This window comes from Microtus oregoni, unplaced genomic scaffold, assembly GCF_018167655.1.
Source record: "Microtus oregoni isolate MIOR12 unplaced genomic scaffold, Mior012 000003F_ref0000135, whole genome shotgun sequence".
NCBI lineage: Eukaryota > Metazoa > Chordata > Mammalia > Rodentia > Cricetidae > Microtus > Microtus oregoni.
The window spans coordinates 14,030,519-14,165,181 of record NW_024543062.1 but is presented as its reverse complement, the minus strand read 5'-3'; the positions used below and the strand labels follow the sequence as shown (position 1 = coordinate 14,165,181).

Below are 134,663 nucleotides of genomic sequence, written 5' to 3'. Positions count from 1 at the left end.
AGGCAAGAGGACCAAAGCATTCAAGGTTGGACCAGTAACAGGTTCAGTGAGCTATGGCAGTTGCTTTATCCTGACAGCCCAAGTTTTGTCCTCAGGACCCACATGGTTGAAGAAGAGCACCCATTACCACACATTGTCCTCTGACACCACACATGGACTCTGTTCTGCAGTACAATAAGAGACTAATAATAATTTTAAAAGTTCAAGATCTTCCCATGTTAAACATTAATTTAAAGAGATTAGCCCAACCAGGTGTAGTGGTGCACACCTTTAATCCCAGGAAAGGCAGGCAGATCTCTGAGTTTGAGACCAGGCCTGGTCTATATAGTGAGTTCCAGAACAGCAAGAGAGAACCTGTCTCAAAAAACAACAAAAAAAGAAAGACTGGTCTGGAATACACGAGATCCTGTCTCAAAAAACAAAAAAGACCATTTTAGGACTCAAACCATAATTTATCTCTAATTTGTAAAATGTTTACATGTCTGTTCCATTTACATATTGTCAACTAAGAAGCTTTATTTAAATTTATATTAAACTAGGGGCTGGCTGGAGAGACAGTTAAGAGCATTGGCTGTTCTTCCAAAGGACTGGGGTTCAAGTCTCAGCATCCATATGGTGGTTTACAACTCCAGTTCCAGGGGATCTGACATATTCTGGCCTCCGTCGGCACCAAGCCAGGCATACACATGGTACCCAAACACTCATACACAGAAAATAAACAATAAGTTAATAAAATATTAATAAAGATTTATATTAAGCTAAAACAAAAAAACTTGATTATTTTGAAAATTTTAAGAGGTCCGTGGTGACATGAAATACAGCTCTCCTAGAATCCCTTCCCACTTGAACTAACAACAGTCTGAGTTTTAAATGATCTCAGATAGTAGGAGGAAGCTCTTTTCATGGGTCTAGGAAAGGAAGACTGGAAAGGGGTGTGTAGAGAGGCACGCAGCTGACGCTGAGAAAAGAGTCCAGCCGTCTTCCACCGGACTGGCAAGCTCGGGAGCCCTTTTCAGGACACCCATCCTCATGCCGGTGTGGGCCTTGGGAAGATACTGTGCTGTGTATACCCTTGCCTCAGTGGAGCCTCTGGACCAGGGAAAGACTTAGCAAGATAATAGGTCATCACTCTGGATGTACCAGCCACAGAACACTCACTTATATAGGCCCTGTTTAAAGAGCCAGGCCCTCGCCAGTGGCCTTCTACACAGATCTACCCTGTCAAGTTTGAATTATAAAGAAGCCCATGGAGACAGTAAAGTACTTGTGGTACATGCATAAGAACCCTGGTATCAGCCCTCAGAACTCATACCTTAGAGCTGGGCTGGGACTGATGGCATATGCTTAGAATTTCAACACTGGGGAAACAGGCTAAACTGAGTGAATTCTTCCCTAGTCTGAGACCCTGTCTCAGGTGGATAGCACCTGAGATTGTTTTCTGGCCTCCACAAGCATGCGTATATACCCAAAGACTAGGCTGGCATTGCGATCACAATTCAGAGACTTGTATTTGAGTCACTTGTCCTCTCAGTCATGGAAAGTGGTCTGTCAGTTGCTGCACTATGTAGGGACTTCTCTATGTATGTGAATACCCATGGAACTGTGACTAATCAGTGGGGTGTTTGTTCTGAGACAAGTCTGCCTGCCTTTGCCTCCCATGTGCCACTCCACCCAGCTCCTTTGTGGAGTTTAATGAGTGGAGTCTTTGGTTTTTTCAGACAGCTCTGGTTGTCCTGGGACTCTCTTTGTTGATCAGGCTGGCCTCAAACTCAAAGAGATCCTCCTGCCTCCACATCCCAAGTGCTGGGAGGAATTAAAGGTATATGCCACCACCACCGAGCTGAGTCTTTGACTCTTACTGGGTCAAGACTAGACAGTTTTGATGTCCAAGCATGGGAGTTGGGACAGGGAATAGTTTGTCACCTGTAGCACTTGGAAACCAAAATTAGCCAGGTGGGTGGTGGTGTACACCTTTAATCCCAACATTTAGGAGGCAGAGGCAGATGGCTATTTTGAGGCCAGCCTAGTCTGCAGAGTGAGTTCCAGGACAGCCAGGGCTACACAGAGAAACCCTGTCTTGAAAAACTAATAATAAATAAATATATATTTTATTTTACATGTCTGGCTCTTTTCCCACATGTATGTCTGTACACCACACGTATGTGATACCTGCAGAGGCCAAAAGAGGGCTTTTATATCACCTAGGAAATGGAGGGTTTGTTTTTGTTGTTGTTTTGAAACAGGGTTTCTCTGTGTATCCGCTCTGACTGTCCTGGAACTCGCTCTGTAGACCAGGCTGGCCTCAAACTTACAGAGATCCTCTTGCCTCTGCCTCCTGAGTGCTGGGATTAAAGGCGTGTGCCACCACTGGAATGGAGTTTGTAATCGCAGTTGTCCACCAAGTGCTAGGACTTGAACTTGGAATCTCTGAAAGAACAGCCCACACTGTTAACCTCTGAGCCACTTCTCTAGCCCCTTACCTTATCTCTTAAGGATGTGTGAGTGCCCAAAACCTGATGTAGAAATGAGCTCAAACAGTTCTCAGCACGCACTTACTGAGCTCAAGCACAGATATTCATATGCAAGTCATTATTCCCATACAAGAAAGGCTTTATTATCACCGCTAATGTTCCCTTCTAGCATATCACAAATCCAAAGTAAAGAAACTCTGGCACCAGGAACTGTCTGGGGATGCCTGCTCTGTTGAGAAAATGCTTTTCATTTATTTTATCAGAGGTTGCATTTGCAGAGGTAGTTCTAGCTTTAGAATGTCAATGGTCTGGTTCCCAAACACTGGGTCATTGGCACCGAATGGTGATCCATGGTTTCACTGACAATCCTCCAGTATCTCTCTCGCAAGATAAACGCTGCACTTTTGGGCTGTCTCTGACGAGTGAAGATCCCCTTCTTGTTTCCTATTACTCTGATTGGTGCTTTAAAAAAAAACAAAACAAAAAAACAAGGGGGGTTGATAAGATGACTCAGAGAGTAAAGAACTTGTCATTAAACCTAATCCCCCAAATCACAGGCACCCACATGGTAGAAAGAGCAAGCAGACTCCCCAAAGTTGTGTAGCTTCTACTTGTGTCTTAGGGCACGTCAAATCTCCCATCTACTCCCGCACATGCTAAATAAAAATGTAAAGTTTAAAATACTATGGAGGAGCACACATTTAGTCCTAGCACCTAGGAGGAAGAGACAATCAGATCACTGAGTTCCAGGCCAGCCTGGTCTACAGGTCAGCCAGGGTTGCATAGTGAGACCCTACCAAGAGTTGGAGGTGAGCTGAACCCATTTTAACTAAATGTAAAATAGACCAAAGCAAGTACTTGACTACCTAAACATCTCCCCAGCCCCATTTCCAGTATAACTAAGAAAAGCCAACCTGAGAAAAACCCATAAGCCTAACAGACACTTACACTGGTTGGTCATAAAGTCAGCAAAATTCCAAATGAGTTCTCCAACCACGTATTCTTTTCGTTTCTGATCGAAAACCAAATGATAATTCTCCAGGAGAGCTTTCTGGTACTCCTCACTGAACATGACAGGTGGATCCTGAGATTCAAGACAAAGGGAATGTCAGAGCTGGGACTGAAGTGTTAGATAAAAATTAGAGATCCAGCCGGGTGGCGGTGGTGGTGCACACGTTTAATCCCAGAACTCGGGAGGCAGAGTTAGGTGGATCTCTGAGTTCAAGGCTAGCCTGGTCTACACAGTGAGTTCCAGGACAGCCAGGGCTACACAGAGGAACCCTGTCCCACAAAAAACAAAACAAAATCCAGTTTTGAGACAGGGTACTCCTGAACTGCTCAGGCTGGCCTTGACCTTGCTACCCTGCCTCAGCCTCCCAAGTAACTGGGCTGTTAGCACCCTGACTGTTCAGGTTAACTAAGCAGTGTATATTTATTCTCTCTGACTTCCACTCTGCCCTAAGTCTGATCCGCCACAATAGCACCCAGGTGACCCCTCTCCCTCATCTGCATGTGTTGGAAATCAGATGATTTTTAATTGTATTCTACCTTAAATAATTGAGTTGGGGTCTCTTGTTCCATTTGGCCCAGTTATTTGCTGGGGATCCCATCTCTGACCACTGGAGCAGCGGGATTACAGGAAGCCTGCCACACCAGCCTGGAGCCTACCTGGGTGGTGGGGAGCTGAGCTCTGCTCCTCATGGTCACAGAACAAATACTTTCCCTGCTGAAGCCACCCCACAGTCCCCAGCCCTAGCTGCTCTTAAAACTTTAAAGTACTTAGGAAGTAAGATATGTGTTTACCTCAACTGTCAAAAAGTTTGTTGTGGGGCAGGGCGTGTGTTTCTTTTTGGTTTTGTTTTCAAGATAGGACCTTACGACCCAGCCTGGGGGTGGCCTAGACTGTCCTCTGACAGGCAGTCACCCTGCCGCAGCAGCTCCTTCGTGTGGGACTGACTTTTGTTGTTGTTATTTTAAAGTCTATACATTAGCAGCTGAGATGGTGTGGTGGTTAAGAGTGTACTGTTTGCCGGGCGGTGGTGGCGCACGCCTTTAATCCCAGCACTCGGGAGGCAGAGGCAGGCGGATCTCTGTGAGTGCGAGACCAGCCTGGTCTACAAGAGCTAGTTCCAGGACAGGCTCCAAAACCACAGAGAAACCCTGTCTCGAAAAACCAAAAAAAAAAAAAAAGAGTGTACTGTTTCTGCACAGGACCCAAGTTCTGTTCCCATCTCCTGTGGTAGGTGGCTGACGATCACCTCTGGCCTCAGGGGGTACCCTGACACATGCGCATATCTACCTACATACAGTCACACAGATATACACACAATTAAAAAATTTTTGATAATGCTGGGGATTGAACCCAGGACCTTGTGCAAGATAGGCAGGCACTGTACCATTGCACTGTATCCCTAGCCTAAAATTTTTTTAAAAAACTTATGTATGGGGCTGGAGAGATAGTTCAGAGGTTGAGAGTACTGGCTGTTCTTTCAGAGGATCCTGGTTCAATTTCAGCACCCACATGACAGCTCACAACTGTAACTCTTAATTCCAGGGCATCTGATACCATTACACAGACATTCATGCAAACAAAATACCAATGCACATTTTTTTTTTAAAAAAGAAATCATTAAAGAAATTTTAAAAATTCTTGTGTATGAAGTAGGTACAAGTATGTGCATGGGCGCAGGCATAGAGAAGTTAGAGGGTAGCTGTCAGTCCTTGCCTTCCACCTTGTTCACCAGGTGGGGAACTGGGATTACAGATGTGTGCTACCATACCTGGCATTATGTGGGTTCTGGTCCTCATGCTTGTGTAGCAAGCACTTTATCTAAGTCATCTCATGTAGCCCAGGCTGGCCTGCAACTAAGCATACAGCTGAAGCTAGCCTTGAGCTCATTCTGCTTCCACCCACGTGGTAGAACAGACTTGGCCCACCTTGCCCATCATGATTTGTAATGGGAGTAGACCCACACTAATACAGTGGCTACAAGCCGCATGTGGCTATTTAAATTAGGATCAATTTAGAGCCGGGCGGTGGAGGCGCACGCCTTTAATCCCAGCACTTGGAAGGCAGAGGCAGGCGGATCTCTGTGAGTTCAAGACCAGCCTGGTCTACAAGAGCTAGTTCCAGGACAGGCTCCAAAACCACAGAGAAACCCTGTCTCGAAAAACCAGAAAAAAAAAAAAATAGGATCAATTTAGTCTACTACCTACATCTCAGATCCTGGAAGCTGCTGTACAGCTAGCTGCTACCAACACCTGTCTCGACAGGAGAATGTTTGTTTGTTTGCTTGAGACAAGGTTTTCGGTATCCCAGACTAGTCTCAAACTCCTGTAGGCAAGGATGATCCAGATTCTTTTGTCCCCACTTCCCAGCGCTAGTGTTACAGGCATGCACAAGCACAGGGGCTTGTGTGTGCAAGGAGAGCATAGCATGTTGAACTCCATGCATGCTGGACAAGCATTCTGCTAGGTGAACTACCTTCTCCCAGGCTGAAAATTACTTTTTCGTTTTTAGAGAGAGGTTTTCTCTGTATAGCTTTGGCTGTCCTGGAACTCACTCTGTAGAGTAGGCTAGCCTTGAACTCATAGCAATCCACCTGCCTCTGCTTCCCAAGTGCTGGGATTAAAGGTGTGTGCCATCACGCAGCCTGAAAATCACTTTTAAAAAGGTTTGTTCATTTTTTAAATTGTGTATCTGTGTGCACTCCAGCCATGCAGGTACCTGTGGAGGCCTAACGAGGGCGTCGCATCCTCTCGGACTGGAGTTACAGGCAGTTGTAAACTACCCGATGTGGGTACTGGGAACCAAACTGACATCCTCTAGAAGGGCAGCAAGTGCTCTGAGCCATCTCTCCTGCCCACAGTCCAAGAATCTTAAAAAGTCATTATTGGAGCCTTTAATCCCAGCACTTGGGAGTCAGAGGCAGGTGGGTCTTTCTCTGTGAGTTCGAGGCCAGCCTGGTCTGCAAGAGCTAGTTCCAGGACAGCCAGAGCTGTCAACAGAGAAATCCTGTCTTGAAAAACCTAAAACAAAACAAAAACAAACAAAAAAGGGCCAGATGTGGAGGCTCACATCTGTCACTCCAGCACTCAAGAGACTAAAGGAGATTGTAAGTTTGAGGCCAGTGTGGGCATCAAACAAACATCTTTGCAAAGAAGAAGAAAAAAAAGAAACCCAATGTGGATAGCAGGTTGGGGGGGGGGCGGGTGGTATGGAAACAAAGCTAAAAATGGGGCTGCCTCTGGAACCCACACAAGCCAAGCAGAGGCCTGCATGCAGGGGCACAGTGTGTGTAGAGTTGGGGATGTGCCTGAGAGCGAAGGTTGAGTCCCTAGTCCACCTGAGGGCAGGGACAGCCCAAAGAGATAAGTAGGGTCACCACTGTGGTAAGAGATGATAAAACTATCTACACCGTTTACCTGGTGAAACCCGGCAATTGTGTCTGCTCCGTATTCGCTCTGGATAATTGGCTTCTTGTGAGTCTTATACCAGTTCTCAAACTGGCTCTTCAGCTGTGGCTGGATCACCTCAAGATGCCCAGAGTCATGATACCAGGAGAAGTAACTGTTCACACAGACCACGTCCACATATGGGGCCTAGGACAAGAGCAGTCAAGTGAGTTTGCCCCCCACACTGACGATCTCTTCAAGGTCAGACTAGAATGCAGATGACATAGGTTATCCGACCCAACATGTAGGGAATAAAGCCAAGAGCAGACCCTCATGGGGCCAGTCTACGATGCTACATGGAGGCTCCCACTGGGCCACGGCTGGAAGGACAGCAGGACAGCAGGCCGCCATCCAGGCTCTGGCCTTGTTGGAGTTTACTCCTTCTTGTCACTGGTCTGCTGTGGCCTTGCCTGGAGATACGACCCAACCTAAAGAGCAGATAGTGTTTCTCTTCACAGTTCGGGTTTTGAGACCCTTAGCTAGCCCAAGCTGACTTCAGGCTACCTATGTAGCCAGCACTGACCTGGACTGATGATCTGTTTTCACCTCCCATTGCTAGGGGCGCAAGGGCGCACTGCCTACACCCCAGTTTTCTGCCTTGCTGGGGATCAAGTCCAGGGTTTCAGGAACTTGATGCAAAAGCTCTTATTGATTAAGCTACATATCTTGCTCCTTATTCTTTTGGAGGGTGGTGTGTGTGTGTGCGCACATGTATGCTGGGGGTGCAACCCAAGGGCTTGTTCTTGTTAAGCACAGGCTGTACCACTGAGCCACATCACCAGCCCCTCAGAGTCTCCTCTGAGGCACAATTGAGAAGGCAGTGCTGTGAGCGGCAGACTGGCTAGATTTCTCCCTAGCAGTGATGAGGGTCCACAGGGAAGGGACAGGAATGTGAACAGCAGGATAGAGTTCTGCATCTAGCTGGCTAGCCTCCAGTGTCACCTAGGCATGTCTCCTTCAGGCCATACTGCTCGGCTCCAAAGCTACCCTTTGAATGGTGAGTTCTTTCCCAGGGGACCTCAGATCCTCTCCAGGCTGTGGTGGTGGGAAGATGCAAGCAGCAGAAAGCTTTGGAGGGTCAAGGACTGTCACTTCATAAAGCACACTCCAGGTAAAGAGGCCAGGCACAGGGCACCCAGCAAAGCTGTCCCTGCCCACAGAGAAGATGGATAAGTGCTGGAATAGCCAGCACCCGGGCCTCAATGCAAACTGTGTGTTTTTTTAAGAGTGGGCTCTAGAGATAGAGAGAAGCCAGGGATAACAAGACTTTTGTTATTAATTATTTTTAGATATTTATAAATGAGTGTTTTCCCTGTGTATCTGTATATGCATCAGGAGGTGTCAGATTTCCTGGAACAAGATATTTATGAGCCACCACCATGTGGGTACTAAAAACCTAACTCTGGTCCTCTTTAAGCGCAACAAGTGCTCTTGACCAATAAGCTATGTCTCCGGTTCCCTGACAAGGCTTTCTTATTCATAAGGAAACAGCTGTCTCAACAAGACCATGTCTCAAAAAATTAAAGGGGAAGGTAGGTGCTGAAGAGATGGCTCGGTGACTAGGAGCTCATACTGTGGGCTTGAATGAGCATAGTCTCCATAGACTCATATGTTATAGTTCTTGGTCTACAGTTGGAAGAGTTTGGGAAGGATGAGGAGGTGTGGCCTTGTGGAGGAGACTTATCACTGGGGCTGGGTTTTGAAGTTTCATTCCCAGTGGCTGAATCACCTCCAGCTGCCCAGTCATGATACCAAGAGAAGTAGCTGTTCACACAGTCACGTCCACATACGGGGCCTAGAACAAGAGTGGCCCCCTTCAAGGTCCAGAAAGAAAGCAGATGTGGTTGTGTTCAAGATATGAGCTCTCAGCTACTGCTCCAGTACTGTGCCGGCCTGCTGAAGTTCATAAAATTAATGAAAAAAAATGGGGGGGGGGAGACTGAGTCTGACCAGCATGCTGGCTCACACCTGTAATCCTAGAGCTAGGAGGATTTTGAGTTCTAGGCCAGATTAGGCTACATAGTGGGATTCTGTCTACAAACAAACAAGCCAACAAACACGAAAGTTGAAGAGAGGAAAGGGATCAGTGGGAGTATGAGGTGGACAAGGGAGGAAATGAGTGGCGATGATCAAATACACTATATACACATAGGAAAATATAATAAGCCTGTTATTATGTATAATATTATGTACAACAGGCTTATTATATTTTATTATATATATGTATATATATATATATAAAATAACTATATATAGGAATATAAATAGATGCTAATAAAAATCATCTTGAGAAAAGCCCAAGTCTACAAACAAGTACACTGCCCTGGCTCTAGCACAGCCTTCTTGGGGTAGAAGCCACACTGCCCAGAGGATAGGCAGGAAGTTAGTCACTTTAACTACTTGTGAAAATGGCTGAACTGGCCACTGCTGGTTCATGGTAGCAAGCACAAGACTGAAGGCCAAGCACAGGTGAGCAGAGGCAGTGTGGGGGCCACCCCACCCCCAGGCTCACCCCCAGGTCTGCATTGTATTTTTCGTTGGTCACAAAGGTCACAGGGCGGGTGGGGTCCAGGGCTTTGGTGTGGGAGATCAGCGTCCTGTCAGTGGGAGGCAGAAGACAAGCTGTCAGATGGGAGGGGCTCAAGGACACCCGTCTCTCCCTTTCCTTCCCATCACCCCATCAGCGGTGGCTCCCAGCTAAGGCCATGACTGCACGGAGCCGCGAGAGCAGAGATGAATACAGACCAAAGAGGCTGCAGAAAGGAAGGGGAGTGTAGCACCCTGTAAGACAGTCAGTTGGGGGGAAAGGGGGCAGGGGAGAACATGATTTAAACTAAGAGAAGGGAAGCCTCCTGAAGCAATAATATTTAAATTAGTGCTGAGTTAAATTCCACTGACTCATGAGGACTAGAAAGGAGAGGACCCAATGGAAAGACTAGTCGAGGTTTAAAATTTGGTACTTGGGACCTATTCCCGGCCTCCACGGTAAAGATCACCATCATTCACCATTAAAGACTTTCCCCCTTTTACGTCTGTTGATCATTACTCTTCCTGTTTGAAGGCTGTGTTTTGCCCCTTGGTCTTAGGCTCTGAACCCACGTTTCCAAACAGCTCTAAACCAGCAAAGTCAGTCTGGGTTACTCCAGCCCAGCCAGTCCTAGCCTCATCCCTGCTGTCCCCTAACACATGCATGCATCTCCCTTGCCACCTCCTGAAAACGTTTGGGAGCCTCAGTAAGCTATATGCTTCCCCTTCAAGAAAAAGCCTTGGGGCTGGAGAGATGGCTCAGAGGTTAAGAGCACTGAGTGCTCTTCCAGAGGTCCTGAGTTCAATTCCCAGCAACCACATGGTGGCTTACAGCCATCTATAATGAGACCTGGTGCCCCCTTCTGGCTTGCAGGCACACGTGGAAGGAATGCTATACACATAATAAAATAAATAAATAAATAAATAAATATTTAAAAAAAAAGAAAAAGAAAAAGCCTTATCCACCCAGCCCTGGTCCCGAAGCCCCCTGGACACCATGAGCTCTGCAGGGCTCTGAGTGTCCAGAGCTGTCACAGAGTGAGGGGAGTTCCTCCAGGCCTACCTCCTACAGACTCAGAGGAGCTCACTATGTGGAGCTGGGATACAGCATCAGAAGCTTTGGTTGTCTCTCTGTGACAAGCGGAAAAATTCACCCTAAAGACTAAGTGACGGTCTCATGGCAGATGAAGGAATGGGCCTGGAGGTAGAGCTCACTGGTAGAGCAGTTGCCTAGCGTGCATACATAAGGCCCTGGATTGAACCCTCAACATTAGAAAATATTTAAAATTTTTCTGTGTAATTTAAAAAACAAAATCCCCTTTTATAGTGCTGGAGAGATAGCCCAGTGGTTGCTCTCTTCCGAGGACTTGGGCTCAATTCCCAGCACCCACATGGTGGCCTACAACAGCTGTAACTCCAGTTACTGGGGAACTGACGCCTCCGGCTCTGAAGGAAAGACGCACACATGGGACAGGTATATATGCAGGTATAAACAGTTTTAAATCCTACTGATATTCTCATGCCTGTGTAAATGGGTTTTATACAGATGAACCCAAAACATCATAAAGTAGTTTTCTATAGTTTTATCATTGTTTCTATCTAAAATGAATGAATGAAAATGAAAGAATGAATGAATGAATGCAGGTGTGATGGAACACACCTATAAGCCTAGCACCAAGAAGTAGAGAAAGAAGAATTAGGAATTCAAGGCCAACTTTGGCTACATAACAAATTTGAGGCCAGCCTATACTACTTGGGACTTTGAAAAAAAAAAAACAGAAAAGAAAAGAAAAAAATCAGAAAAGGGGCTGAATAGACGAGTCGGTGGTTAAAAACACTTCCTGCCAAGTCCCGTGATTTGAGTTCAAGCCCCAGGACTCACATGGTGGAAAGAGAGAACCCATTCCTACAGGCTGTCCTCTGGCCTCCACGTGCCATGGCACACACAGAAATAAAGTACAAATAAATCTAAAACCAAAACCACTGTCAGACTTGATGTGCCATGCCTATGATCCCAGCACTCAGAGGGCAGGGTCAAAAGGATCAGTGCAAGTTTGATGCATAGCGAGGGATACATAACATAGCAAGACCCTGTCTCAAAAATAATATATAAAATACAGAGTTCTGTGTATCAAAGGGAGCTCTGGATTTCCTTCCAGGTATGACTAAGAGGCTCTTAATGGGTGGAAAAACCATACTTTGGGTGGGCTGATTTGGGTTCTCAGAAATGATGGACAGGGAGGGGACAATGACATTGACGGTGTTCATCTACCCCTTCAAGGCTGACTTTCACGCTCCTGGCTGCCTATGGAGGTTGAGCCAGGTCAAGGGGCCAAGGCCACAGGCCTGACTCAGCCCGGGGGAGAAGGGTACTCACTTGAAGTAATAAGCAGCAGGTTTCAGAGCAGAAGCAGGCTCATTGGCCACAGACCACATCACAACAGCAGGGTGATTTTTGTCCCTGCGAACCAGTTCGTCCATCACCTCTAGGTGGTGCCGAAGAGACTCATTGCCAAAACTCTGGCTGTAGAGGCAGAAAGGAAAGGGTGGGTCACCAAGGACTCGGAGGAGAGCCGGGCAGGCTGGGCAGTGTGGGCAGTGAGGGGCACTCACGGCAGCTTGATGCCCACACCAGGACACTCATCAATGACCACAATTCCGTATCGATCACAGAGCTGGAGGACCTCCTCTGAGTAGGGGTAGTGGCTGGTGCGGAAGGAGTTGGCACCAAGCCATTTCAATAGGTTGAAATCCTTTATCAGCAGTGGCCAATCGAAGCCCTTCCCTCGGATCTGGGGGACAGTAGAGCTGTGTGACCTCTGCCCTTATCACTGGAGAATACCCGCTTTCTTCTGCAGCCCCAGCCCCTAGAGAGACACCTCCCTGTTCCCATCTCGGCTCAGTTCACACGCCCAAGCCCATGACAGCCTCCTCAGAACACATGAACTCCCAACATCCCACACGGGGGTACCACGGTCACAACTCACATCCGAATCCTCGTGCTTGTTGACGCCATGGAAATAGAAAGGCTTCCCATTTATGAGAAACTTGTTCTCGGTGACAGCCACTGTTCGAATCCCGACAGGGAGGGTGTAGAAGTCAGAGTCAGACACAGTTCTTGCCATTCTCACCTAGGAGACCAATGTGCCGGGCAGGGGCACCCAGGTAGACTGAGCCTCATCCTTCCCGACAGGAAGGACTCGTCCCATGCGTGACACTTTGGAGCTTTTATTTGTTTTCAAGACAGGGTTTCTCTGTGTATCTCTGGCAGTCCTGAAACTTGCTCTGTAGACCAGGCTGGCCTCGAACTCACAGAGATCTGCCTGCCTCTGCCTCCTGAGTGCTGGGGTGTGCCACCACCGCCCCGCCTTTCCTTTCAAATCAGACCTTGTGTATCCTAGGCTGGCCTCAAATTCGCTTGAAGCTAAGGATGACCCTGAACTCCTGACTCTCCTGCCTGTAGCTCCCAAGTGCTAAGATTACAGGTATGCACCTCCATGTCTAGCTGGCTATTTTGCTTTTTGGATTTTTTTTTTTTTTGAGACAGGGCTTCTCTGTAGCTTTGGAATTTATCCTAGAACTTGCTCTGTACACCAGGCTGGCCTTGAACTCACAGAGATCCACCTGCCTCTGCCTCCGAGTGCTGGGATTAAAGGTGTGCACTATCACTGCTTTTTTTTTTTTTTTTTTTGAGGCAGGGTTTCACTATGTAGACCAGGCTAAGCTCAACCCCTATACTCATTTGATCCTATTATCCCATACCCCTGGGCCTGGCTAAAAAGGACCTGTGTATCCTGCTTCAGCTGAGATGCCGAAATTATAGTCTCTGTCTTTAAGAAGAACATAATCTCAGGACTTTCCAAGGGATAGAAAAGCCAGGAATTTAGGGCAGTGCCTGCCTAGCCACCTGTCCTGGACTGCTTAGAGAAACTACTGTCACCAGATGGCAGCAAAGGGCCTTCCTTAGCCCCAGTTCCAAATCCCCATTACCTCCAAGGAGTACAGGTAGGCTGGATGCTCATGCATCAGATAAGGCCACCAGAGGTTGGCGCTAGGGACCCGAAGTTGGCCCTGTTCCCCCGTTTCCTGGGCCACGACTTTGCCATCCTCATCCAAAAGACGTACTTCTAGCTGGAAATGTTCATCTCCCTGGACGGAAATCCAGTAATTCACCAGTCCTGTGGGAAACAAGAGATGGGGACAGAAACGGATGGGACTCCCAGAAGTCCTCTCGGGTCCTAGGACCCCAGCAAACAACTGCTTGATGTTTTTCTTTTTCAGCTTACTGTGCAGGGAGGAGCGGCTAGGGGTGGTACAACGGGGGGGGGGGGGGGGGGGGGGAAGGGGGGGGGCAAGTGACTCAGTATCTAGACAAGACCACACTTCTCACTGGTCCTCATGCCGTCGCAAATTGAGGCCCACCAGATGGGTGCCTTCTGAAGCCCTTGTTAACTCGGGCAGTCTGGGTCTTGTCCCCTGAGGGTGATGAAGCAAGTGACGCTTGGGAGATGCTTGAAGCCTTTTTCCTTGGAGGCTGTTCCCTTTGGGGAACCGAGATAACTGGGCTCAGCCTAGCACAGACCCCCCTGCCAGGAGCCCTTACCGACTTCTTGTTCCACGTCAGTGGTCACGGTGATGTCGTCGATGTAGGTGGTAGGCGTGGTGTAGAGGACCACAGACCGATGCAGTCCCGCATAGTTGAAGAAGTCAAAGCTTGTGTTCTGGAAAAAGTAATTCTTGGGAAATCTAGGGTAGAAAATGAAGGTCGATTGTTCCTTTCCTGTGGGTTTTTTTTTTTTTTTTTTTTTTTTTGGTTTTTTGAGACAGGGTTTCTCAGTAGCTATGGAGCCTATCCTGGAACTTACTCTGTAGACCAGGCTGGCCTTGAACTCTGCCTGCCTCTGCTTCCCTAGCCACTGCCTGGCTCCTGGGTCTTTTAATCACGTTCATGTATGTGTGTGTACGTGTGTGTACCACAGTGCCCATGTGGAGGTACTGGCTCTTGCCTTCTACCTCCAGACAGGGTCCCTTGTTCTAGCTGGCCTGAGAACTTCAAAGAATCCGGTCTCCACCTCTTATCTCCACACAGGCCCACTGAAGAACACTGGGATGAATCACATCCATTCTTCCATGGGTGCCTGGACTGTAAGCTCATGTCCTCATGCTTACGTGGTGAGTATATCACCATTGAGCCATCTTCCCCGCTCTCTGCCTCCTCTGACGTTTAACAAGCATGTATTCTGTGGTCTCCGCAGATCGGGGCTAAAATCACTCTCCCTATATGGGAGTCCACTGGATGGGGGAGGAGGGGAGAGGAAGGATGTTGCTTACACAGCATCGGTCTTGTGGATGATGGACCCTGGTGGCAGGGTATGAGGGGTTAGTGTGTTGTTGATGGCGATTGTGATCCGGCAGGTGGTCTCGGGTCCAGTCTGAACCAGCTTGCTGATGTCAGCTTCAAAGGGGAGGTGACCGCCCTCATGCTCCACCACATGTACCCCATTCACCCACTGCAGACACAAGGAAATATGAGCCGAGGGCAACGGAAGTGTTCTAATGGAGCCCACGAAGCAACCCTTTCTGTGACCCATGGCACAGACTCGACAGCCCAGGTTGCTCCCCCCCCCCAGCCAGCCACGCCCTACACTGACCACAACGGCGTGGTAATGGGCACTGTTGATCCTCAGCACCACTCTCGTGTTTGTGTCTTGGGTCCATCGCTGCGGCAGGACTGCTTCCCGTTCATACCAAACCCAGCCGATAAAGTCCCGAAGCTGTGCCTCTTGGGTGATGTCATTGAAGCTGGAAGGGACCGGCATATCCAAAGTTGGGCCCGACTAGGTAAAGAAGAGCCGGGGTCACAATGGACTGGGGCTGTACCTCGGCTGGTAGAGTGCTGGCCTACCACGCCTGTGACCCCGCGTTCCAATGCCAGCACTGCATGAACCAATGGTGCTGGTGCACACCAGCTGTCCTAGCACCGGAAGGTGCAGCCAGGAAGATCAGAGTTCAAGGTCATACCCTGGTTATCTAGCATCTGTTACTGAGCAAGAATCAGGCCTGACAGTGGTGGCGCACGCCTTTAATCCCAGCACTCGGGAGGCAGAGGCAGGCGGATCTCTATGAGTTCGAGGCCAGACTGGTCTACACTGTGAGTTTCAGGACAGCTGGGGCTACACAGCAAGAATCAGGTCTATCCTTCATGCCTGCACTCCCCCAGAGTCTCCCAGAAGCATGGGGACACAGAGGAGGCACTCTGTAAGCGTGGGCTGCAGGTGGGTAGGTCGCCTCCTGACAAGTGAAGTGTATGAACAGTTCATGCAAAAGACTGCTGCAACCAGCTTCCTCCCCAGGGCAGACGGCACCAGGGCCAAAACAGTCCAGCCTAAGATAGGAAGCCCCAGACCCTGACTAAGAGGCAGATGTTGGCAGGAAGGCCAACAGGGGGCCCTGGGCTGAGGAAACTGAGAAGGCGTGTGGAGGGCACTTCTCCTCCTTACTTCCTCCTTTGCTGAATGCTGGGCAGGGCAGATGAAAACTGAGTGGTTAAACCAGGTGTGGTAGGCTCATAACTTGTAACCCTAGCACCGGGGATTCGGGGGGAGTGGGGGTGAGGGTGTTAAGGCAGCAGGATTGCTTTGGTTTGGAGGTCAAAGTGGGGCCAGAGTGCTGCCTCAAACACACACACACTCTCTCTGCCTTAAAGGCACTGGCCACCAAGCCTCGTGACCTGAGTAGATCCCTGGAACCTAGGAGAGACCAGACTCCAGCGAGTTGTTACCTGACCTCCACATGAACTGTGTGGCACACGGGTGCCCACACACATGCACACACAAGTAAGGAGATATTATAAATATTAAACAAAGAAGACAGAGAAAGATGGGGAAGAGGGAGGAGAGCCAAAGAGGGGAAGAGGAAGTGGGGGAATGAACGAAGGAATAAATGAATGAATCCCGGAGAGGCAGAGGCAGTGAGCACACAGGTTTTCTTCAACCTGCTCCTGCACCAACCCTACCCAGTTAGGAAAGGAGAGCAGAGATGGGATCCTTCGCTGGCTGGGTGCCAAGTCACGTCCTTTATCTGAATCTTGCAACCCCAAGGACCCTGCAAGGCCTCCTAGCACTTCCCTCCTCTATCCCCACCCCAAATCTTTGTGGTGGGCAGCATCACCAACGCATGCGTGCACACTGTTAGGGTTCTGCTTCTCATGAGCTGTGCGAGAGCAAGCAGGAGGCATGTGCAAACATCCACTCCAACATGCCAGAAAACTGGAGGAGGAGGCTCACCGGGCTATCCAGGCCAGCTTGGGTTCCAGAATGAGACAGTTTCAAAACAAGAACAAAAGGCTCAGTAGTGACATGCATGCACAATATCCTGGGTTCAACCCCCAGCACAATGAAATACAATGAAAAGCTTTAAAAAAAAAAATCCGTTGCCTGGGGCAGCGCTCGCCTAGCAGAATCTCTGGAGTCCATGTGGTTCTGGGGCATGCGAGGTCCCACTTCCTCGTCCGGCCGCTCCCCTCCCCAGCCTGCAAACCCATAACCTCCTCTAGACTGGCACAAGGGAAGGGGATCTCCGGGTACAGGCACCCCTCCTCCCATCCCCTGGCTTCCGGGAGCTTCCAGAACCCGGGTACCCCTCGGGAGCGCACACCTCCCTCAGCGGCTGCCGGTACCACTGCTGTTCGAATCCCAACAGCCGATTTTCGGAGAAGTCCGCGCGGAAGTGCCACAGTCCGTCCAGCACCTTGACCTCCCGCGAGGGGGTCTCCACGGGGAAGAGCATCCCGCCCTGCAGTGCCAGCGCGCAGCTGCACAGCAGCGGGCCCAGCGCAACCCAACACGCGCTCAACTTCGGGGACATGCTGGTCTGGCTGCCCACCGTCCAGCGGTTGCGATTTTCGCCTCGCTCTCCTTGGGAGGGCGAGGGCGGGGCCTGGGAGGGTCACGTGTTCCCGCGTGAAGCCGCCTGCGCCAACTTGGTTAAGGGCAAGTAAGTACCGGCACAGCTATTTGAGCAAGGCCATCCAGAGGCTAGGAACTGCAGGAAGAGAAAACTCTCATATTCCTCCTAGCCCCAAAGGCCTGAAGTCCTGGGTCGTCCTCCCATAGGAGTGCCGGAGGTTGTGCCTTCCAGGACCTTTAGACTAAGGGCTGAGAGAACCCTTGGAGTCCCGGTCCCCACCATTTCTCCACAGACTCCTGTGAAAAGTTGAGCATGAGGGGTTTAAGAGAGACACTGGGAAGGATTGTTGGGGGTTCACAGTTTATTAACAACATATGGACAACCTCCTGAGGTGGGGGCTCTGAAGAGGGTTCAGGTCCCCTTGCCAGAAATGAGAGTCCCTTCTTGTAGGTCTCTCAGGAAGGGGGTGGCTTCACACTACAAACTTGCAGCTAAGCCCTCTTGATGCCCAGCAGGAGGCAGGCAAGGGGGGTAGGGGTGGGAGAATAAGACGTCTGGCCATCAACACTTGCTTAGATATATAGTTACTGCCCAAGTGAGAAATCTGAGGACTTGAAAATCTGTTAGCTAGTGCAGTGATGGATGGGGGGGGGGGGGGGGAGGGAAGAGAAGGGGGCGGTATTAAGACCACTGAGGACCCGGGTGAGAGGGGACCGGCTTCTGCAGGTCATGTGACCTGTGGAACACCCATCACAACCTCCACCTTGACTGGAATGACACAGTACAGGCCCAGGAGACTCTTCTTCCATGCCCGCTGGTGTGAGTTCTACGGCATCTTGAACTTGGGTGTAGATGCTCCAACTCTGCCCAGAGACCTAAAGTTTCCTCCTTGCGTCACAGGCACCAGTAATCTGGAGGATTACTCAGAATTGCAGGTCTACCTCGGCTACAAAGCCTGTTGTCCCCCCAGCCAGGGTGCCGTTGGGTCCACGGGGGTGGCTCAAAGATGGGGACAGATCATCAAAGTCTAATAAACCAGAAGCAAACTTTATTTCAAAACCAGATTCCAGGAAAAAATTAAAAAAAAAATAAAAAATCTCCACAGGATACAAAAAGTTTATCAGCTAGCTGAGAAAATAGCCAGAGATGGATTTCTTAAGGCTGTGGTAAAGGCCAGTTTCTGAGCCCACCTTCCCCCTCCCCCAGACAGGGTTTCTCTGTAGCTTTAGAGCCTGTCCTGAAACTAGCTCTTATAGATCAGGCTGGTCTCGAACTCACAGAGATCCACCTGCCTCTGCCTCCCAAGTGCTGGGATTAAAAGTGTGCGCCACCATCACCCGGCTCCACCTTCTTATAGTAAGGTGTACCAAGCATTAGGTCTGAACAAAGAAATATTTACAATCTCAAGGTAAAACTCAGCTACAGATTGCTTTACTTTACAAGCTTCATTAACAGAGTTTTTCAGTTAAATAGTGTTTGTACTTAATCTATTGCCTCCCTTGGTACTTCCAGGTAGTGAGTGTTTACTGACGCCCCGTGCCGCCCCCTCCCCCCCTTTGATGCTGCCGGTTTCACACAGCAGGGACAATGCGTAACCCAGAGGTCATGTATTTCTATCTCCTAAAAGTTGACTCAGCTCATATCCGTGAAATGGCTCTCAGTTTGCAGGGAGATGCTTCGGCCTTGTAAATAGAGCTATGTGTTGTAAATCGGAGTAACCCACTGTTAACAGTTAAGCCTTAAGCTGCTGAGAAAGCTGCTGGCAGTCTGTTCTCATTCTCCTAGGCTTCCAACTTTATATTTCTTTCTTTCTACATTCTTATTTCTGGAATCTACATTTTTATATTCTTATTCTTGGACCCTTCAGTACCAGGAGACCCCGTCTCAAAAAGCAACCAAACAACAACAAAAGAATAAAAAAGCATATATTGTATACACAAATATACACTAAATTATATAATTATAATTATAAATTACTGTCATTTTGCTTCACATATTTTTTTAATTTTCTTAGTGAAAAATGCATTATAAAAATAATTACAATCACGACCAAGCCATTAAATAATTTTTAAAAAGCAAAGAGGTAAAAAGGAGTATCTCTTTGCTCTTATGGATTAACTGATTTTTAAAAAATTTTTATGCTTTTTAAAATTTGTTTTATGTGTGTGCATAGATATGTCTATATGCATATGCAAAGCCAAGGAGCACGTTAGGAGTCTTCTTCCGTCACTTGGCTGCTTGGCTTTTGATTGATTTGACACAATTTAGACAAGTTAGGGCCTTCTGGGAGATTGTATCCATCAGACTGACCTGTAGGCAAGAAAGACTGGGACATATTCTCAATTTCTCTCTCTCCTCTTCCCCGAGGCTGGTCTTGAACTGCTGGTATTCCCCTGCCTCGGCATCCCCAGTGCCAAGATTCCCGGTGTGTACCACCATACTCAGCACCGTGCAAGCATCTTTCCCTCTGTCACCATGTCCCGTGGTCTAGATCGCCCTCCTGCTCCTGTGCATACAGCCACAGTTTCACTGAGGAGCTCTGATCTCTCCCGAGGCTCTCATTGTCCCGGAATCCATGGCCTTCCAGTGGCCTTCTCACGCCAGGCCTGATCCCGGTGTCCCCTTAGACTTTGGTTAACTTTCTCTTGAGGCAAATTTTCATGACTCTGACTCCAAAAAGGGGAGGTCTGGGTATAAGATAGAACCATCAAAGACATACCCGAGTGACATTCTTCTACCTATGTCTCGCCTCATGGGCCATTCTGTGTGAATTCATGAATAGGCTAATCTACTGTTTAAGTTAGGCCCTTACGTCATGGTCCAGTCATCTCCCGAAAACCCGCTGACTCGGCAATTGACCCCTTCATACATGAGCCTTTGGAGGACATTTTCTTTAATTTTGGAGGCTGGTTTTTCACCATGTAGCCCAGCTGGCCTGGAACTCACAGAGACCTGCCTGCCTCTGCATCCCGAGTGCTGGGATGACTGGTGTGCCCACCACGTCTACTGGAGGCCATTTTTATGGCTGTTCTGAGACAGGGTGTCAGATAGATTGGCCAGGAAGTGGGTGAGGCCAGAATGACCTTGAAGTCTTGTCCCCCTGTTCCCTTCGCTGGAGCTGGGGTCCTGACCCACGTGCCAATATTCAGGGTTAAGGCAGTTGAGAACACAGACTTAGAAGAGTCAGGTTTAATTATGAAGATGGTCCCAACTGTCTGTAGCTCTAGACCTGGGGATCCAACCCCCTCTTCTGGCTGTAGTGGGCACCTGGCATGCGTGTGTCACACAGCATACATGCAGGCCAAATGCCCCATACACATAGAAAAATTTGGAACATCTCTTGGGATATTTCAGGGAATGTAAGCTCCTACCCATTCTGGGTCTGGGAGAGCAATTTGTCTCCTGGGTCCATTGATTGGAGAGGTGTAGAATACAAGCCTCTTATATTTTTTTGGGATGCTAGTTTCAAGCTACATGTCTGTCAAACACATTAATTTTGCAAGGGCAGGGAGAGAATGTATATATGTATTCTTTTCTCCTCCCCAATTCGCTATGAGCCCACGCTAGCCTGAAATCTATGATCTTTCTAGCTCAGGCTCCTGAGTGCTGAGATAACAGGCATGGATTAATACGTCAGAAGTGAGTGAAGAAAGTCACAATGTCCCAAGTCTCTCTCACTAGTCCTCCTCCTGCCCAAGTTTCTCTAGACCTTGACTCAAGCTAAATTGGCAGTCATGGCTTCAATATTGAAAAGAATTTAAAGATTAGCCAGTTTAGGAAGCAAAGTAGGAGATTTTATTAAATATTTATACACACAATGAAAATTTTATATTTTTAATTTTGTGTGTGTGTGTGTGTGTGTGTGTGTGTGTGTGCGCGCGCGTGCACGCGTGCTCGCCTGAGGAGGAGGCCAGAAGACAGAAGATGAACGATATTGGCTCCCCTGGAGATAGAGTTACAGGTGGTTGTGAGCTGCCCAACATGGCTGCTTTGAACAGAACTTGGGTCCTTGGTAAGGCTGCCATGTTCTCTTAACCACTAAGCCATTTCTGCAGCCCATATATATGTATATATAATTTTTTCTTTTTTTTGAGAAATAGGGCTTCTCTGTGTAATAGCCCTGGCTATCCTGGAACTCGTTCTGTTTGTTTATATGGTGGATTACCTTGACAGATTTTCATCCCTGCATCTCTGGGATGAAGCGACTTGATCATGGTGGATGATGGTTCTGATGTGTTCTTGGATTCAATTTGCCAGTATTTTATTTAGTATTTTTGCATCAAAGTTCATGAGTGAGATTGATCTGTATTCTCTTTCTTAGTAATGTCTTTCTGTGGTTTGGGTATCAGGTAATTGTAGCCTCATAAAAAGAGTTTGGCATTGTTCCTTCTGTTTCTATTGTGTGGAACAATTTGAAGAGTATTATTAGTTCTTCTTTGAAAATCTTGTAGAAGTCTGAGCTGAAACCATCTGGTCCTGGGCTTTTTTTGGTTGGGAGACTTTTGATAACTGTTTTTCTGGAATTAGTGTTGCTGTTGAATTCTAATTTTAAGCCATGGTGATCTGATAAGATACATGGGGTTATTTCAGTTTTTTTGTATCTGTTGAGGTATGTTTTGTTATCAAGTATGTGGTCAATTTTTTAATAAGGTTCCATGAGATGCTGAGAAGAAGGCATATTCTTTTATGTCTGTTAAGTCCATTTGAGTCATAACATCTGTTAGTTCCCTTATTTCTCTGTTAATTTTTTGTTTGACTGACCTGTCCAGTGATGAGAGTGGAGTGTTGAAGTCTCCCACTATTAGTGTGTGGGGTTTAATGTATGATTTAAGCTTTAGAAGTGTTTCTTTGACATATGAGGGTGCCCTTGTGTTTGGGGCATAGATGTTCAGTATTGAAATTTCCTCTTGATGGATTTTTCCTGTGACTAATATGAAATGTCCTTCTTTGTCTCTTTTGATTGATTTTAGTTTGAAGTCTATTTTGTTAGATATTAGGATTGCCACACCAACTTGTTTCTTAGTTCCATTTGATCGGAAACTTTTTTCCAATCCTTTACTCTGTCTTGGAGGCTGAGGTGTGTTCTTGTATGCAGCAGAAGGATGGATTCTGTTTTCATATCCAATCTGTTAGCTGTGTCTTTTCAGGTGAGTTGAATCCATTTATATTAAGGAATATTAATGACCAGTGATTTCTACCTTCTGTTAATTTAGTTTTCATTGTTGATGATATTAATTTGTGTATTTTTTCCTTCTTTGGGATTTGCTGCTGTGAGATCATCAATTGTCTGCGTTTTTGTTGATGTAGCCAACTTCCTTGGGTTGGAGGTTTTTTTTTTCTAGTACTTTGTGTAGGGCTGGGTTTGTGGCTAGGTATTGGTGAAATCTAGATTTGTAATGGAATATCTTGTTTTGTCCTTCTATGGTGATTGAAAGTTTTGCTGGGTATAGTATTCTGGGCTGGCATCCATGGTCTCTTAATGTCTGTATAATACTTGACCATGACCTTCTGGCTTTCATTGTCTTCATTTAGAAGTCAGGTGTAATTCTGATAGGTCTGCCTTTATATGTTACTTGATCTTTTTCCTTTGCAGGTCTTAATAGTTTTTGTTTACTCTGTATGTTTAGTGTTTTGATTATTATGTGGCAAGGGGACTTTTTTTTGGATCCAGTCTATTTGGTGTTCTGTAAGCTTCTTGTATCTTCGTAGGCATATCTTTCTTTAGGTTGGGAAAGTTTTCTTCTATGATTTTGTTAAATATATTTTCTGTGCTTTTGAGTTGAACTCCTCCTTCTTCTATCCCTATTATTCTTAGATTTGGTCTTTTCATGGTGTCCCATATTTTTTGGATATTTTGTGTTAAGCTTTTGTTAGATTTAATGTTTTCTTTAACTGATGAGTCTATTTCCTCTGTTTGTATCTTCAACGCTTGAGATTGTCTCTTCCATCTCTTGTATTCTGCTGTTTATGCTTGCATTGCATTTGTGATTCTCATTGTTTTTTTCATGATTTCTCTTTCTATAATTCTATTGGCTTGTGTTTTTTTTTTTAAGATTTATTATGTATACAGTGTTCTGCCTGCATGTATGCCTGCAATCCAGAAAAGGGCACCAGATACCATTACAGATGGTTGTGAGCCACCATGTGGTTGCTGGGAATTGAACTCAGGACCTTTGGAAGAGCAGGCAGTACTTTTAACCACTGAGCTATCTGTCCAGCCCAGCTTGTGTTTTCTTTATTTTCTCTATTTCAGTTTTCAAATCTTGAATAGTTTTTTTTTTCATATGTTTGATTGCTTTTTCTTGGTTTTCTTTAAGGGATTTGCTGATGTCTTCCAATTTTTTGTCTTTTCCTTCATTTCTTTGAGGGAATTTCTCATTTCCTCTTTAAGAGTCTCAAACATACTTCTGAAGTTATTTTTCAGGTCATTTTCTTCTGCTTCATCTTTATTTGGTTGTTCAAGTCTTGCTGTTGTAGGTCTCTAGGTTTTACTGGTGTCATGTTGCTCTTTGTGGTGTTGCATTCTTTCCTTGTCTACTCATCTTTTCCTCTAATTGGTGTGGTTGGGGCTGTCTGTGACTCTGGTCATTAATCTAGGTGTCAGTGGATCCAAGGCTCAGATGGTTGTTCCTCGTGATACAGTCAGTGTCATGGTTCTAGTTACCCCATTTGTCACTTTGTGTTCCTGGAGGTGGCTCAGCACTCCTGGGGTTTGCTCCGCTCCCGGGGTTTGCTCAGATCCCGTGGAGTTTGCTGTCTCGGGCCTGCTCTGGCTTAGATGGCTGGCTCAGACCTGTTTCTGTAAACGTCCCTGGTCTGGATCTGCTCCTGCAGAGGTCCCTGGCTTGGGATTGGTCCTGCAAAGGTCTCTGGCTCTGACCTCAGAGGACCCAGACTGGGGTGTGCCTGAACCCGCTAAATGGTAACCCCTCCCCAGAGAGGCTCAAGACCACTCCCACAGGCTATTTAAACTGTCCCCCAGAGAATGAACATGTAGTCTTCCTAATCTTTTTTTCCCCTCTCTGTGATTTTCCAGTCTTCCTTCCCATCTCCATCCCTGGGGGGCCTTCCAGGAGTGCTGGCATCCATTAAACCTGGGCTTTCTCTAATTCAGTTTGATTTGGTCTGATTTGTATTATTGCATCAACAGAGAGGCTTATTGGTCTGTAAAAACATTTCACTGTCATATTCCCAAGATTTTTTTTTTTTGGGTCCCAAGATTTTTTAAAAAAATATTTATTTATTTATTTATTTATTTATTATGTACACAATATTCTGTCTGTGTGTATGCCTGCAGGCCAAAAGAGGGCACCAGACCCCATTACAGCTGCTTGTGAGCCACCATGTGGTTGCTGGGAATTGAACTCAGGACCTTTGGAAGAGCAGGCAATGCTCTTAACCTCTGAACCATCTCTCCAGCCCCCATATTCCCAAGATTTTACCAACCTTCCTTTTCTTTTTTTCTTCCTCCCTTTCTTCTTTTCTTCTTCCCTCCCTCCTTCCCTCCCTCCCCTCGAGGACCGGCCTTGACAAAAATACTTCTTACCAGGGTAGGGGCATGGGAATTGGAGAAATATAAGTAAAAAATATGAAGATGCATAAAATAATAAGACAGAAAACATAGAAAGTATCGGGAGGGAATTCCAGTGACTGAAATCCTGAAATTCACCTGCATTTATTTTTCCACAACTTTTATACTCAACTTAAACAGGGAGGGGGAGGGGAAGAAGGTAACAAAAGACTTTATTAACATGATACAAAGGATAACTCACACAGTCAATCACTTTATCACTCTGACACATCATATCGTTAGCATTCTGTTGTCTAGGTAGCAAAGGCGCTCTAGATCATGTATGCTGAAGACCGCCCTTCCTCAGGTGACCTCATAGAAGGAGCAGAATGTGTTCGCATATCCTATCCTGACCACCTGTTAGGATGGCATGGACTTATTAGAATGAGCTAAAATCTTAATTTTACCAAGCAGTCCCATCATGAGTTGGGATGTGCAACTATGTTTGTCATTCTCCAAACTCTCTGACCATCACACAGAGTGGAAATGGACCTGCATTTTTTGGTCTCCACACTTCTCTCTCTCTCTTTTTGTGACAGAGTTTCTCTGTGTAGACCAGGCTGGCCTTGAACTCAGAGATCTGTCATCCTCTGCCTCCCAAGTGCTGGGGTTAAAGGTCTGTGCCACCACCACTCTGCTTTTCCAGCCCTTCTATCCTGCCCCAAGTATGCCTGCCAAGTTCTTCTCAGGTATATTGGTAATCCCAGCACTTGGGAGGTGGAGGCAGGAGGATTAGGATTTTAAGGTCATCGTCAGCTGCATTGAGGACAGTCGTGGGGAAACAAAACCATGTTCTCAAAAGGGGTGTGGGCTGGAGATGCAGGTCAGTCGGTAGAGAGCTGTAAGTTCTCTCCAGAGCGTCAGGCTTGGAAGATGGAGGATCAGGAATTGTTGGTCACAAAGGAAACTCTAGGCCAGGCTGGGAGCTGGCTACATTAGAAGGTACTTGTTCACTTTGGAAACTCAGTTGTGTCATGGGGACGTTTGGCTTTGCTTGGCACTGTGAGGACTTTCTTTGCTTTCCCATATAGCCTGCTTTGGCATTTATGTGACTAGATTCTAGTTTAACCTTTATCTCTAGATTCTAGTTTAACCTTTATCTCCAGATGTGAGGCATAAAAGCCATTTGGGCCATATATCATCACCAGCTGATGTGAAATTAACTTTCTCCACTGTCCGAGGCTTATGTAGCTTTGAGGTGCTGATTTTGTAGAATAAAGAATCAGAGGGAGCAGGCATTGATAGAGCATGCTTTTTATCCCAGCACTCAGGAGGCAGAGGCAGGCAGATCTCTGAGTTTAAGGTCAGCCTGGTCTATAGAGCCAATTCCAAAACAGCCAGACTACCCAGAGGAAACCCTGTCTCCAGTGGGCAGACTACAAGGAGAGAGAAAGAGAGAGAGAGAGAGAGAGAGAGAAAGGAAGGAAGGAAGGAATAAAGACTTATGGGGAAAACAATCAGAAGAATCAGAGTGTTGCCAGGTATAATGATGCACATCTGTAGTCCCAGCACGTGAGAGGCAGGGGCTCAGAAGTTCCAGGTCATGGTTGACCACATCACGAGATAGAGGCCAGCCTGAGCAACATGAGTCTTCAGACTCTATCAAAAAGATCAACAACAAATAAACAACAAATAAACTCTCTCTCTCTCTCTCTCTCTCTCTCTCTCTCTCTCACACACACACACACACACACACACAGAGGCACATGCAAACACATACACACATAGATGTGTATGTGACAATAATAACTAAAGAAATAGAGGCTATGAACTTAGAGTCGGTGGGTGCATGAGAGGAGCAGAAATAGAACTGGATATGGAGAAGCTTGTTGAATAAAGTATGGGAAAGTACAAATCTGTAGTAATAAGGGCGGTGGGGCTGCGTCCCCAGCACCCGGGCTGCCTGGCTAGCTTATGCCCGAAATAACAACACACAAACTGTATTCATTTAATCACTGCTTGGCCCATTTCTATCTAGCCTCTTCTAGGCTAATTCTCACATATTAATTTAGCCCATTTCTAATCATCTGTGTAGCACCCCTAGGTGCGCTTACCGGGAAGATTCTAGCCTATGTCCATCCTGGGTCGGAGCTTCACAAATCTAACAGAAAAACATACAAAATAAGGACAGTAGCATGGCTTCTTCACATATATGAAGTTATACTTCCCTTGGGATATGCTACCTGGCTTCCTTCTAGCGAAGGTTTAGTCTAAGGTTAGTCATCAGAGAGAAAGGAGGCTCTGAGGATGCTCCCGTAGACAAATCTCAGAGGCCAACACTCCAGGTTGTTGTGAACGTTGCGGTGCGGGTGTTGGGGGTCATGCAGGTCTGTCGGAAGAAGACCCAGAGACACTTTAAGAATGAGTTTAGCCTTTCGGGGCTACAGGGGGCTCAGCCTCTAAGGACTGAAGGGCTTTCCCTTTTCTCAGGGAATTTCCCCCATATTTACCCTTTAGTCAGGTGATTTCCATATGTGCAAAACAACCTGAATAAAGCTTCCAAAAATACAATGCCCAGTGCAAAGACCTGATTTAGGAGGTACTGTGGTTTTCCAGGTTGCTCCCTATCCAAGTTTTGCATAGGTTTTGAATCCTTGGGAAACTCTCAGGCAAGATTCACACTGGGAGACAAGAGAAACAAAAGGTATCTGCTAAACAAAAGATGGATTAGGCCTAGGTGCTAGCATTTTGGAGCTAGGCCAGGTATAGCCCAGTGGGAATTAGGGCTAGGTGCTAGCAATCTGGAGCTAGGCCAAGTATAGCCCAGTGGGGATTAGGGCTAAGTACTAGCACTCTGGAGCTAGGTCAGGTTTAGCCCAGTAGGGATTAGGGCTAGGTGCTAACACTTTGGAGCTAGGCCAGGTATAGTTTCATGTACTGAGCAGTGCAATTCAGTTGCTATTGTTAGTTGAATCCTGAAAACAAGATCAAAATAAGCCCTCAAGTCTCCTTGCTGTTAATAAGATTAGTATAAAATGAAATAAAGATATAATGGACTTGGAAAGAAATGCAAGTGCTTTGTGTTATCATTTATAAACATAATGCAGATGAGGGCAGCGGCAGGCCACCCAAGGCCTTGGTGGGTGGGAGACTTGTGGCAGGTGAGAGACAGACAGATATATATATATATATATATATATATATATATATATATATATATATAGTGGGTTATGGAGGGGAAAGGGAAGAGGAGAAGGGGAGAACGGGGAGAAGAAAGAAAGGCAGAAGGTGCCTCTTTAGAAGAAGGGCAGAGAGAGAGAGAGAGCGAGAGAGAGACAGACACAGAGAGGGGGGATTGGAGAGGAGGTGGGAGATCCATTTGCCTCAGTGGAAGGGTGGGGAGGTTGGGAGTGGGCAGAGCTTGTCTCTTAAAGGGACAGGGTACCCAGGTGACAGACCAGGCCAGCAGATCATAACATTTCTGGCACCCAGATGTGTGGACAACTGAATCCACTAAAAGCCTGAGAAAGCTTGGGAAAGAGTACAGCATGTTTTCTTGGTAGCAACAATTTCTCAGTCTACTCTGCTTGCTAGAGGCAATCAAGTGCTCTCATCTTAGAGAGGCTTCCTGACTCAGCTTTAGCTGCAAAACCCTGCAGCTCATTAAGAGGTCCTGCCACGAAACACTTAAACAGTGTTGACGAAAAGCTGAACGTGTGCTTTTTGGTTTTCAGCCGTAGCAGGAAAAAAGCTGCGCCGTTTAAAAATGCCGGCTTTCTGGGCCATCCTGCCAGGGCAAACTCTGACTGTTTGAGGCAGGAGGGCAGGCTACGGAGAGAGGACTTGAGTGTTGTCTGTTGCAGCTTGCTTGCTGGCAGGGACCTTGAAACACCATACAGTTGTGGCTATAAACATGGCTACAGCCTATATCTCCACCATGAGGCTGGAAAGCTAAGGAATGGACTGGATCTAGCTGGCAAAGCCATGGCTTTAGTCCTACTGATATTGCTTGGTAAATTGAAGACTCATGTGGTCAAAAAAGAGACATATACAGTAAAAGAAAGATTCAAAGAAAACTTTAAAATGATTTACAGTGTGTTAAAAATATGTGCAGGCTAAAAGTTGAAGTTCTTAAAGTAAAAAACAAAAAAAAAAAGGAAGAGAGTTGGAGAGTTGTTGTGTGTGGTAGTACACACCTTTAATCCCAACACTTGGGAGGCAGAGGGAGATTGACCTCTGTGACTTCAAAGTGTGGTAGCACACGCCTTTAATCCCAGTGCCTAGAAGGCAGGGACAAACAGATCTCTGTGAGTTCAAGGTGTAGTAGCGTACACCTTTAATCCCAATGCCTGGGAGGCAGAGACAGGCGGATCTCTGAGAGTTCAAGGACAGCCTGGTCTACAGATTTATTCCAGGACAAAGATACAGAGAATATAAAATAAAATTAAAAATAAACAAAATAGAGTTAAAATAAAGCCGTACAAAGATGGAAAATAAACAGAGAATTTTGATACTGTATGCTATTATGCTCTCTTTGAATTGTTTGAATGCTGAGGAAGGAGCAACAGCTGCTAAAAGATATTTGTTTATAAATGCTGCTGAACTAATCCAACATAGATATTTTGAAAATACCTTGACTTTGAAATTTGGATCTAAGGACATGATGCTTTGGAAAGAAGTTTCTTATTTTGTTTTCATGAGGGTGAGAGTCTGTGGATTGCCTCTATCCCAATATGGTATGATGGACCACGCCCTCCTGAAGGGTTGCTGTGAACACCTTCAGAAAATTGCTTCGCTCAACTGCCAACTAAGATGAAACTAGCACACAGGTTATACCATGAAAGACCTAATTAACGACGCCCCCATTCAGCAGGAAGCAGTTTGGAGAGAAAAAACTGCGTCCATATTCCCAAATATTGTTTATAAATGTTCTTTTACATTTAAAGAGGGAGATGATATAGATGTGAATAATTTGCATTGATATGAATCTTGGTTTACTGATATTAATTTAAGGTCAATTTTATTATATGTATATGTATTTCTGATATTAAGGTATTGTGATTGTGTAGTACATTTAAAAATGTAATGTATATAGGTTGTTAATAGATAATCATAATAGTCAAGTTTGTAGTCATGTTAGTTAGATTTTCTAGATGTACATAGATATATTTTAGTTAGGCATTCTTCATATTTTTCAAAGATTATAGAATATGGCATTTTAAATGTTTTAATAACTTAGGGTTTTTTGTGACAATGAGACACGTCTGCTCCTGGCAGCACCAATCTACTTCAAGAGGAAGAGGGGCATCAAAGAGGATCCTTATGAAATTTGATAGCCATTTGGGCAAGAAACTGCTCTTGCCTGGACTATTATATAAACTGGACACAGAAAACCCTCAAAGAGAGGACTACTGAACTTGCCTAAAGGTGAGATGATCTTTCGGGGTTCCTGATTCATGAAGGAGTCTGCAAGACATTCTGCAGGACACAACAGATAGTGACTGAACTGACTTTGAATTTTCCTGCTGAATGGAAATGTCTGCTGAAGATGGATCCCCCAACGGTACAGAGGAACTTTGGGTGACTGTTCAGGCAGCGAGATGTCTCTGTCATTTCTAGAATTTGAAAGTTGCTTATTTCTTGTTTGTTTAGGTAATATTGTATATTTCTGGAATCTTTGATGGAGTTGAAGAATAATTAGTTATAGTTATAGTTTTCCTTAGTTATGATAAAGATAAAATAGATGTAAATATTATAATTTTTACTTGACAACCGTTTTGTTATATGTAATTTTGTTATGTTAAAGTTAAAGCCTTCCTTTTTTTTTTGTTTAAACAGAAAAAGGGGAAATGATGGAGGAAGGTCATTGGTGAAAAAATAAAGAAACTGCTTGGCTGGCCCTCATAGGTTAAAACATAGGTGGGAGGAGTAAACAGAACAGAATGCTGGGAGGAAAAGGAAGTGAACTCAGAGACCCCATGCTCCCCTCTCCCAGGCAGACATGATAGCTCTTCTCTCTGAGACGCACGCGATGAAGCAAGCCACCAGGTCAGACATGCTGAATCTTTCCCGGTAAGCCAGCACCTCATGGTGCTACACAGATTATTAGAAATGGGTTAATCAAGATATGAGAGTTAGCCAAGAAGAGGCTAGATATAATGGGCCAGGCAGTGTTTAAAAGAATACAATTTGTGTGTTGTTATTTCGGGAGTAAAGCTAGCCATGTGGGAGTCGGGTGGGATGAAAAGCAGGCCTGCTCACCTCATCACTACATTTACAGGAATCCTGAGCCAGGTACATGGACTGAGAAAAGACCTACGAGGCCAGCCCTTGCTGGATGCCGAGCTCACCTGGTACACGGACGGGAGCAGCTTTATACATGTTTGCAAAAGGTACATGGGGGTGGCTGTAGTGGCAGAAGAGGACACTATATGAGCAACGATTCTCCCATCTGACAAATCTGCTCAAAAGGCTGAGCTGATAACCTTGACAAAGGCACTGAAGGTGGCAAAGAGGCTGAAGCTGTACACGGACAACCGTTTTGCCTTTGTCCATGTCCAGGGGGCCATCTACCAGAAGTGCGGGCTCCTTACTGCCGAAGGAGAGTATCAAAAACAAACAGCAGATTTTAGACCTGCCAGCAGCATTATGGCTGCCAATCAAGTTGTCCATTATCCACTGTCCTGGGCATCAAAGAAATGATACCCCAATGGCTAGAGGGAACTAGAAGGCAGATTGGGTGGCAAAGGAAGCCGTAGAGCAGACAATTATCCTGGCTCTAATGTTACAGGACCTAGAACCGCCGAATTTCCCAGAGAGTCCAGCCAATATCCTTGCTGATTTATGCATGATACAGTGCTTCCTGAGTGCATGGCAACCCCAACAGTCAGCGAGTCGATGGATGACCGGCAATGGAAGACTCATCTTGCCAGCACGTTACTGATTTTGGTCAAATTGGAAGGCCAACAAGCAGCTGTCCAGAGACCTCTCATCAGAATCTGGTGGTAGAGCCGGGCGGTGGTGGCGCACGTCTTTAATCCCAGCACTCGGGAGGCAGAGGCAGGCGGATCTCTGTGAGTTCGAGACCAGCCTGGTCTACAAGAGCTAGTTCCAGGACAGGCTCCAAAAAAAACCACATAGAAACCTTGTCTCGAAAAATCAAAAAAAAAAAAAAAAAAAAAAAAAACAGAATCTGGTGGTAGACCTGGAGCCTCTCCTTCCCTTCTGTCAAGTTGAAAAGTTGAAATTCCAGTTAGGAGGGGTGAGGGGGAAGCCTTAGTCTATGTGTATTAAGGCAGGGTTGACAGTTGGGTTTCCTGGTCCTGGGACCGACTTTTGGCCTCTATCAGAATTTTCTCTCTTTCTCCTGTGGTAAACAGAGCCTGTCACAGCTGATGGCAATATTCCAGGTGGGTTGGTGAGTGACTCTAACAGAATCTTTAGGTTAATAAGGGCCCTCGGATTGTTTGAGAAACTGGGGTTTTGTCCCCCTCCCCCCCACACACTATTGAGATCACTGTACATTGCATCTGTACATTGCCCTCAGCATCCTATGGGCTGACTGCCCTCAGGGGAAGAGTGACAGAGTCAGTGACCTGGGGTGATTCTCACTGGGTCCACCCCCTGGTGAAAGGCCAGCTTTCCAATTATCTGAGCCTCCCTGGCCCCCCTCCTGGCTGCCTGATCAGTAGGGAGAGGTGGTCAGTAAGGGGGAGGTGAGAAAAGGAGTCCATGCCCCTTGCAGCCCTCTAACCTTGATGCTGGCGTTGTCTAAATGCATAACCACCTTTCTATGTTAGTATTGCAATAGCTGGTGATTACACCTCAGTCTCCCCAAAATCCTGCCATTGGGGAAAACAAGAAAAGATTTTGCTACAGCAGGTGACAGGTATGGGAACCTGTATGGCGATCCCTGGAAGGCAAACCCCAGCAGGTCTATGTAACCCGACCATCACCATACAAAAGAACACCCTCTGTTTGGTTTCCACTGGATGGTGGGTTTGCACTTCGGGGCTCACTCCCTGAATCCTTGGGACAGTCCTTAGCACAGGACAAGGTTTTTTGTGTGATGGTCGAATTGTTCCCCAACATGAAATACTACACAGAGGACCAAACGGAACTGGCCTTATCCCCTGTTCCTGCCAGGGTAAAACGGGCTATATAGTGACAACAGCTGTCTTGCTCTCTCCCCAGTAGGACAGGGCATAGCTGGAGAAATGGGAGTGGGTATCTCAACCTTAATCCTCCAGGATAAAAATTACCAGGCCCTACTGTCGGCTATTAATTCGAATCTTAAAAATATAGAACAGTCTACACTCAAGCTAGAGACCTCTTTAGATTCTCTGGCTGAGATTGCCTTACAGAATGGAAAAGGTTTGGACCTCCTCCTCTTCATGCAGCAGGAGGGTCTATGTGCTGCCCTGGGGAAAAAATGTTGTTCCTATGTCAATCACTCCAGGGTAATTAGAGATTCAATGGCCTTGTTAAGAAAAGAGATTAATGATCGAGAACAAACACTCACGCGGAAGCTGGGTGGCATGAAAACTTGTTCAACTGGTCTCCATGATTAGCCACTTTCCTTTCAGCTCTAGCAGGCCCCCTAATGATCTTGTTCCCACTACTTACTCCCAGCCCCTGCCTCATCAACAGACTGATGACTTTTGTTTGAGAATGGATCAATAGTGTTCAACTGATCATCCTAAGGTTCGAATATCACCCCTTTGGACCTCTGGATGGACAGGACCCATGATTGAATCCTGTCATTGGTACTTGTAAAGGGGGCCATGTAGGACCCAGGGCAGCTTGGTACACACCTGCCAAGACAGGCTCTATAGACCAACAGAAAGGCAGGTCTGAGTTTCAGTTTACCCTAAGGTAGTACCTGGTTCCAAGAAAGACCACAACTGAGACCACTCATGCTTCACCCAGGAACAGACCATCCAAAGGAAATTCTTAAACATTCCAACTTTTGTAAATAGGATCACTTGATGTTCCTTAGCCCAGCACACACCCATCCCCTTTTTGCCAGGGCTCCTTTAGACAAAATGAATTGGAGAGAATTGTGATTTGACAAATTGTGTTATGGGTTTGACCTGTTAATGCTTTAGTCCACTATAAGATAAAGATTAGAACTTGTCTAAGAAAAGTATGACATTACCACTAAATTCTCGAATTCAACATGTTTGATAAGACAAATTTAGATTTTGATATAACTGTATACTGTTAAGAAACACTCTTTATTGATTCAAAAAGAGCATTCCCATCCCAGTGATCCTCCACTCCTTGAACTAGGAGACACGATAGCCATATTGTATGTATAGCCCAAAATATTATCTGCTTACTTATCATTAGCCAATTGCTGATAAACTCTCTTGACAGAAACTTGGCTCAGAGACACAGAGCCCAGAAGTACTTTCTCCCTTAACCCTTTGCTTATAGAGGTCAGCAGTCAAAGATGGGTTTGATCCTTCCCCATTCCTGTAGTGTGTAATCTTATGTAATGTGCATATGTCATCTCATGACTGCATCTCAGTCTTATGGGGGCAGCCACACCTGTGGATGGTCAGGAAGATGACTTTTCATTTAGCTGTATAAATTTTGATATGTAGAAAGTATACTTGTACATGCTTCTTAACTAGATCTATTTGTCCCATGAGGACTGTAGACACTTAAAAGCCTGCTTTGTTTCTTTTGCTCAGACTAGCACAATTAGCTCACTTTCACCTCAGAGCAAGTTCAAACTAGACTAAAGATTTTGTAAATAGATCATGAGTTTGAAACTTTACGGCTGTGTACAAGGTCAAAGTGGCAGGTGTCCAACCAGGGTTGCTACACAAAGGACACTAAGAACAGCATGCCAATTCTTCTCTTGCCAAGTCTGTTGACATAACTGACATGTCCTAGTATATGTCTCAAAGTTGTCACTGGGTCCTGTGCCCCTTCCATCCAGTCACAGTCTTACTCCTGAAACCCTTGTGTTGCCACGGCAAATGTCTTGGCTTCTTATCACCTACCCTAGGAATGTTATTTTGACCAATGAGAGATAACTCTTAACCTTTTTCATTGCTTCAAACCCCATGAGGGAAAGGGAATTTTGAGGCTAGAGAAGTAGTTATGAGGAATTACAATTAGAACAGGGGCATTAGAATAAAGAGAGAAGAATAAAGAGATTTGTTTGAACAGCACGGCGTAAGAGAGTTCTTTTGCCCTCAGATATTTAAAGTTCTTTTTGCTTCCTGTAACGTCCGTTATAAACCAGTGGTATAGTCGTTTCATACAATATATTTATTGCCAACTTCTTGAGAATTATCCACGCTGGTCTGTAGAGTTGTACAATTTTGCAGTCCCATCAAGAGTGAATGAACATCCTTTTCCCCTTCATCCCTCCCAGGTTTTCTGTTTGTTGTTTTTTTGATCTTTGCCCTTATGACTGGGTTAGGATGAAATATCAACAGTGCTTTTGTTTGCATTTCCAAATGACTAGTGCAGAGGGTCATTTTATGAGATGTTTCTGAAGTATTTTCCTTTGTATCTTTTTAAAAAATATTTATTTATTTATTTATTTATTTATTATGTATACAATATTCTGTCTGTATGCCTGAAGGCCAGAAGAGGGCAGCAGACCTCTTTACAGATGGTTGTGAGCCACCATGTGGTTGCTGGGAATTAAACTCAGGACCTTTGGAAGAGCAGGCAATGCTCTTAACCACTGAGCCATCTCTCAAGCCCCCCCTTTGTATCTTTTAAACAATATTCTCTACAGGTCCAAGGCCCATTTTGAATGGAGTATTTATTTTCTGACTTTTTTAAAAAATTTTTTATTGAGAAAAAGAAAAAAAAGTTTCCGCCTCCTCCCAGCCTCCCATTTCCCTCCCCCTCCTCCCACTCCTCTCCCCCTCTCCCCACTCCTCTCCTCCTCCCTCTCCAGTCCAAAGAGCAGTCAGGGTTCCCTGCCTTGTGGAAAGTCCAAGGTCCTCCCCCCTCCGTTCATGTCTAGGAAGGTGAACATCCAAACTGGCTAGACTCCCACAAAGCCAGAACATGAAGTAGGATCGAAACCCAGTGCCATTGTCCTTGGCTTCTCATCAGCCCTCATTGTTCGCCATGTTCAGAGAGTCCAGTTTTATCTCATGCTTTTTCAGTCACAGTCCAAGCTGGCCTTGGTGAGCTCCCAATAGATCAGCCCCACCGTCTCAGTGGATGGGTGCACCCCTCATGGTCCTGACTTCCTTGCTCATGTTCTCCCTCCTTCTGCTCCTCATTGGGACCTTGGGAGCTCAGTCCGGTGCTCCAGTGTGGGTCTCTGAATCTATCTCCATCCATCACCAGATGAAGGTTCTATGGTGATATGCAAGATATTCGTCAGTATTGCTATAGGATAGGGTCATTTCCGGTTCCCTATCCTCAGCTGCCCAAGGAACTAACTGGGGACATCGCCTTGGGCTCCTGGGAGCCACTCTAGGTTCAAGTCTCTTGCCAACCCTAAGGTGGCTCCCTTAACTAAGATTTGTGCTTCCCTGCTCCCCTATCCAACCTTCCTTTATCCCAATTATCCTGTTTCCCCAAGTTCCCCCCATCCTCCCCTTCTCACTTTTCTCTCTCCATCTTCCCTTACCCCCATCCCACCCCACCCCCAAGATCCCAATTTTTTCCCCGGCAATTTTGTCTACTTCCCAGGAGGATAACTATATGTTTTTCTTTGGGTTCACCTTCTTATTTAGCTTCTTTAGGATCACCAATTATAGACTCCGTGACCTTTATTTATGGCTAGAAACCAATTATGAGTGAGTACATCCCATGTTCATCTTTATGGGTCTGGGTTACCTCACTCAGGATAGTGTTTTCTATTTCCATCCATTTGCATGCAAAATTCGAGAAGTCATTGTTTTTTTACCGCAGCGTAGTACTCTAATGTGTATATATTCCACACTTTCTTCATCCATTCTTCCATTGAAGGACATCTAGGTTGTTTCCAAGTTCTGGCTATTACAAATAATACTGCTATGAACATAGTTGAACAAATGCTTTTGTCATATGATAGGGCATTTCTTGGGTATATTCCCAAGAGTGGTATTGCTGGGTCCAGGGGTAGGTTGATTCCAAATTTCCTGAGAAACCGAAACACTGCTTTCCAAAGTGGTTGCACACGTTTGCATTCCTACCAGCAATGGATGAGGGTACCCCTTCCTCCACAACCTCTCCAGCAAAGGCTATCATTGGTGTTTTTGATTTTAGCCATTCTGACAGGTGTAAGATGATATCTCAAAGCTGTTTTGATTTGCATTTCCTCGATCGCTAAGGAGGTTGAGCATGACCTTAAGTGTCTTTTGGCCATTTGAACTTCTTCTGTTGAGAATTCTCTGTTCAGTTCAGTGCTCCATTTTTTAATTCGGTTAATTAGCATTTTAAAGTCTAGTTTCCTGAGTTCTCTATATATTTTGGAGATCAGACCTTTGTTTGTTGTGGGGTTGGTGAAGATCTTCTCCCAGTCAGTAGGTTGCCTTTTTGTCTTAGTGACAGTGTCCTTTGCTTTACAGAAGCTTCTCAGTTTTAGTAGGTCCCATTTATTCAATGTTGCCGCTAATGTCTGTGCTGCTGGGGTTATACATAGGAAGCGATCTCCTGTGCCCATCTGTTGTAGGGTACTTCCCACTTTCTCTTCTATCAGGTTCAGTGTGTTCGGACTGATATTGAGGTCTTTGATCCATTTGGACTTGAGTTTTGTGCATGGTGATAGATATGGGTCTATTTTCATTCTTCTACAGGTTGACATCCAGTTGTGCCAGCACCATTTGTTGAAGATGCTTTCTTTCTTCCATTGTATACTTTTAGCTCCTTTATCGAAAATGAGGTGTTCATAGGTTTGTGGGTTAAAATCCGGGTATTCTATACGATTCCATTGGTCGACTTCTCTGTTTTTATGCCAGTACCACACTGTTTTCATTACTGTAGCTCTGTAATAGAGTTTGAAGTCAGGGATGGTAATGCCTCCAGAAGATCCTTTATTGTATAAGATTGTTTTGGCTATCCTGGGTTTTTGTTTTTCCATATAAAGTTGATTATTGTCCTCTCAAGATCTGTGAAGAATTTTGATGGGACCTTGATGGGGAGTGCATTGAATCTATAAATTGCCTTTGGTAGAATTGCCATTTTTACTATGTTGATCCTCCCAATCCAAGAGCAAGGGAAGTCCTTCCATTTTCTGGTATCCTCTTCAATTTCTTTCTTCAATGCCTTAAAGTTCTTGTCAAATAGATCTTTCACTTCCTTGGTTAGAGTTACCCCAAGATATTTTATGCTGTTTGTGGCTATCGTGAAAGGTGAAGCTTCTCTGATTCCCTTTCTGCTTCCATATCCTTTGTGTATAGGAGGGCGACTGATTTTTTGGAGTTGATCTTGTATCTTTTTTGTTGTTGTTGTTCTTTATTCCCTCTTGTGGCGCCTGCACCACCTGGAACCACAATCGGGCAAGGGTCTGGGGATTAAAAAACACACAGAGACACAGGTCCCTCTTGAAACAAGAATGCCCATTGTATTGTGTTCCAGGGCAGCTTCTATAGGGCTCTCCTTGACTAATGACCACGCCCTAGCTCTTGGGAATTTCAGCTGCAAATCCACCAGAAACCAGTCCCCTGCCATCAGGAACTCATGAGGGTCTCATGCTCTGAGCAGCCACAAGCACAGGAAAACAGGCTGTTCACTCCGGCAGGCAAAGGGTCATAGAAAATTCAGGGTCTTAGGGTCTGCAGTCCCCAACACCATCTCATTCTGTGGGCTTCCATTTTATACCATTTATTATTTCTTTGGCTATATTTTTTTGTGAAGTCTTACTTGTAATTCTTTGACCTTAATTCACATCTTACATGTTTGCCTGCCCTGAGTCTGCACTAGAGTTTGTCCATGTGATGGACAAAGTTCAGACCCTTTCGTTCTGAACTATGGGCCATTGAAAGGTGTTTTTTTTTTTGTTTTCTTTTTTTGTAGGGAGACATTACCTCCAATATTGTATCCATTGGTGAGACCCCTGGTGTCCCACTATTATTTCCAAAGCTCTCTGTAGTTACACTGATAGGATAAACTTATTGAGTCAGATAAGAAAATTAAAAAAAAAAAACAACATGAATCTCTAAAAGGGACCTGTTGGTAGGGGAAGCTTTGATGAGCTTGACATGAAGTGATGTGGGATTGTCCTTCTGTATGCTGTGGATGTGTGTTGCTTTTATTGGTTGATCAACAAAGCTGCTTTGGTTTGTGGCAATGCAGAACAAAGCTAGGAGGGAAAGTCAAACTGAATACAGGGAGAAAGAAGGCAAAGTCAAGGGAGACACCAGCAGTCACCAGGGAAGCAAGAGGTGAGGTAACAAGCCATGAGCCTTGTGGTAAAATGTAGAACAAGAGAAATGGGTTAATTTAAGTTCTAAGAGTTAGTTAATAAACCTGAGGTAATGGGTCAAACAGTTTGTACTTAATATTAAGCCTCAGTGTGGTTATTTGTGAACTGGTGGGTGATAGAGAAATCTCTGGTTATGTGAAGATCTGAGAAGTGTGAGATAAGAGGAAACAGAAGAAGACTACTGTGTTTGTGAGTGAGTGTGTGTTTGTGAGTTAGTGTGTGTGTGAGTGTGTATATATGTGTGTGAGTGTGTGTGTGCGTAACTGTCAAAGAATGGTTTTATTTAATTGATACATGTTACTAGGGATATATATGATGAACCACCTATTTTAACAAATAAGAAAAGAATTGTACAGTCCTGGATAAGGATGTGTAATGGTCTGTTCTGTCCCTTTAAGAGACAAGCCACGCCCACTCCCTCCCTTGTCCCCTCCCCCCCAGGCAAGCTCATTTTCAGTTTTCAGCCTGAGTCCTTTCTTTTCCACCTCCCTCTCAAAGAGGCAGCTTTTGCTTCTCCCCACTTCTCCCCTTCCCCCTTCTGTTTCTGTTTCTTTCTGTCTCTCTGCTCTTTTCTCCCCTTCTCCCTCTTCCCTTCCATAACCCACTAAATAAATATCCAACCTCACTCTGCATGGTGTGCACCTTTGGAGACCTGCAGTGTGGGACTGGCTGTCCCGTCCAGGTCTCTCACCCAGCACAAGGCACCCTGCCTGGGACTTGGGGCCTGCTGCAGTCCCTGCCTGGGTCTGGCTGCTCTCTGGACCCACTGCCACTCCCGCCCCTTGGGGACCTAAAGCATTTCTGCCACTGCAGCCACTTGGGGATCCGCAGCACTTTTATTTAATCCATTACACTTTTCCCTTTAAGAATTTTACTTAGTGGCTCAAGGTCTCCCGAAGGGTTTTTAAAATAAGGTTATTGCCATGGGATGTCTTATTTAAGGTTTATAAACTATCTTTCTTCTAATCCAAATTGCAAGCCTGCCTAGCTGTTAGGCTTAACCTGCTCATTTACATTTCCACAGACCCTTGACTGGCCTAAAGCTGCAGTTCAGTTCCCTGAGGCTACTTTTTTTTTTTTTTTTGAGGTTTGGCTGTCAGGCCAGGACCCAGGATCTTGCCTTGCAGCTGAAGCTGGGCTGTGTGGACAGGGTGCAAGCCATGTTCTCTGCTTGGCAGTGTCCCTCTGGGGACTTTGGACCAGGAGGTGCGGGACCCTCATTGCCTGCTGTGTTTTTATGTTTAGCAGTCCCCTCAGAGGCCAGTGTTAGAGGCCACTGATGAATTTACAGGCTCTCAGTTATCCACCATTGTAGCGATTCAGAGACCGCTATGTCCACAAGCTTAGGCGAAAATAACCACGTTGATTTTTACTATCCTTGCTTATTTATTTGAAATTCTGTAATCATGATATAAGGAGACTTCCTGAATCCTCTCCTCTATTATCTGTCATCGGTTCCTTGGATCACAGGCCAAATGGCCTCTAGGCATTTCTATTGACCAGCTCTGAGCACTGACTGTGGGAGGTAGAGCCCTTCTAACTTTCCTGTCTCCTGCCTTTCTTGGCTCCACGGCACAGCGTGGGTCCGACTTAGCTGGCCACAGTGCATGTCTGTGGACTGCCACAATCTCAGCGGTAACCCAGGCCATTGCTGGGCCATGCGCCAATTCTCCTTTCTTTCTTCTCACCCACTAAGCAGCAACAGAGGATGCGGCTAGGTCACCAAAGCACCACCACTTGGGTGGGTGAAGGTAAGGCCTCACTTTGGCTTCCCTGAGTCCCAGAGTACCCTGAAGGTACCAGCGGGTATGTTGCCAGTGCGAGGGCAGGAATATAACATTTTCAAACTCTAAAAAAATCTTTGCATTAGCCGGGCGGTGGTGGCTCACACCTTTAATCCCAGCACTCGGGAGGCAGAGGCAGGCAGATCTCTGTGAGTCCAAGGCCAGCCTGGTCTACAAGAGCTAGTTCCAGGACAGGCTCCAAAACCACAGAGAAACCCTGTCTCGAAAAAACAAACAAACAAAAAATCTCTGCATTAGCTTCTGCTCCATTTCACCTCCTCTAGCTATCAAAATACATCTAAGCAACTGTGCAGATAGTTGAATACTATTTCCTTGTCCTATATCTACAAGTATTTACAGTTTTAATCTCGATTTTTTTATCCCACCTTTTTCTTTCCTTTTTTTATTATCTATTATTTCTTTTTTAAAAATATTTATTTATTTATTATTTATTTATTATGTATACAATAGTCTATCTGTATGTATGTCTGCAAGCCAGAAGAGGGCACCAGACCTCATTACAGATGGTTGTAAGCCACCATGTGGTTGCTGGGAATTGAACTCACAACCTTTGGAAGAGCAGGCAATGCTCTTAACCACTGAGCCATCTCTCCAGCCCTTATCTATTATTTCTGGGCGCTCATTACTCACCTCTTCACCTGTGGTGCAATTTTCTTGTGGGGTTCCTCACATATTCCCTTGTACACCTGGGCACACTTCTGTGTGCTTTGGGGTTCACCAATCACCCCCACATTGTGTTGCCATATGTCAGGGATCAGCCTTGACAAAAATATCACTTGCCAGGGTAGGGTATTGGGGATTAGGAATATAAATAAAGAGTACGAAGACATGAAAATAATAAAACAGAAAAACCTAGACTAGTGTTGTGGGACAATGGTCATTTATCCTGTCACTTGTATTTTTTAATAAAATGCTGATTGGCCAGTAGCCAGACAGGAAGTATAGGCAGGGTGACCAGGAAGGAAGTAGAGGTAGGGCAATGAGAACAGGAGAATTCTGGGAAGAGGGAAGCTCAGTCTCTAGTCGTGACCCAGTCACAGAGAAAGCAAGATGTGACTGCCTCACTGAAAAGGGTACCAAGCCACCTGGCCAACATAGACAAGAATTATGGCTTAATATAAGTTATAAGAATTAGTTATAAGAAGAGCATGAGATACTGGGCCAGTTTATAATTGATGTAGACCTCTGTGTGAGTCTTGGGGACTGAACAGCTGTGGGACCAGGTGGGACAGAAAACCTCAGCCAACAGACTAGTACTGGGAGGGAGTTCCAGCGAATACTGAAATCGCCCACATTTAATTTCCAATTGCTTAAAATATCCCGATCCCAAGAGGTAGGAGTAAGATTGAAAAACTGCATGATAATACAAAGAAATGAACATATCAATTGAAGGTTGCGGGCTACATCCATAGTTAAACATCCTGTTGCTAGAACAAAACAAGTCACACTCACACCCTAGACCAAAACATTCTGTAGGCAAACCACTCCCTGGGTAGAATCCAATGTTATCTCCATAAGGGAACTGGACCCTCAATTGGATCCTTAGACTTTTGTTTTAGGTTACAAATAAAAGCACTTAAAATACATTCCTATAAACCCATGTATACATTATGGCTGGCCTAGAACAAAAGAATTAACATATTGTAAGAGATACTCAATGAGCCGGGCGGTGGTGGCGCACATCTTTAATCCCAGCACTCGGGAGGCAGAGGCAGGCGGATCTCTGTGAGTTCGAGACCAGCCTGGTCTACAAGAGCTAGTTTCAGGACAGGCTCCAAAACCACAGAGAAACCCTGTCTCGAAAAACAAAAACAAAAACAACAAAAAAAAAAGAGATACTCAATGAATAATGAAGTTTGAATAGGTAAGCATCATAGCCTCCATAATATGTGGCAAGACTGACACAAATAAGGGTGTCATCTATGATTACAAACAGGATAATTATTTTCTAAACACGTATTAGCCAAAGTGAGGTAAGCATAGTTACTTAGGTCCTCCCCGCCCTTTTTTTTTTGGTTTGGGTTTGATTTCTTTCTTTCTTTCTTTCTTTCTTTCTTTCTTTTTTTTTTTTTTGAGACAGGGTTTCTTGGTGTAACTGCCCTGGCTGTCTTGGAACTCATTTTGTAGACCAGACTGGCCTGGAACTCACTGAGATCTGTCTGTCTCTGCCTCTTGAGTGCTGGAATCAAAGACGTGTGCCACCACCACCTGTCAGTGCTTTGGTCCTATCTCTCTGTATGCTTGATTGCTTCATTGATAATATTGCTCACTCAAATGCATTGTAAAACTTGAAGGCCTTTTATATGAAGTCAATGATGACAAAGACTAACTCATGCTTTCTCTGTTTGATTTTTAGTTTGAAAGGCCAGTTCTCAAACCAAAGTCACTGGGTATACGCAAGAAGATGGCAACCATAGAACCCAGTATAAGTAAGTACAGGGTCTGGGAGTTTCCTCTACATGGACAAAAGCATCATGGGTGTGCACATTCATGCTGATAGGTACTCTGAACAATTTTGGCTACTCGGAAAGTTATCAATCCTTCCAAGGAACTGAAATATGCTACAAAGCCAGAGTATATTATAGGTCATCTGAAGCTCACACGGAGAACACTGTTACCTAAAGATGTGAATATGTCTAACAAAATGTCTCCAGATAGTTTTCTCACATAAAAATTTACTTCTAGACAATGTATAATGGTTTTTTCTTTCATTCAGTGTATCAATTTGTTATTGGATAGACGTGACACTCACTAATAGGCCATCTCTTTAGCTACCATTGGTTGTTTCTTAATCAAGACTACCACAGAGATGATTTAAATACCGCTTTTAGTTGGCAGTACTCTCATGGTGGCTAGGGATAATCTTCCTGCATCAAACTGCAGAATCTATTTTGCTTTCTTTTCCCCAGGTGAGTTCTCATAACAGCCGTAATCTCCCCTCCCCCCAAAGGTACAAGTTTTGCAAGTTAACAATGCCCAGGGGTCCTCCTTTCTCTGCCTTCCCTGAAAAATGAACATCAAGAAAACAAATTAGTCCATTTTTCAAAATGGATAATAGAACTAAAAAAAGTGTTCTCAGGAAATGAAACACAAATGGCTGAGAAACACTGAAAAGTGTTTATCTTTGTTAGCCATCAGGGAAATAAAATAAAAACTGTCCAGAGATTTTGTCTTAGCCCAGCCAGAATGCCCAAGATCAATATAAGTGATAATACAGCGTGGTGAGGTTGCAGGGAAAGGACCACTCATGTTCACTGTTGGAGTGAAAACTGGTATAGCAACTGTTGAAATCAGTACGGATAATCCTGAAAAGGACATCAGTCTCATCACAAGCCCTGCAAAGAAGAATTACAACCGAATTGTCTCAGTGTTTCTTTTAATCATAGACTGTTAAGGATCTCTCCAAAAGGTATTCTACATAGCTAGTACTACTTTAAACCCCAAGACACGAACACACACACATACACACACACACACACACACACACACACACACACACACACCGAGAGAGAGAGAGAGAGAGAGAGAGAGAGAGAGAGAGAGAGAGAGAGCATGATGATCTCAGGGGCAATTTAAAAAAAAATACTAGAAAAATGAATACATGCCCATATACAGAAAATCATCCACCACGATTAAGGTGGTTTTATTCCAGAAGTACAGACTTTGTTCAACATACAGAATTCCTCACGATCCTGCCTGTACCTTCCCAGTGCCAAAATGACAACTAAAATCACAGTACTTAAATAATGTCAAGTAGAACCAGGTTCAAAGATTGAACAGAGTTTAAATATTAAGTAGGGTTTAAAGGTTGTTTGAGAAAATGAACTGATTTGTGTATCCCTCTTATCTTGGAGAATTTTCTTTCGCAAATGAAACTGTAAAGTGATTTTTCTGGGGTGTACTGCTCAGATCTGGCATGCAGAGCAGGGCTCATAAGGTTAAGTCAAAGGTCATAGACATTCTGGCTGAAAGCAAGGCTGATTGACTATTTAAACATTCTTGCTGAAGAAAATGGAGCTGTCTCTGAAGGAAATTTCAATGGGAATTTTGATGTTGTCAGTTGTGTCCAAGTTCTCACCTATTTTGGTGATAAAACCACGACCAAAAGCATCTTGGGACGGAAAAGGTTTATTTTACCTTCATTCAGGGAAGTCAGGGCAGGAACCCGGAGGCAGAAACCGATGCAGAAGCCATGGAGGAGGGTTGCTTACTGACTTGCTCCCCAGGACTTGCTCAGCGTGTTTCTTACATAGTTCTCAAAACCACCAGTCCAGAGATGGTTCCACCCACAGCAAGCTGTACCTTCCACATCAATCACTAATTTTTAAGAAAATGCTCCACAGGTCATTCTGGTGGGACACTTTCTCAACTGGGTTTCCCTCTTCCCAAATGACTCTAGCTTGTGTCATGTTGATATAAAACTAGCCAGGACAGGGTGAGGTTTTTTCTCTTCTCATGTCCTCTTAGTTTTTCTTCCTTCCCTCCTTCTCCTCCTTTTTGAGAAGATATGATGTAGCCCAGGTTGGTCTCCAATTCCCTATATACAAAGATGACACTAAACTTCTCATCCTGCCGCCCCCATCTCCTCCCCAGTACTAGTGCTGGGATTACAAGTGTGTGCCATCCTGCCAGTTTCTCTGACGCTGGGAATGGAACCCAGGGCTTCACCTCTGTCAGGTAAGCACTCCACCAACTGAGCCACCTTTCCAGCATTTCCCCCATCTTTCCATCTTGTTCTATCTTGCTTTTAAAATCTCTTAGTAATTAGAGGCAGGTGTGTGATTATATTAACAAGGCTGACTTTGAACTCCTCATCTCTGGCTCATTGGTGCTGTCAGTCCTGGGGATACTTGGTTTAGGACTGTGACCCATCCTGCAGGCCACGTAATTCGTGGGCCTCGAGTTCAGGATCACCTGGGTAGGAAGGGAGGGAAAGAGAGAGAGAACCAAGCGCGAGTAAAGAATGACAGAGTCAATCTGAAATGCGTCAAGGTTCCGTTTATTGCAAGCAGTGATTTATTCTTATAGGGAAGTTCTGGCAGGGAGGGGTAAGGTTGGAGGGGAATGAAAACTATAATGCCCAAGGCCAAGGGGGAAGTAGTTATTTTTCACAAAATGCCTTGACCACAAGACGCTTTGAACGTCACCAACTAAATTTGTACTATCTGTAATGTGTCTTGACCACGGGACGTGTCAAAAGACAACAGCTATATATGTAATGTCTCATTAGAAGGTCTGTGGTCAGTTCTGTCCCAAAACCTATCGTTGATTGTGCAGTAGGCTGTTCTGCAGCAATCTATATTTGTAGAGGGGATGAGGAAGATTGGTCAGCACTTTAGATCAGGGGGCTTCTTGGTCCCCAACAGGACTGTGTGTCTGGGTAGCCATGGATGGGCAACACTTTGGGGGCAGGATGCCGTCTAAGACAGGGAGTATTAGAGGGCTGTTCCCCACGACAGACAAGGTTTTCCAGCCAAAGTAACAAGACAGACACCGTTTACTTTATAAAATAAAATGGGGGAGTTGTTGTGATCTAGCTGCCCTTATTCCCCCTGACCAACATCAGAACTTCCTTGTGGTCTGTAATTGACAAGGATGTAGTGTTCTTTCTGGCCGATGGTTTTCCACAGAAGCAGTAGAGGTATAAAAGGCTTTAGCTGAGGCAAAATAAAGGTTTCCGTTCTTCCACCTGAAAAGAAGCCTCCGTGTCTCAATCCCGGCACCCTCTGCCAGTTTTTTTTTTTTTTTTTTTGGTTTTTTCGAGACAGGGTTTCTCTGTAGCTTTGGAGCCTGTCCTGGAACTAGCTCTTGTAGACCAGGCTGGTCTCGAACTCACAGAGATCCGCCTGCCTCTGCCTCCCGAGTGCTGAGATTAAAGGCGTGCGCCACCACCGCCCGGTCCTCTGCCAGTTTTGGTATCCAGGCTGCGCTGGCACGGCACTGGTGGACTAAGACACCATGCCTCAGTCAAGAAAGCCCAAATCGGCAGCAGGTAACATAGCTGGGGCACATCCTAAATGGAGGACAGCAGTGGCTCTCAGATGCACAAAAAGTGACGGTGCCTAAGTCCCGACTCCCACCACAGCTAGACAAGGGAGGGAGTTCCTAGCCGGATTTTGCTGTAGATTCCAGGTTTTGCTGAACTGACTAGGACCCCGTGGCAGCTGGATGGCCTCCCTCTCTGTGTATAATAGTGGCTGTGGCCTTCCTAGTCAAGATGGTGACAGCTTGACTTAGGGACAAAAATCTCACCATAACTACCTCTCATACTTGAGGCGTCCTAAAGCAGCTCCCAACAGGTGGCTGAGTAATGCCAGAATGACTCACAATCAAACCGTGTTACTCAATCCTGCCGGAATAACGTTCCAGGTGCCCTCAGCCCTGAACCCGGCCTAACCCAGACCTGGAAGCACCCTTGCACAACTGCTCTGGAATCCTGGTTCAGGTACACTGTGTCTGACCTGATTGGAGGACACCCATCTGCCTGATGTGGAAGTCACCCGGTACAGTGATGGAGCAGCTCTGAGCAGAGCGGACAGAGAGGTGTGTGCAGGGTTGTGGTCAGTACCTCGGAAGTAGTTTGGGAAGAGCCAATGCCTACTATCTCCTCCCTCAAAGAGCAGAATTAGTAACCCTGATAAAGACTCTAGAATTAGGACAGGAGTGGAAGATTAACGTCGACACCAACAGCTGTTATGCATTTGCAACTCCCTGTGTACACGGGGCAATATGTAAAGAAAGAGACTGTTGACTGCAGAGGGAAAGGCTATCAAAAATAGAGAAGAGGGCTGGAGAGATGGCTCAGCAGTTAAGAGCATTGCCTGCTCTTCCAAAGGTCCTGAGTTCAATTCCCAGACAACCACATGGTGGCTTACAACCATCTGAAATGAGATCTGGTGCCCTCTTCTGGCCTGCAGGCAGACACACAAGACAGAATATTGTATACATAATAAATAAATAAATATTAAATAAAAACAAAAATAGAGAAGAAATTCTGGCCCTTCTTAAAGCCCTGTGGAAATCCTAGAAAGTGTCTGGGGCACCAAAAGGAGGACGGGCCTGTCCCTCAGGGCAACATTTGCCAGATAAGACAGCCTGGGAGGTAACAGTACAGATCAGCCTGATCCTGGCTTCAGCTCTAGTAGACCCAGGACCCCTGTTTTTCAGGAGACTCCCAAATACACCTGGGAGGACCTGGCCTGGATAAAATCCCTCCCCATGGGGCAATGCCTGGAGGGATGGTGGTGATAGATGGACAGCAAAATTATTCCACCTGTCCATTTGGGGCAAATGTTACTGTAGGGTAAAAGGGCCAACTGGAGCAGGGAACCAACCAATCACTGAGCACTCTGACTTGAAACCCAGAGCCAGTGAAAGAAACACACCCTGTATTTGAGGCCTGTGTCAGGAAAGAAACATCTTTATCCCTGAACCCAGGACTAAAGACCTGTGCCCTGGCTCTGAAACTAGTGTCAGAGAAACACGCTTTGTTCCTAGAATCAGAGCCAGTGGAAAAAATATGCCCTGGCCCTAAGATTAGAGTCAGAGAGCTAAAGCGGACCAGTGAAAGAAATACAGTTTGGCCATAAAGTCAGAGCCTTCTCTGCCTCTGACCAGCTAAACTGACCAATCCCTGAGCAGGGAAAAACTAACTAATGCCCCTTTCTCCCTGGGAAAACTCCGCCCCTAAGAACCCCTATATAAGCCTCTCCACCCCTTCAGTTAAAGAGCTGCTGTTAATCCCTCCCTGGCAGAGGCAGCCACTCTCCTGGATTCCTCCTTCCCAAAAAAATCTCTTTCTCAAAGGAGTCTTGGGTGACGACCTTCATTTGCAGGTGCAGAGCAGAAGAATTTGTCTGGGAAGTCCCTTAGAGGACTGAGCTGAAAAACCTGGCTGAGGTGCTCCCTAGGGGGCCTCAGCAAGGTGGAACAGAACAGAACTTTGCTAGGAAGCTCCTTAAGGGGGCTAAACAATGCCAATGGAGGAAAAGTAACAACTTTTCGCTGGAGCGGGAGGAGATTGATACATTTCTGCAGGGGCTTCCTCTAGCAGAGTGTTATCAGAAGAAACATCTTGGGCCAGAGAAGAAGGAGATAGCTCTGCTAGAACACTCCTGTAAGGGGACAGCAGAACTCAGCTGTAGCGGGTCTCCAGGAGAGGAGCAGGATCCCCACACGCTGCGAGGAGACCATTCCCAACCGCACCCCAGCTTCAGGTAGCCTGGCTTCCCCATAGTCAGGACACCTTTCCTCCAGGGCTGAGTGGTCCAGCCGCAGCTCCAGCCTCCAGAGCTGTCCTATTGCAGCTCTAAGTATATCCTGGCTTCCCGATAAGTCAGGATATCCCAACGCCACTACTATATCACATTCCCCTACAGTTACTGCAAAAAATTCATTATTCCTCTCACATGGGGACCCACAGAATGAAAGATCTACAGAGGTGCTCTGGAGTTAAGATCAGGGATCAATTAACATAATTAACAGCAGAAAATTATGGACATAGTCTCTTAAAGTAAAGCCTGTCAGCTAACCAATGCTGTGGCCAATCCCAGAAACTCTGGGATCTGACTCAGAGGGAAAAGCCTGGGGCATGCTGGGAGGTAGATTTCACTGAAATTAAACCTGGAAAATATGGATATAAGTACTTACTGTTTATAGACACCTTCTCAGGATGGACCCACCAAACATGAGACAGTGAAGGTGGTGGCCAAGAAGCTCCTAGAAGACGTGCTGCCCAGGTATGGATTTCCTACTATGATAGGGTCCGATAACAAACTGGCTGTTGTATCCCAGGTGAGTCAGAATTTAGGCCCTGTCCTGGGGAGTGATTGGAAATTACATTGTGCTTATGGACCCAAGTTCAGGACAGGTAGAACGCATGAACAGAACTCTAAAAGAGAGCCTTACTAAATTAGCCCTGGAGACTGGCACAGACTAGGTGGCCCTCCTTCCTTTTGCCTTGTTCAGGGTTAGAAATTTCCCCTATCAAATGGGGCTGACACCCTTTTGAAAGACCCTCGGAGAGGACCTTTCCTCTGATGAAGACCCCAGAACCAGGACACTCTGAGACCAGACCACAGGATACAATTAGCAAGAGGTTTATTAAATAAACACAGGTACCTGCGGGCAGCAAAGTCTTTCGGAGGACTTGCGCGCCTGCAGACTGGGAGGAGGTCTTTTTATAGGAAAGAGGGTGGCAAAAGCACATTACAGAAGCAGATGCGTGGTTAGTGGTCAGTTGGGATGAGGCAAGGGGCATAAGTGTTTTTTCCTTTCCCAGCACAGATGTATGGCAACAGATATCCTGTTCCTCTTTTGGTTTTTCCTTTCCCAGCACAGATGTATGGCCACAAACATCCTGTCATATAGATTGCCTATCTCATAGACATCCTGCTTTACAGATGTCCTGTTTTATAGATATCCTGCTTTGCAGCCAGGGGCCCTGACCTCACTCTGCACTTACATCTGTTTGTCAAAAGCCTTGCGAAATGACGTTACAGCAGCTAAGCTGGGATCTTTCATAGGGGGAATTGTTTCTTTTGTGAACTGCTGATATTCTAAGTTTGGCACATGTGCTGACTATAGGCATCCTGTTTCCCTAAGCAAATGGGATGTTCTCATGAGAGCCGGCTAGCTGCAGGTCCTGAGAGGGTACTGAGGGTCTCAAGCGAACAGGATGTTCTCATGAGAGCTGGCTAGCTGCAGGTCATGAACATCTTTCAAACAAACAGGGCGTTCTCACGGGAGCATGCTAGCTGGGGTTTTGAGGGGGGGTGTCTGTAGGGTCTTTCACTGTGAGCTTAGGTTTGGTACCTCACCCCTAATATTCCAAGCCTGTAGACAGACCTCCTGGTGGAGCTGGATGACCAAGACCTCCTTGATGCCATACGAGGAGTCCAATGGGCGCATAAGCATGTATACATGTTGCGGGAGGTCCTCCCACTCCTCCAGCCTATAGCCGCTGAGATACCAGCCCATTGGGGCGTGGTCTCTCTCCCTTTAAAAAAGCGGCCACTTCCCTCTCCTCTCTCTCTTAACTTCCTGCTCCGCTGGTGACTAGACTCCCTTCCTGGTTGCACAGAGGGCTGTTGTCTGGGACGGTGACCTGTAAGTTTTTTCCCCTTTAAATAAATACCACCCTATTAATCATAATTCCAAACTGGTGTGGCATTGTTTGTGACTTACGCCTTCAGTTGGCGCCCAACATTCGGTGTTAGGACCTCTCCTTCCCCTGCTCTGCTGCTGGCCGCAAGTTCGGCTTGGCGCAAGCCTCCCTTCCTCAGCCGTGGCCTGTGCCTTGCGGTGGCGGCAGCGGCCTTGTGGTCTGTGTCTTGTGCGTGGAGCCAGCAGCTTAATATAAATCATCACGCACTGGCTTTTCTTGCTGCAGTTCTTTATATTTTCCCTTTAGACACCTCAGATTGACTTCCAGTCCCCACGCACCCTATTGTCTGCCTCCCCACGTGGATTTAAACTCCACAGGCCCACATAGTCTCTGCCCACGTGGTTCGCTCTTTTCTGAGTTGTTTTTAAATCTCCCTTGCAAGCACAGCTCTGAAGTGGCGCGAACCAGAGCATGCGGTTGCTGGTTGCTGAAAGCTGCAACCCCTCAGGGTGACTCTGTCACGTGGAGGCATAAGCGGCTTCCAGGTTGCTCTTCTCTACCCCTGGATTCTGAGTTTCTGGTTCCGTCTCTGGAATTGATTTAATTACATTTACTTTGTTGAGAAACTTGCATTTTCCAGTTTTTAACATCTACTAAGGCACTGAAACAGGACCCCGTTTTCATTGCGACTCGGCAACAGCGCCACCTGCTGGATAATAGGTAATATGGCAGTTTTCGTTTCTAACGCAAATTTTACTGCTTTGTTTTCACTAATACAATGGATTAGTAAATTTATATTTACTAATATAATGGGTTACATCATACAAGGTTTATATGATTATGGGGATACCTTAATTTGCTTGTTACTAGGTTTCAGATTTCTTTTCCATAGTCTATCATTAAGGAAGAATATGGCACTCCTAAGAACGATAGAATCTTTACAAACTAATAATGAACAGAAGAATATGGCACTCCTAAGAATGATAGAATCCTTACAAACTAATAATGAACAACTAATTGACAGGATTAAAATTATTGAAAATCAGAGGTTATCTGAACAAGTGGATATTATGACAGACAAAATTGACTCCATATCCAAGGGTATTAGAAAGTTACCTAAAAGGGTTCAGGCTGTTGAATTTGACCTTCAGACTTTATCACAAAGTTTTGATAAGGTAACAGACAGAATGTACCTCCAAGATGGGAATCTACATGATATACAAGAAAAGTTTAAGGAGGACATGTTATCTTTGAAGGAAAAAATTAAAGCTTTGGAATCACAGGTGCAGAATGGGGACCAAAAAATTGATGCCTCAGTGAAATCACTGGAAATATATACAGGTCAGGAGATTCAGGATTTAAGAGAGACAATGATAAAAAGATTTGAAAAGATTGGAGAAATTATTGCAGCTGTTGAACAGAGTAAGGAGGCACAAGGACAGGATACAATGCCTCCACCAGCTATTAGAACTGACTTACCCAGGGTTCTAGTGACATACCCTATACTTAATTCTGACAAAGAGTCAACTTCTAAAGGCTCAAAGGGAGTCAGAGAAGCTAGATGGACGCCAATAGCAATGAATGATCTGAAAGAAATTAAGCAAGCTGTTGCTAATTTTGGCTTGCACAATGCATATGTAAAGGAAATGATAAGGACTTGGGCTTCTAATGCTAGAGCAACCCCCCATGATTTCCATCAGTTAGTGTCTGCAGTTTTAGATAATGGACCTTCCGTGATAGTTGGAATTTATTTCAGAGAAGAATCCAAACATATGGAACAGCAAGGAAGAGCAAAAGGTGTTGAGGTTTCTCAAGATCAAATTCTTGGTGCAGGAGAATATGCTGATCCACAGGTCCAAGCTCTTTATGACGATGAAGCACTGTGTCTATGTCACCAAGCAGCTTTAAATGCTTGGAATAGGATACAAGATCCAGCAAAAGGGTTGAATCATATACCAGAATTGGGCAGGGACAGAGAGAACCCTTTATTGACTTTTTGCAAAGATTAATTAAGGCTCTGGACAGAGGGGTAACAGACCCAGAAGCTAGACGAATACTTCTTGAATCTCTAGCTTTTGAGAATGCAAACATAGAATGCAAAAAGATAATCGGGCCTTTAAAGTCTAGATCAGCACCTATGGATGAATGGATTCAGCATACGATGAATGTTGAGACATTTAGCTATAATGATGAATCTTGGGTAGGAGAAGCGATTTCCAAAGCAATGAGGAGACATCAAACTGCCAGGTGTTTTAATTGTGGTAAATTAGGACATTTGCAAAGGGATTGCAGGCAAAGAATTCCTAGGAATAATATCTCTTCTGGGAATGACAAAAATAGGAGACCTCGGCCTTCAGGTATATGTAGGAGATGCGGTAAAGGCCGGCATTGGTCCAACGAATGCAGGTCAACAACAGACAGACGGGGCAATCTGCTATCATCGGGAAACTCCTTGGGGGGCCTCTCTCAGGCCCCCAAGCCAACAGTGGCCCAGTCATTCCCAGTCACAGTGGAGAACGTGCCTCACCAAGAAAATTAAAAGCTCCAATTTCTGCTGTAAAAAGTAATACTGGTCTAAATAATGAATTACGCATGGAGGATGAGTCAAAAAACCCAGCAGGACAGAGTAAACGTATATTTTGGCAGACTTCTATTAATGATCAAAGACCAAAGCTAAGAGTCTGTATAAATGGCACTTTTATTGAAGGCTTATTAGACACAGGTGCGGATGTAAGTATCATTACCCCAGAATCTTGGCATCCAAATTGGCCTCTTCAAGAGGTAGATGTTCAGTTCCTGGGAATTGGAACCCTATCTCATGTAAAACAAAGCACAAGATGGGTTGAATGCATAGGAAGGGCAAATAGGAAGACTAAGGCCATATATAGCCAATATTGCCATAAATTTATGGGGCCGTGACCTGCTACAGCAATGGAATACCCAGATTAACATTCCTGTAGTTCCAGGAACTCATAATTCTGGGAAGGATATGATGAGGTATTATGGAAAAAGGTCACCAGCCATTCAGGTTGTACAAGAACATACAGCAAATACCAAACCTTTAGAGGTACCAACAGCCCTACCTTTAAAATGGCTAACTGAGAAGCCAATATGGATCAAACAGTGGCCTCTAGCTGAAGATAAACTACAGGCATTGGAACAGCTGGTGCAAGAGCAACTAGATGCTCACCATATTGAAGAATCAACCAGCCCTTGGAATTCTCCTGTGTTTGTTGTAAAAAAGAAATCTGGTAAATGGAGAATGGTGACAGATCTAAGAGCTGTCAACAAAGTAATTCAACCTATGGGCCCACTACAATCTGGAATTCCTTTGCCTTCTCTGTTACCAAAAGGATGGCCTCTTATAGTTATTGCTTTGAAAGATTGTTTTTTCACTATACCGTTACAAGAAAAGGATAGAGAAAAATTTGCCTTCACAGTGCCTACTTATAATAATTCTCAGCCTAATAGGAGATATCAATGGAGTGTCCTCCCACAGGGTATGCCCAATAGTCCTACATTGTGCCAATATTTTGTAAGTAAGCCATTGGAAATAATTCGTAAACAATTCCCCAAGTCCATCATTTATCATTACATGGATGACATCTTGTTATCTGATTCAAATAAAGATACTTTAGAAAGGATGTTTGAAGAAGAAAGTCTTGCCTAGGTGGGGAATACAAATTGCCCCTGAAAAGATTCAAAGAGGAAATTCTATTAATTACCTAGGTTACAGAATAGGGTTAGAGAAAATTAAAACGCAAAAGGCACAAATTAGGAGAGACCGGTTAAAGACTCTTAATGACTTCCAAAGATTGTTAGGAGACATTTCCAGTCTACGACCAGCTGTTGGGATAACACCTGATCTAATAATTCATTTAAACAAAACCTTAGATGGTGATAAAGATTTGAATAGTCCAAGAAAACTGACAGCTGAAGCAGAAAAGGAACTGACAATGATTGAGGAAAAATTACAGGAGGCACATGTGGATAGGGTGAACACAAATCTTAGCTGCATCCTCGTCATATTTCCTTCCAGAATTTCTCCTACAGGGATTCTAATGCAGAGGGAAGATATTATTTTAGAGTGGATATTTATACCTAATAAACCAAGTAAAAAATTAAAAACTTATGTGGAAAAATTCTCTGAATTAATTATAAAAGGTAAGCTGAGACTTCGTCAACTAGCAGGTATAGACCCAGCAGAAATTATAGTGCCTTTTACTACTGAAGAAATAAAAAAGTTATGGGAAGACAATGAACCGTGGCAAAGAGCTTGTGCTATTTTTTTGGGAGAAATTAATAGCAACTATCCCAAAAGTGGTAGACTTAACCTCATAAAAAGAACTTCTTGAATTCTTCCTAGAATTGTACGTGATGCTCCAATAACTGGAGCCCGTACGTTCTATACTGATGCAAATAAATCAGGGAAAGCAGGTTACAAGATGAATTGAGTAAGGTGGAACAAAGCCCTTATAATTCTGTCCAGAAGGCAGAATTATATGCCATTCTTATGGTGCTAAGGGATTTTAAAGAACCTCTTAATATAGTTATAGATTCACAATATGCAGAAAGAGTTATTTTGCATATTGAAACTGCTGAATTTATACCAGATGACACAGAGTTGACTTCATTGTTTATCCAGGTACAAGACATAATTAGGAACAGGCTTTGTCTGATGTACATAACACACATCCGGTCCCATACAGGTCTGCCTGGTCCTCTAGCCCAAGGCAATGCTGAGATTGATCAATTATTGATTGGAAGTGTGTTGCAGGCCTCAGAATTTCATAAGAAGCATCATGTCAATAGTAAAGGCCTAAAGAAAGAATTTTCCATTACTTGGCAACAAGCTAAGGACATTATAAAGAGATGTCCTACTTGTTCTTTCTATAATCAAACACCGTTGCCTGCAGGGAGTAACCCAAAGGGTACTAAGAGAAATGAAATCTGGCAGATGGATGTGTTCCACTTTATGGAATTTGGTAAATTAAAATATGTACACCACATCATAGACACGTATTCAGGTTTTCAATGGGCTACTGCCCTGAGCTCAGAAAAGGCTGATTCAGTAATCACACATTTATTGGAAGTTATGGCCATCATGGGTATACCTGCACAAATAAAGACAGATAATGGTCGAGCATATGTATCTAAGAAAATGAAACGCTTTTTTGATTTTTATAATATAAAACACATTACAGGTATACCAAATAATCCTACAGGCCAGGCAGTTATAGAAAGATCAAATAGTACTATAAAGGATATGCTGAACAAACAGAAAGGGACCGAAAATACCCCCAGAAATAGATTACATAATGTTTTATTAACCTTGAATTTTCTTAACGCTCATGAGAAAGGAACAACAGCAGCAGAAAGACATTGGATAATGGAAAAGTCTGCTGAACTAAATCAACCGATTTATTTCAAAGATGTGCTGACCTTTCAATGGAAGCCAGGAGATGTGCCACATTGGGGAAGGGGTTTTGCTCTTGTTTCCACAGGAGAAGAAAAATTGTGGATACCATCAAAATTAATAAAGTTTCGATTTTAAGAGGAGAAACCTCTTGGAAAGGAGAAATGACAACTCATCCACAATGATGATATTCATACAGGTGGTAAAAACATATAGAATGGGGGCAGGGTTCTGTTCTTATCTCCACAGGAAAACACTCATCTTTGAAAAATTCAAGGGACCCTGGATGTTTGGATACTGACAGATGGAAAAATACCTGCCCAATATGAAATATCAAGAAAACTGAATGAGTTGTGTAAGTAAAATATATTAAACCATATTTCTAAATTTATAAAGCTGGTTTTGAAGTTGGACTCTGGCTCAGTCCCTCTCCAATTCCGAGCCTGTTAGTAAGAGAAAAACCCAGAGTTTCTGGAGTTTCTGTCTCATGTCAAAAGCCATGATATGGGACAGAAAGAAATATGAGTTCAGAAAACATCTTTGCTTTTCTTCATATCTATCATACTTTTCATTGAATATATCTATCATGCCTTTCAGTGAATATATATATATATATATATATATATATATGCCTATATGATTAATGTTTACGTTTTTCACAGTGAACAGTGAGTTTTTCCTGAAGTGACATTTGAAGTTTCCAGGAAGAAGATGGGGCCCCATAACAACAACTCTACCTGGTTGATATGACCTCATGATACTGATAGCGCTACTACAAGACCTGCTTTGGGTACCAGCTGTACAAGACAGTTCCAACTTGGTTAGCTGAAATGGTGCACATCTTATACAACATTTTGGCCAGACCTGCACAAAATACTCAGAGACTATTGGCAATTTTAAAAGACTTTGATCTTGAAATTTAACCATCATTTTACTTTCACAGGATCCCCCAGAAAGAACGTCGCCACCATGACAGCTGGAAGTAATTCTAGAGGACGACGTCCCCTCTCCCAGTAAAGTTTGCCCTTGGGTTTAGGGACATCATTTAGGGGTTGATTATAATTAGTATATGATTTAGGGTTGGGGGAGGAATTTTTTTCTTATAAATGGAAACATTTAATTGGAATGGCTTGTCTACATACAGTTTCAGAGGTTCAGGCCCTTATCATCATGCAGGGAACGTGGCAGCATGCATGCAGACATGGTTCTGGAGAAGCAGCTGAGAGTCCTATATCTTGCAGGCAGTAGGAAGAACGGTCTGGGGGAGGAATTTTATAAGCTCAGGGATCATTTTGAAAAAAAAAAAAGAAGAGGGATGATGGGATAATAGATTTGTAATTGTGAGTTACTGTTTTTAGACAAATATATTGGTATAGATTCTTGTATATTGATACAAAGTTAAATTATATTGACTATTGCATGCATGTTTCTACCTCTGTTTAAAACATTTTTATGTATTGACATATATTGTATTGATATATATATATATTGTATACATTTACCATATTGCAATGTACATTTCTACCTCTGATTAAGATACTTATATAATGTTTGTGTATTGATATATATTTACCTACTGCAATGTATATTTGTACATTGTTTATATTTGGAGGTCATTGTCCTCATTTGTTTCACAGTCTTTAAGTTAGATAGATATTGAGAATTATATAGATTAATAGTCATCTAAGTTTGTCATTTATAATTAGACTAATCAGGTTCTTTAGATATATAGAGATTATACTCAGTATAGATAGATAGTCTTCAACTTCTTCAAAGAGCTGTAGAAAATGGCCTTTAATCTAACTCAGAGTTTCATGATAGTGAGACACAATTGCTCCTGGCAACACCGCTCTATTCCCGAGAGAATGTTGAGCACCAAAGACACTCCACCTGGAGCCTTTCTTTTTGGCAGAACTGGCCTTTGGGCAAAGAAATGCCCATACCTCAACCACTGACAGAGATACAGAGCATGCATCAATGGATAAAACAGGACTGTCATATCCTGCCAAGACAGGGTAAGATAGTTTTGAAAAGTTGCTTGCCTTTGAAAATGGTATGTCAGTTATATTAGGCCTTAGCCAAAGTTGGTTGCTTCAATGCTGCTAACGTGACTTTGGGTGATTGCCCAGGTAGCTAGTTGTCTCTGTGATTTGTTGCATGTTTTGGAAGTTGTTTTACTGAACTTCCTAATTACCCAGGTAACATTATTCCCCTTCTCAGATCTTCGATGGGGTTGAAGACTATATAAATGTAGTTACTTTCTCTCATGACTTGGCCAAGTTATTTATTATACAAGACCTAAGCCAGTTAGAATAGGATATTTGTACTTATTGTATATAATTTCATAGTAGGTTTAGAACTCTCTTACTTAAACAAAAGGGGGAGGTGTTGTGGGAGGTCCTCCCACTCCTCCAGCCTATAGCCGCTGAGATACCAGCCCATTGGGGCGTGGTCTCTCTCCCTTTAAAAAAGCGGCCACTTCCCTCTCCTCTCTCTCTTCACTTCCTGCTCCGCTGGTGACTAGACTCCCTTCCTGGTTGCACAGAGGGCTGTTGTCTGGGACGGTGACCTGTAAGTTTTTTCCCCTTTAAATAAATACCACCCTATTAATCATAATTCCAAACTGGTGTGGCATTGTTTGTGACTTACGCCTTCATATACATACATACATGCTACATACCTACATAAGCATGTATGGCCAAAGTTTAGGGCCCTTTATGAGTCTGGTGTCCCTCCCGAACCCCACAGATTCCTGCCAGGGGACTGGGTCTGTGTGAGAAGTCACCATCAAGGAGCGCTAGAGCCCATGTGGAAGGGACCCTCTGTCATCCTGCTGACTGTACCCACTGTCACTAATGTTGTCGGCATAGTCACCTGGATCCACTACACCCACACCAGGCCTGCAGACCTCTTCACCCTCAAGGAAGACTACAGAGGATGGGAGGTTGCTAAGGACCAAGCAATGCACTCAAACTTTGGGTTTGACGAAGTTCTGCGTGGCATCAATATCACTGTGGTCCCCAGTATCCCTGTGGATCTCTGCCAGTTCTAACCCCCTTATGATTCAGAAATGGTTCAGAGTCCTTATTTACCCCACTCCTCTATAGAACTGCAGAGCAGAGAACCGCATTCCTGTGTGTACCCAGAACATGCGCCCGGTAGAGCCTGGAAGGATCGCCTGAAATGCGGGGGAGTAAGTGACTACTGCACCCGCTGGTTCTGTGAGTCCACTGGACACTTACGGCGGAGCTCTCCCCTTAAGAGAGATTACATTTCCCGCAAGTGTCTCCCCTCCCAACACGTATTAAAAGGTAGGCATTTCCTGATTTCCTGCGTGGGACTCCAGGAGCGCTGGTGTAACCCTGTGAACATTACCTTTACTTCTGCAGGATGGGCAGAAAGAGGTCAACTGGATTGGAGGATACACTGGAGAATTAGGCATCCCAACAAAGGTTGTGCTTTTGGAAGGGCATGGATCCAGGGGCTTTATTCACCATAAGACTCTTTACCAAATGACTCGATCTATGGCAGTGGGCCCCAGCCAAGTGATTAAGCTTACAGAATAGGAGGGTTGTGAACCTGATTTTTCTTCAAGGGTGGGGGGGGGCTCTGTGCTACATTAGGGGAAGAATGTTGCTGCTGCTGCTGCTTCTTCTTCTTCTGATTTTTCTTCAACAAGTGGGGGGCTCTGTGCTACATTAGGGGGAAAATGTTGCTTCTTCCTCCTCTTTCTCCTCCTCCTCTTTCTCTTCCTCCTCCTCTTCCTCCTCCTCCTCCTCCTCCTCCTCCTTCTTTTTCTTCTTCTTCTTTTTTTGTTTTTTCAAGACAAGGTTTCTCTGCAGCTTTGGAGCCTGTCCTGGAACTAGCTCTTGTAGACCAGGCATTCAGTTTTGTTTTTCTGTAATTGTCTGTCCTGTCCCTTTAAGAGACAAGCCCTGCCCACTCCCTCCCCCATCCACCCAGGCAAGTGGATCTTCCTTCCACTTCCAGCCTGAGCCCCTTACTCCCTTTCTGTTTCTCTCTCCTTGAAGAGGCAGCTTCTGCTTCTCTCCCTTCTCCCCACTTCTCCCCCTCCCTCTCCTCTTCCTGTTCTCTGTCTCTGTCTCTGCCTCTCTCTGCTCTTCCCCCTTCTCCCTTTACCCTCTTTCCCTTCCATAACCCACTAAATAAATACCCACTTTTTCTGCATGGCTCTCTGTCTCTCACCCACTGTGCGGCTCTCTGCCTGGGACCTGCCTGTCTCTGTGACCTGCCACGGTCTTGTGCCTGCTGCTACTGCTGCCACTCAGGGACCTGCAGCATTTTACTTAAACCGTAACATTGGTGCTTATGACTGGGTCAGGCTCTTTCCATGTTCCCTCTCACCCACAAGCGGGCCAGCTGAGAACACATGGAACCCTGTATTAATTTGGGGGTCTCATCCCAGCCCCAGCATCCATCTTTGGAAGCCCACCTCCCCAGGGAGGGTCAAGAAAGCCCACCAAAACGTGCAGTAGGATCAAAAACCCACTGCAATTGTTCTTGAATTCTCAGTATTCCTCATTGTCCGCTATGTTCAGCTAGTCCGGATTTATCCCATGCTTTTTCATACCTAGGCCAGCTGGCCTTGGTGAGATCCCAATAGAACATCCCCATTGTCTTAGTGTGTGGGTGCACCCCTCGTGGTCCTGAGTTCCATGCTCACCTTACGAGACCTGGATAGAGGTGGGCAGTCCTTGGGCTTCCCACAGGTCAGGGAACCCTGATTGCTCTTCGAGCAGATGAGGGGGGGGGGGACTTGATCGGGGGAGGGGGAGGGAAATGGGAAGCGGTTGTGGGGACGAGGCAGAAATCCTTAATAAATAAATAAATTAAAAAAAAAAAAGAAAGCCCACCAAACCTTGACCCCTCCTCTTGACCACTCCCACAGGCTATTTAAACTGCCCCCCCAAAGAATAAACACATGGTCTTCCCTCTTCCTCTTGGGTGGTTGTGTTGGCTTTCTGTTCCCCCCTCAGGGTCACTTCAGAGCGCAGATGTCCAATAAAACCTGGATATCTTTGGGGGGCTGGAGAGATGGCTCAGAGGTTAAGAGCACTGGCTGCTCTTCCAGAGGTCCTGAGTTCAATTCCCAGCAACCACATGGTGGCTCACAGCCATCTGTACTGAGATCTGGCGCCCTTCTCTGGTGTGCGGGCATACATCGAGGCAGAATGTTGTAAACATAATAAATAAATCTTTTTTAAAAAACTAGATATCGGGCTGGAGAGATGGCTCAGAGGTTAAGAGCACTGGCTGTTCTTCCTAGAGGATCTGAGTTCAATTCCCAGCAACCACATGGTGGCTCACAACCATCTATAATGAGATCTGGTGCCCTCTTCTGGAATGCCAGCAGAACAGTGTGTACATTATAAATAAATAAATAAATAAATAAATAAATAAATAAATAAATAAAAAAAACTAGATATCTTGGGCTGGAGAGATGGCTCAGTGGTTAAGAGCATTGCCTGCTCTTCCAAAGGTCATGAGTTCAATTCCCAGCAACCACATGGTGGCTCACAACCATCTGTAATGAGATTTAGTGCCCTCTTCTGGCCTGCGGACACACACACACAGAATATTGTATACATAATAAATAAATAAATATTTAAAAAAAACTAGATATCTTTTAATTTGGTCTGATTGGGATTAGTTGCATAGGCAGAGAGGCTCAGTTTTAAGAAATATTCCTAACATTTTGGAGGTACCACGGAGAGGGGGTTGTTTTTCCCGTGGGCTCAGGGCCATGTGTAGGAAAATGCCCTTCTAGCACACTTGGTCTTCTCCAGGCTAAAATTGGCCTCCATGCTAATATTGGCTTTGTCTCAGTGAGCCCCCCCCCCTTTTTTCTTTGCTTTATGCCGGTAGGGAGACAGGACCCATTCACGTTTATTTTTGTCCATTTTTTGGGCTTTCTGTTGAAGTTACCATCGTGCAGTGAAAGTCCAACCCAAGCGGCAAGGCTGGACTTCACTGAGGTGAAAATTGTGTGTACCAGAGATGATTGCCACTCATTTTCACAACCCTGTTTTGGCTCAAGAGTTGTACCGGTGAACGGTGAACGTACTGTGGCAGACTTGAGTCCCACAATTTGGCATAGACTTTTAAATGGGTTCTTGCAATTTGAAGCCAGATCCGTTATCGCCCCTGGGCTGCCTCCTACAAAATATTTATAAATTGGGACTGTCTGATACAATCTGCCCCTAAGGGCTAATTTCTTTATGCACTAAGATCTGGCTTCAATATGACCTTGAAAATGAGATGCGATGGCTACCAGAGGGAGCTCTTGAGCTTTCCATCCTCCAGGACCTCGAAAATTTTGCGGCCTTGGGGACAAATGGACAGAACTCTCATATGTCCACGGTTTCTGGGCACTGCACTCTTGCCACTCCCTCAGTAGCCAGTGTCTTACAGCATCGGTTCTGGTCACCAGGGTAACGGCGCCTTCAGATTCCTGATCATCCCAGAAAGCTCTGCTGTGCCCATGCATCCAGAGACACTGGCCCCTCCCGAACTCCCTTGAACCCTAATACCCAACTCCCTCCTGTGGAACAGCAGTCTCCACATTCCTCCCCTTACCCACCCCTACCGACTTCCTCCCTAGTCAATCCGGAGGTTCAAGATCAACTTTCTCCCTACCCACTTTCCTCCCCTCTCCTCCCTCCTACCGCATCATCCTACTCCTCCGTGCCATAACCCACTTCTTAGACCCCCTTTACACACTGGCCTAATCCCTCCCAATCCTCCCTTCTCCTTTCCTACCAGATCTCACCGTAACACTGCCCTCTATGGGAGGTAGTGGGAGCCAATGGCATTATTAAAGTCCTTGTTTCATTTTCTCTTCCGGATCTCTCTTAGGTAGAAAAGCGGTTGGGTTCCTTCTCTGCTAATCCTTCTGTTTATATTAAGGAGTTTCACTATCTGTCCCAGGGCTCCAATCTAACCTGGCATGGTTTCTACGCCACCCAGGCCTCTACTCTCTCTCGCTGAAGAACGAAGTAGAATTCAGGCAGCAGGCAGACAGTACGCAGACCAGACTCACCTAGTAGATAGTATGGTCCCTGTGGGAGAAGTGGCGGTGCCAGCCACAGAACCATACTGGGATCATCAACCTGGCCAAAACGCCCAACAGAGGTGGGACATGGTGGTCTGATGCCTCCTTCAGGGTATGGAGATAGTCTCAGAAAAAAGGGGTTAATTTTGACAAACTTTGAGAAATCACACAGCTAGCCAATGAAACCCAGCCATTTTTTAAAGCCAATTACAAAAGATCATGGTTCAATATACTAGACTGGACCCAGCCTTCTCAGTGGGAACCACAGTCCTGGCTACCCATTCCATTTCTCAGCAGCAGATATTAAAAAAAACGTTTTTTTTTTGTTGTTGTTGTTTTTTTTTTTTTTAAAAAAAAAAAGGCTGAGGAAGGTCCCCAAACCCCCATACAGGAATTGGTGAAAATGGCCTTTAGAGTTTTTAATGCCCGAGAAGAAGCAGCTGAGTCCTCCCGACAGATGAGGCTGCAACAGGCAGCAACACTCCAAATCCTAAGCCCTAGAAGCCACCCTGAGGTCACCGGGACCCCCAGAAGGAGGACAAGGAAAGTCAACCATGAAGCTCCATCCCGCGGGAGTTTAGCTCAAGTCAACCTTGCCGGTAGGCTGCTAAACTGTGGTCTAAATGGCCATTTGGCACAATATTGCCTTGGGCCTCTGTCTACAAAGGCCATGCCTTATCTGCCAGCAACCTGGGACTCTGGAAATCACAATGGCCCCATGTGGGCTCGTCCTCTATGCTATGCCATGGAGGTTCAGCCTCACCAATATTGGTAAGTGAGACTGCGCCAGCCTTCCAACTACTCTGCCTGGTGGAGGATTGATGTGGCCCCCAAGACTTGGTGAATCCCATAGCCCTCTCCGAGCCTAGGGTAACGCTGCAGGTAGTGGGTAAGTCCATTGCCTTTCTTTTGGACATGGGAGCTACCTCCTCTGTTTTAACATCTCACTCGGGCCCTACGTTCCCCTCACCAGTTTCAGTCATGGGGGTAGATGGGACCTGCTCCTCCCCACTTAAAACTCTGCCCTTCTAACAGCCCCTGCTCTTGCTCTTCCAGACCCCACGAGACCTTACCATCTCTATACAGATGAGAGGTCAGGAGTGGCCAGGGGAGTTCTAACCCAACAGGCTGGGCCTTCGATTTGGGATGTCGCCTTTTTATCCAAACAACCGGACCTCACTGCATGGCCACTACGTCTAAGAACTCTGGCGGCAGCAGCTCAACTCACTCTCAAGATCCCCCTGTCCGGGCCAGTCACGGGATATTCCACCCACCGCCTCTCAGACCTTCGGAGACACTCCTCTCTCTCCTTGAGCCTTCACGAGTCCAGGTTTTTCACTTACTGTTTCTAGAAAACTCAAATTACTTTGGCCTCCAGTCCTGCCCTAAATCCCACAACTCTCCATCTTGTTCCCTCCTGCTCTGGTACCTCTTCTCACTCTTGACCAGAGGCTGTAGAGGCTTTAACCTCACCTCGGCTGGGTCTTCTAGACCAGCCACTTACAGATCCCCAAATCACCCTGTTTTTTTTTTTTTTTTTTTTTTTTTTTTTTTGGTTTTTTGAGACAGGGTTTCTCTGTGGTTTTGGAGCCTGTCCTGGAACTAGCTCTTGTAGACCAGGCTGGTCTCGAACTCACAAAGATCTGCCTGCCTCTGCCTCCCGAGTGCTGGGATTAAAGGTGTGCGCCACCACCGCCCGGCTCACCCTGTTTGTTGATGGAAACTCTCTTATAGATAAATCAGGACACTGCCAGGCAGCTATGCAGTGGTCACTTCCACTAACACAGTACAAGTGACCTGCCTGCCATTGGGAATCTCCTCACAAAAGGCTGGAGTGCCTTGACTAGGGCACTCCAGATAGCCAAGGGCCAAAGGGATGATATCTATACTGACTCTAAATATGCCTTCTTGATAGCCCACACTCATTCTACACTCTGGAAGGAAAGGGCTTCCTTACTACCAAGGGCACTCCCATAGTTAACAGACCACTTATAGCCAACCTCTTGGAGGCCCTCCAGCTCCCCACAGACGTAGCCATTATTCACTGTTGGGGACACCAATCCTCCTAGGACCCAGTGGCCTTAGACAATGCCAAGGCTGACTAGTGGCCTAGGGGCTGGTCTCCAGCTCCTGTGATTCCTTAGAACATATTTTGTTCTCTCCCCCCATACGCTCCCCCCCCCACCCGTAGCTTTGGAGCCTGTCCTGGAACTCGCTCTGCAGACCAGGCTGGCTATGTATTTTGTTTTTAACTCCCTCCTATCAGCCCCGTTACCAACCAAAAGAGAGGGACAAGCTCATAAAAAGGGGGGCCACAAAAGCAAAGGATGGGTGGTTCTACTTAAATAACTGCCCCATCCTTCCTCATGACCAGGCATTGTTGATCATTTCAGACATCCGCCAGACCTCACACATAGGCCGCAAAGCTTTATTCTACTTCTTGGAGCCACTTTTTGACCCCACCCATCTCCGAGATTGTATTTCACAGGTTCACTTCTCCTGCCAGACGTGTGCCCAGACCAATCCACAGGGGGCTGTCCACATACGTCAGTCTCTATCTATATCAGCTTCATAGACACCAACCAGGCGTGGATTGGTAGGTCTATTCACAAAAAACTCCGTTATCTCCTAACACTTGTGGACACTTTTACAGCGTGGATAGAAGCGTTTCCGGCCTCTAGGGAAATGGCAGATGTGGTGGCTCAGGTACTCCTGGACCACATCATTCCTCAGTTTGGCATCCTGTGGGCCATCCAGATGGACAATAGGCCAGCCTTCACTTTCAGGGTCATGGAGCTCGTGTCAGAAGCTCTCAACATCTCCTGGACACTCCATATCCCCTACCACCCACAATCCTTGGGTAAGGTGGAGAGGGCCAATGGACTCATCAAACAACAGCTAATCAATCTCTCCATTGAACTCAGGTTATCTTGGCCCTCCCTTCTCCCCATTGCCCTTACTCACCTCAGGGCCACCCCACATTTCCCTACAGGTCTGAGCCCTTTTGAGCTCCTTTACGGCAGGCCATTTCTCCTTAACCATCACCTCCCAGCCCAAACTCCTCCACTGGTGGGGTATCTATCCTACCTCTCCCTTCTGAGGTCTCTTCTCTGTTTACACACTGACAGCTGTCTCCCTGCCCCCACACCAGTGGACCCTAATGCCCCTGAACCTGCCCTGCTCTCTCCAGGGGACAGAGTACTCCTCAAACAGCTAGTTCCTAGGTCTCTTGAACCTTAATGGACAGGACCTCACACGGTAATTTTCACTACCTCCTTGACTGTCTTGGGACATCCATGCTGGTACCATCACTTCAGGCTCAAGCAGGTCCCTACTCAGAATACTTGGTCTGTCCAGCAGTTAGGACCTTCCACACTCTGGTTTTCCAAGATGCCACAATGAGGGGCTTATCTGCTCCTTATCCTGGCACACTCATCTTTGTTGATACAAACAAGATGGGTAATAACAATATTTTTTCTCCTAGTCACCTGCCTTCTCATCTCCCTCAAGGAACAGATGCCTGGCATCTCCGGGATGACAGTCACACCTCTCGCTGAGCGTGAGCCCACCTCTCTCCTTCCCCAACATCATTCCTCCCCGACATCATCCCATGCCCGCAGGAAGTAGCCAGACTTGAGTCAACACCCCTTTATCCAAAGAGAGCCTAAAATGTTGATCATAAGCATCACCTCAGCTCCCTGTCACCCCCTTATACAAAGAGTCATCCCAGCCCCTGGTATCCATCTTTGGAAGCCCACCTCCCCAGGGAGGGTCAAGGAAGCCCACCAAACCTTGACCCCTCCCACAGGCTATTTAAACTGCCCCTCAGAGATTAAACATGTGGTCTTCCCTCTTTCTCTTGGGTGGTCGTGTTGGCTTTCCGTTCCCCCCTTGGGCCACCTGAGAGTGCAGATGTCCAATAAAACCTGGATATCTTTTAATTTGGTCTGATTTGGTCTGATTGGGATTATTTGCATCGGCGAAGAGGCTTGGCTTTAAGAAATATTCCAAACACCTTGGGCTCGGGAACCGGAAGTCTGCCTGAAGAGCGACCTCTATGCACACCAGTGGCTTCGGTAGTGAGTTTTCCCCTTCCAGTCAGCCAACCACAGCCTTCATGGCTACAGTTGAGCCCTTCGCTGACATTCATCTCTGGTTGTTTCCCGTAGCTAAAAAACGTAGTCGGACTACCCAGGGTTGGTTTTCCATGCACACGCTGTGTGGTGCATTCGATTTGGGGCCCGGGTTCCCTTGGATTTTTCTTTCTCCTTTCTTTTTCTTTTTCCGAGCTGACAGACAGCTCGGAGCAGCCTCCAGCCTCTGGTTGCTGAGTCGCCTGGACCGGAGCCAGTCAGGCTTTAACACCCCGCCTATAGAGAGGAGATGCCCTTCTATAGGTCCTGTGGTGTTCGTTCACTGCTTTTACAGGTTTTCCACGTTTTCAGCTATGGTATAAGCCCTCAAAGTATCAGCTACCCGCCTGTGAATGCTCTGCTGGTGTCCTGCCGGCTCTGCTTTTCCTCCAACTATCCCTGCCACTGCTACCGCTGGTCCCACAGAAACAAGACTAGTCAGATCTGCAAGGCAGCTGTTTTCGGTTTCAGCCTCTGCTCCCCACCGTGGCTGTGGCGTGGCTTGTGGTGCCGTAGCTCAGCAACAGGGTGGATCACGCCTCTAGGTCTCTCTTGTTATTATGTTTAAAATTCCTGCAGCTCAAAAAACGTGGCTTCTTCATACAACATGTGACTGCCACCATCTTAACTAAGGTCAAGTGACTTCACCATCATCTTAACTGAGAGCCAGATCAGGTGACCAAGTCCTGCCATCTTTACTGAGGTATTCCCTGCCTAGTCCTCTGGTGCTGACTCTGTTATATGTGTGTTTTACGCAGTGGCATGCCTTTGGTAGGGCCCACCAAAGCATCCACTTTGCCCAATTCCTGTTTACTCTGTATTGTGTGTGTATACATGTAACTTAAATGCACCTATGTTTACTGTTAAATGTTAAATGTCTGTTCATTGTATCTCATTCCAGACTACAAAACAATAAATCTCATGTTTTAAATTGGTATGTACATTTAAGTCTCTTACAAAAATATGGTATAAAATATATTAAGCTGTTCTCTATTATTTTCAGTTCTGCTGTTAACCCTCTATTGCAAACAGTTTTTTTCTTCTTTCTGTCTTTTTATGAGTGTAAATCTTACCTGATAAGTTTGGAGCCAGTATAGTCAAGCTCAGACCCATTTCTCCAGACAGATTCTATACCTGGTAAACAGCCCTCAACTGCTCAGAGCTCTGGAGAATATGGCATTTAAATATTTAATTATTAAAAAAAAACTTTTCATTGCCAGGTGGTGCCGCATGCCTTTAATCCCAGCACTCAGGAGGCAGAGGCAGGTGAATCCCTGTGAGATCGAGGCCAGCCTGGGCTACAAGAGCTATTTCCGGGACAGCTAGGACTGTTACACAGGGAAACCCTGTCTCGAAAAACCAAAAAAAAAAAAAAAACCTTTTCATAACAAAAAGAGACAATTTGGATTGGATCCTAGCAGCAGCACTCTATTTCCTCCCAAGAAGACAGAAGACAAATGGGCACAAAACAATGTCCATCCACAATTCACTTTAACTGCCAAGCCCTGACCACTGGGAAAAACTTCCTTTCATCTAAACTGAAGATCTCCAGACAGTGGAAAGAATCGCTGAGCAGCTAGGCTCAGGTCAAGGTAGGCTTTTCTTCCTACAGATTTCCTAGCTCACAGGATCTTCTAGAGCCTGGCAGGCCCTGTGCTGAACAGCAAAAGGCAAATGCAACCTTCAGCAACCATGGAGGACCCAAAAAGAGTAGTTCTAGGTGCCAACCATGTAAGTTCTCTGTCGTTTTTTAATCAATAACTCAAGTAAAATTTTATCCTTCTCAAAGATCTCCGATGCAGTTTGACAGCTGAGAGGTTTTGTCGTTTAAAAGGACAGTCTCACCAAACAGATTTCAACAAGTACAAGTTTTCAAATCTCTCTCACACTGCCTTCCATAGTCTTAAAAATAATTTTCATTGTGCAAAAACATCTGTCACAGTCATTCTGACACAAATATACTACTGTTTATACAATGTATATGTCTAAACTTATGTTTTCATAAACTCAAAGAATTCTTGTGAGTTCCAAGGAGCTGAATTAAAGGATCCACCTTAAACAAGTCAGACACACCCCTCTCAATTCCCTGGTCCTAATTTTTTTTTTTCCCTAAAGTTAAGTTTGTCCTCTGTTCTGCCAGTACCTTAAACAGGTGTAAGAGATGCCAGAAATTTCCATACCACAAACACTGGACAGGACCAAAGAGACCAGCTACCCCAGGATGTTACCTAAAGGGACCAGCTATGCCAGAATGTGACTAGCACCCAGCTTTGTCAGGTCCCCCACAAGATGATGCTCACAAAAAAGCAGTAAGCAGTCTTGAGAACACGCTGTCCCAATTCCTTTAACCTTTTGTGTCTAACCTCCACTTTTTTTTATAAAAAAGAGATGGGAATGCAATGGCCTGACCTGTCCCTTTAAGAGGCAAGCCCCACCTACTCCGTCCCCCATCTACAGAGGCAAGCAGTTCTTCCCTCTGCTTCCAATCTGAGCTCCTTCTTTTCCACCTCTCTCTCCAAGAGGTAGCTACTACTGTGGCTCCTCCCCCAACTCTGTTTCTCTCTTGTGCTCTCTCGCTCTCTCCCTCCCTCTCTCTCTGCTCTTCTCCCTTCTCCCCTTTGCCCCTCCTTTCCATAACCCACTAAATAAATATACAACCTCACTCTGCATGGTATGCCTATCCCTTTTCTGTCTCTTACACACCAAGGCTGTGGATCCTTGTGGGACTGGCTGCCCAACCGAGGCCTCTCACCCACCACGTGGCTCCCTGCCTGGGACTTGCTGCTCCTCGTGGCCCACTGCCAGCTGCTGCCACTGGGGGAACAACACCGTTTTATTTTTACCATAACAACTTCCTTCTTGCCCCCATGGGCCAGTTCAACAAATCCCCATTCCACCCACGAGGAAGACAGTCTGAGGCAGGAAACACGTGGTGTCTCTTCAGAGCCCCCACTTTATTATTGGGGAGCAGCTTTCGGTGGGTGGAATCTAGGCCTGCTGGGCCCGAAGCAGGGCCCTCACCTGGCTGATCTGCCACTCCACGCTGGATCGTGCCGTACCACCCAAGGCGCTATACTGTTCCACGCTGTGACCGTAGTCCCACACGTGATTCACATCACCTGAGAACAGGGGACTGGGGAGAAAGAAGGAGTCAGGATAGTGCACTCCATGGAGCTGCCCAGGGTCAGATTCAGGATGGGGTGGGGATGGTGGGGGTGGCACACCTGATGGTCTGCAGTTCCTGCAGGGACAGCTGGTTGAGGGCGACTCCTTTAGTCTCTGCCATGAACACAGCTTTTCCTGAGGCCTCATGGGCCTGGCGGAACGGCATCTGGATACAAAGGCAGAAGGTGGTGCCATCGGGAGTTGTTTTCCCGCTGCGACCTGAGTGCCCGGCTTTGGGGACACCCTTGTCCCCAGGCCCAGGTGTTTCACACTCACCCCTTTGCGGACCAGGTAATAGGCGAGGTCGGTGGCCAGCATGTCAGGACTGAGCGCCTGTGTCATGTTCTCACGGTGAATCTGGGGGCACCGGTCCAGCAAATGTGAGCTGGGGAATGGCGTGAAGCCTGCCCTACCGTGTTCTAAGCAACTGATGAGTCTCTTTCGCCCCTACCCCACCCCACTCAGCCCCTCCCCACCCACGAGCAATCCACTCACTGCTTGAACATTTTCATCAATATAATTTTGTTTTTATCTTTTGAGACTTTGTAGCCCAGACGAGCCTCAAGTTTACAATCCTGTCTTGGTGTCCTTAGTGTTGGGATTACAGGGGTGCATCCATGCTCTCAGTATAGTGTTAGGATTACAGGGGTGCATCCCTACTCTCGGTATAGGATTGCATTTTTTTGTTAGGTATGTATGCTGTGCTTACGTGTCTGTGTATGATTTTTTTTTAATTCAGGGTTTATTTTTGTTTGCTTAAGGTTTATTTATTTATTTGTTTATTTATTTCTTTTTACTTTTTGGTTGTTCAAGAAAGGGTTTCTCAGTAGCTTTGGAGCCTGGCCTGGAACTAGCTCTTGTAGATCAGGCTGGCCTTGAACTCACAGAGATCCGCCTGTCTCTGATTCCAGAGTGCTGATATCACCTCTGCCCGGCTAAAATTTATTTATTCTGTATAGTGTTCTGCCTGCATGTATGTTTGCATGCCAGAAGAGGGCACCAGATCTCCTTACAGGTGGTTGTGAGCCACCATGTGGTTGCTGGGAATTGAACTCAGGACCTCTGGAAGAGCAGGCAGTGCTCTTAACCTCTGAGCCATCTCTGCAGCATTCCTCCCCCCACTGTTTTTTTATTTTAAATATGTGTGGGCACATGTGCACATGTGGACGTTCATACATGTGAAGACCTGAGGTGCAGGGATCATCTTTGTTAGCTCTTCCACCTTATTCACTGGGGACGAGTCCCTCAATCAAACCCAGAGCTCACAGACATGACTAGTTTCACTAGCCAGCTCCCCTGTGTGGCGGTTTAAAAGAAAATGGTACCCAAAGGGAGTGACACTATTAGGAGGTGTGGCCTTCTTAGAGTAGGTGTGGTCTTATTGGAGGAAGTGTGTCACCAGGGAGGTGGGCTTTGAAGTCTCATATATGCTCAAACCATGCCCATCTCAGACCACTTTGAGCAGCTCCTTCTTTAGCATGATACCTGCCTACACGCCCCCATCCCTGACGTGGTGATAAATGGACTAACCCTCAACTGTTTTTTCTGCTTTCCTTTTTAAGAGATGCCATGGTCATGGTGTCTCTTCACAGCAATAGAAATCCTAAGACACCCTGCCTTTTTTTGGTGTGTGTGTGTGGGGGGGGGGGACTGGAATTAAAAATGTGCCTCCATGCCCGGCTGGTATCTGCATGTGTTTCTAGGGACAGGAACTTGGGAACCTCACATTTGGGAAGCAAGTGCTCTAACCACTGGGCCATCTCCCCCAGTTCCTATCAGGTAAGCAGAGGCACATTTTGAGAACCAGTGCTTTAGAAACAGTGGAACTATCCAGGGGTGAAATGATGTGAAGTTGGAAGTTGACTTCCGAATAACTGTAGGAGAGGCAAAGAGATGAATAAAGACAGCAGAAGCAACATGCAGCCACACAGTGAGGCTCTGTCTGAACCACACAGAGAACGGCCACAAGGCACTTGTTTTTAAAGCTGGGTCTTGGCACATGGGGGTTCTCTAGACATCTTTGTGATAAAAGGCTACAGCAGAAATGCAGCTAGCGGTGAGGTGCATGCCTGCAATCCCAGTGTTTAGGAGATTAAGAGAGCAGGAGGATGAGATTAATGCCAACCCTGTCTCAGAAGGAGAGGGGAGGGTAGAATACAGTGGGGCAGACCTATAATGCCAGCACTTGGGAAGCTGAGGCCTCAAGTTGGACCAGCCTGCACTACACAGTAAGATCTTATCTCAAAAAAAAAAAAAAAAAAGCTGATTCTGGCCCAAACCTGGGACTTTGGTGTCTAACCAATCCCTATTCTTCTGTGCCAGGCAAAGTCTTCTGGCCTCATCCCCTGTCCCCTCACGCATTAGTCTTGCCTGCAGCGTAGAGATGACTCCAGTGGCCACTTGGAGGACGGCAGTCATGGTATCCGATACTTCAAACACAGCTTCCTTGTCTTCCTGGAAGGCGTGTAGCAGGTGAGGGGCCTGGCAGCCCCGCCCTTCACCCAGACCTCTTCCCTTGTTCTACTGGAGACACTTAGCACCTCTCCCTGCTACCCCAAGGAGCAGCAGGCGACGTCTGAGGGTAGTCACAGACTGTGTGCCCAGGACGGGAAGGAGTCATTCTAGGGGCTCCTTCCTCTCTGGGTGTCACGGCTCTGAGAAGTAGTACGTGGTACAGCCAGAGGGGGTCCTCATCACATCCCCAGCCTCCTACCTGTAAATCCTTGTTGTACGTGCTGGGAAGTCCCTTGAGTGTCATCAGGAGCCCAGCACACTGTAGGAAGAACGAAGCTGAGGAACTGGGACACCAGAGCCAGTCATGAAGCCCCCCCGAGGACCCACCGGGTCCGTCCTCTCTTGCCAGCTCACCCGCCCAAACACTCGGCCCGCCTTGCTCCGGATCAGCTCCAGGCTGTCTGGGTTTTTCTTCTGGGGCATCAAGCTGCTTCCAGTGCTGGGGACAGAGGTGTGAGGACTGAGGTTCTACTGACGCCTGGCTGGCCCTCTGGCATAGGCACTGGGCAGGGCGGACTGGGGTAGGAGGAAGTCATTCCAGCGTCCTGAGATACGGGCCTTACCTGTAGGCATCTGAGAGCTGCACAAAGTTGAATTCCTTGGTGCCATAGAGGATAAGATCCTCTGCCATCCTGCTGAGGTGGGTCATACACAGAGAAGCCCAAAACAGGAACTCCGCTAGAAGGAACAGCAGGTGTTCTCTTTTAATTTACCTTCTGTGCATGTTCATTCATAGAAGTCAGAGGACAGCTTGCAGCGGTTAGATCTCTCCTCCCACCACGTAGGTTCAGGGCATTACACTGGGGCCATCGGGTTTGGTAGTGTACACTTTACCCACTGAGTAATCTTTGCTGGTCGTTATTGTTGGTGGTGAAATTTTTTGGTTTTGTTTGTTTGAGACAGGATCTTAGATAGCTCAGGCTGTCTCAAGCTAACTAGCAGAGGAAGTCCTTGAGTTACTGGTGTTCCTGCCTCCACTTCCTAAGTGCCGCGACTGTGGGTGTGTGCCAACATGCCCAGTGCGTGCCGTTGTGGGGATCACACCCGGAGCTTCACGCCCCCTAAGAAAGCATTCTGCATCCCCAGTCCTGTATCTTACCCACAAAGTCTCTCTCGCTGGTGGCATCCATGCTGTTGAGTGTGATGGCTCCAAAGTTCAGTTCTGGGTGTGAGGGAGGGAAAACAGTCGGACTGGGAGCTGAGAAGCGCTCTTCTCTACCCGGAACCAGGATGCCCAGCCTCATCCTTCACCCCTTCTTGAAAATGAGAATCGGGGAGGAGTCTGAGGTGGGGAAGGGGGTCTCTGTACCGATCTCAGGAGGGTGGATGGAGGTCGAAGTATTCCCAGCAATAGGTACCCCTGACATAGGTAACCTCAATAATCTCAATACCCAAAGGCAAGATATGAGAGCCTCTGCCCTCTCATTGTGGGAGGCATGGAAGTCTTTGGGCTCACAGATGGACCAGGGGAACCAGGAATGCCAAATACACAGGGTTGTCACTTCACATGGGGAGATATAGCCTGTTTTCCACCCAGAAGGCTGGGAGCAGAAGAGGTTAATAGCCTGGTGACCTTTGCACTGTCTGTGTGGCTGAGACACACCAGATCCTCCCCTGAACCCTTATCGTGAACTTGTCAATCTACAGAACCTATCTTTATGGAAGGTGCCACATGTACTATTCAAAGGGTTTCAGGGTAGTCATGCCATAAATTTTATTGTGACATGGGATTGAGTTAATCATCACCAGGAAAGATTTCATCAAACTGTGGCGTGCTTCAATATGCCTAAAATAAAACACGTGGGATAAGACTCCCAAAGTTTGAACCAACACTGTTGAACCTGCGACCCCATGTGTTTAACATTCCTGGCTCCCCTGGTGCTTAGCTGTGAGCATGAGGACCTACATGTCTTCCACATGTCACCCCTTGTGTCTTTGGGACCCAGCAGGGGCTAAGAGTGACAGTCTCCAGAGAAGGATGAGCAGGGTATACCTCACCTGCTCGGAGTAGCTCCCGGTCCACACCCAGAGGGTTGCCCGCAATGGCCCCGCTGTAGAGACAAGGGTTCAAAGTGATTAAAGTTCTGGATACCACCCACAGGCAACATGCCAGGCTAAATCTTAGTAACTCAGCCCCTCTGCTGGCCTGGACACCTTAAGGACCCAAACATTTGCCATCATGCAGGGGAAATGGTGCCCATGGGAAATCGGCTGGAGTTTCAGCAAATTCTCAAGTTTGGCTATCCCCATGTTAGAGATCTGGAAGGCCAAGTAGAGGCAGTTTTTTTGTTGGTGGTGATAAAAACATTATGTGTGTGTGTGCTTTTTTGTCTGTATGTGAACTACACACATGTAGGTGTCCACCTAGGCCAGAAGAGGACTTCGGAGACCCTGGAACTGGAGTTAGAGGCAGTTGTGAGCCTCCCAACATGAGTGCTGGGAACTGAACCTGTGTCTTCTGCAAGAGCAGCCAGTGCTTCTAACCATCTCCCCGGCCTTTACAACTTTGTTTTATTATTTTTATTTATGTGTACATATGTGTGCATGTGTGAAGGCGCCCATGGAGGCCAAAAAAGGGTATTGGATTCCCTGGAGCTGGAGCTATGGGTGGGTTATAAGCCACCCAATGTGGGTGCTGGGAACTGAACCCGCTTCCTCTAGAAGAGCAGCAAGTACTCTTAACCAGCGAGCCATCTCTCTGCCTATATTAGAATTCTTAATTAACATGTATATTATATATATTTGATTTCATTATGACATTTTCATTCGTGTGTAAAATGTATTTTAATCATATTCATTCCTCCATTATCCTCTCTTGCCCTCCCACCTTGCTAATCCCTTTTCCCCAGCTCCTTCTATGTTCCTTCTTTTTCAGTGACCCAGTGAGTTTCGCTGGGGTTGCTTACGGGGCCATGTGTGAGTGGTTACCAATAACAGCATGGGCAGATTCTTCAATCACTGAAGAAATGCAACCACAAAGTCTATATATAGACTCTGAGGAAGGGGCAGGGCCTCACAAGCCCCTCCCTCTAATCCCCAAGCTATCTTCAGTCCTGCTGACTGAAGTCAATCTAACTTCACCTTCCCTCAGGCTTTGGGGACACTGGGGCCTTACCTCCCCAGTGGCAGGACATTGATCCGCTTCTGCACCTCCAGCAGCCTCTCTGAATCTCGTGTTAGTGCAACAGCGTGGCTGTGGGAAACCAGAAACGGGTGGATGGTGGTTGGGTGATGGATACCAAGGAGCCTCCCCTTCTACCAAGGCCCCCAGTCAGGGCCCCTTCCCAGTGTCCCTACTCCACAAAGCTCACCTCAGGATCCAGTGGCTCCAGCGGATAGGCTGAGCCCTCTGCAGGTGTGTGTATCCTGGAAAGAGGACGTCACGTTCCCTGTAATAGGAGAAGAAGCAGGGCACCTGAGGGGTTGGGGTCCAGAGGAACAGGTAAGGCTTGCCGAGGACCCCTGGAAACCTACAGGCTAGGCTCTTTGCATGGAAGGTAAGAGCAGATCGGTGAGCTCTACCTGAATAAGGGACCAGATGCTCACTAGGGGGACAAACAGGCCTTAAGGAAAGAGAACAGAAGCAAGTCAGTGAGATCAAACATTACGCCAGGAAGGACATGGTGGTACAAGTCTACGGACCTGCTTGGGAGGTTGAGGCAGGAGGAATGCCATAAGATTGAGACCAACCTTGGCTATACGCTGAGTCCTATGTAGCCTGGTTTACAGACAAGACCCTGTCTGAAAAATCAAGCCCAGCTCTGGGTGGTGGTGCACACCTGTAACCCTAGCATTTGAGAGGCTAAAGCAAGAGGACCTGGAGTTCAAGGTCAGCTTCAGTTATGTAGTGGGTTAGATGCCAGTTTGGGCTATCTAGAGAAAGAAATAAAGAGAGAGAGAGAGAGAGAGAGAGAAAGTTAAGTCCAGGACAGGAAGAAAAGGAGATTAAATCTGAGGCTAGCCTGAACTACACATAGCAAGTCCCAGGCTACCTGTAGTATATAACCATCACCATGTTCAATTTCAGAATACCGTCATCATGCCATTAAAAAACAACCGTGTAGCCTGGCGGTGGTGGTGCACGCCTTTAATCCCAGAACTCAGGAGACAGAGACAGGCAGATCTCTGTGAGTTCAAGGCCAGCCTGGTCTACAGAGCTAGTTCCAGGATAGTTAGGGCTCTTACACAGAGAAACCCTGTCTCAAAAAACCAAACCAAACCAAACCAAACCAAAAACCCAAAACACTCATATATACAAAATAAAATAAATATAAAACAAACAAACACCGCCCCCCCCCTACCCCCAAGCCCAAGCGGGCCTGTGGACTGTCGATATTTGCTTCCTTTGGGAAGGAGCAGGAGGTTCTTTGGTCCCGCACTTGAGTATTTAACTATTCCTCTCGGTCCTTTATGTGCAATTCTGCCCTAATTGTACCTGCTCTCGCATCTGGTCCCTGGAGAAGCTCAAGTACATAGACAGGGGCAGACCAGAGGAAGACTAGGACCCCGTCTACTATGAGCCACGGGGAACCATCATCCACCCTGGCTGCATACTTCTGGCACGGCCGGTTTAGGGTTTCTAACACTTATTGTTTGCTTAGATTCCGCCCAGGGAGAGAATTCTTGTGGCGGTGTCCCCCAGAAGACTTACGCCTCAGCCCGGTCGACCATGCTTCCAATGAGCGCCCGGAGCAGGGCGGAGAGTTTGGAACAGGTCTGCCTCATCCAGAGCCTGAGATCCGTGACCACCTGTGGGGAGGAGACAGCCATGCTCAGGGAGTGGAGCCTGCTGCTTCCTTCCCCGGAGAACAGCGCCAAGAGCCTCTGGGGTTCCCAGGGTTGAAAAAGTCACAGCAGAGGGCAAAGAGGGCTGGTGACACCTGGTCATTGCGGCTTCGTCCCGTGTGTAGCTTTCCTGCAGCTTCACCAATGAGCTCCTAGGGGTGGAGAGGCATGAAGATAGGCTAGAACACTCTAATCCCAGCTCAGTGGGGACACTGAGTCTAGGTAGTGGTCCTTGCCAGCCTTATGGCTTTCCCTCCCTACGCCAGGGACCCAGTCCTGCCCAAGTCTCTTGCCATTTCTACTCTACCAGTGATGGTTAGTGCCCAGGGTAAGGTTGATAAAGAGACCGATTTGTAGGAAGAAGGGCGTTCCATACCTTCAAGCGCCGTTCATTGGCTGTGTGGATGTCTTCATCATTGGGGTGCAGTTTGAAGGTGCCCTGGGCCCACTCATCAGCTACCTGGAGCAGGCAGCAGCAACGCAGGGTGTCAGGTTGATAGGCATCAGGAGTCTCCCTGCCTTGGTCTTGGATCCACCATGTTTGCTAAATGTCCTTGTACGGAAGCTGAGCCATAGAATATTCCCCATCCCTGAGGGATGATCTCTGACCCAGTCCACCTTGGTCTTAAGCCACGAGGAGTCATTAAAAGACAGAGCTGGTAATTATAGCACACCTTTCCCGTCACCTACTTATTACAAGGTCAAACAATAAATCTGGGATACTACAGCTTGTACCCAGGGTGTAAGAACTGGAATATGGCTCAGTGGTAAAATTGAACACTTGTCTAGACTCTCCCAGCGAGGGGCTGGGGGCGTGGCGCAGCACCAAAGCATTTACCCAGCATGCACCACAGGTCTGGGTTCCAACTCCAGCCTTAGAAGAAAGGAATAAAGGTGAATGCAGTGCTTAGGGACTTTGGGTAGGAGCCTGGGTTCCCAGGGGAATGGATGTAGGGTGGACCTCGTGTCACAGAGGCTACCTTGTCCAGGCCTTGCAGTATCTGCTGCGTCTCCGCTTTAGTGAGAAGCCCCGCCTTCTCCAGGCCCCTGCTGTAGGCCTTGCTCCCCTGCACATCCACGTTCCACAGATTCCGGTCGTAGGAGATAGATGAGTTGAACTTCTCCATGATGGGGTCGACAGCACCCACAAAACGGCCACCCCATAGCTTCCCACTCTGAACAAGAGGGCAGAAGAGAACACAGTCTCAAAAGGGACCCTTAGGAGAGATACCCAGAAAGGACTGTGTGTGTGTGTGTGGGGGGGGTATTAGACATTATTCTCACTGGACAGATGGGGCAACTGAAATTCAGAAGGTCGGGAACTTGGTGAGTGTGCAAGGGATATATATGGTAGACACAGAAGTCAGGGCTCTTTCTCACCACATGGCATGGACCAGGGAGATGGTGGCATTCCGTGGAGCACAACAGAATCTTTTTTCTTTAACTGGCAAACAACATAGTATGTACTTATTCTATGGGGTCATGTATATTTATAAGTGCATATATATGTGTGTATATATATACATATACACATATACGTATATGTATATATTAATACTGGAGATTAAACCTATGGGCTCTGGCATGGCAGACAAGCATTGTGTTTGAGTTATATATTAACAGTCCTCTTTTACTTTATTTATTTTTTGGATTTATTTACTTTATCTTATGTATTTTTTTGCCTGATGTATGTCTGTGCACCATGTGCACGCCTGGTACCCGCAGAAGCCAGGAGAGTGTGTTGGACCCCCTAGAACTGGAGTTATGGATGATTATGAACCATCATGTGGGTGCTGAGAACTGAGCCTTGGTCTTCTGCAAAATCAGTAAGTGCTCTTAACTGCTGAGCCAACTCCCCGGACTCATATTTTTTTGAGATAGGGTCTCACTGTGTCTGGCTGGCTTGGAATTCTTAGAGATCTGCCTATCTCTGTCTCCTGAGTAGTGATTAAAAGGTGTGAGCCACCATGTATGATCCTCTTTTAATTTTGAAAGAGTTTCCTAAGTTGCCTAGACTGGTACTGAGCTCACTCTGTGGCCTAGGCAGATCCTCCTGCCTCAGCCTTCCAAGCAACTAAGATTACAGGCCTGTACCCCAGACCTTACAAAGACAATGCTTTGTAGTTCTTAAAAGACATTAGCCTCCAACCCCAGGCACCAAAGGGCAGAAGGGTGGGTCAGAGAGGCACCTCTCTGAAAGAGAAGGGCACAGGCCAGGGTGGGAGGATAGGACACCGAGCATGCAGGACTCGGAGGAGAGTGTTGTAAGGACAAAGTTAAGAGATATGGCATGTCCATCGTTGGCAACCTTTCTCTCTGTGTGTGGGTGTCTACTAGAGCCACTGGGAACTGGGCGGTGGTGGTGCACGCCTTTAATCCCAGTACTCGGGAGGCAGAGGCAGGCGGATCTCTGTGAGTTCGAGGCCAGCCTGGTCTACAAGAGCTAGTTCCAGGACAGGAACCAAAAAGCTACAGAGAAACCCTGTCTCAAAAAAGCAAAAAAAAAAAAAAAAAAAAAAGAGCCACTGGGGACATATCACTTCTGCCCCAAAATTCTGAACTGACTTTGGGCCTATCATATAACTCCTTGGAACCTCAGTTTTGCCTCTTTGCAAAGCAGGAAATATACCCACGTGATAGGCTTGTTATAAGCCAGTGGTTCTCAACCTTCCTCATGCTGCGACACTTTAATACAGCTCCTCAGGTTGTGGTGACCCCCACCATACAAGTATCTCATTGCTACATCATAACTAATTTTGCCACTGTTATGAATTGGAATGTAAATATCTGTGTTTTCTGATGTGAAAGAGTAGTTCAACCCCCCAATGGGGTCGAGAGCCACAGTTATAAGCATTCAATCCGATATCATTTGTAAAGTGCATGCATAGTGAAGGGAGGCTGGGGGTGCTCACAGACAGGGTGTGCTCTCTCTATTCTCTCTCTCTCTCTCTTTTGTATGTACGTGTTCACGTGTGTACGCAAATGCCAGAGGTCAGTGTTGAGTGTCTTCCTCAATTGCTCTCTACCTTTTTATTTATTACTGTTTATTACTTTTGAGACAGGGCCACACTATGTAGCCCTGGCTAGCTTGGAACTCACTATATCAGTCAAGCTGGCCTGGAGTTTAGATTGCCAGTCCCTGCCTCCCACGTGTTGGAATTAAAGTGTCCTGTCACATTTTTTAGAGGATCCCTCACTGACCCTGACCCTTATCCATTAAGCTGGCCTGGCTGGTCAACAGTTTCACCTTCTTCAGCACTGGGACCCAAACTCAGGTCCTTCCGCTTGCACAACAAGCATTTCGCCAGGCGAGCGATCCTTGGGGCTTGCTCTACCATCTGTGCTCCTGGGTCTGGTGCTGTGGGCGCCATGGGAACATCCACTGTGCTCTGGCTCCAGACTTGGAGCTGACCTCCTCGGTACCCAACAGTCTTACTGTCAAAGGGCTCTGACTCATAGAGGCAGCCTCCACCATCACCCCCGGCTTTGAGAGGTTCTGCACCTGACCCTTAGCCACCTCAACAAAAGCCAGATCTCCTTCAAAGTGCTGCACGTGGGCCCTTGGGTCTTGGGGGTCAGGGCCAGCAGATGAGAATAGGGAGCGAGTCAGGAGTCTGTTGGGGAAGGCCCAGGAGGATCCTGCGGCTGTCTTCCTTTCCAGATTTCTGGCTTCTGCGTCTGGTTTGTTGGTAATAACAACCCCTTAACAAGCAGGACAGCAGCCAGAACAATTAGTACCAACCCACAGAATGGCTTAAGGCAAGCTGAGGTCATCTGCAGTCCAGTCCACTGTGTTTGGGGAGCAAACAGCTCCAGTCCCACCAGCAGGCTTCCAGGCACACACTCCCTTTGTCCCCTTTCGATATTTGGTATTGAACCTGAGGCCTTGTGTGTGAAACACAGGTGTTATATCACTGAGTCATATGCAGCCCCTTTCTGGAGGACTCTAAGGTAGTTTACCACTGAGCTAACAACCCCGGCCATGTTCTTGGCATGTGGAGATAGGGCCGTGCCATGTAGTTCAGGCTGACCTAGAACTCATTACAGTGCAGTTGGAGAGGGCGCTGCTCCAGGCTAGGAGTCTGGGACAAGGCGAAAGCGGCTCAGAGTTGGGCCGAGTAGAATGAGCAAAATTCAATTCAAGTGCACAAGAGAAGTATTGGAGTGGCTACTGCTTGCTGCGCATAGTAGTGCTCACCTATAACCCCAGCGTTAGGGAGGTGGAGGCAGGAGGATTAATAGCTTTTTGCTTTGTTTTGTTTTGAGACAGGGTTTCTCTGTGTCCTGGCTGTCCTGGAACTCACAGGTAGACCAGGTTGGCCTTGAACTCAGAGATCTACCCGCCTCTGCCTCCTGCGAGCTGGGTTTAAAGGTGTGCGCTGTGACACCGGGTATTGCAATTCCATCCTTTTATGAAGTGGACACAATTACCCCTACTTCACAAAGGAACTAACAGGTCAAGGCTGTCCCTGGTGTACAAATCACATCTGTTTGGCTCCAAAGTCCAGTCCTTGTTCCTGACCCTCCGCACAACCCAGCAGCTAAGTAAATCAGGCCATCTTAACGTGTTCAGATGAGCGGAGAGGAAGGAAGTGACTCGCCAGCTACTGAGGATCAGAAGGGTCTGGGCATGCTTGCATCTATTTCCCTACAGCCCCCTTTCCCCTGTGACGTCAGAGTGATGACTCCATGATCCGTCCCTTACAGGCCGAGCCCAACAGCTCTCATTAGTCCATTGACTAGATAAACAAACCAAGTCCGTGGAAGGGACCGATGTCTTGCACACTTGTCATTAAACTGGAAGAGAAGCCAGGAATACTGGCCCAAAGGAGAGGACAGGGACACCCTAGGAAGGTCACTGGAGCCACAGAGAGAGGTCCCTACCTTCTGGCTCTTTCCATATGACAGAGCCCAAGTACAATTTAGGGACTCAACTTTTCCTATATGTGAGGACAAGTGCAAGGCACGAGGGGTATCCTACCGGGTGGGGACTGACAGGAGGATGTGGGAGTGAAAGGCGGGTGTTGAGAAAGGTGAGGGAGCTCATTGGGTAAAGAAAGGCCTTAGCTGCCAAGCCTGCAGGAAAGAGAATCTCCTCCCACAAGTTCTTCCCTGATCTCCACATGTGTGCCATGCCCACACATGCACGTACTCATAAACAGATAAACAAACAAGAAAATCCTCAAAGAAAAAAGTAAACGGAAAGTTTTGATGTGGTTGCTCGCTCACACCTGGAATCCGAACGTTACGTGGGTGGAGGCAGGAGAATTGCAAGAAATCTGAGGCCAAGCTGGGCAGACAGTGAGTTCCAGGCTAGCCTGGGCTAAAGTGAGCTGAGAAGGAGAAACAGGGGCAGGAATGATGGATCCGCCATTAAGAGCACTGGCTTCTCTCGGCACCGATATGCTGGCTCACAGCAATTTGTCCTGTTCCTGTAGTCTCACACCCTCTTCTGACCTCCACAGGCAGTACTCACCCACGTGGCACACAAACATACATGCAGGCAAAACATCCATACACACAAAAATTCTAAACTATTTTTTAAGGGAAAACAGTGCTGGCCGTGATAATGCATGCTTTTAATCCCAGCACTCGAGCAGAGGCAGGTAGATCAGTTTGAGGCCAGCTTGATCTACAGAGCGAGTCTTAGGACAGCCAGGGCATTACAGGAAAACCCTGCCTCAAAATACAATTTTTTTTTTTTTTTAAAGGGGGCTTAGGGGGAGAAACAGCCACACGTGGTGGCCAACTCGCAGTCATTAGTGAGGTCACCTCCTGAGCCACTTGGTGGCGCTCAATGGGCAGAAGACGATGGGGACATCCCTGAGTGAGCCTACATTAAACTGGGCTTTGGAAGTGTGGTCGGGAATTTCTGTATCACTGCAGGTCTGTCTGGAGGGAGGTGGCCCCATGCACGGGTCAACCCAAGTGGCTCCTCCCCGCTCGTTTGCAAGGTCCCCGAAGTCCTACACACCTCCGATGCCATGTTGGGCGGTTCCTCCTTCTCCTGGAGCTTCGGTCCTAACGATCTGGAAAACAAGATCAAACTGACCACCTCGACTCTGGAGGTCTGCGGGGGTAGGGACAGCTCAGAGTTGGGGACACACGCTCGGCTTGCGGGACGTGGGCAGCACTCAGCAAGCGCGCCACAGTCCTCGGCGTTCCCTCGTGTTTGTCCCTCTGTCCCACGTTCCCAGGACCTGGTCGAACAGACTCTCAGTGGACAGGTGCCTTCTGATCTCTTCTGGCCTCTCCTGGCCCGGATGGCGGCTGCTGCCCCTCTGCCTTGTCCCCGCCTCCTAGCTGCGTAGAGCCAATTGGGAGAGGTGGGTGTGCCGCCTATGGGCGGGACCGCCTCTGGCTGAGCTACTAGACAGAGGAAGTCTGATTTCCGACCAGTTAGCCCTTGGCTGTTTGGAGGTTCAGACAGGTGAGATCCACGCTAGGAGGGAAGAAAGGTGAGAGGAATGTCATCCCAGCAGCACCCAGGAGTCCGAGGCAGGAAGACGGCTGGAAGTTGCAACCTGGGTTGCAAATGAACCTGTTTTAAAAACAAACAAAAAGCTGCCGACACAGCACTTGGGAGGCTGAGACTGGAGGGTCTTTCTCATTTCAAGGCCAGTTTGGTCTATGTAGCGAGTTCCAGGCCAATCAGGACTACACATTGAGACCCTGTCTCAAAGCGGAGGGCATGGGGAAGAGCACGTACTAAATCAGACGCGGCTTTGTATGGTGGTTGTGGTGGTGCAGGCCTGTAATCTCAGCACTGGGAAAAATCTAGGCAGGAGGATCAGAAGTTTGGGGTCTTCCTGAGCTGAGCTGCGTAAGCCAGTTCAAGGGCAGCCTGGGTTACACTAGAGCAATTTAAAAACAAACAAACAAACAAAAAGATCGGTAGTCAGAGTGTGGGAAGATAAAGGATAAATAAAGATAAAGTGTGCTAGCTAATACCAGTGATCTCGGCACTTGGGAAACTGAGGCAGGAATATCAAGAGTCTGATATTCCTAGACCCTTGTAGTATTCGATGTTCCTAATACTGTGACCCTTTAATACAGTTCCCCATGTTGTGGTGACCCAACCCTCCTCCCTACCATCACCATAAAATTATTTTCATTGCTACTTCATAACTGCATTTTTGCTACATTTTACATAATGTAAATATCTGTGTTTTCCAACGGTCTCCGACAACCCCTGTGAAAGAGTTGTTCAACCTCAAAGGGGTCAAGACTTACAGGTTGAGAACCACTGGCCTAGAGAGATGGCTCAGCAGGTAAATGAGCCAGCCACGAGAGGCTGGGAACCTGAGTTCGATCCTGGGAGGCCCGTCTGTAATCTCAGCACTTCCAGCTCAAGACAGGAGAGAAGACTGGAGAATCGTCTGGGAGCTTGGGGGCCAGCGGGTCTGGAGTATTCGGAGCAGTGGTAAATCCAAGAGAAGCCCTGCCTGGATAAGGGGGAAAGGCAAGAACCGACCTCAGAGGATGGCCCCCCAGTATCCACACATGCTCTGTGGCACATGGTATGCACACTTCCCCACCTCTCACACCCAAAATAAATCAACAGTTAAAGAAAAGACGGATCTAGCCATACGTGTCATTGGATATAAGGTGCTTAGAGTCAAGGTCTGAGTTTGAGTCCAGGGACTTACATGGTGGAAGAAGAGAATGACACCACCAAATTGCCCTCTAACATCTGTGTGTGTGTGTGTACACACATGTGTGCACGCGTGTGCGCGCACACACACACACACACACACACACACACTCAAAACCCCAAACAAACAAATAAATAAAGTTAAAAAAAATAAAAGCACGGGGCTGGAGAGATGGCTCAGTGGTTAAGAGCATTGCCTGCTCTTCCAAAGGTCCTGAGTTCAATTCCCAGCAACCACATGGTGGCTCACAACCATCTGTAATGAGGTCTGGTGCCCGCTTCTGGCCTGCAGAAACTGTATACGTAATAAATAAATAAATAAATAAATAAATGGTGCCCGCTTCTGGCCTGCAGAAACTGTATACGAAATAAATAAATAAATAAATGAATATTTTTAAAAAAAAAAAAAAAAAAAAAAAAAAAAAAAATAAAAGCACCTAAAAAAAGTTGGGGATATAGCTCAGTTGGTAGTCTCTAGAGAGTCCAGAAAGAGGATCTTAAAAGTGATTATTTCATGCATTTGAGAGTTAACACTCAGCTCATCCCAGAGTCTATCAAGTCCATCCTAGAAGCAGGAAGTGTAGGCTTCCATGGAATCAGTCTGGGACCATGGCTGGCAGAAGACTGGGCCGCGGCCACTGTGTAGACCAGCTATGAGCGTCTCCCTGTCGTGGAGGTTGTTTTTGTCTGAATGTGTGTATGTACAGTACATGGTATCAATGGAAATCAGAAGAGGGTGTCGGTACCCCTGGAACTGGAGGTGCAGATGGTTTTGAGCCACCAAGTGGGTGTTGGAAGCTGAAACTGGGTCCTCTTGACCATTGAGCCATCTCTCCAGCCCCTTGTGGACTGTGGACGTTTTTTGATCGCCAGCAGATCAGATACTTTAGAGCTAGCCAAGACAGTACTGGGCGCATTGGAGACCACTCCTAGTAATTGCTAGGGTGTCTGCATCACACAGTGCAGTTGAAATGGTAAGAATTTAATCAAATGTTTGTGCCTCGTGAAGTGACAAGTTTTCAAATTCATTGCCAACAGGCCTAGATGACTGTAAATATGTAAGAGCTCACGCATGTCTCAGGAATAGAGCCCTTGCCTACAGTCTATGAAGTGAGCAGCTGGGGGCAAGGCTCGGCAGTGAACACTTGCCTAGAGTCACCCAGTCACCCTAGAAAACCTCAAGCTCTGGCTCTTTCCCAAATGACAGACAAAGTTCAAGGCACTGTAGGAGAAGGCTGGGGACACAGCTCAGTTGGTAGAGTGCTCACTTAGCACACAGAGAGCTCTGTGTTTGATCCCCAGTACTGCCTAAAGCTACCACAGTGGCTCATGCCTGGAATTCCAGTTCTCAGGAGGCGGAGGCAGGGTCAGGAGTTCCAGGTCACCCTCAGCTACACAGTGAATTCAAGGTGAGACTAAGCTGCACGGTCCGCCTCAAATAAACAAAACAAGTGAAAAACATTTAAGGGAGCTAATTGAGGCATTAGCTCTATGTGTAGAGAATAAACAAAATAACAATAATTGTATTTCCTTTGTTTACTTCGTTGTGTATTTTGAGGCAGGATCTCTCTACGTCGCTAGACTTAAGTTCACTGGGTAGCCCAGGCTGGTCAGAAATTTGACATTCTTCTACTTCAGCCTTCCAAGGGCTGGAATGACATGTGTGTGCCAGCGCTCCTGGCAATAGCTTGAATTCTAACAGTATCGTAGGCACCATGTTAAATATTTCATATGGATAACCTCACAAGCTTGGCAGCATTATGTCCTCACAAGCACTCCTAGAAGGCAACCCCAGTAGCCCCATGGTTCTCCAGGTGAGGGAAGGACAGGTGAGGGGAGAATGAGTGATCTGCCTAAAGACACCAAGACAGGAAGTTGCAGAGCCAGGAACTAAATCTAGCATCTCAGGATAAACAGGACATCTGCCTGGGAAGCTCTCCAAGAGCTGGCCAGTCAGAGGCTAATTAATTACCCGAGGGATCACATTAATGATCAACTGGCTAACAGGATTGCTACTGAACCTCACATGACAGTCACCTGCCTTTCCAGTCCCGGCAATGAAAACAGACAATGGGCAGGGAAAGCCTGGAGAGGTATGGCTCAGCAAGAGAGGGTGCTCACCAAGCACTCCCAGCACCGCAGAGAAGAGGGATGGGGGAGGTCTGAGAGACCGCTCAGCCGGGAAAGACGGGAAAGACTCTGCTGCCAAGCTTCATGACTGAGCTTTTGTCTCCAGAATCCACAGGGTGGAAGGCGAGAAATGACTCATGAAAGTTGTCCTCTGACCTCCACATGAACGCTATGGATGAGCATGCACACACACACACACACACACACACACTCCACACGATGTGATGTGCATGAGTGCTCACACACACACAAACACACACTCCACATGAATGCTATAGGATGTGCATGTGTGCGCACCCACCCACCGACACACCACATGAATGCTATGGGATTGCATGTGCACGAGCACACACACAGACACACACAATTATATAACAACAGTGATGCTCACCTCAGCACTACATTCTTTAAAATTAGAATTCTACAGAGAAGCCGGGCGGTGGTGGCGCACGCCTTTAATCCCAGCACTCGGGAGGCAGAGGCAGGCGGATCTCTGTGAGTTCGAGACCAGCCTGGTCTACAAGAGCTAGTTCCAGGACAGGCTCCAAAACCACAGAGAAACCATGTCTCAAAAAACCAAAAAAAAAAAAAAAAATCTCATCTAACTGGGACCATATCAGGACATAGAATTTGGGTACCCTGAGGTTTTTTTTTTTTTTCCATGGGCCATTGTCACTCACACAACTTCAGGATAAACTGTCTCTTATACCCTTTGAGGAGACAGTTGTGTTTTTGCTGACTCACTTACCCCCAACTTGATTTTAAGAGGTTAATATTGAATGGAAATTATTGTTGTTGGTGGTATTATTCTATTTATCAATTACTTCTTTATGGTGTGGGAAATGTAAGCAAAAGGTACTGTCTCTTCTATTAATGGGTTACATAAGACAAAACTCCATTAAAAAAAAACTGTGGGGGGCTGGAGAGATGGCTCAGCCATTAAGAGCATTGCGTGCTCTTCTAAAGGACCCGAGTTCGATTCCCAGCAACCACATGGTGGCTCACAACCATCTGTAATGAGGTCTGGTGTCCTCTTCTAGCCTGCAGGCATATATGTAAACAGAATATTTAAAAAAAAAAACAAAAAAAACTGTAATGCATAGCAGAAATCAAAATTCCTCCAGGGTCAGTTCTCTCCTTCTCTCCTCCTCCTCCTCCTCCTCCTCCTCCTCCTCCTCTTCCTCCTCCTTCTTCTTCTTCTTCTTTTTTTTCTTCTTCTTCTTTTTTGTTTTTGTTTTGTTTTTTGTTTTTTGAGACAGAGTTTCTCTGTAGCTTTGGAACCTGTCCTGGAGCTAGCTCTTGTAGACCAGGCTGGCCTCGAACTCAGAGATCTGCCTGCCTCTGCCTCCCAAGTGCTGGAATTAAAGGCGTGTGCCTCCACCGCCCAGCCAGTTCTCTCTTCTTGATATCAAAATATTTGCTCAAGGCTGCATTCTCTGTGAGAAATTGTGTTCTGCTTATCAACTGCGTCTGTTTGTGAGGCCAAGCTCTGGCCACTTTGGGTGAGGCACAGGGACCCTCTGGGTTAGGAATAAACACCCAGTGTGGATGCCCTGACCTCCGGGTGACCTTGCTCTGGGTGCACTTGCCTGATCGGTTTGGCACCACAGAGTTCCCTTCTGCTGGGAACCCTTTTGTGTTCCAAAGTATTTTGGATTGTGTGGTCGTTTTCTTGATATCACAAACCCATACATCACAATGGTAACAACCCTACCCTACCAAGGTCAAAGAGAATATTTACTAGTTAGTTCAGGGGCTGGGGATGTAGATCTTTGGTAGAATACTGGTTTCACAAACACAAAGCCCCGTGTTACATTCCCAGCACCTAACACGCTAGGTGTGGTGGTACTTGACTGTAGCCCCAGTACTTGGGAGGTAGAGAAAGGAGGAAGGAGAGTTCAAGGTCATCCTTGGTTAGCCAGTTTGAGACCAGCCTGGACTACTTAAGACCTCATCTCAAATCAAGCAAACAAACCAAACTCAAACAAAAGCCCATTACTTCGGGACGCTCACTGAGGCGTCAATGAGGTTGATACAGGTACCTAGCAGGTACCTAGATGGACACCATTTCAGTATGGATGCAAACCAATTCTCCTACTTGAATTCATCTCTGAGCCATTTTTATGGTGTGGCTCTCAGAGGCACCTAGCCTGTGTTTCAGAAGAATCTATCTCTGAAGCCTCGGTTTTTATTATTCCTTCTTCCACTCACCTTAAAACACTTCTGGCTTGGGGACGCCTCTCTGCCTTGTTAGTTAACCCCTCTATACTACAGAGTCAAACACAGCGTGTCATAGTTATTTACGTCCAGAACTGGTCCTCCAACTAGGCTGTCAGCTGGCTTGGACAGGGAGTGTGTATTACTCAGACCTGAATCACCAGCACCCAGCGGGCAATCGCTGTAAGATTGTTGAGTGGATAACACAATGAACATCACAATGAACACAATAATAACCCAATGGACAACACTGTGGGGCTTGCTCTGTTCAAGACAGGTACAGGGCACTCGTCAGCGCATATTATGTCAGCTGGACCTGGGATGACGTTTTGTTGACTTGTTGATTTTTCATTTCGTCTTTAAATTTTTACTATTTTTAAACAGGGTTTCACTCCAAGTCCCCATGTAGCTGAAGATAACCTTAAACTATTTTCTTGCCTCCAGCTCCAAAGTGGGGGGCATGTGTCACCATACCAGACTCCCCCCACTTTTAATCAGTTCCTCAGATACAATCACCTGTAAACCATGTTAACATGGTTGGGCAGTGGTGGTTCACAGCTTTAATCTCAACACTGGGAGGCAGAGGCAGGTGGATTTTTGCGTTTGAGGCCAGCCTGGTTTACATAAAATTTCAAGCTACTCAAGGCTACACAATGGGAACCTGTCTTCCTTGGAAAAATCTTAACAGGTTTTTGATACATAATTTATATATTCCATTATTCACTCATTTAGTTCAATACTCAATATTATTCATCTGTTTTGAGGCAGTGTCTTCCTGTAATCTTGGTTGTCCTGGAGTTCACTATCTAAACCAGGCTGGCCTCAAACTCACAAGAAATTCTCCTGCTTCTGCCTCCCAATTTATTCAACATTTTAAAAAGTTTATTTTCATGTGTGTGTGGGTGTGTGTGCATGTGTGAGTGTGTACAAGCATGTAAGTGCAGGTGCCCCAGGAGGTCAGAAGAGGGCATTGGATTCCCTGAGCTGGAGCACAGGGCCTTTATGTGTTTTGGTGATAACTCTGGTCCCCTGCAGAGTAGAACTCACCCACTCTTCACGGCTGAGCTCCAATAGTCAATGTTTTCAATATTCCTATAATTATGCCATCATCCTCATGTAGTTCCTCTTGTTTAAGAGAAAGGATCTTCGTACATATCCCTAGTTGACCCAGAATGCACCATGTAGCCCAAACTGCCTTCAAATTCAAGGCATTCCATCTGCCCCAGCCTCCCAAGTACCCGGATAACAGATGTTTACCACCCAAGATTTCCTACAATAGATTTAAAACGTTTTTTGTGCCCTCTAAAAGAAATTAAGTATCTTTTAAGTCGCTCCCTATTTCTGTCCAGCTTCTCTTTTTAGCCTTAACCAACCATTAACCTACTAGCTCTATATATTTGCTTCTACTTTTGTTTTGTGGTGTGTGTGTTAGACACAAGGTTTCTCTGTGTAGTGCATGTTGTTGTGGAGCTTGCTCTGTAGACCAGGCTGGCCTCAAATTCACAGAGATCTGCCTGCCTGTGCCTCTTGAGTGCTGGGATTAAAGGCATGCACCACCACCTGGCAAGATTTGCTTATTAGACTCTTTTTCTTTTCTTTTTGAAACAAGGTCTCCTGTATCGTAGTCTGGCCTTGAACTCACTATATAGAGGATGATCTTGAATCTTGAATCCTTCTGCCTCTAACTTCCAAATGCTGGAATTATAGCAGATATGGGCCAGCAGGTCCATCCCTTTTTCTTTTTAAAGGTTGATTTTATGTATATGTGTGAGTGCCTGCGTGTATGTATATACTTAACATGAATGCCTGGTGAGAGGCTATCAGAGGGCCCTGGATCCTTTGGAATCGAATTTATAGGTTGTTGTGAGCCACTATGTTGTGGTGTGGCTCACAACAACCTATATGTTGTCCTGATCCTCTGCTAGAATTGGAAGTACTCTTTACTGCTATGCCATCTCTCCAACTCCCTCCCTCCCTCCTTTCCTCCCTCCCTCCCACTTTTTTTTTTTTTTTTTTTTTTTTTGGTTTTTCGAGACAGGGTTTCTCTGTGGCTTTGGAGCCTGTCCTGGAACACGCTCTGTAGACCAGGCTGGTCTCGAACTCACAGAGATCCGCCTGCCTCTGCCTCCCGAGTGCTGGGATTAAAGGCGTGCGCCACCACCGCCCGGCGTCCCTCCCACTTTCTGTGTGGCCCTGGTTGTCTCTTATTCAGAGATGTGCCTGCCTCTACGTCCCCTTCCTGGAATTAAAGGCGTGTGCCACCATTCCTGGCTTTTTTTTTTTTTAATTTCATTCATTCATTCGTTTAACACAGGGTCACAGGGTCTCCAATAGCCCAGGATGGCTTGAAACTCACTATGCAGCTGGCCAGGAACTCGTGTCAATCCCCCTGCCTCAACCTCTCTAGGGTTGGAATAACAGGTAGGAGCAAACATGACCGGCTTGGGAGCTTTTAACGCATCCAAGGCCGGAACCTTATCTTATTTAAACACTAACAAAACCTAGACCACGAAGATGTTTAAATTCTGTCTCCAAACACTCGACAGGCTGAAAGTCGAAAAGCTAGGACACCTAGGACACCTAGGACCAAGGAGGAGCCCCGCCCATCCTGCAGCGGTCCGGGCGTGCAGCAGGCCGTCCCACAGTGCCTTGCGGCACGCACAGCGGCGGAGCGCCGTGCGGCGGTGGCGCAACGTGAGGCTCGTCCCTTCCAGCGGCTGCACGACGAAGCAGAGGCGACATGGAAGTGTAAGCGGCTCGTCCAAGGGAAACCCGACTCATCTGGGGACCATGAGGCGGCTGGCGGCCCGACCTCCGGACCGCGAGCTGGACGGGTGGGCGGAGTGGTCGGGCCGGAAGTACCTGGTGCCGGGGCGGCAAGGAAGGGATCCTGCTGGCCTGGCAACCGGCTCCCCTCCCACATTCGTTAGGGGAGGGGATGTGGGAGGAATAGATATTTTCTTTCTTTCTTTCTTTCTTTCTTTCTTTCTTTCTTTTTCTTTTTTTTCTTTCCTTTCTCCCTCCCTCACTTCCTCCTTTCCTCCCTCCCTCCTTCCTTCTTTACTATTATTTTTTTTTCCTGGTTCTGGGCTTGAAACTCAAGACCTTACCAGTACTCCCCAAGTAGTCTGCCCCCGAAGTACCTCGCAGTCACAATTACCATTTTGGGATGCGGGCTTTGCTGCTGATCCATATCCCCCCAGCCACCATCATCATCGTTTTGTAATGCTGGAGATGATACCCAGGAGTTCGCACGTGCTAGGCAAAGGCTTTGCCACCAAGCTGCAGCCCCAGCCATTCTCTCCGTCGTTATTTTGTGATACTGATAACCAGGGCTGTGAACATACCAGGTGTACTAGTTTCCTTTCTGTTGTGTGACAAACACCATGAGCAAAAGCAATTTAGGGGTAGAAGGGTTTATTGCAATTTTTTTTTTTTTAATTGAGACAGGGTTTCACTTTGTATCTCTGACTGTCCTAGAACTCACCCTGTAGACCAGGCTGGCCTTGAACTCACAGAGATCCGCCTGCATCTGGCTCCTTGACTCCTGGGATTAAAGGTGTGTGCCACCATGTGGCGGGGTTTATTACATCTTACACTTCAGGACACAATTTATAATTGAGGGAAGTCAGGGCAGGAACTCAAGGCAGGAACCTGAAGCAGAAAGCATTCAAGAACTCTGCTGTCTGGTATACTCTCTGGCTTTTCCTAACTTCTTTATACAGCCCAGGGCCCCCCACCCAAGGATGGTGCCATCTCTAGTGGGCTGTACTCTTGTGTTACTTAATAATCAAGACAGTCCCTCATGGACATGCCCACAAACCAACCTGACAAAGAGACAGCTCAATTGAGGCTTCTTCTCCAGATGAAGCTAGGCTGTTTCAAGTTCGAAAGTAAGATCAACTAGGCAGAGCCACACCTTTAATCCCAGCACTCAGGAGGCAGAGGCAGGCGGATCTCTGTGAGTTCGAGGCCAGCCTGGTCTACAGAACGAGTTCCAGGACAGGCTCCAAAGCTACAGAGAAACCCTACCTTGAAAAAAAAAAAATCAACTAGGCAAATTTTTGAGCTATATACCTCCCTAGCCTTCATCATCATACCATCATTTTATGATGTTGGGGATGGTATCCAAGAATCTTGCACGTGCTAGGCGGGTACCACTGAATGGCACCCTCCACACATTTATTATTGCTGCTATTATTTGTGGTGCTGGGGATGGAAACTAGGGATAACTAGGCAAGCACTTTAGCACCGAGCCAACCCCCTATCCTCGTATTGTGGTGTTTGGAATGGCAGTGTCCTGAACATTCTAGGCAGTTACTCTCCCACCAGCAAAGCCATCCTAACAGTTTTTTCTCCACACCTTTTTTTAAAAAGATGATTTGGGCCGGGCGGTGGTGGTGCACGCCTTTAATCCCAGCACATTTTGTTACTTTATTCTTTTATATGATGGTGGTTCTTCAATGTTTATGACCTTTCTTTTCCACTCATTTCCTGTCTGATTGTTTTTTTTAAATATTTTTTTAAATGTTTATTTATTTATTATGTATACAATATTCTGTCTGTCTGTATGTTTGCAGGCCAGAAGAAGGCACCAGACCTCATTACAGATGGTTGTGAGCCACCATGTGGTTGCCGGGAATTGAACTCAGGACCTTTGGAAGAGCAGGCAATGCTCTAAACCACTGAGCCAGCTCTCCAGCCCCTCCTGTCTGATTGTTTAAACCATAATTTAGCTCTTTCCCAGTCATTAGACAGTCTTTTTTCCTGTTTTCAGGTTCCCTCCCACCCCACCCCTAAGGTAGGGTCTCTTTTGTTCAAGGTTTAGCCTTGAGCTCACCAAGTAGTTAAGAGTGACCTTGACTACTTCCCACTGCTGAACTTTTTTGGTGCGTTACACCACACCCTGGTTTATGCAGTGCTGGGGATGGGGCTCAGGATTTTATGCAGGCTAGAAGAGCACTCTACTAACTGAGCTACATTCCCAACTCATGGTCCCCCCCCCTTTTTTTTTAAAGGCTTTAAAAATTATTTTTTTTATGCCTGGCAGTGGTGGTGAATGACATTTTACTCATAGCACAGAGACAGGCGGATCTCCGAGTCCAAGGCCAGCCTGGGTTACATAGTGAGTTACAGGACAGCCAGAATTACACAGAGAAACCCTGTCTCGAAAAAAAAAATCATTTAATGTGTGTATATGTCTTTGTGGGTTTGCGCATGTGCGTGCAGTGCCCTTGGAGACCAGAAGAGAGCATCTGATTCTCCAGAGCTGGAGTTCCTGTCCACCATCAGCCTCCTGATGTGGTGCTGGGATGCAAACTCAGGTTCTCTGCCAGAGCAGTACAAGCTCTTAACTGCTGAGCCTCTGCAGCCTGCCGTGGCTTTGCCTATGTAGTGTATAGTCAGAGTTGAACAAATGGACCTTGTCTTCTGTAGTGTGTGTGCGTTAGGAGTGCTGTCCTTTTACAGCTAGCGATATGGAGATTTAGAAAGAGAAGCAAAAGATACACAACAACCCAGCAATGGGCTTAGGAGGAGTGCTTGTTGGCTGGCTAGGAAGTGCAAGGTACAAGTTAAAGTGTTCGTTGACTTTGAAGCTTTCATTTTTCCTGTATCAAAGTTTAGTTTTTCAGAACATGAATTGATGACGTTTTAAGCATAGAAGAGTTTAGCAATTTTGTTCGTCATTTTGTTCGTAAGTTAAGTGTGTGGCAATGAATAGATACGGCTCACTTGTTTGTTTGTTCTGTTTTGGGGTGTTTATGTGTGCTTTTAAGGAAAGTGTCAATAGATCATTTTGTTCTGTTTATTCAGGATTCTGTTTTCCAAAGTGATTGTTTGCTTTCATTAAGTTGACTCAGCACATTAAGCACTCTTTACAGGTTAAATTTCAAATAGTAAGACAGCTTTAGTCCAGTAATGAATTACTTAAGGGACACTAAGTAACTGCCTACCTATAGCATAGATTCCATAGTCTTTAAAGTTCACTTAGGCCCAGGTTTGTAATCCTAGCATTTAGGATTAGCAGCAAGAGGAGGATCACAAGGTTAAGGGCAGCCCCAGCTCATAGCAAGTCCCAGGTCAGTCTGTTACACAGTGAGAGCCGATCTCAAAAATAAAGTAAAACCACAAACTCTGAGCTGAAGAGATCTATCCTCCACTTTGCAAATGCTGAGGTTACAATTGTGATTTCCAGTACCCAGTTTAAAAACAAACAAATGGCCTGGAGAGATGGCTCAGCACTAGCTGCTCTTGCAGAGGACCCAGGTTCAATTCCCGGCACCCACATGGTGGCTCACAACTGCCTGTAACTCCAGTTTCATTGGATCTAACACCTTCACGCAGACATACATGCAAGGAAAACATGAATGTAATGAAATAAAAATAAATAAATTTAAAAGACTTTATTTAAAAACCAACCAACCAAAGTTCTCACCTTATAGCCTGGGCTGCCTTTGAATTTCTAATCCTCCTTCCTTAACCTGACAGGTGCTGGTTTATACTGGGTGCCACTACACCTAGCTCCTTTGTTAACATAACTTTTATTGCATTTTAATTATCTATGAGTATATGTATGTCTCGGTGTACATGTGGGGGTCAGGACAACCTGTGGAAGTTAGTTCTTTTTTTCCACTCTGTGGGTCCCTGGGATTGAACTCAGATCATCAGGCTTGGTGGCGGGCTCCTTTACCTGCTAAGGCATCTCACTGAGGCCTTACTTGTTAAAAACTTTTTTAAAATTGAGTTCTCTTTATTTATGTATTGGGATACACATACTCCAGCACACCTGTGGAAGTCAGAGGACCACTTGTGGACTTAGTTCTTTTTCCACCATATGGGATCAAATTCAGGCTGTCAGGCTTGGCAGCAAGTGCCTTTACTCACTGAGCCATCTTGCCGGCCCGCTTGTTAAAGTTTCGCTATGGATATTTGCCTTATAGTTTGTCCAAGCATTCTCTCCATACACACACTTTATTCTGAACCATTTGACAGTTGCAGACATCATGTCATTATTTTACCCTTTTAAAAGTACTTTTTAAGCTGGGTGATGGTGTCACACGCCTTTCATCCTAGCACTCAGGAGGCAGAGGCAGGAGGATCTCTCTGAATTTGAGGCCAGCCTGCTCTACAGAGCTAGTTCCAGGCCAGTCAGGGCTATACAGAGAAAACTGTTGAAAACCAAAACCAACCAAACAAACAAAAAAGAACTTCCCTTGGGGCTGGAGATATGGCTGCATGGTTAAGCGCATTTACTGCACTTGTAGAGGACCTGGGTTCTATTTCCAGCACCCACATCAGATGGCCTACAGCTACCTATAACTTCAGCTTTAGGGGAATCTGATGCCCTTCTCTGGCCTTGGAAGGCACCTGAACACGTGCACATACACACATACACATAAATAAATAATAAGTCTTATAAAAAGAAATTTCCAAGATGTACAGCTCATGTAGGCCTTCATGGAAAAATGGTTAATTTACCCATTGACAAAAGATTTGGTTTTGGGGATTGCATTCTAAACACATGCTCTACCATTGAACTGTATCCTAGTCTCTCACTGGCTTTCTATTAGATGAAATTATTCCTAGAATATATTGGCATTTAATCTGCATAGCTGAGTAGCTGGGTCTTAAAATCAGCCAGATCTGGTGGTACACAACTACATTCTTAGCACTCAGATGCCTGCCTGAGGCAGGGGAATCATGAGTATAAAGGCCATAGTGAGATACTCCCTCCCCCCACCCCCCGAAAAAAAAAAAAAAAAAGAAATGGAAACTAGCCGGGTGGTGGCCGGGTGGTGGCCTAGGGCTTTGATCCCAGCTCTCGGAAGGCAGACAGGTGGATCTCTGTGAGTTCAAGGCCAGCCTGGTCTACAAAGTGAGTTCCAGGAATTAATTGGTTTCTGCCATCCAGAGTCTGCAAGATGCGATATCTGCCTCGTTCTCCTGATCCTCAAGCAGACTCATTAATGTCCCTGAGGGACTGCATAGGTTGGTGGTGGACTTCTTGCTTAATCTGTGTCGGACCCCCAGCTTGACCCCAGCTTGACCCCAGCTTGACCCAGCTCTCCATTTTTTCAAATTGTATGTGAAAGAGAATTCCCAGTTCTCTCCCTCTCTCTCATGCTAGAAAAGGCGGATGATGTTTGTTGGATTCTTACATCTGTTTCCTAGAGAGTGTTGGTGTGTGTTTGTGTTTGAGACAGGGTCTCCCCATGTAGCCAATGTCATCTTTCCCCATCCATCAGTGTTGTGCTTACAAGTATTCACCATCTTACCTCTGATTTTGTGTGTACAATATTGACTCAAGTAGTTGGGCAGTGACTTGGAATTTCTCAGTGCGTGACCACAGAGTGGTTTGTGATTTGGAAATAACATATAGCAGTGACGCTGGGAATGGACCCATTGCTATTCACCTTGAAGTGATCTATCACAGGCGCAGTGTTCCTCTGAGAGCAAGGGAACTGTAACTCAATTTCAACCAGTAGGAAGCCCTGTGGGCTCATTTCCTGATTCAATAGACATGATTTGATTTGTCTGTTTAGTTTTTTAAAAGACAGGCTCTCATTTAACTCAGTTTGGCCTCAAACTCCCTGTATAGCTGAGGATGACATTAGACTTCTGATACTTTTTCCTCTGATTACAGGCCACCGTGCCTGGTGTATTTGGTGCTAGATAGGAACCAAAGCCCTTGTCCTTGCTAGGCAAGCATTCTGCCAGCTGAGCTCTGCACTGTTTCTCTTGTGTTAGATTCTTTCTAAATATAATACCCTGCCTTGGGTTCAGTGTCCTTGGGATGAAGCAGGAGATGTGTGCAATTGTAGCATTTGCTGAATTACCAGGAGCATTTGACCAGGCGCTGCTCACCGATTTGATTTCTGTGCTGACATCACTGTGCTGTTGCCTTGTTGACCCGTGTTAGCTGTGGAAGAGCTCCGCTGTAATTGTTGACTGGGAAAAGCAGCCATCTCACGCCATGGTTTTGAAATTCTGTGCTGTCATTTTCACCGTGCAGGTCCACTCCGGGCGACAGACCGCACAGTGGTTCTTGTTGCCCGTGTGTCCGCTCCAGACTGCTCTATCTGGATTTTTAGATTCTGTTCTAGTTTCCCTTCACCTAGTCTACTCTCATTTTTCATAGTCATCATTATTTTCCAGTTCATGGAACTTCTTATTGTATGGCAAGTTACTTTACTCTCCGAGCCTGAGCTTTGTCATCTGAAAGTTGGAATCGTATTGATAGGCCCCTGCACTGGAGGGCTTTTAGTGAGAGTTGACATAATCTTTTTTTTAAAATTTATTTTATGCTCATAGGTGTTTTGTCTACATGTATGTCTGTATACCATGTGCATGCCTGGTGTCTTTGGAGGTCAGAAGAGGGCTAATTCCCTCATGATTGGAGTTACAAATGATTGTGAACCACCATGTGGATGCCATGAATCAAGCCCAGGTCTTGTGAAAGAGCAGCTAGCTAGTGCTCCTAATCATTGAGCCATCTCTTCAGTCTGAAATCTTTTTTAAATACTGGCCTCCATTCGTGGAGGTTCTAATCCTCAAATCTGCCATCTTACTTCACCAGAATGGAAAATCTTCATGAAATAAGACATTTAGCCTCACAGACGAAAGTAATGATAATCACATTTTCTAAGCACTTGCAATGTTCTACCTATATCTTTACATTTAATCCTGTATATAATCTTACAAAGGTGTATAACATTTAATCCTGTATATAATCTTAGAGAGGTGTATAGTATAATTTCCATGTTGTAAATGTGAAAATTTAATTGTAGAGATGAAATCACTTTAGAAAATACACACAGCCAATGACAGACATAATGGGGTTTAGAATCAGGTTATACTTCATATATATATATATATATATACACACATTTATATATGTATATATATAAATGAAGTGTATACATATATATAAATGATTTATGTGTGTATATATACATATATAAATATATTTATATGTATGTATGTCTGCTTGCTTGTCTGTGTACCATGTGAGTGCATGTGCCCTTGGAACCTGGAAGAGGGTATTGGAACAGGTCACAGGCAGTTGTGAGCTGTCTGATGTAAGTGCTAGAAACTGGACTGTACAAGAGCAGGAAGAGCTCCTAACCACTGAGCCATCGCTCCATTGTCCATGCTACACTAGATTGTTCCCATATCTTGTTTTAGCTGTGGTAAGCTTGGGGAGAAATTGGTCCAATAAAATCTACATCTTAACTTGGCAGTGAGGAAATCAGAACCTCAGCATGTCTGGTTTCAGTTGTCTTTAATTGTCATAGCATGCTGACTCTGGGCTGCTCAAAGCAATACGCCCTCTGCTGTCACGGTATGGGATGGGCCAGTTGTGATCTGAGTCGTTACTGATATATTTTGATATGATAGTGTGGAGTGGATCAGTTGTCATTTTGTGCCATAGCTGTGTTCATACAGGAGCAGTAACAGGTTGCTTATCAGTTATGCAGGGGAAAAACCAGGCTTTTAGCAACTAAATATGTGATGTTTCTGTGACTTTCATCGCATCCTTGACCCTTGCTGGGGTTTCTAGTGACAGTGTTTGTGCTAAAAGTACATAGGCCATTTCTGTCAACATGGAGGACTCAGGTTGCATGTAAGTTGTATGTCCAATATAGATATAATCTACATGGGAATAGAAAGTATAAAAAGACAAGATCTCCTGAGTAAATTGGGAACATGGGGACCTTGGGGGAGGGTTGAAGGGGGAGGGGAGAGGCAGGGAGGGGAGCAGAGAAAAATGTAGAGCTCAATAAATATCAAAAAAAAATATATAAAAAAAGGAAAGCCTTGGGACTGGAGAGATAGCTCAGTGGTTAAGAATGCTTGCTACATAATGAGAACCAGAATTTAGATCTCAGCACTCATGTGACAAGTCTAGGTATCCTGCAAACATCTGTAACTCCAGCTTTGAGGGGGTCAGTGCCTTCTGTGCACACAGGCATGCAAATCTACATACCCATGTAGAACATTCTTAGCTCTCATAGGCATACACACACACATAAGTAAATAAATATTGAAAGGAAAATTGTTTCTACCTGAAATTTGCTGATGCTGGACTAGCTAACCCAGTCAGGGCTCGCTAACCCAGGCAGGACTTAAGGCATTTCTAGTGTTAGATTGTTCTCGGTTCCTGAACTAGCTAGCTGGACCTCGACTAAAGGGATTATTTTCTAGACACTTGAGACCTTGTAATGGATGTGGATTGACATGGCTCACTGTTCCTTTGCAGGAAGGACGCGAACGCGGCACTGCTCAGTAACTATGAGGTAAGGGCTCTCACGGGCTGCTGTATTTCCCTCTTTTGGTTTTGTCTTTGCTTGTGAAGATGTTGGGTTAGTTTTCTTTTTGTTTTTTCTGAGATAGGGTTTCTCTGTAGCTTTGATGCCTGTTCTGAACTAGCTCTTTGTAGAACAGGCTGACCTCAAACTCTTGGAGATCCACTTGCCTCTGCCTCCCAAGTGCTGGGATTAAAGGTGTGCGCAGTCACTGCCTGGTTTAAAGAAAGATTAGTTTTCTTTAGAAATGACAACTCATTTGAAGTTTCCACTTTAACACAGGGTAGGTGGCCCCGGGCGGACTTTGGAATGGTCTGAGTTTTGTGAATTATGAATGGTTCCTTAGAGAAGCGGGGAGGCTCTGGTTCATAAGTGCCCTTCTGTAAATCCCAGGGTCTGTCGCTGGATTAGACAGGAGGAAGAGCTGCTGCTGTAGAGCCACTGCTTTCTATCAAAATCTTAGTCACTTTTAGTCCCAGCACTTCGGAGGCAGAGGCAGGTGGATCTCTGCGAGTTCAAGGCCAGCCTGGTCTACAAGAGCTAGTTCTAGGACAGGAACCAAAGCTACAGAGAAACAAAAGAAAAAAAAATCTTAGTTCTTTCCTGATTACCATCCTTTATTTCATTTGGATCTTCAAAGGGCCTCAGAGATTGATACCCTCATTTTGAGACTGAGTTGACTATTTTGAGTAATTTAGTAAGAGTGAGCAGCTTTATAATTCGGACTGATGGAGACAAAGAGGAAAGAAGTTGCTGAGAAAGGAGATCCTAGTATTTTTACTGCCTTCTGCTTTGCCTGGGTCTAGTTTGGTCCTGGCAAAGCAGTCTGGTGGGACAGCTCCAGGTGCAGAAGAGCCTGAGTATAAATTCCCTATCAGTGTCCATGTCACAGTGAAACCCAAAGTCTCGGGGGATCTGGGTCTCCATTCTGGGCTACGTGTGTGTAGAATCAACTCACTCTGCCATGTTGCTTACTAAAGACCCGCCTAAGTGGTTGTGGCTTAGCCTCGGGAAGGAACTATTCGTTGATTTTTAGGAACTACTTTGTACTGATTGGCCTTTGCTCAGTATTTGGGTGTTTGTTTCTTTGGGGAAACATGTTCATTAGGTCTCACACTACCGGTTTCCAGAGGTGGTAGGGTTGGGGGACTATTGGAAGTGGGTGTTACACACCTGCTAGCTTGTATTTTCCTCAGATCTCTGGTAGAATCTCAGAAACAGGAGTAAAGTCCCAATCACCTCCAGCCCGGCACTGATGTGTATGTGTTTTTCCTTTTCAGGGAAAGTTTTCTTCTAAGAATCATAGCGGGGGCTGGAGAGATGGCTCAGAGGTTAAGAGCACTGGCTGCTCTTCCAGAGGTCCTGAGTTCAATTCCCAGCAACCACATGGTGGCTCACAACCATCTGTACTGAGATCTGGCGCTCTCCTCTGGCGTGCAGGCATACATTGAGGCAGAATGTTGTATACATAATAAATAAATAAATCTTTAAAAAAAAAAGAATCATAGCGTTTCCCCTTTGTTTTTCTCAGCATACTGGGGACCCAGGGATTTTGTCATATTAGGCAAATCGTTGCCACTGACCAATATTCTCAGCTCTTTTTTTTTCTTTTGATGCTGTGTTTTATCATTTGTCTCATGCTCTTTCTGTTATAGAAAGAAATTATTATACTAGACTTGTATATTAAGCAGAGCCCTCTTAAAATATTTAGGAAAATCTACTTTCAAATAGTTATAATAGCTTGAGATAAGAAGGGATTAATGATGTATGTTTTTAATTTTTACATTAGATCTTATTTGTGTGATATGTATCTACATGGACATGGAGAACAGAGAACTTGTGGAAGTTGTTTTCTCCTTCTGCCGTGTGGGTCCAGAGATGGAACTCAGGTTGCCGTGTTTGGCAGCAAGTGCCTTTACCAGCTGAGCTGTCTCCCTGGCCTGTGATAGATGGCTTTGTTTGTTTTTTCGAGAGCTGTGGCTTTGGAGCCTGACCTGGAAATAGCTCTTATAGACCAGGCTGGCCTTGAAACTCACAGAGATCCACCTGGCTCTGTCTCCTGAGTGCTGGGATTAAAGGCGTGAACCACCACTGCTTGGCTACACATTTTTTAAATTAGTGTTCACAGTTATTATTTTAAGGGTTTTATTTTTAATTTCTAACGTGTGTGTTTGTGTGGGGGTATGTACATGTAAATATTGTGCCCCTAGAGGCCAGGCTAGGCCATCCCCTCGACCTGGAGTTACAGGTAATTGTGAGCTGGCCGATGGTCCTCTGCAAGAATAGCAAGTGCTCTTAGTCTCTGAGCTTTCTCTACAATATTTTAAATAATGGATGCTCACACCTTTGATCCCAGCACTCGGGAGTTAGAGGCCAACCTGGTCTACAGAGCAAGTTCAAGGACAGACTCCAAAGCTACACAAAAACTCTGTCTCGAAAAACCAATAGGTAGGTAGGTAGGTAGGTAGGTAGATAGATAGATAGATAGATAGATAGCTAAAGGAGACTTTGAATTGGTTTAGCTAAGAGAGCATCTGAAATATGCTGCACAATTCTAGGATGAACTACTTGATCTAAACCTGCTTGTGGGAAGTAGGTTTGTGGGAAGAAAGTGACATAACTTGACTGTCTTTTAGAACCTTGGAGAAACACATCGCTCAGCTTCACTGACAATATCTTTTGTGTCTCTTCCTAGGTGTACCAGCTGCTGACAGATCTCAAGGAGCAGCGGAAGGAAAGTGGGAAGAACAAACACAGTGCCGGGCAGCAGAACCTGAACGCCATCACCTACGAGGTGAGCCCAGCTGCTCAGAGCCTTCAGGGCCTCTCCAGTGGTGAGGGTGGGAGGAATGGGGATATTTGCCAGTAAGTGAGACAGAATAAAATGTCCTGAATAAAGTGCGTATTTGGGGTCCCCACAAAACGACCCTCAGATGCTCCCGGTCATCTGGCTGGGAGCCTTTTGCTCTCTCTGGATGAGAGTTGTGATAGGTGGGAAGCTCTGGGTCTGTTTCCTTGGAGGTGATAGCAGCTGGCCTATAGGAGATGCTGTGGATGGCGCCCTCTAGTGTTATAACCTCATGCAGGCTTTTGATAGTGCGACTTTGTGTTCCAGTTCTTGGGTAGGCCTAGGAAGTCAGGCAGCAGTTGACATGGTAGCTTCCCAGCAGCCCTTGGTAGTACCAGTATTATACTTTGCAGGCCTGGGGTGCCTGACAACTTTGGTCTTAAACACTTGATAGCTCTCTGGAACTCTTCCATCTGTTCTGAGATAGGATCTCAGGCTTCTTATGTAGCCCAGGATGATTTTGAACTCCCGATCCTCCTGCTTCTACTTCCCAGGTGCAGGGATTACACAGGCAAATGCTGCTACATCCCTGCCTGTTCTCTGACTCTCTACAGCCTCAGGCCTCCACCCACTCTTCATCACCATCCCTCCTGGTCCTTCCCTGCCTGCTTTGGGAGGCAGCTGCCAGCCTTGAAGCTCTGTGTCATCTTCAGTTGTCAGAGCAGGCTGCCCACGCCACCTTTGTTGTTGGCTGGTCAGCCGCTCAGCTTTGCCTCTCTGCTGCTCCACTGCCACCGTCTTTGCTGCTCCCTCACTGTCTGTGTTGCTTCTTCATGTTGCCCGAGCAGCTTGCTGTGCTAGACACGGGACAGGAAAAACCGCTGACGGAGAAATCAGCTGAGAGAAGCATTTTACTGGGCCTGTGGCGACATCAGGGAAGGGCTGCAGTACGGAGGGTGAGGGTGTCTTCTAGCCATCTCACCAGTGAACTGACCCCTACTTAGTCACAGAAGGGCTGTGTCAGTCCAGGTTCTCTTAGAGGGATGGAATTCATGGGGTAAAACTATCTATGTTACACACACAAACATTGAGTCAGGTTTAAAATAGTAACACCAGTAGACCCGAGAGCTAAGAACCCTGTAGTTTCTTGGTCCTTGAGACTCAGTGCCTCAGCAGTCAGAATATTTCCACAACAGCTGGCTCTCAGTTGGGGTGGGAGCAACTGGTAGTTAGTTTCCTGGGGAACTGCTGGTCTCTAGTCCACGACGAAAGCTTAGAAACACTGGTCCTGATACCAGTGTGGGAATCAGCAACAGGGCAGGTTAACTCAGTAGAGGGAGGCCATGTGAACGGGCAAGGTGACCCTCCTTCTGGACTACCAGCAGAAAGTGTGGCTCACAACACGAGTGGGACCCCACATCAATCAAGGCAATCAGGACACTTCTTTAGGAGAGGCTTCCTACTCAGGTGGTTCTAGTTTGTGGCAAGTTGACATGGAGACCAACCATGATAAGGGGTGTTGGTAGTGACCACAGAGGACCTCACATGCAGATAAAGTCTATGTTTGCTCCAGTCATAGCCTCGTCTCTCTCACACAAGTCATACAGACCCCTGCGAGGCCATCAAGGAAATGCTCTTCCTCTGGCTTACATGGAAATGTTTGCAGGATCATCTAGAGTTCATTGTGGTTTGTGATAACAACAGTAAAAATCCAGTAGAGACTGTTCAAAACAGTCCTTTCTGTTCAGGAGCCACAACACAGTGATTGTTATGCCATTCCCCAAGGTGTCTAGGAAGCTATCCAAATGGCTGTCTAACATGGTGTCCACTGACTTACAGTCCTTTAACTCAGGAAGGGAGAGCTCAGTGAGGGGTAAGATTGTCTGGTGCCGCAGGGTCTTGGCTCATGTAGGAAAGGGACAGCAGAGTCCGTGCTTAACGAAGAGAACAGAATAACACTGATGATGTGTAACAGTGGTAGCACAGCTTAGCTCCTGTTATCTGTCTCAGGACTGAAGCTATTACAGTCACAGTGACAGCTTGCTACAAGGAAAGGATTCAGATTAAAATTAGCCAAGAGAATAAAAAAATAGGGGAATATCCAAGTCATAGTTTCCACTGTCCTCACACATGGACTTGAGTTACTACTTTTCTAAAGTCGGTCTGTGGCCGTAGCATGGAATGTTGCCAGCAGGGAAGCTCTGCTGGGTCGTGATGTACACTGGTCTTATGCTATCTAACCCTTGCTCTGAAACTGTAGAGGTGTGGCCAGCCCCTAAGTTAGGCTGATAAGCAGAATTACCCAGGGGCCCAGGCATAACATTCCAGGGACCTGGAAATCTCCACCTACAAATCTAGGACAAAGGCTAGAACTGTTCTTTGTGCAAGGCCAAATTAATTTTTTTCCCTTTTCTTCAGTTTTTTGAGGCAGGGTCTCACTGTGTAACCTTGGTTGACCTAGAACTCACATGCCAGGGTGGTTTGGAACTCAAGAGATCTGCTTGCCTCTTCCTCTTTAGTGCTGGGTTTAAAGGCATATAAAAAGAAAGCAAAATTAATTCATAAGGTTGTTCTTCCTAACCTGTTTGGGAATTGAATGGAAACAGCAAGCAAGTATTACATTAGAATGTTGTATAAACTGCAGCTCATCATAGCCTAAAGACAGGTCATCATCAACAACAACAACAAAACTCCCCAAGTGTTGGGCTAGAACTCTTGAGTACTTTGGGGTTGGAGTGATGGCTCAGCAGTCAGAAGTGCTTATTGCTCCTGAGTTTGACTTTAGCACCTGCACTGGGCAGCTCGCAGCCACCTGTAACCAACTCCAGTGTCGGGATCAGTATTTCTTTCCTCTGCCCCTGCTCTTTTATATACATACTCGCACATGCGCACACATAAACATAATTTAAAAATAAAAATAACTCTTAAAAATCTGAAAATTTTAGAATATTAAATTATAACACTGCTTTCCTTTTTTCTTATTCAGAACTATTTTTTCTTTTTTTTTATTTTAAATTTATTTATTTATTAAGGATTTCTGCCTCCTCCCCGCCACCGCCTCCCATTTCCCTCCCCCTCCCCCATCAAGTCCCTCTCCCTCATCAGCTTGAAGAGCAATCAGGGTTCCCTGACCTGTGGGAAGTCCAAGGACTGCCCACCTCCATCCAGGTTTAGTAAGGTAAGCATCCAAACTGCCTAGGCTCCCCCAAAGCCAGTACGTGCAGTAGGATCAAAAACCCATTGCCATTGTTCTTGAGTTCTCAGTATTCCTCATTGTCCGCTATGTTCAGCAAGTCCGGTTTTATCCCATGCTTTTTCAGACCCAGGCCAGCTGGCCTTGGGTGGATTTTATGTATTTGAGTATTTTGCTTGCATGTATGTCTATGTACCACGTGCATGCCTATTTGCCTGTGGAGGTCAGAGAAGGGTGTCAGTTCTTTGGAACTGGATAGTTGGGAGCCACAGTGTGAATACTAGGAATTGAACCTGAATCCTCTGCAAGAGCAGTGTGTGCTCTTAACCACTAAGCCATCTCTCCAGCCCCTTATTCAAATTCCTGTATCCTGGGGCTCCAAATGGCTCAGTGGTTTTGAGCACATATTGCTCTTGTAGAGAGTCCACGTTGATTCCCCAGCACTCATGCTGAGTGACTCAGTTGTTTGGAACTCTGGTTTTAGGAGGTTCTGAAGCCTTTCACCTCCACAGATACCTGTATTCAAAGGCATACCCACATAGAATCACATAATTAAAAATAAAAATAGATCTTTAAAAAACCCTCACATTGGGGCTGGAGAGATGGCTCAGTGGTTAAGAGCACTGGCTGTCCTACAAGAGGACCTGGGTTCGATTCCAGGCACCCATATGGCAGCTCACGGCTGTCTGTGGCTTCAGTTTCAGGGGATCCAACACTCTCCCACAGGCATACATTCAGGCAAAACACCAATGCCCATGAAATAAATAGAAAAAAAAAAAAAACCTCACATTTTTTTCCTTTTTTTATTGATATTTATTGAGCTCTACATTTTTCTCTGCTCCCCTCCCCACCACTCCCTTCCCCCCTTTTCCTTACCCATTGTTTGATCGAGGGACATTTAGGTTGTTTCCAGGTTCTGGCTATGACAAACAAAGCTGCTCTGAACATAGTTGAGCACATGTCCTTGTGGCACAATTGAACATCCTTTGGATATATGCCCAAAAGTGATATTACTGGGTCTTGAGGGAGGTTGTTTCCTAATTTTCTGAGAAATTGTCACACTGACATCTAAAGGGGTTGTACCAGCTTGCACTCCCACCAGCAATGCAGAAGTGTTCCATTTACCCCACAACCTCTCCAGCATAAGTTGTCATCAGTGTTTTTGATCTTGGCCATTCTTTTTTTTCTTTTGGATTTTTTTGAGACAGGCTTTCTCTGCAGCTTTTTGGTTCCTGTCCTGGAACTAGCTCTTGTAGACCAGGCTGACCTTGAACTCACAGAGATCCGCCTGCATCTGCCTCCCGAGTGCTGGGATTAAGGGCGTGCGCCACCACTGCCCGGTCAATCTTGGCCATTTTTACAGGTCTAAGATGGAATCTTAGAGTTGTTTTGATTTGCATTTCTCTGATGACTAAGGATGTTGAACATTTCCTTAAGTGTCTTTCAGCCATTTTAGATTCCTCTGTTGATAGTTCTCTGTTTAGGTCTGTACTCCATTTTTTTTTTTATTGGATTATGTGTTCTTTTGGTGTCCAATTTCTTGAGTTCTTTGTATATTTTGGAGATCAGACCTCTGTCTGATGTGAGGTTAGTGAAGATCTTTTCCCATTCTGTAGGCTATTGTTTTGTTTTGCTGACTGTGTCCTTTGCTTTACAGAAGCTTTTCAGTTTCAGGAGGTCCCATTTATTAATTGTTTCTCCCAGTGTCTGTGCTGCTGGAGTTATATTTAGGAAGTGATCTCCTTTGCCAATGCATTCAAGTGTACTTCCCACTTTCTCTTCTATAAGGTTCAGTGTGGCTGGCTTTATGTTGAGGTCTTTGATCCATTTGAACCTGAGTTTTGTGCATCGTGATAGATATGGGTCTGTTTTCATTCTTCTACATGTTGATATCCAGTTGAATATGCTTTCTTTTTTCTATTTGATATTTTTTGCTTCTTTATCAAAGATCAGGTGTTTGAAGATGTGTGGATTGATATCCGGGTCTTCTATTTGGTTCCATTGGTCCTCCTGTCTGTTCTTATGCCAATACCTGGCTGTTTTCAGTACTGTAGCTCAGTAGCAAAGTTTGAAGTCAGGGATTGTGATGCCTCCAGAAGTTCTTTTGTTGCACAGGATTGTTTTGGCTATCCTGGGTTTTTTGCTTTTCCGAATGATGTTGAGTATTGTTCTTTCGAGGTCTTTGAAGAATTTTGCTGGGATTTTGATGGGCAAAAACCCTCAAAATATTTATATCTTATGTTTGGCTTTATTTTGTGTATTTATTTTTTAGACATTAAAATACATATCAAAAACGCCATGCAGGAACCAGAGTCCTGCGATTGTTCAAGAATTCCTCACAGCAATGAAAAGCCACAAGCTGACCAAGTAAGTTATCCTCAGTAGGCAACAGGTAACACAAAATGCAGTGAGAATAATGCCTTAGAATAGTTTCTTACAACAGCTGCATCTTCATTCAGTCACACTTTGGCCTCATAATTGCACATGGAACTGTTTTTTCTTGTTTTGGGTTTTTTGTCCCCCCCCCCTTTTTTTTTAAGATGGGGTTTCTCTGTAGCCCTGGCTTTCCTGGAACTCACTCTGTAGACCAGGCTGGCCACAGAGATTCAGAGATGCCTCTGCCTCCTGATGCTGGGATTAAGGGCGGACACATTATTGTTTTAAAGTGGGATGATGGTATTGTGAGAAAAGACAACTGAAAATTAGACACATGGCCTTAAAGAGCCACTGCGTCCTTATCCGAGTCTTTCCTTAGTGTTCATAAAGCTCTTTGCTGCCTGTCAGTGTAGCCAAATGAGATTGAAAGTAGGATTCAGTTGAGTTGCAAGTGTAGCTCAGTGCTCATCTTTACCTTGCATGCTAGCATGTGTGAGGGTTTCATCCCCAGAACTATTGGAGGTTTGGGGTTGCAGGGAAGGGGAAGGAAGGCAGGCAAAAAAAGAGAAAACAATACAAACAAAGACAATGGAAGTTCTTTTTATAAGATAAATGAACAAAGTTACCTGGTGTTGTATTTGCTTGAGGTAGAAGTGGCTTGACTATAGTCTGCCTGCATCTCAGATGCCTCCCGGCAGCTTTTTTTGGCCTTTAATATATATGTGAGTTCAGTTTACAAAAGCTAAAAACACAGGTTAAGGGTTTACATTAGGAGACAACCAGTCCATGTCTTTTAGGATTAGTGTTAATGTTGATAACTTCCAAAAGCTGCTTCGTAAATTTTTGTTTGTTTGGGTTTTTTTTGTTTTGTTTTTTGGGTTTTTTTGTTTTGTTTTTTTGGTGTTTGTTGATACTAACCCAGGCCTCGGCACATGCTAGGTGGTATTGTTGAACACTGATCCAGCCCTGCAGTTGCTTTTGTTACTGTGTTCGGGATGATGATTGCTACACTTCTCCACCTCTGTACTTTATTTTATTTTTTTTTTAAACTTTTTTTTTTACTTATTTATTTAACTTTATTATGTTTGTTGGTGTGAAGGTGTCAGATCTCATGGAACTGCATTTTTCAGACAGTTGTGAGCTGCCATGTGGGTGCTGGGAATCGAACCCGGGTCCTCTGGAAGAGCAGTCAGTGCTCTTAACCGCTGAGCCATCTCTCCAGCCCCTCCACCTCTGTACTTTAGGTGAACACTGGAGACAAACCTCTTTTAAACTCTGTGTGTGTGTATGTGTGTGTGTGTGCATGTGTGTGTGTGTATGTGTGTGTGTGCGCGTGTGTGTACGTGTGTGTGTGTGTGTGTGTGTGTGTGTGTGTAGTTGCGCTTGGAGGCCAGATGAAGACATCAGATCCTCTGGAGCTGGAGTTACAGTTGTTTGTGAGCTTCCTAATGTGGGTGCTAAGATCTCAACTCTGGACTTTGGAAGGGTAGCCATTGCTCTTAACCACTGAGCCATCTCTCCAGTTCCCCTTCCACTGTCTGCACACGGTTATGAATGACTTTTTTGCTAGACCCGCTGGTCGTCCATTCAGTTCAACACTTTCCTTTTTGTGTTGTGATAATAGCTCACACCTTTGATATTCTAAGGTCTGAGTTAGCATGAGTTTACTATCTGTTCTTTTCCTCTGAAAATAAGTCATATTTTCCTGGTTGAAATAACTTTATGAATTGTATTCTGGGCCTTTTGATGATTCAGATAGTTTAGACTGGCAATTCTGTTTTTACAAGCCTCTGTTAATGCTGCCCCTTTGTTATGTAGTGTGTAGCCAAATTTACTGGGGTTTTTCATTGTCATCAATGGGAATTGGCCTTAAAAGCATAATTGCTCTTTAAATTCTTTAAATTAATTAATTAATTAATTAATTTGCTTTTTTGGGGTTTGTTTTGTATTTTGAGACTTGGTTTCTTTGTGTGGCCTTGGAACTCTCTCCGTAGACTAGGCTGGCTTTGAACTCACAGAGATTGTCCTGCCTCTGCCTTTTGAGTTCTGGGATTAAAGGTGCCGCCACCACCCAGTAAAATGTATTACTGGAATTTTTGTGGTATTAATGTTTTGCCCACATGCATATGTGTATGTATGTGCATCACGTGTGCCTGTTGGGTCCCCTGGAACTGGAGTTATAGTGTGTTGGGAACCACCATGAGGATGCTGGGAATCAAGCCAGAGTCCCCTGTAAGAGCAGCCAGTTCTCTTACCTGCTGAACCATCTCTCCAGCCCCTTAAAATTATTTTTAATTGTGTGTGTGTGTGTGTGTGTGTGTCTGCGTGTCTGCATGTGGATAAGTTCAGGTGAGTGCAGATGCCTGAGGATGGCAGAAGCTTGGGATCCTCTGTAGCTGGAGTTATAGATGGTTGTAAGATACCTGACATGAGTGATGGGAACTGAATCCAGGTCCTCTGCAAGAGCAGTACACTCTCTTAACCTCTGAGCCATCACGCCAGCCCCATGTGACAGAAATCTTTTTTTTTTTTAATTTATTTATACAATATCCTGCCTGTAGGCCAGAAGAGGGCACCAGATCTCATTATAGGTGGTTGTGAGCCACCATGTGGTTGCTGGGAATTGAACTCAGGGCCTCTGGAAGAGCAGTCAGTGCTCTTAACCGCTGAGCCATCTCTCCAGCCCTGTACAGAAATCTTAATGACTGATTTTTCAAGTCCTTTTGCAAGTGTTTGTCTATTTGGATGTAGTCCCTGCATCTTTTCCATGGTGGAGAACTTGCTTAGCATGGCTAAGGTTCTGAGTTATATCACCAGTGTTGGCGAAAGAAAGAAAGAAAGAAAGAAAGAAAGAAAGAGGGGGCTGGAGAGATAGCTCAGTGGTTAAGAGCATTGCCTGCTCTTCCAAAGGTCCTGAGTTCAATTCCCAGCAACCACATGGTGGCTCACAACCATCTGTAATGAGGTCTGGTGCCCTCTTCTGGCCCGCAGGCATACACACAGACAGAACATTTGTATACATAATAAATAAATAAATATTTAAAAAAAAAAGAAAGAAAGAAAGAAAAGAAGAGGGAACTGGTTGGAGAAAGGGAGGAAGAGAGAGAAAAAAACCTATAAAATAGGAATCGCTTTGCAAATTGTTTCAGACTTGGTGGAATACACATTAACTTAAAGCCCACTTCAGTAGAGAATTAGCTGGCTCCCTTTCCAATTGTGGTCTTCAAACTAATCATTTATAACGTCTCATATAGCCTTTTACATCTTTACCTCTTGGTTTTACGACTGCCTGGGCAAAAGCTCCTGACGTGCTGCACAGTGGCCAGTAGAGGGATCCAGCAAGCTTCTTGCTCTGTAGCTGACTTCTGCCTCTTTGCCTGCATGACTGATGAAGGGGCGACTTGCCAGATAAGACGGTGGCCAGCCTTGCTAACCAAGGAATCATGTTACAAACTGTGTTTAACATCTCCTTTCAATCTTATATTTGATCTTGAAGTCACCTTCTTTCTGTTGTGCTTGGGGAGCCATTCATTATTTTGCTAAGATATCTTTACTGGAGTCCTTGAGGGTAGGCTAGGGGTTGTGTTTGTGTGACTTCGCAGACTTCATCAACAAAATAATACAGTTGGAATTCAACTTCAAGTCACTGATACCATGTGTTATGTAATTTTTTGTTTAGTGTGTTACCCCACTCTCCACCAAAATTGATTCTTTAATAGTTTAGATTTGGCCTGATCTCTATTTCTCAGTGCCTAACTAGCAGCCCCTGCTCCTATCCTGAGATCACCCTTTAAGGCACACAGCTGTGGAGAGGGACACTGGTCCTCACAGGCCAGCTCAGTTAGGTCTGCAGGAATTCTGCCAGTCTTCTCTCCTGCACACACATTACTCCAGGGGTTTGACGTGGACCTCAGACCAGCAGAGCTCAAGTGTAGATGATGGGTTCTCAGGTTTCCCTGGTGGTCTTACCTGGTCTGCTCTCAGAACATCAACTCCTGCTTCCTGTCTCCTCGGAATCGCCACAAGCTTCTGCTCGAAGTCGAGGCTTCCCTAGCCCTTCCTTCCGCTCACCCTTCAGACTGCATTTGTATAATGCCAGCTCTGTCTCTCTCAGTGCTATGATGGGGGGACACAGTGGAGAGGCGCGCAAGTGTCGGTTTTAGGGTTCTATTATGTTTGTAAGAGGCGATGATAAGAGAGAGGAAGTCTCCAGATTCAGGTGAGGAATACCATTTGCTAGGCAAGGCACAGAGTTGGGAATCGGCCTGAGGCTGTGCTGTATCGTGTCTACAGCTTGGCTGGATCACTGAGTGAAAGTGGAACCATATGGAGATAGACTGCTCAAGAGCAGAGGTCACAGGGTTCTTGGGGGTGAGCTAGAGAAACTCAAACTGATTCCAAAACCTTTGGGAGGATCATGGCTGAAAAGGTAGGCCAGTGATTAAGAGCATTTTGTTGTTCTTGCTGAAGACCTGGGTTCAGTTCCCAGCACCCAGAGGATCCCGCACCTTCTGGTCTTCCTGGGAATGGCATGTGTGTATTATTTGCACTGCCTGGCATCTGTGGAGGGCAGAAGATGGTGTCAGATCCTCTGAAGCAGGAGTTATGGAAAGTTGTTGGCCTTCATGTGGGCGCTGGGAACCAAACTTGGGTCCTCTGTAAAAGCTCTTAGTTACTGAGCCATTTTTCCTGTCACAAGATCTCAGTCTTTTATTTACTTATTTATTTATTTATTTATTTATGTATGTATTTATTTTGGTTTTTCAAGACAGGGTTTCTCTGTGGCTTTGGAGCCTGTCCTGGAACTAGCTCTGTAGACCAGGCTGGTCTCGAACTCACAGAGATCCGCCTGCCTCTGCCTCCCGAGTGTTGGAATTAAAGGCGTGCGACACCATCGCCCGGCTAGATCTCTGTCTTTTAAAAGGTGTTTGCTTGTAAGAGGAAAGTATACTGTCCTGTAACCGAGCGGGTGGAGGGATTTAAGGTAATGGTGAGGAGGGCACAAGCACCTTCAAAGAATCATAAGTACCTGGGAACTGAGTGTTGGCATGGGTTAGAAAAAGTATGGAGTGGCTGCCAGATTTCTGACCTTAGGCTCTTTCGTCTTCGAGAGAGAAGTACAGGGAGGAGCTAGTTTTTGGAAAGTAGTCACAGTTCCATCAGATGTGTTGGTTTCGAAGCATCTGGAATGTCTACGTGGAGATGTGTGGGAGACACTTGGCTACAAAGGTCTGGAGCTCAGCTCACATATCTTGGAAACATGAATTTTTCCAGCAGAACCTGTAGTAGCTATGGAGATTGTGCATTTTGTATGAGGAAGTCGGTAAGAGGCTTGGAGGGAAAAGGTGACGGTGTGGAGTGCTAGGGCCAGACAAGGGAAGAGAACTTGACACACGAAGAAGGAATAGTCAGCGAAGGGCCAGACAAGAAAGAGGGACACTGTGGAATCCATAGGGTGACCTTCTAAAGGAAGTAGTGGCTGGCAGTGGCAGAGCAGAGGCAGGGTAGGGTATCTGCCAGGATGCCTTGGTTTATGTAGTGTTGGCAATGGAACTCAGGTGAGAACCCTAGCAAACTAAGCCACATCCCTCAGTTTTGCCCAGAAAATTCTCAGGGCTCAATGCAAAGTCTTTTTCACCTCCCACCTCTCCTCCCTTTGTTTCTTTTCATCTTTCTTCTCCCTCCTCCTCCCTTTCCATCCTGCTTGAGATTGAACACAAGGCCTCCTGCAGACGAGGCCAATGCTCCACTGCTGTGAAATCTCATTTGAGGAAATGATTGGTAAACGTTTCAGGGGATTTGAGGATAGAGCTTGACCACGTGCGCTGTAACGGTGCCTGAATGACTGGAGCTGTGGTGGGGCTGTCGTCATGGTGATGCTTCTGCTAGAAGCATATGGCCAGTGTGAGCGCTGGCGGCTGAGTCCCTATCTTGACTGCTGGGAACTGTGGACAGGTTACTTCCTATCTCCTTGTCACTTAAACATCTTCCTCCTTTGGCAGCAAATGGAAAACAGGCAGTAAGTGGTGGTAGCGGCCACTTCAGATACGAGAATGTCACCTCTCATAGCCCTCATGAGCTCTAAGTGCTACTCTTTAGTTTTTTTACATACATGGACCTGAGGTTTGGGGAGGTACTTACCTCACACTGCTTCTCAAACAGTAGGCAGCTTTGGCTTTGCATCTTTATCCAGAGTGTCTTTAAACTCCATTTGTGTCGGACAGACCTAAAGGATGAGTGTGAAACTCTAGAGTCAGACCCAGGAAGAAATGTAGAACTTACCACTTGTGTGGGGATGGCGAAGGTAGGGTCATTCCTCTCCCCTTGAAGTCTTGTCACTGGAGCTGGAGAGATGGCTCAATGGTTAGTAGCGCTTGTTGCCCTTGGCGTTTGGTTCCCAACACTCACACGGAGGCTCAAAACTGTTTATAATTCCAGTTCATGGGATTTGATGCCCTCCTTTGGTCTCCATATGTGGTATACATAATATTCTTGCAGACAAATCCTCATACATGAAGTAAAATTAATCTTTGAAGTCCTGTCACCTTTTAACCTCTTCAACTGTGGGCTGTGTATCTCTTGTGATAATTGCTACTGGGTATGGTGACCTATAATCCTGTTGGGAGGTGGAGGCAGGAAGATCAGGTATTAAAGTATCCTTGGCCTCATACCAAGTTTGAGGTCATATGGTAATTACTATCTTCAACTGTTACTTAGCCCAGGCTGGCTCAACTTTGATATCCTATCTCAGCTTCCCCAGTTCTGAGATAACAGGCCTGAGCCATCATGCCTGGCTTCTTTTAATTTACTAAGATAATTCAAACCTCAGTAACACTGTGTATTAATTACTTTTTGCTGTGCAAAATGCCTGACCAAAGCCACTTGTGGAGAAAGGGTCCGGTCCATCATGCTGGGGAAAGCATAGCAGGAGTGGGAGGCGGCTGGTCACAGTGCAGCCTCAGTCTGCACTCGGAGAGGGATGCTGCTGCTCAGCCCCCTTTCTCCTTTTTGTTCAGTAGGACCCCAGCCCTAGTGGGTGACAGTCACATTAGTCACATCACCACCCTAGTTGATCCATCCGGAAACAATCTCACAGGCATGTCCAGAGGTTGTTTCCATGGTGATGATAAATCCAGTCAAGTTGACAACCCCTATCTATCATCACATCCTAGCATCTAAGACATTGAGGCAGAAAAATCATGAGTTCAAAGTCATCCTCAGCTAGATAGCAAGTTCAAGGCCAACCTATCTTAAGAAATAAAAATGCGATGCCTCAGTGAGTAAGGTACTGGCTGCCAAGCCTGAACGTCTGAGTTTGACTCCTGGAATCCACATGGGAGAAAGAGAAACAACTGCAAATTGTCCTTTGACACCAACACGTGTGCTGTGGCATCTCACACATTCTCTCTCTATTTCTCTCTCTCATCCACGTGTGTGCTGTGGCATCTCACACACGTTCTCTCTCTCATCCACGTGTGTGCTGTGGCATCTCACACATTCTCTCTCTATTTCTCTCTCTCTCTCTCTCTCTCTCTCACACACACACACACACACACAAATAAATAAATGCATGTCTAAAAAATAATCCTTCTAAAAAGAAATTAAGACAAAACAAATCTGAGCAATATATAACGTTACTCTCAGAACTGGATTCTTAACCATTTCTAAGCAGTGACTAACCAATGAGGAGAATCTTCTTCGTTTTCTTTAAATTGAACCAAGAAAACACTTTCTTATGTAAAATGAAAAAAGATGGTAGTTTGTTTCCTTTTTTAAAAAAATAAGTTAAATTTAAAAAAGAGTATAAATAAAAATGGTAAAGCAGTAAAGAAAACAAACAAACAAACAAAAAAAAAACACTTTCTCATTTTCCAAATAAAAATTAGTGTAGCAAATATGGGGAGTTCTGTTGTTGTGTATTCTTGAGACAGGCTGGCCTCTAACTCACAGAGATCTGCCTGCCTCTAGCTCCCAAGTGCTGGAATCAGAGGTTTATGCCGCTGTGAATGGCAAGTGTTATCTTTTTAAACATGCTTTAGATGTTCTTATTTCTTGAGTATGGGCATGCATGTGCCATTGTGCAGGATGGGGAGATCAGAGGACAACCCTTGGCAGGCAGGTTTTTCTTGAAGAGCCCAGGGATGGCGCTCCAGTCGTTAGGAGGTACAGGAAGGCAGGTGAGCTGAGTCATCCCTCAGCCCTCACCTCTGCTGTTGCTCCCTTAGGAAGCGCTGTGCCTGTGTCCCCTGTGGGATGCTGGCGCATGGACCACTGAGGAGAGGCCCAGTGTCCCCTCCTCTTTGAATCTTCCTTATTACAGGGCCACCTGGCAGGGATTCTCCAGTTATTTCCTGACAGGAACTTGATCAAGACCCAAGGTCCTTCAGGGCAGGAGAGTTTTAAGCAGTTGATGTTTTTCTTTTGACAGAGCCGAGAAGCTTCAGCTGCTGAACCACAGGCCAATGACCGCTGTTGAGATCCAGCTGGTGAGTGGGGGGTCGCTGGACTCCAGGAGTTGTTTTGTGGGTCTGAGATGCAGAAAGGCTGAGTGTGAACAAGCCAGGGACTGCACACACATTCCCGTGCAGTAAGTGAAAGGAGAGACCGAGCGGAGCCTCACCGCTTGGAGAGTGGGACTCTGGAAGTTCAGTTCCTTCCTTGGGTTTGGCAACCCTGTGTCCTCTGCTGTTCTAGGCCTTTCTGGCCATGGCTGGCCTGTAGGAGTTACAGCCAACCAGATGTTGCATAAAAACATTAGACTCAAAGTGCACCCCTCCCCCACGCTTCCACCTCTTTCTTTCTTTCTTCCCCACATGCTGTCTTCCTCGCCTGTCCTGCTGGGCCTTCTCAGCAGTTCTTGTTCTAGCTGATGCTCAGTTGTCCCCGCTTTCTGTTGCTTCCACCTCTGCTTAGTCTCTCTCTCTCGAGCATATAACATTAATTTCTGTCCACGTTTCATAACTCACCCCTGCAGTTTTTCATCCTTCTTTCTGCTTCTCCAAGCATGTGTGAACACACCTGCCTTACAGATCCCTTTCTAAACCCATGAACGCGGTCTCATTTCCCTGCATAAAAGTATCTGGTGCAGCCTTGGAATTTGTAAGGCCCAATATGCAGTCACAGTGCAGGGCTTCAGCCACGGTGGACAGAGACAGAGCAGGGTGTCTGGGGAGGAAGTGAAGGTGCAGGCCAGCGAGAGGCTCCTTTCAGGTGTCATGCGGCAGGGGCCTTCTGGTACACGGCAGAGCATCAGTTAGCTGTGAGGGTTAAGCGGGTCATGTCACTACCAGGAAAACTTGGTTTTGAGAATCAGTAAAATAGTTGACAAAGTTTATCTTAGAAATATTCAGCTCTTAGCAGGGGTTGGGGGTGCATGCCTGTGAGCCCACTGTTGTGGGGGCAGGAATAGAGGGTGACAGTTTGAGGCCAGCCCAGGTCACATATTATGCTCCGTTCTTGAAAAGTACATATAATAAAAAACAAAAACAAGTACAGAAGAAGCATTCAGGTCTTTGTAAAATTTGCAAAGTATGGAAAACAATGACCAAGAACCTCTATGCGCCTCTCAATTTATCTAAAACATTTCAAAGGTTATAAAGTAGTTAAGTTTTGACTAAAGCCTTCATTGTCTTCCTAGAGTTGTGTCTGTCCTTCCAAACATACCCAGAATTAAATTATAGACATTCCTTCCCTTCTGGGGATCTTCCTGGGGGACTTGGCCTTTATGCTAAACAGAGGTCCCCATCTGTGTGTCCTCATTGTTCTAGATGTTAGACAGATTCAGCTTGCAGGAGAGGGAAAGATGAAGAAACCGATCCCTGTCCCTTGGGTTAAGGATCACGTGTTGGTTCTTCTCCAACTTTAATCAGCACCACATGCTGTTTGTGGCCAAGTGACAGATGAAGAGGAGCCGTGAGGAGGGTTAGAAGGGCTCCATCCCTAGCCTGGGGAAGGCTCCGGACTTGCTTGTTGGAAGAGCTGATTCTGAGCGCTCTGACATGTTAGACGTGCTCCAAGGGCCTTGTCCGTGTTCTTTTAGTGTTGGAGGAGGACAGATATTCTCACCTTTTTATTTCAGAGGACAGTGAGTGGCCAGTTGGGGTCTGTATCACCAGAGACAGAGATGAGGGGATTTACTAGGGGAATAGACCACAAGGTTATGGGAGCACAGAGGCCCCTCCCAGAAAGCCATCTACAGGCTGAAGACCCCAAGGTACTAGTAGATTGGCTCAGTCCAGGTGGGAAGTTCTCAGAATCAAGGAAGCTGATAGTTTAAACAGTCTGAGGCTATAGGGCTTGAGAGCTTAGGGTGACTGCTGTATGTTCTACAGCCTTCAGGCCAAAGAGCCTGAACTGAGGTTGCCCAGGACACGAGTGACCCACTTGGGGTAAGAATGGTGCTGTCCTGACCCCAGCCACTTGAGTGGTGCTCACCTGCATTAACAGTAGACGCTTTCCAGTAAGTCGATTAGCTCACACAGGCTTCCAGAGACACCTCACAGATGCACCCAGAACCTTACCAGTAGACCAGGTGCCGTCAAGGTGATGCCTAGAATCACTCGTTACAGCTCGTGAGATGGTTAGTGTGGTGTTCCCTCGGCTGTCTCTTTCTACAGACCCTTCTTTCCCTGCAGCAGAGCATTTTCTTATCAGATCTTTTTCCCACCATAGAATTGGTGCAAAAGATAGCGAGCAGCAGGGCTTAGATAGAGCAGCATCCTGACTGCCAGAGAGCATGAGGAATGAGGGTTTCTCAGAGGTCAGAAAGCAAAGGACTTGGTTTTCCTGGAGTAACGACAGCCTCAGAAAGGGGCTGCACCACCCATGCTTGCTAGAGTTCGGTTGAGAGCAAGAAGTGCCTCAGCTAGGGTTTGTTGTAGTCCTTTGGTGGCTGTCCACTGACTGAGAGGCTCTGTGAGGAAGTGGGCCTGCTGTGAGAGTCCAGCTTGCTCTGCTGTGCTCCATCACAGATCCTTGTCCTGCACAGCATTCCAGCCTGTGTCCATCAAGGCCCATTGGCTTACATTCCCATAGCAGCCCTACAGCTCACTGTCAGCATCACTTTCAGTTGGTCAGAGGAAGCTGATGTTGAGAGGCCAAATAGCTGCAAGTCATGGCTGTTGCTACAGCTGAGTTTTCCAAGATGAACAACTCTGTTTAGTATTGGACCAGGATGTATCATTTAAGACCCAAGTTTCAACATAGGATTGATTTATATGTACTGTAACATATAGATTGAAAGTAGTTGTATACAGTATTTTTGGTAAGATTTTGTTGTATTTATTCATTTTATGCAACCTGTCAATTGAGGTCAGAAGTATAAATTTCTACCTAGGTGGAGAGCAGTTTTGTCTAGTCTTCCCTAAGGAAGTGTCTTGTTAATGCTCAGAAAGGTCCTGATTCTAAGGTGATGGTGTGGAAGAAATAGCTCAGTGGGTACAGTGCTTGTCCCCCACAAGTTTGAGGACCCAAACTCACATAAAGCTTGTGTAGTGTGAGCGTCTGTAATCCTAGTGCTCCTTTAGGGAGACGGGTGGCAGAGAGAGGAGAATCCCTGGAAACAGACAACTGTCCCGTCATGCATAAGCAAGCTCAGACTAGGTGGATGGTGAGGATCAGACCCCACAAACACATTACAAAGATGAAAAACTTGCAAAACTAGAAAAAGTAAATTGAGTGGTGGTGGCTCACGCCTTTAATCCCAGCACTACCCCTTTCCGGAAAAATGAAAACAAACAAAAAAAACCTCAAGGCTCCATTTCAATATTCCCCAATACCAAATTGTTCACAATATAAAAGCAAATGAATATGTAAAACCCTAGCAGGCAGACAGCTCTTGGTGAATGACAAATCTCTGCATACACAAAGCTCTCTAATCCCTGGAGGCAGCCAAATACTCCAGAAGAGGCCACTCCCCACTGGAAGTTGCCAGTCCTAGCACGCGGCTTTCCTCACTTGACCCAAGCCTAACAGGCCAACAGCAGCAATTAGAAATCAAGTGCTTTAACACTGAAAGCAGTTTTAAAGCTTTACTTTTCTTTTCTTGTTTTGGTTTTTCAAGGCAGGGTTTCTCTGTAGCTTTGGAGCCTGTCCTAGAACTGGCTCTTGTTTGTAGACCAGGTTGGCCTTGAACTCACAGTGACTCGCCTGCCTCTGCCTCCACTGCACCAACGCCCAGCTGAGCCTTGAGTTTCTTATTTGGGCTGTCCTCCTGTGGGGAGGAAAGGTGAGGCAGGATATAGTTGCTGACCTCTCTGGTGGTCCAAGAAGAGGGTAGGTAAGCTTTCGTTTTCTTCCTGTGCCTGAAAACTCAGAATCTTAAGTTTAAAACCACCTTCCCAACTACAGTTACCCTGTGGGTATAGTTCTGGTAAAGTTTCCAGCTTGGAGAGCTGGTGCCCTTTTGCTAAGGTCATACCTAGTGACCCCTGATTGGCACTGCCGCTGCTAGACCCAGAGTCAGTGATGCTGGGCAATAGCACTGGTTCTATGTAAAAAGGAAGGCCTCAGAGGGTTCCACCCACCCCATAGCAGGAGCCTCCATACTGCTGCCCAGCATCAGTGAGAGAGGCTCTGGTGCTCCAGAAGGAGTTAGGATTGAGCTTAAAGACCTGGGGCTGCAGACAGAGCCTCTTGCACACTGCCGTGCCTCCCAAAGTCAGTATGCTTCAGTACAGTCAGTATGTTTCCAGTGCGGCTCCTCATATGGTGGAGCTCTTCACAGATGCTTTGGCCAGGCAGGTAATTGGCCAGGTTTGGCAGTGTTTCATCAGCTTACAGTCTTTCCTTTGCACTAAATAATCAAACCAGATGTTTCACTCCAGCTCCCTTTCTTCTTTGGGGGCATACTGTGTTGGATTACTGCCTTTAATTTTTTGTGTCTGATCTGATTTTGTGAATTTTTTTTTTTTTGAGGTAAGGTCTCATGTAGCCTGGGTTGGCCTCAAACTTAATATGTAGTTGAGTTTGGGATGATCTTGAATTCCTGATCCTCCTGTCCCTACCTCCTAAATATTGGCAATAAAGACATGCATCAACATATCTGTCTAAAAATGCATTTTTAAAGAATTGGGGTTTTTTTGTTTTTCTTATTATTTTAAAACATTTCATAAAGTCTATTTTGATTATATTCTTTCCTCTCCCCTGACTCCTCTCAGATCCTTCCTACTTCTTTACCCTCCCAATTTCATGTTCTATCTCTCTCAAAGGAGAAAAAAAAACAACCACACAAAAATCAAAATAAACAAACAAAAGATCCCTAATAAAACAAACTAAAACAGAAGGCATAAAGAGCATGGAGTCTGCTTTGTGTTAGCCTGCTCCTGGGCATGGGTCTTGCCCTGGAGTATGATTGGCATGCCCAGTGTTACTCCATTGGAGAAAACAGATTTTCCTTTTCCCTGCAGATTTCTGTTGCAAATAGCCTCTTGGTGTCTACCTCCCCTTCTCTGTGATGGGCTAAACTTGTCTGTCATAATCCATCTGAGTTCTTACGTAGATCATCCTTGCTGTGCCTTGAAGACTCCTTGTTATCATCCATCACCTCTGGCTCTTGGAATCTTTCCACCTCCTCTTCAGCTTAGATTTCTGAGCCTTGATAGCAGGGGGTTGATCTCATTAGAGCTGAGTGTTCCAAAATCCCCCACTCTGCAGTGTCCAGTTGTAGGTCTATGTTAGGTCCCATCTGCCGCAGGAAGCTTCACTGGTGAGGGTGTGTGATGTGCTGATCCGTGGGAACAGCAGTGTCTCATTAAGAGTTATTCTATTGCTACATTCCTTTAGCAGAATAACTGTAGCAGATTTCCCTTAGGACCCATGACCTGTCTAGTCTCAGGTTCTTAGCCCTTTAGCAGTGCCATATAGGAGCTCCATCTCATGGAGTGGGTCTTAAATCCAATCAAAAGGCAGCTGGTTACTCCTGTAACATTTGAGCTACTGTGGTAGCAGTACATCTTGCAGACATATTCATAACTAGGTGATTATTGAAGACTACTCTTCTCTGATAATGTGCTTAGTACCTTCTAGTACTAAGTACCTTTTTCCTCGAGGCAGTCACATCTTGCTTCCTCTATAGCTGGGTAATGACTGCAGACTGAAACTTTCCTCTTCCCATAATTCTCGTTGCCCTGCCTATACTTCCTGCCTGGCTACTGGCCAATCAGTGTTTATTAAACAAGCGCAAGAAACACATCTTTACGGGGTAGAACCATTGTCCCACAGCAATACAAATTAATAAATTGCATTTAACTTTTAGCATAGATTCCAAGTAGGAATTAAGTACTTTTTTTTTTGGTTTTTTTAAGGCAGGGTTTCTCTGTACCTTTGGAGTCTATCCTGGAACTAGTTCTTATTGGCCATGCTGGCCTTGAGCTCACAGAGATCCATGTGCCAGTAGGGGAGAAACTTCTAATTGGGCACAACTCTGTTTTTTGTTTCTTTTGTTTTTGTTTTGTTTTGCTTTTTTTCGAGACAGGGTTTCTCCGTAGTTTTGGAGCCTGTCCTAGAACTAGCTTTTGTAGACTAGGCTGTCCTCCAACTCACAGAGATCCTCCTGACTCTGCCTCCTGAGTGTTGGGATTAAAGGCGTGCGCCACCACTGCCTGGCTTGTTCCATCCTTGATGACATAGTAAGTGGTGTCTTCATACATGCCCTTACTCTTAGGTTGTGGAGGATAACCAACAGCTTTGGCAGCACCCTGTGATTTGGGGGGAATTCTTTGGGATCCCTTTGACCAATGACTTACCAAGTTGTAATCCATTCCTAGCAATGGGGGGGTGGTTACTTGGTAGCATAAGATGTCTTGGTGGGAATTTCTTCCACATATGTGTACATTTCAGCAAACTTCTATAGTAATAGGTTTCCATGTTTTTTTTGTTTGTTTGTTTTTCTTTTTTCAAGACAGGGTTTCTTTGTGCCTTGGAGCCTGTCCTGGAACTTGCTCTGTAGGCCAGGCTAGTTTCGAACTCATAGAGATCCACCTGCCTCTGCCTCCCGATTGCTGGGATTAAAGGCGTGCGCCACCACTACCTGGCTCCATATGGATTTTCAAAGGGCCTTTAGTGTTAATTTTCCCATCCCACATTCCCTCCCTTACCCTGTTCTTTCATCCCCATTTTATTCTCCTATTCTAGTTTCCCCTTTATCTCTCTTTTTTTTTTTTTTTTTGGTTTTTCGAGACAGGGTTTCTCTGTGGCTTTGGAGCCTGTCCTGGCACTAGCTCTTGTAGACCAGGCTGGTCTCGAACTCACAGAGATCCGCCTGCCTCTGCCTCCCGAGTGCTGGGATTATTGTTTTTGTTTTTTGAGATAGGATCTCTCTACATAGCCCTGGCTGTCCTGGAATTTACTATATAGACCAGGCTGGCCTTGAACTCATAGAGATCTGCCTGACTCTGCTTCTAAATGTGCACCACCATACCAGACCCTTTATCCCTTTATAACATCGTATTCTCCTTCTCCTTCCTTGGAAGATCCCTTTCTTCCTGCGGGTTAATTACTAACTACCTAACCTCTAGGCATTCTAAATGAAACCCATATACTAAAGCTTAAAAGCTAACTGATCATATAAGAGGAAACGTTCAGTGTTTGTCTTTCAGGATCTGCTGTTGCCTTACTTGGAATGATCATTTCTAGCTACATCCATTTATCTGCAGATTTCAGTATTCCATTGCGTAAGTGTATCAACATTTTCATTTTTCATCACCTGGTAGACATCTAGGCTGTTTCCGGTTTCTGGCTTCATGAACGTGGATGAGCAAGTATCTCTGTAGTAAGATGTAGAGTCCTTTAGGTATATATCCAGGAGTGCTGTAGCTGGATCATGAGGTAGATGGATTCTCAGCTTTTTGAGGAACCTCCACACTGATTTCTGCAGTGGCTGTGCCACTTTGCACTCCCATCAGCAGTGGAGGAGTGTTTCTCTTTTCCTGTATCCTCGCCAGCATCTGCTGTCGTTCGTTTACTGATCTAAGGTGAGATCTCAAGCAGTTTTAATTTGGATTTCCCTGATGGTTGAGGATATTGAACAAGTGTTCCTTTGCTGGCACTGCACAAGCCCAGCTTGCTGTATGCACCTGATAATCTCAGCACTTAGGTGGCGGTGGCTGCCAAATCAGAAATTCAAGGTTATCCTTGACTACATGGCAAGCAGGAGAACAGTCTGGGGTACTCGAGACCTTGTCTAAATAAAGGAAAAAAGAACCATTAGAAAATGGTCAGGACACTCCCTACTTGAAACACCCAAAACTATTCTCTAGCTATAGAAACGGTTTTGCGGAAAGGAAAGTGCTCTGTGCACCCGCGATGTGTTCTTGGGTGTGTCTTATGTGGTCTTCAGATCAGCACTACTGTGTCTGCATGAGGAGGCAGTCAGACTGCCGTTCTCTTCGGGATGGAACCTTTCCTTATTTGACTTCCCGCTGCACATTTGCTAGGGTTCTTTCTGAAATAACCTTTTTATATCAGTTGCTGGGTCTCAGAGGGTAGTTGTTAAAAAAAAACCTTCATCCAGTGTCAGTCACATGCTCATGCCTCCTTGTGAACACAGTCTTGCATACCTGCATAGTGCTTTTAAAGTTGTTGGGTTTTTTGTTTTTTTGTTTTTTCGAGACAGGGTTTCTGTCCTGGAACTAGCTCTTGTAGACCAGACTAGCCTCAAACTCAATAGAGATCCACCTGCCTCTGCCTCCCAAGTGCTGGTATTAAAGGCATATGCCACCACCACCTGGCTTAAAGTTGTATTTTTATGAGGATGGAGAGTTAAGAGCACTCTGAACTCCAGGTTCAGTTCCAGCACCTCTGTGGTTTACAACCATCTTTAACTCCAGTTTTAAGGGATCTGATGTGCTCTTCTGGTCTTAGCAGGCATCAGGCACACACGTGGTACACATGTATGCAAAATGCTCATACGTGTAAAAAATAAAAATAAATTTAAAATCTTAAAAAATTAGTTTTTATTTATGTTTATGTGTGTGCCTGTGCCTGTGTGAGGGTGCACGTGGGTGCCTGCAAAGGCCAGAGGAGGGTGTCGGAGCCCTTGGGGCTGGAGTTGCAGGTGGTTATGAGCTGCTGTGTGGCTGCTGGTACCCGAAATGGGTCCTCTGCACCAGCAGCCAGTGCTCTTAACTGCTGAGCCATCATCTCTTCAGCTTCTCTTTTTTTCTACTTACTTGTCAGGCAGGCTCCTCTTCTGCCTTCTTTGGAGATTAGTGGGTTGCGTTTGTTTCTCTTGCTTTAATAAAATACCTGACATAACCACTTTACAAAGAAGAAAGGTTTATTTTGTCTGATGGTTTCAGATTCAGTCCAACTACAGATGGCCCTGTTGCCTTAGGCCTGGACAGTGACCAAGCCATAAACTTGAGGAAAGTCTAGGGTCCTAGCACCCCCAATATCCTGACTTCCTCCCTGTACTCCCCACTACTAAAGGTTCTTCTGTCTCCCAGTAGTGTCATAGGCTGAGGACCAAACTTCCTAGGCACAGCATTTGAGGGACATTTAGGAGCCAAACCACAATGTGGTATGTGTTAGCTGGAGGCTTTCTACCTGGGCATGCCAGGCTGGGAGTCCAGTCCTGCTTCTTGCTAGGATTGCAGTGAGTATTGGAAGAGATCATGAGGACCCTGCAGAGCTCTGGTGAGCAGCAGGGGTCGTGAGAACTGTTAGAGGATAGAAACTGGTACAGGGGAAGCAGCATCGAATGACTGGGTCATACCACTTACAATGGAGGTAGTTTGTTGTGAAATCCTAAAGTTTATCTAGGGCCCTGTCACCCCCCAAAGGTGAATTTCTTTGCACACCCGACATACTAGTGTGTGGATATGAAAGGGAACAGAATAGTTAGAATTTCCCTTTATCTAAAGAAGAACAAGCTGGACATAGTGGTGATGCACATCTTTAGTTCCAGTACTCACGAAACAAACAGGCAGATTTCTGTGTGTTGGAGGCCAGCCTGGTCTACATAGTGGGTTTCAGGACAGCCAGGGCTACCTTGTCACCAAAAAAAGGAAGAGCAACATGCAGGAAGAGAAAGACAGACAGACAGATGCTCAGCTCCACAGACCCACATTGCATGCTTGCTTTGGCTTGATCTTGGATTTGAGCTGGCGTCATCCTACTGTGGATCCTAGATGAAGACCTGGCTGGCTCAGGTCCAGGTTCTGGACTGGCACTGTGGACTGCATGGCTCAGGTGGGCAATGAAGGGAGGCTTACTTCTAACCCCTGACGGGCTTCCTTTCCCTTGTAGATGGTAGAAGAGAGTGAAGAGCGGCTCACGGAGGAGCAGATTGAAGCCCTTCTGCATACTGTCACTAGCATTCTGCCTGCAGGACCAGAGGATGAACAGAGTAAAAACACTAGCAATGATGTGGCGATGGAAGAGGAAGACCCAGCATAGATGTGCACAGCTGGCAAGGTTGTTCGTGGAGTTCAAAGCCCCAGCAGCCATTTCCTGGATGTTCAGAGGATTGTTTATTTGATTTTACCCTCTCTCAATATGCCTGATCTCAGAGTTGGTTGGGAGAAATTGCAAAAATAAGATATAAAGAAATCTTTATGCCTTGAGATCAAGAAACATGGGGTCAGAGAAGGGCAGAGAGCTCAAGACGGGACTTGCCTGTGCAGCTTTCTGGGTAGAAAGACTTCTGTGGCCTCTGCCACACTTGACCTCAGTGCTAAGCTATTTAGCGCTTTGATGCCTGTGTTGTAGGCTATGGCAGGAGCGGCTGGCTGAGAGTGGAGCTGTGGAAATGGCTCATGCTTGAGACCTCCACAGCTGTTCCTGGGGAAATGACCTGGAGCTTAGCTCACTCTAGAGGAATGTCCTTAGCAGAAACAGGACGTTAGAAAAGGAGATTAAGAGCAAACTCCAGTTTGAGTCCAGCCTGGTCCGCATAGGAAGGAAATCACATGTGAACACATCTAACATGCATGCATACCACATACATACAAAAAAATTAATCCTTTTTCTGTTAATTGCTAAAAACAATTCTTACAGCTTTGGTAAGTGACAAGGAAAAGAGACTTATTTTGTCTCATGGTTCTGGTTCATGGTCAAAGGGCATCTGGGTATGGCCCTGTTATTGCCAGAGTGCGTGGGTAGCACAGGGTCCCACCTGATGAAAAATGAGAGGCACTTGTTTATTTTCAGTCACTTATAGCCCAAATTGACCTTGAACTCAGTCTGTAGCACACTCTGTCATCAGACTTTTGATGATTCTTTTGCCTCAGCCTCCTGAGCGCTGGGATTAAAAGTGTATGCCTCTCAGCTTGAAAGGCAGAGGCCAGCCTGGTCCACATAGCAAGTTCCAGCCAGCCCGAGCTACACAGTGAGACCCTGTCTCATAAAAACAAACAAACAAATAAATAAGCACACCATATGGTGTGCCACTATACTGTGTGTGTGTATTTTGAGGGGAGAGGAGGTTAGTTTGTTTTTTGAGACCTTTTTTGGTCGTATTTAATAGGAGTTTAATGGCATTATTATGTAATGGGGAGATTCTTTCTCTCCAGACACCATAGTTTATCAAATATAATGTGCAGTGATAGGTAATCTCTTTTGAGTCCCATAGATCCCCCCCAAAAAAAATTATCGGACATTGCCATGACTTCAGAACTCAATGGTATGATCCTTTTGCTAAAGACATTCTGTACTGGAGATGACCTATGAAGGACGTAAAGTCTGGTACTAACTGGAAACTTCATCCTGTTAGTTGAGGGTGTTCTGCCAGAAGTGCGAGGTAGTGGTTCTTCATCAGAAGCATCAGATTCAGAGGTTTCAGTACCTTCTTTCATCTTCTCCTTCAATCTTTCCCCAAGGTACGGGTTAAGAAATGAATCCTGTGTGGTGACTAGCTGGCCCGCTCTTCTTCAGGGAGGCTGCAGATGGACAGTTGAACATTCCCACCTTTAGTCTCCCGTTGTCTCAGTTCCTGCGGCAGGTACTAAGTAGTTGTTCTACAAGAACATCAGCGCAATTCTCTTCACTCCTGTCATCACTCTTGTCCTTGGGAGGAAGTCCAGGAGGCAAAGATTCTCTACCGAGTATCTTCACTGCTGGGTCTGGAGATGAGTCTTCATGTGTATTTGTCCTTCAGAGGGGAGAAGCAGTGGCTCTCCCTGAGGACAACTTCCTATCTCCAGCCCTCCTCTTCACCCTTCTTCCAGCCAGCTGATCTGCTGTGACAACCATGATGAACCTTGATGAAGAAACACACCTTCTTATCCACAGAGATACATTCTCTGCCATAAATTCATTTCTGGGTCTTTAGTTGTTTTCGGCCACAGAGTCACTGTCTGTGTCCTCAGTTGCCCGCCGAGGAACATCAGGACCAGGTTTGCCAGCCTTCTGAAGACTTCTGCTTGCTATTGTTATTTTGGTTTGGTTTTTTCGAAACTTTTTTTCTTCTACTTTTTCAAGACAGAGTTTCTCTGTGTAGCCCTGGCGGTCCCGGAACTAGCTCTTGTAGACCAGGCTAGCCTCGAACTCAGAGATCTACCTACCCCTGGCTCCTGAGTGCTGATCGGATTAAAAGCATGTACCATCACCTCCTCGCTTTGTTTTGTTTTTTGAGACAGGGTGTCATTATGTTGCTCTGGTTGGCCTCAGAATCAAGTAGGTCTACCTCTGAGAGAGGGAATAGCACACCTCTGGGTGTGTCTGTGAGAGTGTTTCCAGAGATAGATCATGAAGACTGAGCTAGGCCCAGTCGCTTAAGGGATTAGAATGGATTGTTGAGGCAGGTAGAAATTCCTATCTGGTTGGAGGAGGTAGGTGAGAAGGAACATGCCTTGGTGACTGTAGTGACTTGTCCTCTTCCTGCCATTTCTCTCCTCTTTGCTTTCTGTTTGCTGCCTGTGCTCCCACCACCATGATGCTCTCCCTCACTGTAGGCCCAGGAACACAACCCACCTGGTAACCACACACTGACACCTCTGAAACCATGAGCTGAAATAGACAAACTCCCTTAAATTGCTGTTGTCAGGCTTTGCTTACAAAAAAGTCTCTAGTATGGAAGTTGTTCCTGTGTCACAGATAGAGACCCTGAAGCTGCCAGCAGAAAGAAGCATTGGCCTGAGGAATCAGAGCCATTAAGCAGCAAAAGTGGGGTACACACTCCAGGACTATCTGCTCCAGACATAGACTCCACAGACTGGATCATCAGGCCTCCTAATCAAGCCTGGTTCTCTTTTTTAAATGTGTATTTATTAACTGGGAGTTGAACCTCGGGTCTCATCCATGCCCGACGTGCTACTGAATCATGCTCCCAGAAACAATGGGCAATCCTAGATAAAGCTCTCCTGCTAAGCCACAGTTTTGGCTCCCCACTGGAGGATTCTAAGCAAACACTCTCCCACTGAGTGACTCTCTCCAGTCCTTCCCTGATGGAGTCTAGGCTAGTTGTACTGCTGAACTCCATCCCTTGCCCTCTCTCTTTTCCAGACAGGCTAAGCACACAGCTCCTAATCCTCCGGCTCCAGCAAGTCGCTACTCTAGGGCTGCATCACCATCCTTGGTTGAGCAATCCTTTTACTGATCTTTCTTCCTTGGGTTCCTGAATATTTCTGAGCAAATAAAAGGGGTTGTTTTAATTAGGATGTGTTTGTTGTTTTTGGGGATAGGGGTTTCTCTTTGTAGCCCTGACTGTCCTGGAACTTTTTATGTAGACCAAGCTGGCCTCAAACTACAGAGATTTGCTTGCCTCTGCCTCCCAAGGTGGGATTAAAGGTGTGCACCACCAATGCCCAGCTAGTTTCTATTGCTGTGACCAGTACCTTGACCAAAAGCAACTTATACTTCCAGACCATCACTACTGAAGTCAGGCAGGAACTGAATCATGGAGGAACACTGCTTACCGGTTGTCCCTCCTGGTTTGCTCAGCCTGCATATCTATCTGTATCTATATTACCCAGGACCCCCAGCCCAGAGATGGCGCCACTCAAAAAGGGGCTGTGTCCTCCCACGTCAATTAGTAATTAAGAAAATGCACTGTATTTTCATACAGACCAACTTTATGGAGGTTTTTTTCTCAGCTGAAGTTCCTTCTTCTACTTGTAATGAGTTGACATAAAACTAACCAGCACCAGGGTAGAGCAGGCAATCTTGGGGCTGGGTAGTTACGTTCCTTATTCTGTAGTCAGTTCCTGGCTAGAGCAGCAGCTATTCCTGCTTAAAGCCTCATTATTCACCTACATGTCTTTGGTGTCCTGTCTCATATTTGGGTCAGAAATTGTGTTCACAGAATTAGAAGCTCCAAGTTGTCCTTTTGCAGGGCAGGCTGGAGGGGCCTGGAAACCTGGGAGATTTGGGGTTAAATATTCCAGTTCTTTCCCAGTGAGAGCCTCAGAGAGGAGGACCAGAGCATGCATTGGCAGGGTGGGGTTCTGGGGCAAGGAGCCAATGCTGAGTCATAGGGGAGCCAGGGAGTCAGGGCCAGGGCAAGGCACACGATGCCAGAGCTGCTGAAGGAAAGCCCAAGGCTGAACTGGCATGGTGGAAGTCAGCAGCAGCAGTGAGCAAGGTCACAAGAGGGAGCTGCAGTCGATCTCAAGGGCTGGGATAGGAGAAGCTGGCATGTGTCTGCAGATCCCCAGAGCTGCTGGGCTGTTCTCAGGGTGGATGGTGGCCTAGTCCTGCTGGATTGGTTGGTTCAGCGCTGAAAGTGCTCAAGACTAGGAGGGATGATGGCCCAGAGTGGACGAGGCTGAGGAGCCTCAACTAGGGGTGTACCAGGCTGGGGGGAGCATCAGATAGGGGTGTCTCAGGCATCATAGTGTTCAGCTCTCCAGCTGTGGTGAGGCACATCCAACAGACCCCTCAGGCCAGACTTACCTAACTACATGAGGGTCCAGCTTCTCTGAAGTCTCCTCAGTTGGGGGTGCTTGCTGCTGCAGCTCAACTGTGGCTTCTCTGTTGATACTCACCGCTCTGGAAGAACACTGCGTTCTTCAAGAGCCTCACTCCAGACACTTTCCGTGTTAGGACTTTTTGTTTACCTTTCAAAATATGTGCAAACAAATTTATAAAATGTGATAAAGAATAAAAGCAGGTGATGTAAAAATAAATGTACATTTTATTTACTTGAATTAGTGTGTGTGTGTGCACAGCGCTTGTGAGAGTGTGCACTTGTATGTGTGTGTATGTGGAAGCCAGAGGACAGCCTTAGGCGCTGTTCCTCGGGGACCATTCACCTTGTTTTTTGTCTGTGTCACACTGGCCCAGAGCTCAGCACTCAGTCTACTAGCCAGTGCCGCTGGAGTTCTGGCATTGCAAATGCATGCCACCACATCTGGCTTTCTTAGCTTTTGTTTTTTGTAAATTACATTTATTTATTATGTGTGTGGGGGATGCCATGGTGTGCATTTGATGTTCAGAAGGTCATCCTTAGCTGAACTGTGTGTTTGAAACTAGTCTGGTCTACACAAGACTCTAGCTTAAAAAAATTCTCTTAAATTATCTTGGTGTTCAAATTGCCTCAGATTTGTTAGTAGAAACCACTTTAAGATATCTCCTGGGTCCTTGTGTCATAACCCCGTCCTTTTAAAAGTCTCTTTGATCGAACCAGATGTGTATCTTGCCAGCTATGGATTAAATTACTTCTTTAAAGTAGTTCAAAGTAACAGTTTAATTTCTAATTCTTTTGTTGTTGTTTTGGTTTTTCTAGACTGGGTTTCTCCGTGTAACAGCCAGCTCTAGCTCTCCTGGAACTTGCTCTTATAGACCAGGCTGGCCTTGAACTCACAGAGCTCACCTACCTCTGCCTCCCTAGTGCTGTGTTTAAAGGCATGCGCCACCACTGCCCAGTGAAGCAGTTTTAATTTCTATTAGTAATGAATGGTGCTAAAGGTCAAGGTCAGGGTCTTGACATCATCGCTGGTAAAAGATATAATATCACCGGGCGGTGGTGGCGCACGCCTGTAATCCCAGCACTCGGGAGGCAGAGGCAGGCGGATCTCTGTGAGTTCGAGACCAGCCTGGTCTACAGAGCTAGTTCCAGGACAGGCTCCAAAACCACAGAGAAACCCTGTCTCGAAAAACCAAAAAAAAAAAAAAAAAAAAAAAAAAAAAAGATATAATATGGCTTTTTTCTGCTTAAGATTCATTTTTATTTGTGTGTATGCCTGTGTGCACATAATTGCAGTGTTCGTGGAGGCCAGAAGAGGGCATTGGAGGAAGAGGGCATTGGATCCCTTTAAGCTAGAGTTGGTGGTATTGAGCCACCTGGCATAGTTGCTGGGAGCCAAACTCACATGCTCTTAAGTGCTGGGCCATCTCTCCAGCTCCCTTACACATTTAGTGTTTTCGTTTTGTTCACTGAGCCAGAGTCTCACAATTTAGTCCAGGTTGGCTTCAAGCTTGTAATCGTGCCTCAGCTTTCCAGATCCTGAAATGTGCACATGTATAGTACTGCACCTGATTCACCCATTCCATACGTTCATATTTCTTCCTCTAAGACTCCTGGCTTCCAACTATATCAGCATATAAACTCAATCTTCTCTTCCTTCTAAAAAGTTCCGGAACGGCTTCCTGCATACCATTACGCAGCTATTTAAGAGTTTAGGGCTAGTGAGATAGCTTGGGGTAAGGGTGCTTCCTGCACAACCCTGGCCCCAGACACAGGCAGAAGGAGAGAACCTACTCCACAGAGCTGTCCTCTGACCTCTGCATACCTGCCATGCTCACCCACACACAGCACAATGCTAGTAAATAAAATTTTAGTCTTAAGAGTTTAAGGCTTGGCAGT

General features: G+C 45.9%; 3 protein-coding genes across 6 annotated transcripts; 1 reads left to right on the top strand and 2 right to left on the bottom strand.

Annotated features, from left to right (window-relative positions):
- Positions 1-2,592: 2,592 nt before the first annotated feature.
- Positions 2,593-17,378, bottom strand: Gusb (glucuronidase beta). Of its 2 annotated transcripts, XM_041649269.1 has the most exons (12): positions 17,109-17,378; positions 15,104-15,289; positions 14,784-14,962; positions 14,056-14,198; positions 13,443-13,630; positions 12,440-12,583; positions 12,066-12,244; positions 11,830-11,976; positions 9,439-9,523; positions 6,897-7,073; positions 3,420-3,555; positions 2,593-2,933 (listed from the first exon to the last, which is right to left on the bottom strand). In XM_041649269.1, exons 1-12 carry the CDS (start codon positions 17,316-17,318, stop codon positions 2,764-2,766), a joined length of 1,944 nt encoding a protein of 647 aa, XP_041505203.1. In that variant the 5' UTR covers positions 17,319-17,378; the 3' UTR covers positions 2,593-2,763. The 2 variants fall into 2 exon arrangements, with proteins under 2 accessions (XP_041505203.1, XP_041505204.1); XM_041649270.1 differs by lacking the exons at positions 14,056-14,198; positions 14,784-14,962; positions 17,109-17,378 and having other exon boundaries at positions 15,104-15,170.
- Positions 17,379-70,728: 53,350 nt separating this feature from the next.
- Positions 70,729-84,525, bottom strand: Asl (argininosuccinate lyase). 2 transcript variants are annotated; one of them, XM_041648410.1, is made up of 17 exons: positions 84,458-84,525; positions 84,232-84,286; positions 79,238-79,432; positions 78,634-78,717; positions 78,353-78,409; positions 78,124-78,221; positions 76,784-76,861; positions 76,588-76,665; positions 75,471-75,523; positions 74,572-74,634; positions 74,036-74,150; positions 73,827-73,911; positions 73,672-73,731; positions 73,329-73,412; positions 71,235-71,315; positions 71,018-71,124; positions 70,729-70,926 (listed from the first exon to the last, which is right to left on the bottom strand). In XM_041648410.1, exons 2-17 carry the CDS (start codon positions 84,241-84,243, stop codon positions 70,782-70,784), a joined length of 1,395 nt encoding a protein of 464 aa, XP_041504344.1. In that variant the 5' UTR covers positions 84,244-84,286; positions 84,458-84,525; the 3' UTR covers positions 70,729-70,781. The 2 variants fall into 2 exon arrangements, with proteins under 2 accessions (XP_041504344.1, XP_041504345.1); XM_041648411.1 differs by having other exon boundaries at positions 84,365-84,467.
- Positions 84,526-92,915: 8,390 nt separating this feature from the next.
- Positions 92,916-132,974, top strand: LOC121446046 (CGRP receptor component). 2 transcript variants are annotated; one of them, XM_041648374.1, is made up of 7 exons: positions 92,916-93,006; positions 101,519-101,555; positions 104,260-104,358; positions 109,818-109,912; positions 118,350-118,407; positions 125,575-125,592; positions 128,168-132,974. In XM_041648374.1, the coding sequence occupies exons 1-7, from the start codon at positions 92,999-93,001 to the stop codon at positions 128,315-128,317; spliced, it is 465 nt and encodes a 154-aa protein (XP_041504308.1). In that variant the 5' UTR covers positions 92,916-92,998; the 3' UTR covers positions 128,318-132,974. The 2 variants fall into 2 exon arrangements, with proteins under 2 accessions (XP_041504308.1, XP_041504307.1); XM_041648373.1 differs by lacking the exon at positions 125,575-125,592 and having other exon boundaries at positions 92,965-93,092.
- The last annotated feature ends 1,689 nt before the right edge of the window (positions 132,975-134,663 follow it).

Bases quoted from the DNA above. Each gene is read 5' to 3' on its own strand.
- Gusb (XM_041649269.1), bottom strand. From the start codon at position 17,318: ATGTCCCCGAAGTTGAGCGCGTGTTGGGTTGCGCTGGGCCCGCTGCTG. The intron at 15,290-17,108 runs GTGTGCGCTCCC...TTCTTTACCTAG, and splicing joins ACCGGCAGCCGCTGAGGGAG to TCGGGCCCAACTTTGGATAT. The intron at 12,245-12,439 runs GTGAGTTGTGAC...ACTGTCCCCCAG, and splicing joins ACAAGCACGAGGATTCGGAT to ATCCGAGGGAAGGGCTTCGA.
- LOC121446046 (XM_041648373.1), top strand. From the start codon at position 93,049: ATGAGGCGGCTGGCGGCCCGACCTCCGGACCGCGAGCTGGACGG. The intron at 93,093-101,518 runs GTGGGCGGAGTG...GTTCCTTTGCAG, and splicing joins CCGGACCGCGAGCTGGACGG to GAAGGACGCGAACGCGGCAC. The intron at 104,359-109,817 runs GTGAGCCCAGCT...TTTATTTTTTAG, and splicing joins TGAACGCCATCACCTACGAG to ACATTAAAATACATATCAAA.
- Asl (XM_041648410.1), bottom strand. The intron at 78,410-78,633 runs GTATGGAACGCC...CTCCACCCCTAG, and splicing joins CCAATGAACGGCGCTTGAAG to GAGCTCATTGGTGAAGCTGC. The intron at 73,732-73,826 runs GTGAGCTGGCAA...TTCTTCCTACAG, and splicing joins CGGGCCGAGTGTTTGGGCGG to TGTGCTGGGCTCCTGATGAC.